Source organism: Acinonyx jubatus, chromosome F2 (assembly GCF_027475565.1).
Source record: "Acinonyx jubatus isolate Ajub_Pintada_27869175 chromosome F2, VMU_Ajub_asm_v1.0, whole genome shotgun sequence".
Classification (NCBI taxonomy): domain Eukaryota; kingdom Metazoa; phylum Chordata; class Mammalia; order Carnivora; family Felidae; genus Acinonyx; species Acinonyx jubatus.
The window spans coordinates 36,197,440-36,334,224 of NC_069394.1; the positions used below are offsets into that span (position 1 = coordinate 36,197,440).

A 136,785-nucleotide genomic window follows, 5' to 3' on the forward strand; every position below is an offset into this window, starting at 1 on the left:
CAAGTTTTAAACCCTCAGTTATGGTCCTTTCTCTTTCTCTCTTACGGTGGTTTTACACGACATCACATGGCTAAGCTAGAGCTATGTTTGTCAGTCTCCTTCCCTCTGTGGTTCCAGCTTCGACTTGGCCAAAGAGAAATTTGTATGAGATCTGGAAGGCAGAAGGGAAATAGTGACCAACATTCTCTGAACACTGCGGTGTTTTAAATGCTAAAAGAGACCGAGCAGAGGTGCCGGAAGACTCCAGCTTGTCCTCGCCCTTCCTGACTCTGTGATCCGCTCATTTTCCTGACCATTAGCTCTGCTGACCAATAGCAACTCACTCCCAGATGCAGGCGACAGCCTCCCCGGTCTTCTCTAGTAGCCTTCTGTGCGTCGTCCTTCCCCCGCTGAAGTGCGTGTCTTCTCAGGTTCCCTGCAAGCTCCAACTTGTCCCTCAGTTGTATAAGGTCTTGCTCATTTAACAAACCCCTTGTTCTGTAGCACATATAGAAATTCTGCTTGATTCTGCTTCCCTCATCGAACTCTGTTACAGTTACTGTGGCTGGTCTCCAGGTCTGGCCTAGGGAACCACCTGGATCGTCACCCTTTTGTGAAGTCCCTCCACGTGGAGCCTGGATGGCTCCCTGGGTCTCTTGAATCACCAGAATTCAGTGGAAATGGCACAGGCCTCCTCTGGCCCTATGACTCAAGGGGACGGTGAGTGCTGCTTGCACACTCATAGGTGCCCCAAATCTTGAGCAAGGAAGTCAAGCTCCCTAGCTGGAGAGGCCATGTGGAAAAGCCCTGAGGCTGAGACCCAGACCCCACTGCCCCTCTGAGCCTGGCCCCCCAGTCACTGTCACCAGAGAAGATGAGAGAGGACGAGGGCAGGGGCATCTTGGACATTCCTGTCTCAGCTGACATCCGACTCTAGAGACAAGTGAGCCCAAGTAAGTCCAGAAGGAAAACTGACCAGCTAAACCCAGGCAATCCACAGAAGCAGGAGGAATAAGCAAATGGTTGTTTTTAAACCCTTTCTCTTGTGACGTAATTACAGGCTTACAGAAAAGATCTAAAAATAGTACCCCCCCAAATCTCCTATCCCTTTCACCCAGATGTTAACATTTCCTCCCACCCCACCACCCGGCCGTTCTCAGTTGTTTGAGAGGAAGTCACAATATCTCTTCACCCCTACACGATTCAGTCGTATCTCCTAAGAACAAGAACACTATCTTCCTTAAACTTAGTATAATTATAATATCAAAAAGTCAACATTTTAATAAATGCCATCATGTGATCTCCACACCTCGTTCACGGTTTGCCAATTGCCCCCCAGGCATCCTTTTTAGCAAAAGAAAATCCTGGTTCGCACACTGCATCCAGTTGTCCTTTCTCTGTGATCTCTTTTAACCTGGACCCATCCTGTTCCTCTCCCTTCTTTGTCTTTCATGACCTTGACACTTGCAAAGAATACTTACTGGCCATTTAGTTTGTAGAATGTCTGTCAATTTGGGTTTATGTGGTGTTTCCTCATGATTACATTCAGGTTATACATTTTTTGGCCGAAATATGATAGAAGGGATCAGGTGATGTTAAACTTGAATGGGGTTATGATGGTGTCTGAAAGTTTTGTCCATATAAAGTTACTATCATTTTCTTTGTAATTAATAAGTATCTCACAGAGTGATATGTTGAGATCATGTGAATATCCTGTTTCTCATGACACTTTGATCCCCTCGCTTTAGTATCCATTGATGATTCAATTGATGAACCATGATGGCTGACTTTTGATTTCATCCTTCCTTCTGCATTTATTAGTATTCTACTGAAAGAGATTTCCTTCTTCCTCATTTATTTATAAAAATCAGTTTAAACTAATTATTTGATTCAATAGGTTATAATCTGTTACTATTATGAATTATTCTGATGCTTAAGTTGTCCTAGATTTGGCCTTTGGGGCTCTTATGATCTTTGATATGTTCCCGTCATTCTTTGGGCACTTTCATACCTTTTTGACACAAGATGTTCCCAGTACATCTTGTACTGCCCCTGCCCCGGCCTTGGAATCAATCATTTTCCTAAGGATCCCTCTTTCCTTTTAGAGGGAAAGTATTTAGAAACCAAAATCGGGGTTCCTGGGATGCCTATTGCTACCAGAGTGTCCTTGCTTTTTGGCTTTCTTACTGGCCAGATCTAGGAAGTATATGTCTGTATACACATGCACACACACACATATACACCCACACTTTATTTTCTATCTCTCCCTTTGTATTAAAAACCATTGGTTCAAACCATAAGTTTATACTGATTTCTCTAATTCCGATCCAACACCACAGAGCTTCACTTTAACTCTCTCCTTCTCCATACTTATGACTTCCTTTTCCAAAAGTGAAAAACCTGGTTCCTATGAACCATGATATATTGTTCTATTTTCTTAATCTTAGGATATACATAAAGTAGTTTCAAAATTGCTAACCCATACCTCTGCAGGAAAAGGAAAAAAAAAAAAAGCAAAGTTCAATGTTTACAGATAATTTTCGTGTCTAGCTTCAGAATAGACGGCTCAAATACTTGGTTCAAACGTTACTCAAGGTAGCTATGGTTGTTGTTTTCACCACTAAGTTTGGGGTGGTTTGTTTTGCAAGGGATTGTAGAATGACTTTGGAAATCAGCATTTATCACAGGTCCAATGTGAAGAAGAAATCAGGCAGAACCTAAGTGACATCAAGCGCTGCGGAAAGACGTTTCATCTGACCCTTGTAGAAATAGGCATTAAATTATTATCTTCGGCACGTCTTGGGTGAGTCTGGGAAGAGAAGTACTGGCCTTGGGCCTAATTATGAATGAGGTGAAATTCGTCTTAGACATCCTGTCTCTCTCCTCTCTCCATCATTCCCATCTGATGGGAGTCTCGCCCTCCGGATACTCACTGCTCTCTGGCTGCCCTGAACATCTTACTGTGGTTTCCCCACTTTGCTTTAGGTCTTCCTTTCAACCCTCCAATTAGTCTTTCTACTCTCAGCTGTGAATGACCTGTGAGCCCCTGAGAGGATAGCTGTCTAGTTAAACACATTCACAAGAGAGAGTGAGAATGTTAGCCAGCTAGTTACTACCCTCTCTTAGGGTACATGTGTGCTGCATTTATTAAACTCAGGCCCTGGGGAAGCATAGAAGGGAGATGTCTTTGGACCAGACCTTTCCTATCCCGACCCCTGACTCCTGCCTACTTAAATCTGTGGACTAGAATTGTCCTGCTGGGCGGAGCTGGAGGAAGGGTACCCAAAGGTACGCCGGCTTGGAATCCATTACAGGTAATTTCCCACTTGAATGGTTTAATGCATAAATAAATACATTGCATTTATATACCTATGTTACTGGACTAGTGGGTTTATAAGCAATTATATTCCGTAGCTCTCGATTCAGTGGAACGTCTTTACCATCTACCACATGAGCAATACATGAAGCAATGTGTTAGCTGGAAGAACTGGTCCATGGAAACTATTAAGACCCCCCCAAGCATCACTGCTGCCACCATCCAGCCACGTCAGCTGGATATGCCATTTCACATATGCCATTTCATAGGGTGGGATAATATTGGTGACCATTCAAATTAAAGAGCTTGAAGAGAACCCCTTCTTGAGCTACTGGCTCGCTCAAGGGCAGAGCATTTCGTATACTGACCCGCACAACGTCCGTCCAGAAGGTGGTAGGGTGGGCTTCGGGAGCAGCTAGAAGGATTGGTCACAGACTATGTAACCGTTTCTCAGAGGTTTCAGAAATTATTTAGGGTGGGACAACCTTTCAATAAGAACAGAGAGTTTCCATTACAATCAAGATGAAGATTCAGAGTCCCTTAAACTGAAATTTTCAAAGAGATACAACATTAGTCTGTACCCCAGGCTGGCAAGGCAGGGCATGATTCCCGGTATAATGCCACGTCGGGTGAGAAATTGTGCCTGCCCATCCGAATCGGTCTCTGCAGCTAATTTCCCAAGGGTCTCAAGGGCAGAGCACGCTAAGTGAGCATATAAATTTGAGGGTTACAGAGAAATTTCCAGGGAGCTACAGTACAAGTTAATAAGCTGAGACTGAATTTGGAGGGATGATTAAAGTACCTTGGCTTGTCCGTCTTCTGTGGCAGAGCCGCTTCACTTGGGGTTCAGGGCTGGGCTTCAGGGCACCCCTGCACTCCCCAAACTTCATGGGGTTTTGTGTAACGTCCTCCTCGTGCATTTTAATGAGGACAGAGGCAGCAGCTTTCCCTGGATTCTCAAGGGGGCCCTTGACCCCTCAAAGGTTAAGAATCTTGATGGAGTTAAGCAATTGTGAGACCGGGTCTCCTGAGACAAGTACTGTAGGCAGCCTCCACCTGAGGGGTGATGCCTTATGGGTGTGTTCAGATTTTTATAGCCCCCTGCCCCCACCCTAAATTGTGACAGGAAGTAGAGCCCCAGGATGGCTCAAACGTGCCATCACTACCTCTGCTTCCCTAGCAGGAGTCCCTTTCCTCCTCAAAAGAGAATATTCAAATACACGGAAAGATTGGCGAAGGAGCTGACTGCTCTATTTTGTTTTTAAGAGGGAATCAGTCCTCCCTGAAGTCGTGTTCGACGTTTGTCACGCTGGGCTGAGGCAGGCTTGGGAAGCAATGCAGTGAGACGTATTGTAGAGAACAGTGAAAAACAAGAGGGTGAATTATGCGGTATTTGTGACTGGATACGCCTGTGATCTCAGTCTTCTCCTCTGCAAAATGGGGACGCTAGTAATGAGTTCTGACTGCATAGAGTTGTTGGTGAGGATTTCATGAGTTTGTGCTCCGTCCAGCCCCAGAACGGTGCTCAACAGGCAGTAGGCAACATAGGTGGCTGTATTGTTGTCTTCACCATCAGTTTGATCGACATAGTCAGATTCATCAGAGTCCGTTGATGGTCAGCACAGACCCAAATTTGGAATCCATTTAGGAGTCAGCAGCTATGTAGAGACGAGTTCATCAGTGAAATAGTAGGTAGGTTCGATTCATTTGATTTCCGGAGGCATTTATGGCGGGGAGTGGATGGGCTTGTTTATCAGGGAAAGCCAGCTTCAGGCCTGGGGCGGTGGGTGCCGCATTTCTGCCTGGCACAGGGCAAAGTTCCAGTTCATGCGATGGAGGAAAAGAGTCTGATCTTAACGACCACCTCCCGAGGGCCATCCATACCGTAAGGACTCTACAGATTTTATCGCACTGATTCTTCACGATAATTCTTTGAGGTCAGCTGGATATGCCATTTCACACATGGGAAAATGGAGCCCCAGGCTGAGTAATTTTCTCAAGCTCGCACAGCTGACTGGCATACACATTGACCGACTCCAAACACTCAGCTTCCTTCTGATTTCACAATTATCAACCAAAATGAGAATCATTTTATGACGCCACCCGATTTTCCTATGTTAGCAATGCAGCTTCTTTCAGGAGACCTGGGGAAGGAAGACGGGATGGGAACCATCGGTTTCTTCGTCACTTCTCAAATTCAGTGTGCTCTCAACTAGCCTCCGTTTCCCACACTCCGTATTCTGTGCGCCCCTCCCCCAATTCTTCCTCTTCTGCAGCCCTTGTCCCACTTAGCGTCATCACTGTCTTGCCCGTCTTCCCAGGCGGGAAACCGGGGGGTCTCCTGGCTCCTTCACCAGCAGCCTCCATTCTCATGCAGTTACCAAGTCCTCACATTTCAGTCCTTAAAAGGCCTCTCCATGCTCACCACCTTTGCCCTAGTTTGGGTCTCATTGTTTTATGGCCTGGATGATCTCAACACTTCCCCAGTGGACTCCCAGCTTTCAGTCTCTCCCACTGTGATCCATCCTTCATGTAGTCTGCAACATTTCTAAAGACAAATTCGGGCTTATCATTCCTTTACACTTGACCTTAGCCAAAAGGCCAAGAAGCGATGTTTATCATTCCTTTTAGTTCCTCCAGTTGCCTATAGGATAAAGTCTGAACGTCTGAACTCCTTATTGTGGCTTACAAGGCCATGGTCTGGAGTTTCCAGGATATTCACCCCAAAATGAGCCACAGATTCCCCCTCCTCTGGGAACTGTTCCCTCTTCCATGCAGAGTTGGGCTGCCAGTCGCCATATTTGCAAAAATGTGACCTTACCTCTTAGCCATAGTAGGTTGGACCAGGGGTAGTCCCATGACTGGAGCCATACCAGTCAGAGTTCTCTCCCCAAGAAATTGGATTTGGAACCACAGAATTACTCTCTCTGTGCCTGAGTCTGTCTCCTGTAAACTCTAGAGCTATGAGCAGGACAGGTGTTCTGTGACGTGAACTGGATTGTGCAGAATGCTTGTCTGGAGAGAGAGAGAAGGAAAGAGATGCACATCTACAGAGAGAAGCAGAGAAAAAGATGGAGAGTGAACACTGCCTGGACTCACCCTGACTTTCTACCTCCAAGTTTTAGTTCTTCCTGGCATCCTGGTGTGCCCCTGCCTTTGGGTCGTGAGAGATTTCCTGTTTCTTTATAGTAAAGTTTTCTCCTTAGCTTAAGCCAGCTTCAGTGGGTATTTACATGCTATTAAAGACCCAGCTAATCTGACCCCGCCTTTCCTCCCCACATCTCCCACCAGCTCTTCCACCTTCCCTCTGTCCTTTCTGTGCTTTCTTCTTTTGCATCAGCCATGAAAGCATTCAATTCCTTACCGTTTGCTCCGCTTTCATTACGCCGCCTTAGGTCATGCTCTTCCTTCTGCTAGGAATCCCCTTCCCTATCTTATTTGGTCTCAGATACTCTTACTTACCCTTTAAGGCTCTGTTCCTATGCTACTCCCCTCATGAAGCTTTGCGTTAGTCCTTCCTGGGGTCTCAAGGCTTTGTTCACACCCTGTTCTGGAGCTTGCCCTCTTGACTTCGTGTTTATATGTCTGCCTCCCCATTAGACTGTAAGCTCCCTGCGGGCAGGATGCAGTCTTCCTCATTTTCTCAATCCTACTGTCTGTAGCTCAACTTGTAGAATTTCTTACATATGTTGGCCAAAGGAGGGTCTGTGGCTCAAAGTTCTTGGCATAGACATGGTACATGGGTGGGGGGGGTAGAGATGCCTTCAGAAGGAGCCCCAAGATGGGACTATTGCAGAAAGGGAAAGATAGGAGCCTCAAGGAATCAAACCTGTACTCCCTCATTCTGGACTTCCCTCAAAGCACCCCATAGGCTCTGGCTTGACCTTGCTTCCTTTCTGGTCAGTAACTTAACATGGCCCCAGAATATTAGGGCCCCATGGCTGACCTTGGGCACCCCAAAACTTGGCAATGAATGAACATTTGACATTGTTGTTTCTGTTTCCTCCTTTCAGATCCTCTCTCAGGCACCTGATAGGCCCACATTTCCTTCTGCCTATCCTTTCCCTTCCTCTTCTCTCCTCTCCCCTCCACTGCTATCTCCCACCTCTACCCCTGGACATGCCACTCTATCAGAATTCTTTTAGGACCCGTATCTTTGACATTTCACTTTATGAACTAATGAGAATTTGTTATTTACTGTGCCAGGCAGTGAGCTACATGCTCCCGGAGAGTTTGAGCCGGAAGGGGGACATTGTGTACCCGGCTCTGGTGTCCGATTCCCTGGGCTTGGATTCTGCTAGGAATAGCATTACTAATGGTTTCTAGGGGGCCCTGGGTGGTTGAGTTGGTTGGGCGTCTGGCTTTGGCTCAGGTTATGATTTTGTGGTCCATGAGTTCGAGCCCCACACCGGGCTCTATGCTGACAGCTCAGAACCTGGAGCGTGCTTGGGATTCCGTGCCTCCCTCTCTATCTGCCCCTCCTCCACTCACGCTGTCTCTATCCCTCTCTCAAAAATAAATAAAAACATTAAAAATTTTTTTAATAAATAAATAAACAGTGGTTTCTACCTCAGGGTACTGTTATAAAATTTAATGCGCGTGAGGCACTCAGAAGAGCACCAAGCATACAGAAAGTGCTCAATAAGTTCTTATTCGTGGGTAAAGATAACATTCCTCCAACTTGAAGACACATGGGCATCCTAAGGAAGCTAAATGATATGGTGACCCTTCAAACCGATATTGTTAAATATCTGTTCAAACTTTATTTAGGCAGTGGTTTGCAACCTTTTGCACACACCAGAATCATCTGGAGGGCTTTAAAGACAGCTGGGCCTCACCCCCAAAGTGTCTGATTCAGTAGGTCTTGTACTGCCTACAGATTTACATTTCTTTTTTATTTTATTTTTAAGTTTCTAGTTATTTTATTGTTGTAAGGACACTTAACATGAGATGAGATCTACCCTCTCAACAAAGTTTTAAGTGTAGAATACAGTATTATTTTAGCATCACAGTATAACGTATTATACATTTTTAAATTTTTTATGTTTATTTATTTATTTTGAGAGAGAGAGCACAAGCAGGGGAGGGGCAGAGATTGAGAGGGAGAGAGAGAATCCCAAGCAGGCTCCACACCAAGAGTCAGATGCTTGACCGACCGACCGAGCCACCCAGACGCCCCATGTTATATCTTAATTACAGGCACAGTGTTGTAGAGCAGATCTCTAGAGCTTATGCATCTTGCATGTGGAGACTTTATGCCCATTGATTTGCAACTCCCCATTTCCCCCTCTTCCCTGCTCCTGGTAAATAACCACAATTCTACTCTCATTCTATGAGTTTGACCATTTCAGATACCTCATATAAGTGGAATGATGCAATATTTGTCTTTCTATGACTATTGACTTCAGTTAGCATAAGGTCCTCAAGGTTCATCCAGGATGAACCTCCTTTTTTTTTTTTTTAAGGCCAGATAATCTCATTGCATGTATAGACCACATATTCTTTATCCATTCATCCATCAGGGGATGGTCATTTTAGGAAATGACCATCAATTTAGCTCATTTCCACATTTCCACACCTTGGCTGTTGTGGATAGTGCTGCCATCAACACTGGAGTCCTAATTAATATCTTTTGAGATCCTGATTTCAATTCTTTTGGACAAATACTAAAAAGTGGGATTGCTGGGTCATAGGGCAGTTCTCTTTTTAATTTTTTGAGGAACCTCCAAACTGTTTTCCAGAGTGGCTGCACCAGTTTGCATTCCCACCACCCGTGTACAAGGGTTCCAGTGTCTTCACGTCTTCGGCCAACACTTGATGCCTTTTATTTTTTTCTAACAGGCGTCTTAACAGGTGTCAGCTCATACTTCATTGTGGGCTTATTTGCCTGCTCCTCATTGTTTAAGAAACTATCATTTCTCCGTTGTATGTTCTTGGCGTTCTTGTTAAAGATTAGTTGACTGTATATGTGTGGATATGTGTGATATATGTGTGATTTCTGGCTTCTCTATTCTGTTCCATTGGTCTATATGTCTGTTTTTATGCCAGTCCGTACTTTTTGGTTACTGTAACATTGTAACATATTTTGAAGTCAGGGAGTGCGATACTTTCAGCTTTGTTCCTTGTGTGTAAGATTGTTTGGGCAATTCTTGGTCTTTTGTGGTTCCATATGAATTTTAGTATTTGTTTATTTTTGTAAAAAATGCCATTGGGATTTTGATAGGGATTGCATTGAATCTGTAGATTGCTTAGGATAGTATGGACGTTTTAACAATATTGTCTTCTAGTCTATGAACAGAGGATGTCTTTCTTGTATCTTCTTTAATGTCTTTCGTCAGTCTTTTATAGTTTTCAAAATAGAAGTCTTTTACCTCCTTTGTTAAGTTTATTCCTAAGTATTTTTTCCTTTTTACTGCTATTATAAATGGAATTATTTTATTAATTTCCTTTTTCAGGTAGTTCATTTTTAGTGTATAGAAATGCAACTGATTTTTGTATCTTGATTTTGTGTCCTGCAGCTTTACTGAATTCATTTATTCTAACGTGTGTGTGTGTGTGTGTGTGTGGTCTTTAGGGTTTTCTATATGTAATATCATGTCATCTGCTAACAGACATTTTCATTTCCTATTTCCTATTTGGATATCTTTTATTTCTTTTTCTTGCCTAATTGCTCTGGCTAAAACTTCTAGTACCATACTGAATAGAAGTAGCAAAGAGCCAGCCTCATTGCTTTGTTTCCTGGTCTTAGAGAAAAAGCTTTCAGTTTTTCACCATTGAGTATGATATTAGCTCTGATGAATACAGATGCAAAAATCCTCAGTAAAATAACAGCAAAGTGAATTTAACAGCACATTAAAAAGATCATGCACCATACTTAAGTTGGATTTATTTCTGGGCTGCGACAATGGTTCAATATATGAAAATCAATTAATATGATACTTCACATTAACGAATGAAGGCTAAAAATCACATCATGATCTCAACAGATGCAGAAACAGTATTTGAATTATGTCCTTTTATGATAAAAACTCCCAAGAAACTGAGCATAGAAGGAAATTGCCTGAAAATAACACAAGTTATATAGGATTTGCATTTGTAACAAGTTACCAGATGATGCTGATTTGCTGGTCTGGGGACTAAACTTTAAGAACCACTTTGTTAGGGCTAAAACTAACAACACAGGTAACAACAGTTGGTGAGGATACGAAAAGAGGAGCCCTCTTACACTGCTGGTGGGAATGCAAACTGGTGTAGCCACTCTGGAAAACAATATGGAGGTTCTTCAAAAAGTTAAAAATAGAACTACCTATGACCTAGCAATTGCACTGCTAGGTATTTATCCAAAGGATACAAAAATACTGATTCAAGGGTCACGTGCACCCGGATGTTTCTAGCAGCACTATCAACAATAGTCAAATTATGGAAAGAGCCCGAATGCCCATCAACTGGTGAATGGATAAAGAAGATGTGGTGTACATGTGCACACACACACACACACACACACACACACTACTCAGCCATCAAAGAGAATGAAATCTTGCCATTTGCAATGATGTGGATGAAACTAGAGTATATTATGCTAAGTGAAATAAGTCATTCAGGGAAACACAAATACCATATGATTTCACTCATATGTAGAATTTAAGAAACAAAACAGACGGACACAGGGGAAGGGGAGGAAAACTAAAATAAGATACAAACAGAGAGGGAGGCAAACCATAAGACTCTTAATTGGAGAGAACAAACTAAACTGCTGGAGGGGAGGTGGGGGGATGGGCTCAATTGGTGACAGGCATTAAGAAGGGAACTTGTGATGAGCGCTGAGTGTTACATGTAAGTGATGAATCACAAAATTCTAGTCCTGAAACCAATACTACATACTATGTTAACTAACTTGAATTTAAATAAAATCGTGGAAGAAGAAGAAAAAAAGAACCACTTATTTACAGCCAGGGTTCACGACCTTGGTTGTACATCAGAAGCACTCAGAGAACTTTTTTTTTTTGTTTGAAGTTTATTTATTTATTTTGAGAGTGAGAGCACAAGCAGGGGCAGGCAGAGAGAGGGGAGATCCCAAGCGGTCTCTGCGCTGACAGCACAGAGCCCAACGTGGGGCTCGAACCCACGAGCTGAGCTGTGAGATCATGACCTGAGCCGAAGGCAGATGCTTAACTGCCTGAGCCACCCAGATGCCTCGAGAACCACTCAGAGGACTTTTAAAAACAACCGACTTCTGAGCTGTATCCTCTGGAAATAAGTGAAGAGCAATCAAGTGAGGCCAAAGGCTATTTCTTTGGAGCTTGCCCTAGCAGGAGAATCAAACATTACCATCCTCTGCATTTGGTAGAGACTCAAAGGCAGGCTGTCTGGGCTCAGACCTAGTTTGCAGCGACACGGTTAAACGCACCAAGAAGGTTCAGATTGTGGGTAAATGCGGGACCCGTTATGGTGCCTCCCTCCGGAAAATTAAATAAGCCAGCATGCCAAGTACACTTGCTCCTTCTGTGGCAAAAGCAAAATGAAAAGACAAGCTGTGGGGATCTGGCATTGTGGTTTCTGCATGAAAACCGTAACAGGTGGTGCGTGGACCTATATCGCCATTTCTGCTGTCACAGTCAGGTCGGCCATCAGAAGACTGAAGGCGTTGAAAGACCAGTAGAAGCTTCACCATTTGAAACATTGCTAGCCTATAATAAACCGGTTAATTTAAATAACAAAATTTAAAAGAGAGAGAGAGAGAGAGAGACTCAAAGTCAGGCAGAAGAGTGGAGAAAAAAAAGAAGGCTTTTAGGTATGCCGTATTCGGGGTTGTTGAAATGGGAAAGCTGGAAGGGGGCTGACCAGAAGTGGGGCTTGCAATGTGATTGGTTAGGGGTCCATATTTGACTTTCCCTGGTTGATTTTCAGTTGGAAGCAGGGGCCAAAATTAGGAAAGCTGGCAGATATTAAGTACTGAGTGTTTGGGGCCAGTTGCTACAAAGGCTGTGTTGGTTTCCTGGGCTGGTTGCTGCAGATAGCGGGTCAGAATTCTATTGTCATATAAAGTCTGGCTGTTGTCCATTTGTATATTCAGTCTCTCAACCTAAACCAGTTGAATCAGAATTGCTGAGAGCAGGCTTAATTAAACACACACACACACACACACACACACACACACACACACTTTTTAAACTCTCCAAATGATTCCCATGAGAGTCAAGGTTAAGAAGCATGATTTCAAGAGAGAGCCTAAGTGCTCTGCAGGGTAGGGGTGGAGAGTGAGGAAGGACGGTGGTATTGCTTTTCCTTTCCTCCCTTCTCCCCAGGAACAAATCCCCTGGGTGAAGTGATTTGTGTGCTAACAACAGGTTAGTGATTGTCTTTGAACCTGGAGGCACTCCAGATGATGGATCGCCACCCCCAGGGCAGGAACTTACTGAAAATAATGACAGCTAACAGTATTTGCCCTTTGTTTTACCATCTCTCATAGATTGGCTTGCACTGAAATTAGAATAAAAATCAAACTCACCGGGACCTACATTGCCCCTGCCAGTTCTCTGGGCCCATCTCCTGCCCCTGTTCCCTCGGTCTCCACACTCCCCCTTTACCACCCCCAGGTCAGCCTGTTCCTGCCACAGGGTGTGGTCCTCTCCATGACCGTTCTCTCCTCTCAGAGAAGCCTCCCCCAAGGCCTCTTGCTGGGGTACTTCTCACCTCTCTCAGTCCCTTTTAGTCCTGTTTCTCTATTTGCTTTGTAGCACTTACCTATCTGAAATTAATCAGAAATTAATCAGTGTGTATGTTTATTGCCTCTCTCTCCCAAAAGATCTCTCCCCTAGGGCAGAGTTCGTGTCTGTCAACAAGACACAGCTGTATTCTTAGTGCTCGAAACATAATAGGTGCTCAGTAAACGTTTGTTGAGTGAATTAAGGGGGCCAGGACTTTGCTGGCCAGCCTTCTGTCGTTTACTAACTCTGTGACTTTGGGCCAATTTTCCCATCTATGAGAGGGAGAAGTGATACCTTCCTAGGCTTTCTTGCAGAGCTGCTGTCCTGGTGCAATCAAATTTCAGTGGATTTAAGCAGAAATGTGCTCTTCAGTGCGGGAGATGCTATCATTACATCTGCGTTTCAAAAGGACCTTCACCCAACATGATGGCTTACGTGTCCGAGAGCAAGTCTGGTGAATGTAGGGATGTTTTGAGAGAATCAGGCACTTCCGGGTCCTCAAATGTTGCCACCCTAATCATCTCTGTGCCCAGAGCCAGTGAATGGGCTACCTTCCAACAGAATCTGTATCACCCGTGACAAGGGTGCTGTAATTTGGGGGGGGGGGGGGGAGTCACTTGGGTGAAATCAGTTGAACCAAGAGTGAGCGTGTGGCAGCCGACTGTGTTCCCCTCTGTCCTGCTGGGAGAACCCGTGGGGGTGCTTAGGTGGGACAGCCTCCAGCTGTCCACCTGTATCTCCCGCATGGCATTCGTGCCGAGACCACACTTGGACGGGGCTGCTCCCAGCCAGTGACTGAGCATGACAGAGATTCTGGAGTTGGGCAGTGCCTGCCCCGTGGGCCATCTTTGCTCGGGAGCTCCTCACTGCCTGGCCAAGACTTTCTCAGAGCTGCACTGCAGTCTGAGGTTATTGTGTCTCGTATCCCTCCCTCTCGCTCTCCTGTCTCAGATGTCAGACCTGCACTGTGGTCTGAAACCTCCCCCTGCTTACTCCTGATTTCTCCCCTTTATCCTTTAGAAGCGGTTCCCGTAACATATTGCTGGTGCATCTGATCCCATTTTGGTGTCTGCTTCTGAGGAGACTCACCCTGACACAGAAGAGTTGGAGACAACCCTTTATTTCTCCCTGTAGCCGTTCCCTCCTGGTTTTGATTTAGGCCCTGTAACAGCTTGCAAGGTATAAAAGTTTAATAAAGGAATCATCGATTACGAACCACCCCCCCCCCACCCCGCCCCGTCTCTTCCTCCTTTAATGGGGTCTGCAGCTTCACTGGTGGGAGTAAATACTACTCTTCCCGTTCAGGGCCGAGGGAGGTGGCCCAAGGGCTGCTGGTAGAGAAGGGTCATGCAAATCACGGAAATGCATGCTTTGGGAAGTCCCCTCTTTTAGAATCCCCGGTGGACATATGCATCATTGCCCTCAAGGCCAGCTCATCCTAGGATGGAAGCAGAACTTGGCAGAGAGGATTGGAAATAAAGGCAAAGTTGCCAAGTAGAACTAATCGATGACAGGGTGCAGGCAGAAGGCTAGGAGGAGGAAGCAGCGGTGCCTGGTGGACATTATCCAGGGACAGTTCCCACTTGTCAACTGAAAGTATTCAGTAAGCACCTAAGTGCAGAAAATACTGCTTGAAGGGGTTGTCCAGAGCAAGTGAGAGAGGGGATCAACAGGACGTTCTGGTAGGGGTCTTGGGGAACTTCTAGCCCAGTGGATTTCAAACAGGTCCCTGGAGTTACCTCTGGGATTTCCTGGCAGGATGAGTGGGGGTCCCTGCGGATATGGGTTCCCTTGCCTTCCCATTCTTCAACCCAAACGGCTCCAACTGCAAAGGTTCTGCCTCTCAAAACCGAGTCTGAAACTGCTAATGTAGTGTCCCCTCAGAAAAATAGACGCCCAGAGAAGTCGTGTGACTGATCCAAGGTCACACAGCAAGCTAACAGCAAAGGTGGATGGGATTACAACCCAGGGCCCTTCACTTTAGTGCTGTTCTCTTTCTGCTTCATAATGCCACCCCCGCAAGGAATCTGTAATTTCTGTGTCAGCTTAGTGGCTATGTCAGCTTGGACATAATCTGTCAAACTTATTCGCCAATACATCGAGCAGATGGTCAGGCTGGGGTTGGGTAGATGTGTCAGTTTGCTGTTTAGAGAAAAAACCCAAAGTGATCTCCCTGCTTTTTCCTTAAGTTGTCACTTAGGCGTATGTTACTTCTCCTGACTCGCAGATACTTCAATCCGTCATCGGACAAACGTTCCACTGCCGAGGCAGCGTCCAGTGGTGGGAACAGCATGGACTCGGGAGCCAGACAGATCTGGGGTGGAGCGCTGACTCCCACACCAGGGCCTTCTCAGATAAGTTCATGTGATCTTTTGGAGCCTCCGTTTCTGCATGTGTGTGATACGGAGAGCCTATGTTACAGGTTGCTTTGAGGATTCGAAATGATAGAAGTGAAGCACCTAGCCAGTGCCCAGCACATCGTAGGTGCTCCCTAATTGGTAGAGTGTAATAGAAGGGTGGGAATGCTTGTCCTTATGGCCCTTAAGGAGGCAGCGTAGAGGGGGACACAATGTATGTGGCGGTGAGGAGACAATGAGCTGCTAAGATGAGGGAGAAACAAGTGTGATCAGTGGTTTAGGGGAGGAGGGACTTGCCTTGAAATTTTAAGGGATGGATGGTGGTTGGGGACGTGGAGGTTACATGAGGAGGGGATAATAACATGAGCAAAGAGGCAGAGGGGGAAGAATCAGAGCCATGGAGTTATGGGGAGCAGACTCTGGTAAATCACCGGAGTGTCGGGAGAAGCCGAAGAAACCCACGTCATTGCTCCAACGGGGAGGAAGATCCTGTGCAGTGTAAGATGGTAAATTCTAGAAACAGTCCATTGTTCTTGATGTGCACTCTGAGATGGTTAAGAGCTGAGGAAGGAGTAAACCCCAGGCTTTCTCATTTTTGTATCTCTGGGCCTTTGCCCCAACCCCTAAGAGGTGAGGAAACCGAGCGCCAAAGGACTCCAGTGACTTCCCCAAAGTCACGCGGCTGGGAGTGGCAGAATTGGACCCGTACCATCTGACTCCCCAGACCCCTCGTTCCTTCCAGTTGCACATTTCTTTGGTTTCTCTGTAGCGTGAAATGCGGGACTGGGCAGATAGATAAGAAATACTTGGGGGAAAAGCAATAAATCTTGACTGCAGCTCAGATGAAGAGCAGATGCTACAACAGTGCTCGTCACCACTAAGTGCGCATTGAACCCCTCCAGGGAGCTTAAAAAAAAAAAAAAAGGAATGTGGAAATCAGGCTCCAATGCACCGCTTGCATCAGTATCTCAGGCAGGGCCTGGGCATCCGTGGGTTTTAAGGCTCCGCAGGTGGTTCTAGCGTACGGCCAGGACTGTGAGTCATCGAGCTGAACTTGTAATACACCTGGGCCAACCTACGTTGGCGTTTCTCAGAAGGGCTCCTGAATGGCGCGCCATCTGTATAATCCACACGCCCTTCCGCAGTCCTCTCACGGGCAGGCCGCGATCTCCCTCCCTCACTCTTCTCCCGCCATATTGCCTCTTGATTTGGTCTTCGTACTCCTGGTGGTGACAAATTAAACCTCCCGGAACAATCAAAGGAGACCTGATTGTGGGTGAGCCATCTGGAGATCCTTTTTGGTTAGCTTGGACTTTGGGGAGGCTGAGGGGAAGAAAGTGGGAAATGACTCATCCTCCAGACGAAACACAAAAATGGTACTTATTCAAGAAGGGTTGTGGTACTTGGGCTGTAACTTTTCCTCCTGTTTCTCAGTGATTCCAGATGGTCTGTTTTCTCTTCTGCACCCCCGTGGCCACGCTCGCTGCCATATGTAGGAGGCCCGGACTCTCTGGGCCACTCCTGTTTCAGTTTACAAAGTGAATCTGGTTTAACAATGCATGTCTGTAAAATGCTTTATGAGGACCCGAGAGAGAATTCGCACGGTGGTTATCTTTTACAGTATTCTCTCTTTTATAGATGGGAACAGTAGAAGGAGTCAGTCCGTCACAAACCTTTATTGAACATTTGTTTCGCCTAAAATGGAGCTAGTGTTACAGTCCTGTCCCGGTCCCCTGCCTGGGTCAGGGTGCTCATCCCACAGCTGCTGTATGCTTGGTGGTTGCAGGTGGCTCTCAGTTGTCACCCTCTCTGGAGTAGCGTCCCTGGCCAACAGGCACCTCCTCACCCAGGAAGGGGCACCCCTCAGGCTGGCCCATCCATGGCTGATGGTCGGGAGTACAAGATGCCAACCCCTTGACCCAAATGGGGTGTGCTTTAAGCCCCTCGCAGTCATGGCTAGCATTGACCTGAGCCATATCCTTGCTTAGCCTTTTTTCCTTCTGGGTCCTTCCTTCCCTTCGGGCACTGCCTCAAAAAAATCACGGACTCTGAGGTCCTTCTTCAAAATACCTTCTAGGAAACTGACCAGAGACAGAAAGTTTGCTAGGTGTCGTGGGAGCTGCAAAGATGTTTACGATAGGATTCTTATTTGTGAGATGCTTCTGGGTCCATTGCAGAGGCAAAGCATTAACACACAAAAAGTTAATGGGGAAAGAAGTAAATAACAAGGAAGACACTTTGGGACAGGTCACAGGCACTACACAATATTTAGATGAGGTGAAGAGGTAGAATGGTTTCAAGGACGGTGGCAGAGACCCATAAGGAGCATCTGAGAGGAGGAAATAGCATGAACGAATTTATAAAGGCAAGAAAAAAACACAGTGCGGGACGCAGAGCTGTGGTGCAGGGTTCTAAACCTTAGGCTGCCTCGGGATTACCTGGAGGGAGTGACAAAACATGGGTCAGCAGCCCCACACGGTTTCTGACTGGTAGGTGTGTGTTTGGGGTGAAATAATTGGCATTTCTCCCAAGCCCCCAGGGGATGCTGCTGCTGGTCCGGGGTCCACACTTTGAGAACCACGGCTGTGGTGGGCTAAGATTTGAGAGACCAGGAATTGTTATTTTCTGGCATTTCTGGCAGGGACCCTCCTGCCACCACTCAGATTTCAGAGGAGACAGGGTAGACACTTAAAGATCACGGCGTCAGATTCTTATCCTCTGATTTTTAAGGAGGCATTCTTAAATCCCAGTAGAGAAGCAATAACCTTAAAAGCCTTGGCTTAAGAGTGCAAGGACCAGGGCTTGAGGGAGAAAAGGGCCCTCGATTTCTAGATTTCCAAAGCTTGGCTCTAAGTAGGAGAAGCTGCAGTTTCCCAGACTGAGATCCTGGGGTTCAGGATAAAACCAAGGTGCGGCAAACAAGGGCCTGTCTCCTGCTTTTGTAAATATTTCTCGGAACACAGCCGTTCCTGTTCATTTACACATTGCAGGGACTGCCGCCCTGCCACAATGGCAGAGCTGAGTAGTTGCCACAGAGAGGGAGTGTTTCACAAAACCAGCATTTCACATCCGGCCCTTAGAAAAAGTATGCCACCCTCTGCTACAAACCATAGAGTCAGGAACACGGCGGGGGGCGCGGCGGGGATTGATGGAGAGCAGTTTCCCCATTTCTGAGAAGGGAGATGGATGTCTTACCGGCTGATGGGAAAGGAGAAAGTCATTAAGTTGACAATGAATTGGTCACTTAGCCCAGAAATAAGGGTACGCACAAAGTTACGTTCAGAAAAATAAACTTGCATTTCTGCACTTCTGAGTCATCTGTGAAACTCCTATCTGCTAGGGGTAACTGAGCAGAGTCAGAATGGGAAGGGTGGAAGGTACACGTGGTCACACTGGGCGGCGGGCCCGGGGTGGGGGGGGTGGGGTGTTTTTACACTTGGGAGGCAGGAAGTGGGTCTGGCCCTGCTGAGCACCGTCCCTATTGCACCGCAGGGTCTCTAACTGTGAGGAGGTGGAGAATCAGGAACAGTAATCATTCCCAAAGTCCTCCGGAGGCCACGCCTCATGCTTATCAAGCTGTCCTCTGACACTTCAGCTCATCTGAACCCCACCGTTCCTCTGGAGGTGTGGCCCTCTCTCCACCTTAGAGACGAGGCGCCTGAAGCCCTGAGAGTCCCAGTGACCTGTCTTGGGGCTCGGTGTGTGGGCTTCTCACCCCTCCTCGGGGCTCCCTCGTCATACTGCCCAAGAAAGGGGGAGGCTGATCACCGCCCCCGCCCCCCCCCCCCCCCGCCCCGAGGATGGCTGAACTGGGTCACAGGAGAGGAGAGAGGAAAGCTGTGGAGGACGGTTCTACATGTAATAAAGGGAATACACTCATTCGCTCACTCACACTTTCATTTTCTAGTTCCAGAGGACATATTCCTCCCCGACTTCTGAGAAGAAATACATTTCGGTTCTCCCTGCCCCTCAAAGCCCTTAAGTCCTTAAAAGCCGTTCTCCAGTCACACTTGTTCAGTAAAGCAGCACAGTGGAAGGAAGGAAAGCAATAAGGCTTTACAGACAGATAACGTTGGATTTCAGGCCCAGTCTTGTCACTTAAGAGCCAGGGGACCTGGGATAAGTCATTTAACCTTTCCGGACCTCAGGTTGCCCTTCTATAAACCGGGGGTCATAAGCTCCGCCTCCAGACGTTCCATGGGTAGCAGGTGTATATGAGGGAGGGTTGTCTGCTGAGGGACCAGGTGCCATCGGCATCTCGCTCCATTGCCCCAGGGAGCCTTGCTGTGCTAACAGGACCGCTGTCTGACGTGGCAATTAACGTGGCTTGATTAAGGCATACGCTTCATCAGAGGGAGGGGCAGCTTGCAGACAACAACGGATAACCGGAGAAGAGGGATCTCGGGGGTCCAGATTCTTCCATCAGCCATAGAAAGGCGTGCCCGGGCCCAGGCACGTTTGGTCTGTGTTCCCATGAAGAGATCCCTCCTTCCACGAGTTTCCCTTCCTGTAGAGTAATCTTAGGAAAGTAGCTTGCTTTTTTTTTTTTTTTTTTTAGGGTTTATTTATTTATTTTGAGAGAGAGTGCAAGTGGGGGAGGGGCAGAGAAAGAAAGAGTCGGAAGCAGGCTCTGCGCTGACAGCTCAGACTGATGCGGGGCTTGAGCCCACAAACCTCGAGATCATGACCTGAGCCAGAGTCGGACGCTTAACCGACTGAGGCACCGAGGCACCCCAGGAAATAGCTTCATCAGTGGGCAATGCCTAGACAGCTTGGACCAGTAGTCTGGGTGCAGGGGGAGAGGGGCAGCGGAGGGGAGGAGGCAGTGCACAGAGAATATGTTTTCCTGGCCTAAGAAGTCACAGTAGGCTCCGGGCTAGCCCTTCCCTATCCTCTGGGCCGGGAGACCCTAGGAAGAGGAAGTGACTCTGTGATTCTGTCACTGCATTAGAACCGCACATGCCCGCATCTTGAACACTTGGGACTGGATCCCAGACCGTCTCCCCAAGGAGGAGCGGAGAGACAGGCTGTCTAATACCAAGTAAAAAGAAGCTCAGGGATGCTGGAAACATTCACAAAGCAGAGTTGGTTCTTAGCAGAACCATGGGTTTCATTTTGGGATGAAATAAACATCTCCCTCCCTGACAAGTGAGTTGAACTAGAAGTGCTTTCTTTCGACTTGTGCGATAGAGTGATGAGTCTGGTGAGATCCGGCGACTACAGGCTGGTTCGCAGAAGGATTTTTATTTGCTTCTCAGTCTTCGTACAAAGCAGAGGGTCTGTGCGGTCGGTGGGCACCGTGACATAGCTCTGACAATTCTCCAGGAGGAGGGAGCACCAGTGGCTGAGTAAGGCCCGGGCCACAGTCTCTGTGCCCAGCACCCACAGTCCTGCGGTGAGTTAAGGTAAACGACCGTATCCACTCTGGAATAAAATAACTAAACAGTGAGATCCAAGCCTTGTTCTGAAAGGAACGATTTATTTAAAAATAAACCTTTGCCTGGGAAGAGAAGCAAAGGCAACCAGCTCACATTCCCAGTGCCGACGTCTCGATAAAAGCCGGTGTCCAAGTGGAGGCTGTGAGGTACGGGATGGGCTGCCCAGGAAGGTGGTGGGTCTCCTCTCCCAGCAGCCATCAGGATAGGGTCAAAGCCTCACCAGCCTGCGATGATTAAGTATGGTTCTGTCTAACAGGCCAATGAACCAAACGCCCGGTCAGTGACCCTGCCTCCCCCCTCCGCCCCCCCGTTTCTGCCATGACAAATTATGCGGCCATTAACATCCTTGTACATCAGCCTTGGGTGTGTTCGCTTCTCTGGGGGTAGATTCCCAGGAGTGGAATTGCTGAGTCGAAACTTCAAGTCTTTCATTGTAATAGATGTTGTCACACAGCTTTCTCAAACGTCCATAACCATTTGCAGCTCCAGCAACAATGCAGGAGACTGCCCGTGGCTCTTCATCACCGCCAACAAACCCGTTCCAGCTGCAGTCGCCGCCCCCCCCCCGCCACCCCATCCGCAGTTCCGCTGCCCGTGGTTTCTGTTACCCGAGATCAACCGCCCTCTGAAGGCAGATGACACTTCTGCTGCTGGAAGGTCAGAAGGTCAGCGGTGGACTAACGCTACGTCACTGCGCGTGTGTCACTCACGCCACTTCGTCTCATCACGCCGGTATTTTATCATCTCCCATCATCACAAGACGGGTGAGTACAGAACAATAAGGCGTTTTGAGAGACCACATTCACATAACTTCTCTGACAGCATATTGTTACCATTGCTCCATTTTATTGTTAGTTAACTGCTGTTTATTGTCGATCTCTTACTGTGCCTAATTTAGAAATCAAGCGGTATCATAGGTATGAGTGTATAGGTAAAAACATGGTGTAGATAGGGTTCGACACTTTACACAGTTTCAGGCATCTGCTGGGGGTCTAAATTTTTTCCAGGCTGCTAGATATAAAGTCAGTTCAATCTGCGGTTTCTCTGGCGAGCGTGTGTATCCTTTTGGAAGTTTGTTGCTTTTGAGATCTGCTCTTTTCTGAGTTGTCCCTTCCCCCCACTTTCCCCCCTTTCTGGGGGCTTATCAGTTAGAAAGTGCAATGTTCTTTGTACATTGTAAATATTTCACAGTGAGGACTTACCTTCTTCAGCTTGAGAAAATTATTTTCTGTTCATTGAAAAAAATTTCTTTCGACTCTGTTTTCTGTGGTCACCTTGGAACTCTCATCGATGAGCCGGAAGTCCAGAGGGCAGGCCGTCAGGAAGAGCGAGGACACGGTGGAACCACGGCACAAGCCGGGCTTCCCCCCCCACCCCCCGCCAGGGACAGAGCGGAACCTCTGCCCTTGGTGGTGCCGTGTGCAGGTTGCCTGTGGTCGAGGGGCCGAACACACACCTGGCCCGGGGGTCAGAGCAGCTGAAGGAGGATGCAGGGGAAGTGGGGAGGTACAGAGCCAGCAGATAATTTGAACTGCAAATTGGTTGCCGATTCACTCCCCACCCCCCCACCCCCCCAAGTCTTGGCTTAAGAATCTCTCTTGTGGTCAAAATGTACAGCAAAGGAAATTCTGGGAAATATGGTTCAGCCTAGCCTGTGGACACATTAGAAGGCCACAACTTCCTTTGAAATCTAATTTAAGGGGCGCCTGGGTGGCTCAGTCGGTTAAGGGTCTGACTTTGGCTCAGGTCATGATCTCATAGGTTGTGGGTTGGAGCCCTGCATCGGGCTCTGTGCTGACAGCTCAGAGGCGGCTTCAGATCCTCTGTCCCCCTCTGTCTGCACCTCCCCCATGTGCTCTCTCTCTCTCTCTCAAAAATAAATAAATGTTAAAAAAAAAAGAAATTTAACACTCATAATCTATTTAACGCTCCTATAACACACACATAGCTATGCACCAACTTCTCTTCTAAACATTTTATGTATATTAACTCATTTCATTTTTAGAATGTCCCTATAGGTAGCTGTTATTAATGACCTGATTTTACAGAGGGCGAAACCGAGAACAGAAAGGTTAAGTAAACTGCCTAACGTCACACAGCTGGTAAACGGCAGAACTGGGCTTTAAACCCAGATAGTCTGACTCCGGGGTCTGTGTGTTCTACCATTCCACTCTGCAAAGATCGTGTTGCCCTCTGGCCAAATGGGTAATTACGAGTGAAACACTGGTGAGGTGTAGAACTTTATGTTGGGAATTGCTTCTTTGGTTGTGTTTTTATTTTGGACTCTCCCAATGGAAGTGCTCTGTCGAATTTTTTTGCGCTGAGGAATCTGTTCCAGTAAATAGAGGGTCAAGATTAAGACAGACTGCTCAGAGAATCTGCATTCTGCTCTCACTTGATTTCTCTGTTTTAGCATCATGAGTGCACGCCCGGCCCTCAGAAGGATGAGGTGGGCTCTCTCTGGAGGAAGTGTGGGTGCTCCCTCCGTGCTCCTCCTGTCTCTCTGTGGGCTCTGGGCTCCTGAGGGCTGAGTCCCAGAGAGTGTGTCTGCAGCCTGCGCCGTATAGACAGGAGCTAAGAAAGTCTGCTTTGCCCCCAGAACCATTCCCCTGGCTCATAGGCGGAAGCCCAGGGTGCCTCCATGTCTTGGAACAGCCTGGGGTCTTTAACAGTGAACATTAGTCCTGTCTCAGCCACCGGGAAGTCACAGAAATGTCAGGCCACCTTCCCTGTCCCTTTAACCTTGGAGTAGTTGGGCCACCAGAAAGGGTGAGGGAAGCAGGCTTATCCCCCAGCACTTGTAACCCTGCTCTCCTGCTCAGAAGCCCCTCGGCCACGTCTTCTGCCAAGGACCTGGGTGAGTAGGGTCACGCAGCCTCCTCAGCTCCTTCCAGGAGCCGGGGCCAGCGTGCACCTGCTCAGGCACACAGCCTTCCCGCCTGCACTTCTGGGTCCTGCCACCTGTGGCTGTGGTGGACAGTGCAAGATTAACAGACACTGATCCCCAAGAGTGAAACCTAGGGTGGATGGAGCCGGGGGGAAATCTGCAACTGCACAGCTGGATCCTTGCCTGCCCCGGGAGCCCCCGGGCACAGGGAGAAGGCCCGCTGAGACATGACCGTGGGTCCCATCTCGAGCATGCATCAGAATTCCCTGGGAGGGTTAGTATACCACACCGCGACCCCAGGGCTTCTGACTCAGTGGGCCTGAGAATACAAGTTCCTGGCTGATGCAACTACCACTGCTGGGAAGGCCCCCCCGCCTTGGAGGGCCACTGCCTTACTGAGCGTCGCCTTCTCCTCCGGGGCACGTCACCATTCCAGTACTGACAAATCATTGCTGTCCACCGGCCAGGGAGCAGCCTGGAGGCTGTCTTTCCTGCCCAGCCCCCTCACTGAGTTGGTCAGCATCAGCAAAACCACCTGGACGCTCGAAGCCAGACAGCCCAGGAGGCCCCGGCCCTCTGGCTGTTGATCCTGACGGTCTACACAAAGTGTTCACTGTGGCGTGAACTTGCTGACAAGCACCACCCTGTGTTTGGGGGATGAACCAAACCTTCATCATGTTAGACCCGTGGATTCCTGGCTCTGAAAGCTGACACAAAAGCTTCCCCTGCGCCCTCAGCCAACCCACCCCTCGGCCATCCTCCCCAGCCAGGCCGGAGGTCTACCAGCTGCCTCCTGTGCCGGAGCTCCCCACACCCCGCACAGTAGAGCCGTGACTAAGTGTGCCCCGCCGCTTTCGCAGCATGATCCTCCTTGGCCCTGAACAGCTTGTGCCCTGACCTAGTATTTAAAGCAGAGACACGTGCACAGACTGGCAGAGGAGAGTGGCTCAGGCCTGCGTCCGGGGACGGCAGCACATCAGAGCATGCGTGGAAGCTCGGAGGCAGCCCCGCTTGACATAAGTCCCCTTCTCAAAGCCTCCATGGAGAAGTAATGAGTTCTCTGTTCCTGGCTTGCAGTCAGGGTCGCGATTTTCCTATTGTTCTCTCCCCTCCCCAGCCTGTCTTCCCATCACCATGAGCTTCAGGTGATGAGTGAGGTATTTGCATATAGGAAGAGCTCCCCGCGACCTCCTTGGTGTTTAAACCCAACCTTCCGGCCCAGGGGTCTTAACCTGAGCATTGAACCCAAGTGTGGATTAAAGGGTGGGTAGGCCATCAGGTGCTGAGGTATCTATCTATAAAGTGCCCCAGACAGCATGAGAATAAATCAGAAAGATGGTACCTTCTAATTAAGGTTTTCACAGGCAATACTTGGCCTAGTGGAAACACTTGAATTGCCCTTGCTGTCAGCCTCAAACAAACAAAGAGAACGTCTCTCACCGGAGGTCTTTCTGTTGAGCATTTTTGCATGGTGCTCAGCCAGCGGGCAGCTGCTCGCTGTTCACAGTCAATAGAATTTTCCATGGGGTTGTACTGACTACCAGAAATTAGTCCTTTATTTAACTAACTTTTAAAGAGGTTCCAGAAGTTCAGAAAACTGCATGGATGTGATAACTTCTAATCTCAAACAAAGAGGAACATGAGTTTTATGAATATAAAGTTTGTTTTTCTCTGCTGCCAGCAATAACTACTCAACAAGTATTTGTTAAAAAATTAATTTGAAAGGGATGCGAAATTATCGCTTGCAACACATCTCAGTCTGACCCCGTGCAAATGCTTGAAAGTGTTGTGTTCACGTATAGTTTTCTGGGTGAGTATTCATAGCTTTTGTTGCATTTTCAAAAGAGCTTTGAACGACCCCAGCAACTGGAACAGAGGAGGACCCACTGGCTAAGAGGAAGCTCCCAACGCCTCACCTCTCTTCCCCACCCCCTTCCCTCTGCCCAACTCTCTTCATTCTTGGCTTTTCCTTGTCATCTGATGTGTGACGAGCCTGAAGCCATGTGTTTCACTAATCACCATCATCCTCTGGATTAAAATAAGCTGGAAGGGTTTTAGGATCCAAGTAAAATAATAAATATAAACAGGCTCTACAAAATTATACAGAAGCGAGGAGTTAAAGAAAAGTTAGGAGTTGACAGTATTGTGAATGTAGTGAATGGCAGATACGCGATCCCTTGACCACTCTGTCCGCAGGCTGTTTACTTACTGTTGTAAGTGCTGAAGTGCGAGGATGATATTAGTTAATGTGTGTTGGTAAATTTCCTATGTCAGTTACTCCCTGTACCAACTCCCCCCTGTTGAGCTAAGTAGCTTTATCCCCACTTTACAGACAGGAAATTTAGGCCTGGAGAGTTTATGTAATGTGTCCAAGTTACACAGAGACAGGTTTGAACTGGAGGCATTCTCACTTTGGTCCCCAACTTTTAACCACTATTGAGCGACTGCTGTCAGCGACGGATGAGAATTGACTTCTGGCATCTTCACAACAAATCTATGAAATGAATAAATACACTGTCATTATGCATATTTTATGAAAGTCACAACCGAGCTGGAGATTGCCAGTGTCTCTTGCCACAAGGCCACAGAACTGGCAAATATGGAGGCTCAGGTTTACGCCAGACAGTCCTACCGTAGGGTTCACACACTTAACCTTCGCACTGAAACGATAGGTTTAAGGACCCGCATTAAGTCAGCCTCCAAACAACCAGGGGAGGGCCATTCATTAAAGGTTACTTCTGTCCTTAGAGGCTTTGGGTGATTTTTTTTTTAAGATTCAAAAACTCATCAGTGGTGAGTAGTTTCACCGGCCTTCTCACACCCTCTGTGACCGCGCATTGGTTGCAACAGACATTCACTGTATACCTTTTGCAGAAAGTACTGGATATGAGGCTGGCGGGGGGGGGTGGGGGGGTGGGGGCTGCAAAGACGAACAGGAGTGGTCCGTGCCCTCTGGGAGCGCCTGTTGAGGCTGGCAGACAGACACATACAGGAAAATACCACAGAAAACAGACTGATGAGATGCCCTGATGACAGAGCGGGGGACATTGTCTGGGGACAGTCCTGTGGCATTTGCTGGCTGTGGGGTTCCCTGGTGGGTCAGGGGTTGGGGGGCAGGTGTGGCCGACATGAGGGTTTTAAGCGGTGCTACAGCCTGGGGAGAGATGCAGGGCTGAGATATTACTCGGCCCGCTAGCTCCTCTGCTGGTTCCAAACTGTAAGAAAGAGGATGAGTTAATCTGTGAATCCAGCCAGCTGGTCACATACCACAGGCAGCTCTTTGCTTTCCCTGCCCATGCGTTCACTGCCCAATGCATGGGCAAATTTCAGAATCTTGGGGATCTGTGTGGTCACACAGGCACAGACCCCTCTCTCAACAGCTCTGGCCCTGTCTTGGGGGCATAGAGCCTTTGGGATTTCCCCCCCCCCTGCCCATTTCCCAACTGATAATCAACTGTAGCTGACGACCCAGCATTACATAAGAGGATTATGAAACTGTAACTGGGGGGTAGGTGATGTGCGTATATAAATAGACACAAACCTCATTATTGTGCTACTTTAAGACTTAGAGACATCTAGTGGCCGAAAATTATATCTGCAGGCCTAGCCTCTGCAAGGGACTTCTAAAAAGTCCTAAGTTGTGAATTTTTTCTACATACCCAAATTGGAAGACCTTGCATTAAACTCCTTTGAAAGAAAAGGAAGGTACAGTATTGTCTTTCATAAAAAGTACTGTACCGCCTTTCATAAAACGTACTGCCTGCTTTAAGCCTGTTCTTCCCAAAGTTTTAAATGTACATGATTGTGTACAGTTTGTGAAAGAGAAAATGAGGATATAATGACTCTAGCATCCTCTAGATACTCACCTGTCACAAAGCTCAACTTCTTTGATGTGATGAGGTTTTGTACCAACGTCCTAATTATTACCAATTAGCCTTCCAGTTGAACGTACATAGCATGAGCAACTATTAAACCAAATATTTAGGAGAATACATCATGAGAAAGCTTCCCCACGATGGAGACTAGAGTTTCTCTGGCTGGAGGGGAAATAACGCTGCAAGGGAAACACTTTAAGGGTGGGCATTGCTGGGTCTCAGAGAGACCACAGACTGAGACCTGGGGAGACACCGTAGAGTGTCAGAGTGAAAGCAGCCATGGGACTTGTGTCATGCTCCCCTGGCTGGCAGAGCACGGAGGAAGTGGCAAGACTAGAGAAAAAGTGGCTGTAACACAGGACCTGACGGATGGGGCTTGGGCAGCCTCCCAGAGTTTCCTACACCCCAGAACAACTCAAAATCAACATAGAAGTATGTGGATAGCATGGAGGTAGGAGGGCTCACCAAAACTCTTGAATTGCTCACTGAGAATAGCGTGGGGCATGGGGTGTCCCGGCAGTTGCCTGTGTGGCCACGTGACATGTCACCCACCAGTGCCTCTGCACCAGGGAAGCTCCCCATTCCTTAGATATGAAACTGGGGGGAGTAGATGGAAGAGCAAGCCCCAAACTGGGTGACCCTAAATTTTGCCACCCCAGTAGAATGGAGATGCAAAATAGAAATTAAACTGAGCTACAGGAAATGATGAAAATATTTTTTTTTAATGTCTGTATTTGTGGACTGAGCTGTATGTTACGTATTGGCTGCATATTTGTAGAACAAAATAGGACTTTTAGATATGACTATAGGATATTTGGAAGAAAACTATTACACACACACACACACACACACACACACACGTCAGGATCCCAGCTGGAAGCAGCACACTCAAATTGAGTAATTTACAAAGTTATGGGTAGAATTCCCAGAAACCAATGGATCATGTGGTACCCTGGGGTTAACCAAAGCAGGAAACTTTACCGCCACACTTGAAGGGAGTAGAGGGGGAGACGTGGAGGGGATGGCTGCATGGACAGGGCATCCAAACAGGAGCTGGCATTAATACAGGGCATTGATACGGGGAAAGAGTTTGGGGCATATACCTTGATCTCACGCTCCCACTCCCTAATCTCTGCCAGTGCACTTCCATCGGAAAACCCAGGTGGAAGCCAAGTGCAAGGAGATCATCAATAGCATCCACGTCGGTCAGCCTCCCCAGGCACAGAGTAGAAAGGAAAAAGGGATAAAGTGGAGTTAGTGGGGCAAATAGGAGATACCCAACATTAATGGCTTTGTTCAAACCTCATCACATAAAATATCTATGTCTCACCCCACCCCGTCCCTCCCCACTTTCTCTCCCTCCCCTCTTCTCTCTCTCTCTCTCTCTGTCATACACACATTTCTAGCCATTCGTTCATTTGTTGCTCATTGTGTTTCAGTGTATAACCAGATTTTTTTTTCTGATTACAAAAGTAATATGTATTCATTTTTAAAAATATGTAAAGGTATAAAGAAGAAAAACTCATCCTAATTGCGCCACACAGAGATGGCCTCTGTTAATGCTTTCATCTAATATCTCTTTATACATCTTTTCTTTTCTTCTTTTTTTTTTGTGGTCACTGGGTTTTTATATTATCTTCTATGTTTTAAAAAAATGTATTGAAAAATTTTTTTAAATTCCAGTATAATTAATGCATAGTGTTGCACTAGGTTCAGGTATTTAATGCAGTGATTAAGCAATTATATGTGTTATTCACTCCTCATCACAATATCTCTATAGGTAAGAGGCTATTTGTTTTATTTCTTTTTTCTTTGTTCATTTGTTTTGTTTCTTAAATTCCACATAAGTGAAATCCTATGGTATTTGTCTTTCTCTGGCTGACTTACTTCACGTAGCATTATAACTCTCTAGATCCATCCATGTCGTTGCAGATGGCAAGATTTCATTATTTTCCATGGCTGGGTATTATTCCATTGCGTGTGTGTATATATACCACATCTTCTTTATCTGTCCATCGATAAATGGACACTTGGGCTGCTTCCGTTATTTGGCTGTTGTAGATCATGTAAACATAAGGATGCATATATCTTTTCAAATTAGTTCTTTTATATTGTTTGGGTAGATACTCAGTAGTGGAATTACTGGATCATATGGTAATTCTATTTTTAACTTTTTAAAAAATATTTATTTTGAGAGAGAGAGACAAAATGTGAGCAGGGGAGGGTAAGAGAGAGACACACACACACAGAATCTGAAGCAGGCTCCAGGCTCTGAGCCATCAGCACAGAGCCTGATGCGGGGCTCGACCTCAAGAACGGTGAGATCATGACCTGAGCTGAAGTCGGACGCTTAACCGACTGAGCCACCCAGGTGCCCCTTGACTTTTAACTTTCTAAGGAACATTTATACTGTCTTCCACAGTGGCTATACCAGTTTGCATTCCCACCAACAGTGCATGAGAGTTCCTTTAGGTCTACATCCTCACCGGCACTTGTTTCTTGTGGTTTTGATTTTAGCCATTCTGACAGCTGTGAGGTGATATCTCATTGTGGTTTCGATTTGTATTTTCCTGACGATGAGTGATGCTGAGCATCTTCTTATGTCCTTTAGACGTCTTTCCTATACATGTCTGTGTAAATAAGAGATGAATCTTACCATGCAGAGATATTTATAGATTATTTTCCCACTCAATAATTTGCATAACTCTTTACATTTCAATACGGATATATGTCATCATTTTATTTATTTATTTATTTTATTTCTTTATATGTCATCATTTTAAATAGGTACATAGTTTTGTATACTATTTATAAATAAACTATAATAAGTTAGCCACTTTTTGGAGGGGCATGGAGGTTGTTTCTAATTTTTTTTGCGATTATAAGCAATGCTGTGATAAACATCCTTGTGTGTTGGGGTCTTTGGGTTGCTTGTGTAGTTATTCCCCCAGGACAGTGGTTCTCCAAGTGTGTTCCATGGAGCCCATGGGAATGCCTGAGGGGCTCCTGCAGGGGTGAGGTAAAGGCCAAGTATCAGGGCTGCAGCCCCTAACCCTGCTTCAGCAGTCACAGGCTTACTTCTCTCTGCTCTTTTTGGTGTGAAGAAAGAGATCCACCACTCAATGCAGATGGAAACCCAGTGCTTTAGGATATAGTCAAAGAAAAAGAAAATTGGTAGGTCAGGGTATGCATGTTAAAGATCTGATACATACTGCCAAATGACTTCTCCCCTAAAAGGGCATCCCAACACGTTCCTACAAAAGCATGTGTGCCTATATTCCCCTACAGCAACACTTCTCAGTTATAAGGCTCTAAAGGCAAAAATATCACTCTTTTAATTCGTATTTCTTTGATTAGTAGCTGTATTAGTTTTCTACTGCTGCTGTAACAAATTACCACTTGTTGGCTTAAAAGAACACAGATTTATTATCTTACACGTCTGGAACTCAGAAATCCAACATGGGTCTCGTCAACATGCTTCAGGGCTGTGTTCCTTTCTGGGAGCTCCGGTAGAGAATCTACTTCCTTGTCTTATCCAGCTTCTAGAAGCCACCTGCATCATTGGCTTGTGGGCCCTTCCTCCATCTTCAAAGCCATCACTTTTGTTGATGGACAATTTATCGTCCTTTCATAAATTATCTCTGTGTCCTTTACTCATTTTGCTGAAACAATATTTGTATTTTTCTATCTGATTGGTAAAATAAATTTTAGAGTATAACCATGTTGCCTATTACATATGTTGCAATTTTTTCCCCCACATTTCTGGGTTTTTTTATTAAAATTTTTAATGCTCGTTTATTTTGCGAGAGAGAGAGAGCGCACGAACATGGGAGGGGCAGAGAAAGAGGGAGAGAGAGAGCATCCCAAGCAGGGCTTGATGCTGGGCTCGAACTCCCAAACCATGAGATCATGACCTGAGCTGAAATCAAGAGTTGAATGCTTAACTCACTGAGCCGTCCAGACGCCCCACCATGTTTCTGGTTTTTAAACTTTCCTTAGGCTGTGTTATTAATTTTCTCAGGCTGCCGTAACGTAAGACCATAGACTGGGTGCCTTAAAAAACAGAAATTTAGGGGCGCCTGGATGGCGCCGTCGGTTAAGCGTCCGACTTCAGCCAGGTCACGATCTCGCGGTCTGTGAGTTCGAGCCCCGCGTTGGGCTCTGGGCTGATGGCTCAGAGCCTGGAGCCTGTTTCCGATTCTGTGTCTCCCTCTCTCTCTGCCCCTCCATCGTTCATGCTCTGTCTCTCTCTGTCCCAAAAATAAATAAATGTTGAAAAAAAAAATCATTAAAAAAACAGAAATTTATTTTCTAAGAGTTTTGGAGGTTAGAAGTCCAAGATCAGGGTGCCAGCACGGTCAGTTTCCCGTGACAGCTTTCTTCCTGGCTTGCAAACAGCCACCTTCTTGCTGTGTCCTCACATGACAGGGAGGAAGCAAGCTCTAATTCTATCATGAGGACTCACCTTCATGACCTCATTCAACCCTGACCACCTCCCCAAAGCCCCATCTCCAGATGCCATCACACTGAGAGTTAGGGCTTCGACATATGACTTTTGTGGGAGTGCAAACATTTGGTCCATAGCAGGAAGATTTTGGACTTTCATGCGGTCAAATCTATCCATCATATGCCTGAGGCTTTTTGGCTTTAGGGGCATGTTTAGCTTAGGAAGGCCTCTCCCACCAGAGATCCATAAACATGTTATATACACTTGCTTCTTAAACTTTTAGAGATTTGCCTTATTTCACATGCAAATTTTGATCATTCTGGAATCTAATTTGGGGTAAGGTCTGACTCTGTTTTTTGCCCACTTAAAGTACTTTGGTTAACATTTTATCCTTTGAATCCAGTTTCAAAATAGTCTCTAAGCACATAAGCCTTTGACCAGAGATTGGAGTTCTGGATTTGCCATTATGCGAAGATTGGCCTGTTGAAATTTGTTTCTCCTCCCCTTTCTGTGCTAGTTGAAGAAAAACTATTTTTTGTCTCTCTGGAAAATCGATTCATTAGGTAAAGGAGCAACAACTAAAGCCAACTTTTTTTTAAGGAAACAATGAGTTTCCTTAATATTTCAAGCTTGAACAGCATTCTGTGTATAGTCATTTACGATCAGCTCATCTGAACGTATACTTACGGCTTTCACATTCCTTTGAATCCTAAAGTTATTTGATCTTCGAAACCCATGGCAAAAACCTATCTGTGGAAGAAACCTATCTAGATATTTGGACTTTAAAACACTTGGACTTCATCTGATAGGGCCACTCAGTGTCCTGCACAAGGCTGGCATGAAATGTCTGTGCCTGGGAGTGAAGGTTTGGGGCAAAGCTTCATACAGCAGAAGAGTGAGTTCTAAATGTTGTAAAACAGACTCAATGATTAATAGCTACACGCAATACTGGTATATCATACATTAATAATTATCGTTATAAAACAGTAACTTTGTAATAATATAACAAGTACAAGTGTGAAATAATCTTAATGATTAAATATTCAACAGGATTAAAAGTTCCATTGAATCCAAAATCTTTCGTATGCCCTACCCTGTGCCTTTGCCCTGGGTTTCGAGGGACTAAAAAGTGTGCATGGCCACAAAACAAATATTTGTGATGAAAGCAGTTTGAGAGACAATACAAATTGGTGACTTAATACGTAAATTTATGTGTTGTGTATATGTTGTGATGCTAACATGATACATTTTAATTAACACTATAAAAGCAATTATTAGTATTTCACGGTCAGACCTTGAAAAGGAGCAGTTTCCGAGCCACAAGTGTGTTGAATTTGGAAGATTGGTTTTTAAATCAGTTGTTCCAAAGTCAGGAATCATGTCACTATAAAAATAAAATTCTAAGTAAAGGTGAGAGCCAGGCTAACTAGAGGCGTTTTTTGTTTGGCTAAAATTATATGTGGTTTCCATGAGAAGGAATTGAAATTGTATACATTTGTTACGAGAAATACTTTCCGGATATGACACTGGCACTTACAAGAGAAAAGCGATACTACTAAATAAGACCTGGTTGATTTATCTAGAATGATAGTTCTTAAGGAAGCTGAACGTTTAGTAAGAAGAACAGGCCTGTTTTGGAAATTTCAGAAAGGTTTGGGGACCTTTTCAAGAAGCTAGAGGTGGATGGTGTGGGCCTGAATGATGTCACATTCGTTCCCCTCCTTGTCTTTAAGACAACATGTTGCCTCACGGTTCAGGCCATATTTATAGTTGTGCTTTGATTGATAAATGGGATGCCAAGAAGCCAGGAGGGCAGTGAGTTAACGACGAAGAGGGCACGGCATTTGTGAGATGACCTTTGGCAGAGAAGACTCCATGAACTGTCCCCAAGGCCACTATGGGGAATCCTGCTGAAGAGGCCTAAACGTCCTCAAATCGCAACAGTGCTCTCTGCTGCCATGTGTCCCTTCCCTAACTGTGAACCTGGCGCCAAAGGTTGCCAGAATTAGGACTGAGACTCTTGCTGCCCTGTGGGAGGGGAGATTTAAATCACTAGGGAGAGAGTTTTGGGGACTGATGATAATTAAGGACGTAAAAACAACAAAGTCAATTATTAATTCAAGAGGAACCCATAAGTCAAGTAGGGAAGGGGATTGCCGTATATGCTGCATGGCTCAGCTGTCAGTAAGACGTTCCCAATCATAAAAGATGAACACTTTTCCTTCTTCTTGCTCCCACTGTTTGGTTCCCAGCAGCAGGTGGGTTGGGGGAGACGTCCATTGTGGCGTTCGCCCCCATTAAGTTTCAGTAGCACCTCACGGAGAGCCTCCCATCAGGTTTCCACTGCACTCCGGTGAGGGGATTCCCAGCGAATCATGCCAGCAGCGCAGTGGTTGGCTTCTCAGCCTTGGCCTGCCAGCCCCGCCTCCAGTAGCCTTGCTCATCTCTAGGGCTTTCTTTATAGTTCTCTTTCTCCTCTAAGATAACCTTATGTTGTGTTAACAGTTCCTATATTATACTTCCTTATATTATATTCTTATATTATGCTTTCCCTCTACAAATGGCAGCATGGTTTCCATCTCCTGGACCTTGATGAATTCAGCATGGAATACTTATCTAACCAAAATTGATGCAATTATTTGGGGAGGAGGGGAAATTGCAAAGTGTGTGTGTGTGTGTGTGTGTGTGTGCGCGCGCGCGCGCACACGCGCGCGCGCGCACGCGCACGCGCATGTGCGAGAGAGAGAGAGAGAGAGAGAGAGAGAGAGAGAGAAACAGAGAAAAGAACTGAACCCTTATCTTCCATAGTAGGAAGTGGATAAATAAGATCTAAAACTGATCAGGAAATGGAGTGAGAGAAATCACTGTTTTTTATGATGATAAGTCTTGTATTGGACTCTTTATGATCGTAGATAACTTTGATAGGAATGAAAACTGATAAAAAGAAAATCACTCGGACTGACACAAATAAAAAGGGAAGGAAGGAAAGGGCGTTATGAAGTTTGTAGAATATCAAAAGACGTGTCATTGGGGTAATTTATTATTGTAGTTAAACTCAGAATATGTGATCAAACTAATTGGCTGGCCGAATTAATTAATACATATATTTTTATTTTTAAGCAATCCCTACACCCAACTTGGGGCCTGAACTCACAAACCTGAGATCAAGAATCGCACGCTCTGACTGCGCCAGCCGGGCTCCCCTGGCCAAACTAATTTAATGTGATGGGAAAACAGGCTCATTTTCTCCTACATTGTTTTTTCCCTGGAAAGAAAAGCATAGAGATTGAGGAAATGCATGCCTCCGGGTACATGGCGCTCCAGGATGGCGTGTAGAAGAGCCCACGGAGGTCTGTCTCTATTATGGGAAGGGGTGGGGACTCCAAATAATTGACTAGGATTATTTTCATCTTCAAAGGAAAACCTTATCTGCTGCCCTCTGAGGCTCTCTCCCCGGCCTCCCTAGGGATCGCCCCTCATAGAGAAACAGCAGCTTAAATGGATTTCCACTGTTAATGAGCGGGCATGCACAGAAACACCTCTTTTCCCCCCCTATTGGCACAAATGCACATGATCATCTGAAATACAGCGTGGTGTTCGTGAATTAGCAAACCACGGAAAGCCGTGAATATTTGTAGTTTAGAGAACAAGTCTGGGTAAGCGAAACAGAAATGCCAGTATCTCCTGGGCCGGGTCGGAAGGCTGGACGGATCTTGCTCAGAATCTTGAATCGGAGCGGAGGGGAGGTCGGCAGGACAGCAGTTGGGTGGCAATTTTGGTGCTACCGACAGAGCCAGATGGTTGCTAGTGTTGAAAGGGAATGTAGTGACTCTCTCAGGAGACTAACGACAAATAAATACAAAATAGGTAATAGATAGCTAGGAAAACGTATGGCGGCCATCGCTCTAACACATTTACGAAAAGGAACGCACGAGTCTAACACTCTTCCTTGTCCCTTGGTTTCCATCTCTCTAACATGGGAATGTAAACACCAGTGTTTCCGTGAGAATTAGGGAAATTTGTGGGCAATAGCACTAGCCCAATGTCTGGTTTGCAGTAGGCATTAAATAACCGGTCGTTACTGGCGTGCCTGGGTGGCTCAGTCCATTGAGCGTGTGACTCTTGGTTTCAGTTCAGGTCATGATCTCACAGTACGTGGGTTCAAGGACTGTGTCAGACTCTGTGCTGGCAGCTCGGAGCCTGTTTGGGATTCTCTCTCTCTCTCTCTCTCTCTGCCCCTCCCCTGCTTGTGTGCACTCTCCCTCTCTCAAAAATAAATAAACATTAAAAAAAAAAAACTGGTCATACTGATACGTTCATTATTTTTAATAATGTTATTACTGTTTTTGTTATTATCATTGATATTTGAAGGCAGAGATGGCACCCTAAAGGTTTTTAGGAGCCAGCCCAGGAAGGTAAATGAGGCAGTTGGGCTTTATGGGGACTGTGGCAAAATGGAGCGTGCACATCCTTCCCAGCAGAGCAGCCCCCAGGCACTTCCAGCAAGTCCCAGTGACAGAAAAATGCCAGACTCCTCCTCCTCCTCCTTCTTATCCTTGCTTCAGGAAAAGCTGGAAATCAAGATTTCCGTGTGAAATCCTCCAATTTTAAATACTGAGGATTAAACCAATCCTGTCTGTGGAGAGGACTGGGCCCACAAGCCTTGCACACAACACCTTAGAGAAATAGGTGTCCCCCAGCTAGGAGATCCGACTCCCTCTTTGGGATCCTCAGGCCGTCAGTGTTCCTTAGGGTTTCCCCCAGTGTCCTCCCTGTCACATCACACACTGCTTCCTCTGGTAAGCTGGCAACCTGGGTTCTGTCAGTGTTCCTGAAGGCTGGAGTGAAGCAAGTTCTTGCCAAGGGTCCTCCCTGGCCCTGTTGGTCCCAGGATCATCCAAGAGACCTTAACTGAAGCCCTTACCTCCCCATTTTGGGCCTTCCCCCCGCCCCCCTCTCCCGGGACCCTCCAAGAGCATGGCTAAGACAGTTATTCACACTAAAGTGTTAACGACTTAACAGCTCCCACCTTTCAATGGGTATCTACATTTTCAAAGAGAACACTCATAAAGGAAATAGAGTTAGTTACTAATACCAGGATGTCAGGGCTCTTGGCACCTTGGCTTTTCAGATCACACCAGGGGGGCAAAATGAAACTCTGTCTTTGGGGGAAGCTAGCCAGGTGCCAGCTTCTTTGGGGGCCTGGTTTAAAAGTCTCCAGGGACCCAGAAGGAGAAGTTGCTTGGGCGTCTTCCCTGCTGTTGAGTAGCCAGTTAACTTTTGTTTAACATCCGTTGTTAAGTCAGGGACAGTTCAGCGTCTGCTAGATATTGGTGAAACAACTCACCGAATCACTGTCAGGTGGTCTGGAATGATCAAGTATTACTTTCGGGTAAAAAAGAATCAGCAAGCCGTTTGCTATAAGCTCGGGTCATTGGTTTTCTCCATTCGGCCAAGGGATTCTTCTCGGGCTTCTAAAAGCAGGCCTTGCAATTCAAGCGTGTGGTCACTAGGTGGTGGAAGTGTGCCATGACCGTGGAGTCTAAGTGGTGTTGGGGGGGGGGGGGGAGCTGAGCTCACCTTCAAACTAGGGAGGGTTCTGCCTGCCTTTCCTTTCAGCCGGTTCCAACCTGGAGTTTGTCAAAAGGTGTTCGCCTTTCTGGCAATTCCTGGCTCTAAAGGTCTACGTTGTAACCCAAAGCGTTGTGGCCGAAGACCGTCACCTTCGGTCCATCCCTGAGAAAGTGAAGAGTTCCTGCCCTTGGAAAAAGTGTCACAACCTCAGGACCCGCCTCAGGACCCGACTCTCCGTGGGCTCTCCACGTCCTTCACTGCTTTGCCTTCTCCTCCAAGTACAAGACGGTCTCATCATTCATGGTAGCTGTGTTCCATAAAGCTGCCGGGAATACAGGACTGTAGCACCTGGGGAGGTTCAAGTGTAGGTCTCTGCCAGCCCCTGGTCATAGCAGTTTCATCAACTGGCCAATAAATAACTTTGTTTTATGTGTTAATTTCTGTTCAGAGGCCCCTTATTTAAGATACTGATTTACATGTGACCTGTTATTTTACACTGATTTATATTACATGTAATATACTGTTAACACTGAACTCAGGGCCAACAGCACTGTAACTCGTGCCTGAACAAAGCTCGTCTAAAACAAGTATTTTCTCCAGAAGGCACATCGCCATCTTTTGTGCTTGGGATCACTAGACAGCCCTTCGGTGCCACCCTTGAGGGCTATTTAAGCAGCACGATCACAAACAAAAAGCACAAAAGGGTGAAAAAAGTGGCACTAAGTAGACTCAGAAAGGACACTTGCGGACGGGATGAGAACAGAAAACAAGAAAGCAAGGATTTGCCTGGTGTGACCTCAGCTGGGAACATGTGCATCAGGGGACTCAAATTTTCTCTTATCTGCACCGTGTTTGGGAATGACCCCAAAGTGTCACACGTATTGATTCTGGGGTCACCAATAGCAGATAGGCAAATCTGCAGATACAGAATTGGTAAATACTAAGGACCAACTGCACAAACGTGCCCAACGCTCAGACGCTGGCCCTAGGCGCTTTTGTCTTTCTTCTCCTGGCCAGAACTCTGACATCAGCAATTTGTATCTCTGGGCAGAGACCTTCAAAACATGCCTCTAAAGCCCTGACCTCTCTCTAGACCAGCAGTTCTCAAAGTAGGATTCCGGGATCCTTGAGGAGGGAGGAGACCCTTCCTTTTTTGCAGCTAAACACCTACATGAATCCGGATTCCCTTCATATACTTGAGCTAAAACAGTTTGTCACAACAATTGAACGTAGAAGCAGATCTGAGAGGCCAGCCGTCTTCTTGTAAGCTGGACACTAAAGAGATTTGCAAAAATATGAAGCAATTGCCATGATTATTCTTTTTCTTTTTTTCTTTTTCTTTTTGGTTAGGTAAATATGGTAATGTTACTTATGCTAAGGTGGCATGGGTTTGTCATTGTTACTTCTAAACAAATAACTAAATATTTTATATGTCCCAGTTCTCACTTCTAATACAATGAACCCTGATAGATAAAACCCACTGGCTCAAAAGTTCTTCAGGCCCTCAATCATTTTTAGGAGCGTGAAAGAATCCTGAGACCGAACGTTTGAGAAACGCTCCTGTGGACTCATAATCCCTTTTTCCATAGTGTTCCCGATATTTCTACGCGGACGTGCCGTCAGCACCTTAACTCAGCTGGACTGAGAGCGTAGTCCTCCGTGCTACTGACCCTGACATCTCAGTTTCCACCGTCCTCATTTTCTCAGCCATCTCGCTCAAAATCCCGGTCTTTTCTACCTTCTCCCCTCCGTGCGTCTCCTACAGCTTTCACTCAGGAATGTCTGCAGAACCCATGTCTTCCTGTCCATCCCCACCAGCAACGGGGTCCTTTACCTACAGGATCAAGTGCAGTCTGTTATATCTGAATCGCGGTGAACCCTTGCAGCAAGGTCCTTGCTATTCCTCTGACCAGACTTCGTTCTTCCCTTGAGGAGAGCATGATGGCAAAGGAGGGTGGCAAGGAGGTGGGGGCGGGCTGCTCGGTTGCACGGGCCAAATAGTTCTGCATCTGTTTCCGTTCCGCGAGGACAGACCTTTGCAGGTGTAGCAGGCAGGGCTCTCTTCCGCCCACAAACTTCACGCAACTACGGGATTCAGCCTCTCCTCTTCCTTCTCCCTGCGATTGGTTCTACCCCTCGGGGCCCGTGCAGTAGCGTGACGTTGGTGGCGAAGGGCAAAGTCTTGTTGGTTTGATGTGTCCGCGGCTGGTCTCTGTTGTGATGTGTGGGGTGGGGATGGGGGGGGTCCCCCCGTCTCCCCCCCCGCGGTCTCTAGTCCCAGCTCTCTGGGTGGCCTTTGCTCCCAGAAAGGCCCCGGCGCTGGCCAAATGCACATGGAGTGCTCCTTCCCTAGAAGTGAGTTCCTGATGATTTTCCTACTAATAATAACAATAGCTCATGTTTCTGGCGCTCTTACTGTGAACTAGTCTCCATCCTGGTTCTATCTCATTTAATCATCACAGGAGATCTAGGAGATAAGTACTCATGTTATCTCCCCGTGACAGACAAGGCTCTGAAAACCTAAGGAATTTACCTAAATTAACAGTGAAGTAGCAGAGCTGAACTTGATGCACAGATCTGTTTGAGTGCAGCGTTCACACTCTTAGCCCCTCGCCGGGAAACGCTTCCTCCTCTGGAAGGCCCTGGCATGTTCTTTGTCTCCACTTTGCTTAGATGATTCTTGTGTCCCCGTGCTGGTCAGGGGTTAAAGTTAAATAGTGTGCGTGCTCTGCTGTACTGCAGCCAACCGTTTATTCCCTCAGGCAGGAGAGAGAGGAACCAGACCCAGGCCTTGCCCTCCAGAAGCTACACGAAGCTACACTGAGCATTTTGCTCTGAAAGCTTCAGGACTGCCAGGGTGGATGCTGTGGGACTACTGAAAACAAAAACTACCACCATTATTGCTGAAGGCCATGAAGTCTATGAGGCCTAGCTAAGAGCCAAGCAGAAGGGTTGTGCAGACTCTGATCTGAGGCCTCTGAGGAGTCCCTGAGCCTTTCCCAGAGAGGCGACCTCAGTCGTCCAAAAGTACAGAGAGGCAGAAATAGATCCTGGAAGAGGGAAAGAGGCAAGAGGGAGGGAAAGGGGGGCAGTGCGGGTCCCAGACAAGATGCCTGACGGTCCCTGTGAAAGGGCTCCGCAGGGCTGCCTCACAAAGCCTCGCTCTGTGCTAAAAATGTCATCCCACTGGGAATCCTGTCTCTCACTGTTTTGTGTCGACTTCACCCGAAGGTCACCTGTTGTCAGAGGGAGCCCAGGTGGAAAGCAAAGTGGGAAGGACTGTGGTAGGCTCATTTCATTCTGGTTTAGCTGGTTTTTCTTTAAGTCAATAAACAGAGCTAGAGTTCCAACTGATCTCCAAATGGCAGCGAAATGTAGCCCGTCATCCCTGGGTGAGAGCCGATTTTAATGTAAACGATATAGTTCCACATCTCCCCAAGAAAATGGTGCTCAAGAGAAGCGAAGGAGGGTGGTCAGGTGTCTGGAAAGGAGCCGGTGGAAGTAGACTTAAGAGACCAGCACCCTGGTGGCCAAGGATAAAGATCCACACCGATCTATGTGGCAGCAGCAGAATCTTGGATGACACACAACAATGAAGAAACAGAGGAAGCTCTCAAATAATTGCAAACACTTGTATCACTTGTGGCTCTTAGGTTGCCAACAACAGAGATAAGCTCTGGATAACTGAAGACAAAAAGAAGTGTCTTGAAAGACTATCAGCAGCCCAGAGAATCACAGGGAAAAGCCCCAGCAGGGACAGGAAGTAGGGCAGCTCCAGAGATCCAGGGACTAAGAACTAATGAGCAACCCTGCCCTTTGGGCTGAACCTGTTTTGCCATTTGGGGCCCTTGTGTCACATAGCTCCAGCTCTAATTTCTACAGGGCAAGATCCTCATTTGCTTCCTTCAGATCACGTGTTCATCTTTGGTTGGGTGTGGGGCCCCTTGAGTGACAGCCCCAACAAGCTTGTGGGCAGCGGGTGGGGGCAACGTCTCGGTGAAGGTTGATGGGAGACACGGAGGCTGTGCAAGAGATGAACACTTGTAGATTTACTCACCTGGGCTTTCCCTGTAGGCTCTCACTGGAGTGAATTTTATAGCAGCACTGGTTGTTACAATTAAGATTGGAAGTATTAGAAATCGAGAAAGCACTGTGAGTAAAAAGAGGTGGGAGGAAATGTCAGGAAAAGCCACCTGAAGGCAGAAGGTATGTGCATGAAGAGGGGGGGAAGTCACTTCTCTTCCTGTTCACCGCTCTTCAGAGTTTCCGTCTATGATTTCGGGAAAATGCCCCAATTAGCTATGCCCAAGGGAAGGCACTGGCGCTAACCATAGATAAAAGATAACTACGGAAGAAATAAATTTCAAAAATTTGCGAAGTCAAACTGAGCTCAGTCTAAGAGCTGGCCTATGTTAGGTGTCTAAAGAAAAAAGAAATTTCTTCAATCATACATAGTCCCTTTATTCTTGTGCATTTAAAAACAACCCCACAACTGCATATGAGAAAATGATGTTGAAGCTTCTAATAAAGAGTTATTTAAAAAAGGTAAGATCCGGGGCGCCTGGGTTCAGTCGGCTAAGGGTCCGACTTCGGCTCAAGTCGTGTTCTCACAGTTCATGAGTTTGAGCCCTGCATCAGGCTCTCTGCTGTCAGCGTAGAGTCTGCTTGGGATCCTCTGTCTCCCTCCCTTTCTGCCCCTCCCCCACGCTCATGCACGCTCTCTCTCAAAAATAAACATAAAAAGAAAAAAAAAAAAGAAACCCACATTTACTATCGCCTTACCCTCTCATCCCGAAATTCCTTAGGGACCTAGCAACAAATATAATGTTCACCGAGTTAAACATTTTCTGTGTAACTGCTTGAACTCATCACTTAAAAAAAGAAACACAAAACCTGGGAAAACAGTACGGAACCTCAAATTCCACATAAGTGTTTAACAGTGTTCTGGTTACCAAAGGAAACTCTTGAAGCTTACCAACTCCTTTTATTATTCTTTCAGCAGTGAAGATAGAATCTGTCTTTAGAAAGTCATGCTTCCATCATGGTAATAAAACACTTTTTAAAAAATTATTTAACATATTCCTCTACTCAGTTGGAAAAATATAACAAAACATGAAGCAGGTTTAGAATTCAGAAAGATCCAGGCTTGTCTTGTGGGTTGTTTTTGGAGAGGAGGAATAGGGTGGGAAATTTTCTGGATTTTGTCCAGGTCAGATCCAGTTCAAACTTCAAAGAGAGAATAATATTATTATTTGAGTTCAGTTTCAATTCAAATTAAAATATCAGTTTCCTACTTTGGGTTTAGTTCAACTCCCTGCTGAGAGCTGAGAATGTCATTTAGCGAAGGAAAAGGTGCCAGAGCAATTATTTTTTAAGTCATTTTGTGACCCCCTACCCCTCTGTAAATTGAGTATAGCCAACAGCTTTCAGATTGGGAAACACTTTGGAAACCCCACAGTCCACAGAGCTCCTAGGGCCCTGGGACACATGTGGCCAGAGAGCCTTTGTGAGTTCATACCCTACTACGATGAGCGGCGGGAGGGACATCAGGGTCTGAGGGGTCCTTGGGTATGGGTGGGCCGTGGGCCAGAAGGCTTAGCAGGTGGGAGGTAGGCTATGGGAAAGCTGACACGCAGCCTAGAGAAGGAAGCCAGAGGTAGGAAATGGACTCAGTCCTACACATGGGAAAGGTCAAGACCTGCGGGAAGATGTCTGCTTTCTCCTCTTCATTCAGTGCTGGAGACCCTGACAAAGAAACTCAGTGTCCAGAGGGAAAACTGAATAATAGGAGAAGGTGATGATACAAGGGAGTGTCACGAAAAGGGCAGTCGTGACAAACACCTGCTCCATTCTCCTCCTTCCTTGTCACATGCTAATCACAACCTTGCTGAGAGGGGGGGTTGGCCTGGCCTGCTGCCCACCTGCCCACCCTCCCCAGTATTTTTGCCATCAAGACCCATAGTCATTCGGTAGAGACGCAGCTCGAATGCTGCTCTAGGTGACCGCCCCAGAAGCCCCTTCTCCACCCCATCTCCGCCTTTAGAAAAGCAACTTCAGAGACTCCCTGGGGAAATCTTTAAGCAAAAACGGGGAAGGGCTTCTCAGTATGGTACTAGATCCCATCCTTACATCCATGCCCTCCCGAGCCTGAGCATTTGCTATCTGTGCCCTGTTAACGATACTTCGAGGGATGAAAAACGAAAACACGGTCGATCAGGCGTCAAGAGGACTAAATGAGATGATGCAAGAAAAGTGCCTTAAGACAAAAATCACGGTAGAAATGCAAGGCTGCATTAAACATTTGGGGCTTGTTGTGGCCTTCCAATAGCCTACGTGCATAAAAGGAAATAATACATATCACATGGTTTGCCTCTTACACTATTCTTGTTTGTAGTTCTAATCACAGTAAGACTGTTACTACTACTCCTAGTAGTATTTGTTAAGTCGGGCACTTTGTGTAGTATTTCATACTTCATCTCAATTAATCCTCCCAGGAACCTCGTGAAGGTTAACAGAGAAGGGACTGAAGAGTTCGATATTTACGTAATAGTCCATTCTTTTACCTGTTGGTTTAAAATGCTTCCTTTATCATAAAGCAACCTGCCAGATACACGGGGCTCTGTTTTTAAGTCTTTATTCTCTCCATTGGCGTGTCCAACTATCTATACCTCGACACCAAAGCCTTTTATTATTGTACTTTTTCCTATTTGATATCATTATACTTTTTTTTTTTTTCAAAACGTCTTAATGTTTTTGAAAAAAAAATGAGATCTCCCCGTACATTCTAATTTTCTTTGGTTTGTGGTCGAGGGAATAAACACACGTGGTAGTTTACAACAAAAGGCACGGGAGGGTAAATAGCGTATGAGTAAGTCTTCCTCCTCCGTATTTTATCATTCGGTTCTCCCTCAAGAGACAACTGATGTTATCAGTTTCTTATCTGCCCTTCTAGAAATAGCCCAGATATATGAACTTTAAGATAAACTTATCAAGTGCTATCAAAAAAATTCAATTAACATTTGATTAGGCCCGGATTGAACGTATAGATTCATTTGAGGGGAAATTGACATCTATGTAGTAACAACTCTTATTCAGCAGCCAGAATGTATTTCTGCTTCTTTTGGTCTTTCTTTACGCCCTTTGATAAACTTTTATAATTTTATTAGTATCTTGCATACATCCGACAATATTTATGCCTAACTAGATTAGTACTTTTGTGTGTGTCTGGCAATCGTGAATGGAATTTTGGGGTGGTGACTTTGCATATTTCTTACTAGTCTAATAATTTCTAAACATTTCTCATTTGATTATCTTGCACTTTTGTATCGAGACAATGAACCTGTTTACAAATAGCGACAGTCAAATCCTTTTCTTCAGTCTTTATGCTACTTTTCTTGTACAGTTTTATTGATTTAAAAAAAATAAATTTTCATGTTATTTATTTTTGAGAGAGAGAGAGAAAAACAGAGTGCAAGCACAGGAGGGGCAGAGAGAGAGGGAGACACAGAACCCGAAACAGGCTCCAGGTTCTGAGCCATTAGCACAGAGCCCGACACAGGGCTCGAACCCACAAACCATGAGATCATGACCTGAGCTGAAGTCGGACGCTTAACGGGCTGAGTCACCGAGGCGTCCCTGGTTTTACTGATTTAGTAAGACTTTTAGTAGGCTCCAGTGAACGGTAGCACAAGTAGAAGATAACACCATCTCTTCTCTGTCTTTGTGGAAATATTACTTCACACCCCACATTTGCTCTGTGTTCCCAGTAGCTGTTTCCAGTTTTTAATAGCAGTAGGTATTTGCTTCAATCAGAAGCTTTTCAACATTTACTGAGATACTCAAATGACTTCCGTCCTTTAATCTCGTAACATACTGAATTATATAATAGAGTTCCTGATGCTGAACCATTTTGCGTCCCTAAATTGAACTTACTTGGTCATAATGCATTATTTAAAAAATATTTAATTTAGAATTTTTGCATCTATGCTCGTAAGTGTGATTCGGACCTTCATTTTGAAGTCCCTTGAATGACAGGCTTCCTCTTAGCTGAGGAAGGCTGAGGACCAATGAAGGTTTGATCAATATTTTTACCACCTTTGAAAATCTTACTGTAACCAGTCCAGCGATGAGACTTTCTCTTCAGTTAATTGTCGGGGTCTCTTCTTTGCCCTCTACTGCTGAACATTTCTGACTCTGTCTTATTCTAGACAGTATTGTTTAATGACTATTGTGGTTGCAAAACCTCTCCTTTTCCCTTTGTGTTAGAAAGGATGCATTCCATATTGACTTGCAAACATTTTAATTGGATAGCAATCTATTTTAGGCAACTATTATTTCTTTCATGCTTTCATGCCACGTGTTTTTGCATAAGCACGGCTTGCCAAGAAGGTGTGTGGAATTATGGGGATAACAACTCTATTGGGAAAGAAGGTGACTCCCAAAGGCTCCTCAATGGGCTGTCACAGGAGTAACATAATATCTGAGTGTGGGCAGGGTGACCATACGTGCCAATTTTTTCAGGACTGTTCACAGTTTTAGGTATTCTGTTCCAGTATCAAACCACGTGTCAGTGGGGCATGTGCCTTGTTTTCCTAAAAATAAGGTCATCATAGGCAAAGGAAAAAGCAGATAAAATGTATCAGGTGTGCCAGAATGCCTAAGATATGTCAAGGAATTAAATCCTCAAAAAATCTTGGTGGAGAACATGTCCACTGGCCATTCCTAAAAATAATCCTCCAGTGGCCACAGCCTCAGAGGCCAACTGTTGTTTTTAAGATGACACTAGGCAAGGTGAAGGAAGCGGCTGATGTTCTGAGAACGTGTCTATCTCCTTGGGTTCCTGACTCCTGGACTTTGGGAATGGGTCTTGATGGCTGTGGCTGACTGCTGGTTGTCCCGCTGTCCCTTCTCCCCTTCTTTCCACAGTGACAGGGATAAACTGAGTACATGGTCACCCAATGACGACATTTTCCTTATGACTAAGTGGTCATGTGACGAAGTTCCTCCCGTGAGCCTGTGCGCAGAAGTCATGTGTGCCATTTCCAGGTCTTTCCCTTAAACAATGAGGTATACACACTCTTTATGGCACATTTTCTACCTTCCCAGAAGTGGCAGATGGAGGTGAAAAAGAAAGACCACAGATCACACAGCGGCCCCTCACCATCCTGTCACGGAGGCGTTAAGTTATACCTGATCAAGGCTTTCTTAACCACAGGGGACAGTCACACTCTGCCAGGTGGAGGCCGGAGGCCATTTTAACTCCCTTCTATGTTTGGGGACATGCCCGCGGTAGGCACCCTGGCGGGGGACAGGCTCCACTTCCTAATAAGGAAGCCCTAAAGGCCTGTTCCTTCCCACGAGAGACCAGAGCTTAGCCCACAGATGTTCCTGCTGGCTCTGAAGGTGGAGATCTGGAAGACCAGGGACAGTCTAATATAGTTAGAGAGATGCAGAATAATTACATAGTAGTTAAACATGTATTAGTTCAAAACACAAAGAACGGCGGAGAAATTAAGTAGTACCGTGTAACAGATAGAATCAGACATAATGAAATAAAGTTAAAGGGAAAAACCTGAATTATAAACACAAGGGAAAATTCTAGTATCAAGCTAACTAGATTATTACAAAACATTTTAAGAATTCCAGCGGGGTTCCTGCTTCTCTGCAAGGCAGATTAAACAACACATTTTTAACTTTAATTATAGCAAGAAAACCTAAGTGTTGGTTAAAGCTTAAAGGGTAGACTCCCTGGATTGGTGTGTTAGTAAAAATCTCCAAGGGGAAATTACACTCAAAAGCGCAAGTTGAAAGATATAAGTAAATAAAATACGTTTACAAATCAGTGAAACAAATTAAAAAATAAATAAATAAACGGTCCTCTTCAACAAATGGTGCTGGAACAGCTGGACATCCACATGTAAAAGAAATGAATTTAGACACAGAGATTACACTCTTCACAAAAATCAACTCAAAATGAATCACCGACAGAGATGTGAAACACAAAAGTACAAAACTCCCAGAAGAGAACATGGGAGAAAACCTATATGAACTTGGGTTTGGTGATGACTTTTTCAGCCCAACACCAAAGGCACATTCTAGAAAGAAATAATCGGCAAGCTGGATTTCACTGGAAGTAACACTTGTGCTCTGTGGAAGACACCGTCGAGAGAACCATCAGATGAGCGACAGAGGGGGAGAAAATACCTGCAAAAGAATGTCTCACAGAGGACTGTGATCCAACGTACACAAAGAGCTCTTGAAACTCAACAATATGAAAACAAACAACTTGACTAAAAAAGTGGGCCAAAGACCATAACAGACACCTCACCGGAGAAAATATGTGGACGACACCTAAGCACATGAAAAGATGCCCCACATCATACGTATCGGGGAAATACATATTAAAACATTGAGAGGACACGACACTCCTACCAGAATGACGGAAGTCCGGCACACCGACCACACCGCAGGGTGGGGGGGAGGGATGTACGGTAACAGGAGCCCTCATTCGTTGCCGCGGGGAATAGAAAATAGTACAAGCCACTTTAGAAGGTGGTTTGACGGTCTCCTACAAAACTGAACATACCCTTATCTTGGGATCCGGCCACCATGTTCCTTGGTATTGACCCAAAGGAGTTGAAAACATATTTCTGCACCGAAACCTGCGCACAATGTTCGCAACCGTTCTATTTGTGGTTGCCAAAACTCGCGGCCAAGGTGTCTGTCAGTGGGTGAATGGAGAAGTAACTGTGGTTCCAGCACATCTGTTGCCACCAGCCACATTGCAAGTGTCCAACGGCCACCCGAGGCAGGTGGCTTCCTATTGGACAGAGCAGATTAGAGCAAGGAGAGGTTGGGGAAGCCTGCACTGACATTGTTGAAATGTCACCTCCTACCCTCACATTGGTATCTCTAGAAGCTCACACGCGGCCCAGGAAGACAGTGTGGCTGTGGGAGGGGGATGGAAGGTAGGCAGGGGGTGAGCGGCGGAGGTGGGGCGCTCAGGGACTTGGCCCTGACCCTGTGCTTTGACCGCTTGCCCCATGTTACCAGGGAGTCTGGCAGGCTGCTTGGGTGTGCCGATTCTCCAGGGCAGGTACAGATGCGCACAGAAACAAGCAAGGGGTCAACCAGAAGCTGTGCTTCTGGGTGGTCCCATCTTAGCCAGGACTGGGGCACTGTGCTGGGCCAGGGCCCATCCGCAGGGTTCCTGTGGGTTTCCTGTGCCTCTAGGTGTTGTCGCATTACCCCCAAACATAAACACCCTCCTGCTATTCTCTCTCCATTCCAAAAAAGTGCCCTTACAGCGTCTCTGCACCCATCAGCCTACAGCATAATTGCCCTATTATAAAGGCGGGCCTTGTTTCGGAACCAGCCTTCAAAGGTCTCCAAGGCTCCCCACCGAGTACTGTGAGCTTCTTCCCCCTTTTTACTGGAGGGGAAGCCGTCCGAGAAGCCAGCGGCTACCTATAAAACTGTGAATCAGGCAGGAAGCCAGTGCCTCGCCCACCCTATTAGCATGACAGTGGTAAACTGGGGAATCCTTCCTTGAAGACAAAGTCACCTGTCACATTCCACCTTGGAGAATGTTTCACCCACTCCCAGCCCATCCTTGGAACCACCTTTCAACCGTAGACCTGAAAGGGACGTATATATATACGGGAGGATGACGAATGAGATCTAACTTTTTTCTTAATGAATCACACTATGGTTATGGCTAACAATTTTTAAATTAGGCTTTAACAAAATCATTTTTGTGTCTTTTCTAGCTGTCCCTTCTGTTGCCTGGTCCTTGTTTGCTCAAATCTCCCTTTTTCAAAATTTCCAGTTTCCATTGGCCAAGGTCTGAGAAGTCAGACAGCTATGTCTTGTAGAAATGTGTACGAACGAAGAGTGAGTAAGTCATGAAGAATGATCGAAGGTCCTCTCAGGATTTACTCAAGTGTTAGGGCTGTTCAACTATTTGAACTGCTCAGAGATTTTTTTTTTTTTTTAATGTGATTTTTTTCTGAAGGTCCGTTTATCTACAGATATTTGACGAGTGCCTTTATTTGCTTGTAAACATTACTTTTCTAGGTTATACCAAGTTTCTCGGTATATCGGAGAAAATTGTTCCAGCTTAGGATTCAAGCTTAGGAAACTTCCGGGAGAACACACAAAGCTGGTATTATTGGCTGTATCAAATGTTCTCATTTTTCACTAACCTCTGGGCACATTTACAAATATTCTTAACGAAAGCATTCATAGCTTATTATCTACCAAAGGAAAAATGGAAACCAAACCTGCTCTCACTCACACCTACCTTTTAAAAATATATTCATACAGTTGCTTACTATGAAAATGGAAAGGAATGATCGCAGCCAGCTGGCAACAGAAGACGTTGCTTTGGAGTCCGGTGTAATGGTTATTTTGATGGGATCAAAGGTCCCTCTGTTTTCTTATCCTTGGGAGCATTTCTCCTTCGTTCCTAACTCTATAAGATCCTGAATTCTGTGAGATCTTGAAACCTACATCTCATTCTCAGTAGAGGGAGGAGTGTCAACGCTCCAAATTCTATCTGCAGACGAGGGTAGAACAAAAAGCTTCCGTGGGAAAGAGATTCCAGGTGCAGAGCTGGTGGCGAGCGGACAGTGGGGCAGGGGCAGAAGGTTTACTAAAGCTTACCTTCATGGAAACTAAAAGTGAAACAGATGATCCCAATACCCCCAAGAAGTGTTGCTGCTACAAACTGGGGTGGAGAAAGGGGTGTGACTTTGTAGGCTTCCCAATCGGGAATCTCACCAATGAACCGTCAAAAGGGGTTGCATCAGAGCGACCCGGGAGGCGGGCTGCTTCTACCGAGGGCAAAGAAGCCTGCACAGGAAAGCCCGCGTTGGCCAAGAGGCCCTTTTAATCATACAGAGCACAAGCGCCTCAGACCTGGGGAAATAGCTGAGAGCTCATAGCAATGTTTACTCAACAGATAAGCCATGCAGAAGCTACACCTCTCCAGGAAGTCTGTGATGGCAGGGGTTAAGCCACAGGTGAGGAAGCAGGTGTAACGAGGTACAGCCCTGCTCCGTTTCTGACTCATCTTCTGACTCTGTTCTTCTGGCTTCACTATGCCTCAGCTTCCCCACCTGTCCAGTGGGAGGAGGACAGGGTGAGATTGTTTGGTGAATCCCTGAGATCTTTGGTGAGATGTTCTTCAAAAGGGCGAGGCAGTATCATTATCCCTTAGCTCTTCGGTATGGGGTTGCTATAAATAGGGTCTGGAAGAGGATGGCAATGTCACATACCTGCTTACAATAATAAATGGGGCATAGAAGGATGCCGAGCAAAGCTTGTCAGAATCCTTTGGTAAGACATGCATTCAAGAGAGCTGAGACTCGGCCTTCCCGAGGACCAAAGAGCCCCCGTGTGTTCACTTTCCGCCAAGATCGTCCTTCCTCCCGGAGCACTGCTTCTCAGTGTGACCTGCTTGGCAGCCGTAGATTAGGCTGTGTTCTGGGTGATCTAAGAGACTGACCCAAAATATAATTTATACTGAAGTGGCACGCGTGTAGGTGTGCACACGTGTGTGTGCGCACGCAGGCGCTTTCTTGCCAACTCAGACTCTGCCTTTGAAAGTACAAGAAGGAAGTGTCAAAACGGATGCCTACAGCCATTAAGTCAGTTCTAAGATGGCGTGTGCCCGCGCGATAATAAAACCTGCTGGTGGCCAGCAGAAGGGTGAGCAAGGTTCCTGAGCCTTTGGCTCTCATAGACTACAGTGGAAGACACCCAGCATGGGGACTATGGCGTATTCTGAAAGGATGGGTCCGGGAATCACACTACCATTGGGAGAGAGCACAGGAGCAAGAAGGTTGCTGGGTGTAGACTTTCCCACCAGCCAGTAAGAGACAGCTAGAGCCTAGTTCAGGGATAAACACCGAAATGTGGGGTGTGACCATTGTCCCTTATCACAGGACACTTTGGTAGCCATATATGGGACTTACTGATGGCATAGCCAACTGCCCAGCTTTGCCCAAGGGCAATGCTAAGGTTTCTAATCCACTTTCATGTGGAAGGCAGAATTAAGGAACAGGAAGACACTTCTTACAAAAAGATGTCATTGTTGGCGGAAGCGTAGGAGACCCAGCGGAACGCGCTCTCCTCCTTCCCCTCTCTCCCCATTGCTCTCCAGCCCCTTCCCTGATTATTCCCGCTGGTCTAGGTGATTGATTTTATTATTTCAGGCACCTGGCACAGAGTAGTTCTTCAGCTTACATTCAGTCAGTGAGTGAAGAAAAGCATCTTCATTTTCAGAAATACCCTGTGGAGCAGCCTGGTAAAGGATGTTGAGGTAAGAGCGGGGCGGGCGAGCAGGAGGAAGGCAGCGGGGAGAGACTGCGGAGCGTTGATCCCTTTCCTTCCTGGCCTTCTTTCATCTGGGCCTCGCTGCACTGCTGTCTCCCTTGCCAAGAGCCTCTGACCCCATGGGAAATGGACATGGGTGCCACCTTAGTAGGGAATTTTTCTGGACTCTGTTGCCCTAGAGGGCACAGGGCTAGATTTCCCAAGTTGTTCCATGTCTCCTGAGAGTAACAGGGGCACCGAGGCTCGTGTCATACAGGAATTAACAGTGCGATGATGTGCAGGATTCCCAAATCCCTGGGGAATCCCAAGTGAACTTTCCAGACAGGGTAGTGAGGCCGTATGGAGAGAGTTAGCGGTTACATCAGTTAAGAATAAGAAAAAGAGGGGCACCTGGATGGCTCAGGTGGTTGAGTGTCCCCGAATCTTGGTTTCAGCTCAGGTCAAGGTCATGATCTCACAGTTATGTGGGTTCCAGACTCCTGTCCCATGTTGGACTCCGCACCGATTGCCTGCTTGGGATTCTCCCTGTCTCTCTGCCCCTCCCCCGCTCTTACTCTGTGTCTCTCTGAAAACAAATAAATAAACTCTAAAAAAAAGAATAAATGGGGCGCCTGGGTGGCTCAATCGGTCAAGCGTCTGACTTCGGCTCAGGTCATGATCTCGTGGTTTGTGAGTTCAAGCCCCATGTCAGGCTCTGTGCTGACAACTCAGTCACAACTCTGTGACTCCCTCTCTCTCTCTCTCTCTCTCTCTCTCTCTCTCTGCCCTTCCCCCACTCATGCTCTGTCTCTCTCTGTCTCTCAAAAAATAAGCGTTAAAAAATTTTTTTTAATTAAAAAAAGAATAAGAAAGAGAAAAGGTTTCGTGCCTTCACTTTCTCCTTCTCTTACACTCTTGCTTTATGTAGATCCAAGTCTCTGATCTATGTCATTTTCTTTCTCTAAAAAACTTCTTTTAACATTTCTTGCAAGGCAGGTCTACTGGCAACAAATTCCTTCCATTTTTGTTTGTCCAGGAAAGCATTTTTCCTTCACTTCTGAGGGATAATTTCACAGGGTACAGAATTATGGGTTTTTTTTCTTTCAACATTTTAAATATTTTACTTTGTTCTCTTCTTTGCATGGTTTCTGAGGAGATGTCAGATATAATTCTTATCTTTTCCCCCTCCGGATTTTTTCAGGATTTTTAAAAATCTTTGATTTTCTCTAGTTGGAAAATGATATGCCAAGGTGTGTGTGTGTGTGTGTGTGTGTGTGTGTGTATATATATATATATATATTTTTATTTATTTTTTTTTTTTTTTGCTATTTATTCTTCTTGGTGTTCTCTGAGCTTTTTGGATCTGTGGTTTGGTGTCTACCATTAAATTTGGGGGAAATTCTCAGTGATTATTGTTTCAAAGATCTCTTCTGTTCCTTCTTCTCTTCTATTTCTGATATTTCCATTATGCATATGTTACATCTTCTGTACTTGTCCCCAGAGTTCTCAGATAGTCTGTTCTGGTTTCTTTCTTTCTTTCTTTCTTTCTTTCTTTCTTTTGTTTCTTTCTCTCTTTCTTTCTCTCTTTCTTTCTCTCTTTCTTTCTTTTCTTTTTTCTTTCTTTCTTTCTTTCCCTTTCTTTCTCTCTTTGTCTCTTTCTCTCTTTCTTTCTCTCTCTCTCTTTCTGTTTCTTTCTTTCTTTCTTCCTTCCTTCCTTCCTTTTCTTCTTTCTTTCTTTCTTTCTTTCTTTCTTTCTCTCTTTCTTTCTTTCTTTCTCTCTCTCTTTCTTTCTTTCTTTCCCAGTCTTTTTTCTGCTTGCCTTTGAGTTTGGAAGGTTTCCATTGAGATGTCCTCAAGCTGAGATAGTCTTTCCTCAGTCATGGCCAATCTACTAATAACTTCATCAGAGACAGTCTTCATTTCTGTCAAGTGTTTTTGTTTTGTTGCCCATTAAAGTGTTTCAGATCTCTAGCACTTAAAAAGACTCTTGTTAGAATTTCTCTCTCTCTCTCTGCTTACATTACCCATCTGTTCTTGCAGTGCCGACTACTTTATCCATTAGAGCCCTCAACATATTAATGATAGTCGTTTTAAATTCCCAGTTCTGATAATTCCAACATCTCTGCCATAACTGAGTCTGGTTCTTATGCCTGATCTTTCTCTTCAAACTGTGTTTTTGTCTTTTACTATGCCTTGTACATTGTTCTTGGTAACCAGACATGATGTTCTGGCTAAAGGAACTGCTATAAATTGGCTTTAGGGATGTGGTGGGTGTATGGGGAGGAGAAGCAGTCTGTAGTCCTGTGATTAGGTCTTGGTCTTTTAGTGAGCCTGTGCCCAGGAACTGTGGACTTCACAGGTGCATCTCAGTGCTCCCCCCACTTTAGGGGGGGCAGGATGGCTGCAGGGGGCTGCAGGTGGGTATTTCTCTTCTCTCAGGTCAGTCAGGGTCTGATAAAGCCCTAGCGAGTGAGGTTCTGGTTAAACAGTTTCTCTTTGAGAACAGTTTGTTAAGAAGAACAGAATGCTCAAGTATTTTTAATGGTTCCTTTTCCTCTTCCCCTGCCAGAGCATGAGGGATTTTTCCTCCAGTTTTTGCTGTGAGAATCCGATAGAGCTCCAAGAAGTAAACTCACAAAAACTCACAAAAGTGTGGGAGTCCCCAGTGACTGGTTCCCCCTGGAGTTTTTAACTCTCGGTGTTGTGCACACTGAGCCTACCGCGATGCCTCAATTGTGGCTCAGGTTTCCCTCCCTTGTCACTGTTCCCCCTGGTTCCACGGAGGTTTCTGCTGCAGGGAATCGTGATTCTCTGTATTCACCTGTCACTCCCTCCAATTTTGGGGGGGAGGGGGCAGCAGCTTGTCCTGTGACCTCACTTCTCTTATGGATCTAAAAAGAGTTGCTAATGTTTCAGTTTGTTCAGCTTTTTCCTTGTTGCTTGGTTGGCGTGGTAGCTTCTCAGCTTCTTACACGCTAGACCAGAAACCGGAAGTTCCGAACATCCAAATGTTTTGCAATGTCAGAAGACACCCAATATGTATTGAGCTTTTGCCCAAAGTCAGATGCTTTACCCGATTCCTTTTCCGTTTACTCCTTTTGACGATCCTATAGGGAAGGCATGGTTCTTCCCATTTTGCAGACGGGAAGCTAAGACTTGGAGGAGGGAGGCGGCTGGCCCAGTGTGCACCATTAAGCACATATTCCTCACCCGCTCTACTTCCCAGGTGCGCCCAGCTGCGTCCTCATGCTGCACATAAAGGAAGGGTCAAGGGCAAAAATGACATGTGCATCAAAACCCATGTTCCATGTTTACAAAACCAGCTAAGGCTATAGTATTTATGGATAAAGGACCCTTTGTGTGATTTTATACTAAAGATACTAGTAGTAATAAAGCCCTCAGGTATCGAGTTTCTAGCATACTACGAGACGTAGACTGGGCATTTAATACCTTCTTCCCGAATAAATGGATGAATGAGTCCTCCATGGCATGTATTATATATCACGAAGGAATTCTATCACGGGGTCTGGCACTGTGCTAAGTGCTTTGCATTCCTGATCTCATGTAATCCTTTCAACAATGTGAGGGAGGTGCAATTATTTTTCCCACTTTTACTGTTGAGGGACCAGAGACTTAGAAAAAGTAAATAACTTGCTCAAGGTCACATAACTAGTAACGGTCAAGGTGGGGCTCGGCCCAGGCCTGCCACGCTGCACAGTTCACGCTCTCGGCCTGGCCCTGCCTGCCTCCTCCTTCCCCACACCTGGCTGGAGTCAGCAGGCCTTGCTGGTGATGCTCCCACTGAGTGCCTCACGTCCACTGCCATGCACAGGCCCTTACCTCCCCTTTATGCCTTCTCTCACCGTGCAAGCTGCCCCCAGACTTCAGTCGGGACCCCACAGAACCTAGCTAGGCTAGGCAGAGGACGAGCCCAAGAGCTGCTGCCCACATGGACTTGGAGTGTGGCCCAGACAAGTGTGGCGATGAAGAGGGGCTTAACGTCCCTGCCCGGGGAGGGACATGATCCCTGCTTCTCCTTCCTAGCCCAGAACGTCGGAAAGACAGAGCACAGGGTGAAAGGGTCAAGCTCCAGAGACCTGAGGTAGTAGTCATCTTGACCATTTGCTGGCTGTGTCCTCCTAGAAAAGACCCCTAATCTCACTAAGACTCCATTTCCTCCTCTGGAGCACAATAATCCCAGTAGGAATAACAATTTCTATCCCATGGGGCTATTGTGCTAACTCAGTGAGGGCAGGCATAGGAAGAAGGTACTTTGTTAACTGTGAAGCACCTGCTGGTGACTCAGTGCCCAGAGCGCGAGGCATGGGCCTTTTCTACTCCACTTTTGCCTGTGAAGGAGAAGGGAGTGCCCCTCATAAATCAAAGATGTCCCAGGAGCTGGTGTTCTGCCTGGGTCTGATTTCTGACCCCGGTGGTTAAAACGGTAGGCAGTTCTATCTCTCTGTCAAAAATAAACCAACATTAAAAACAAATAAAAACAAAAACAAAAACAAAAAACGGTAGGCAGTGAAAGAGTGACACCTTTCTGGGCTCTTCTGGCTGTGGTCACCCCCGCAGAGGAGTGGGGTTTGCAGTCTATGTGAGGTCCCTACGTCTTTAGAGACCTAAGAACATTCAGCCTCTCTTTTCTCCCCCTGGATAATCTTGGACATCTCTCTCTCTCTCTACTTCCTGCACAGGCCTACAAGTTTCCCTCCTCCCTTGGAGGGAAGGCAGTGCCGTGTGGAGGGACGTTGGGTCTTTTTCTCCCTCAGGATCCTAGCAATCATGTCAAAATCCTCTGTTGCGCCTGCTACCCCCTGGGACAGCCGAGGGTCTACTGGGAGCAGCAGTGGGTTAGTAATAATCGGCTAACCCCTTAACCTAAGAGGCACGGAAACACCACACAAACACACGCACGCACGCGCGCGCGTGAGCTAGTCATCTCGTCATCTTCCTGGACCTCACTCTCCACAAACTGTTGCTCAGATAGTATGGGCATCAGGGGCTTCTCGGGGACCACAGCCTTCTGTTCTGAACTGAGCAGTTTAACGTAAAACTTACGGCTCAGGATAGAGATAGTGCTGTGTCCAATACAGAGCTCCTCGTGGCCCTCCCCACAGGGCTTGCTCTTTCGAGAAAGCATGTCCTTATTTCCTCTTGTTAAGAGGTAGGATCGGCCAGCGACATCCCTTGATGTTAAAAAGTAGCTCTCAGGACAAACATTCTATTGGATCCCTGGATAGTAACCCAGCTCTCTAAAATCTTAATCCAAAGACCACTGCCAAATATCCCGACGGTAAGTCAGAATTTATGATCACGTTTATAATAAAATGTGTGTGCGCGTATGTATCTCACTTGTGCAAACCACAGCTACAACAGTTACAGCAGGATTCCTTTTTTTTTTTTTTTTTAAGTTTACTTACTTATTTTGAGAGAGAAAGAGAGAGAGGGAGAGAACGTGAGAGGGGAGGGGCAGAGAGACAGGGAGAGAGAGAAAACCCCAGGCAGGCTCCGTGTTGCCTCCGTGCTCCTACAAACCATGAGATCATGACAGGAGCTGAAATCAAGAGTCAGACACTCAACCAAATGAGCCACCCAGGTGCCCCTCTGGCAAGATTCTTTATTGCCTTCCCCTGTCAGTGTCAGTGACTGAATCTCCTATACCATTTCTGGATAAAACTTGAATAAAACGAAATTGTAGCACCTGTTCAGTATAAGTACTTCTTTATTTCTACTTTTAGGCAATAATAGTTCTCCTATTATGAGGAATTTGAATATGGCAGATTAAACTGTATATTAATACCCAAAGTAAGAGACCCAAATTTATCTTTATCATTTGATCAAAAAGATTTTGCATTCACAGCTGGCAAAACACTACACTAATACCATAAACCCTCAACACAGACATCTGGATATTAATACTTGATTGTGGTGGGAGAGAGAGACTGGCTCAGAAGAGAGGCTTGGGAGAAGAGAGCATCTTACTAACAAATACACTCCTTTGAAATACTCGCTAAGAGTACTAATATTTTTGCAACTTTAAGATTGTTACCTTATTTCAAGATTCATCAACATCACAGAATTTGCATCTAGATGGCCCCTGAGAGATCATCTAAATGGGTCCTAATTTCACAAATGAGCGAATAGGATTGTATCAGCACTAAATTAGAAAAAAATTTCAAGAAGAAAAGGCTTGGGTTTATACTTGCTTTTAATGACACTCTGAGCACTGTTTATTCATACAGCTAAAATTGAGCATCTTCCATGTGTAGACACAGTGCTAGGCATCAAAGATACTAGGAAAAGACGTGATCCCTGCTTTCGAGGAACTGAGATATACTATAAGGTAGGTATTACTATCCCCATTTTACAGATGGGAAAACTGAGGTTCGGAGAGGTTAAGTCCAAATCATATGAATAGTAACAAGAAAGCAGGAATTCAACACATGCCTATCAGATTGCATTCGTTTTTTCTTGCTACATAACAAATGACCACAAACTTAGTGGCTTAGAACAATGCACATTGATTATCTCACAGTTTCTGTAGGTCAGAAATTTGGGCACAGATTTGCTGCCTTTTCTGCTCAGGGTCTTACAAGGCTGATATCAAGATGTCAGTCAGGACTGCAGTCTCTGGTGAGGCCCGGGGTCCTCTTCCAAGCTCCCTGGTTGGCAGAATTCATTGCATTATGGTTGTAGAACTGAGGCCTTCAGTTCCTGGGGCCTTCCCCTGGGGCCTTCGGTTCCTAGGGCCTTCGGTTCCCTGCCTCATCATCCCCTTCACAACATAGCACATTACTTCTTCATGGCCAACGGAGAGATCTACGCTGTTTCAAATCTCTCCTCCAGAAAAGGCCTGGATTTTCTTTTGAGGTGTTCACCTGATTAGGTCAGACCCACTCAGGACAATCTTTCTTTCAATGAACTCCAAGCCAATCTTTTTAAGAAAATGTTTATTTTTTTTTATCATGATAAGTGTACTCTTTAACCTCCATCACCAACTCACCCATGTGGCCACCCACTTCCCCTCTGATAACCATCAGCTTGTTCTCTCTAGTTAAGAGTCTATTCCATGGTTTCTCTCTCTCTCTCTCTCTTTTCTCCTCTTTGCTTGTTTTGTTTCTTAAATTCCACATATGAGTGAAATCATATGGTATTTGTCTTTCTCTGACTTATTTCACTTAGCGTTATACTCTCTGGCTCTACTCGTATTGTTGCAAATGCCAGGATTTCATTCTTTTTTATGACTGAATAATATTCCATTATATATTATATAATATTCCATGATAATTGCATTATATTTATCCATTCATCTATTGATGGATACTTGGGCTGCTTCCATAGTTTGGCTATTGTAAATAATGCTGCTTTAAACACAGGGTTGCATGTGTCCTTTTGAGTTAGTGTTCTATTTTTAGTTTTTTGAGGAACCTCCATGCTGTTTTCCACAGTGGCTGCACCAGTTTGCATTCCCACCAACCTTACAGGAGGGTTCCTTTTTCTCTACATCCTTGCCAACACCTGTTACTTCTTGTGTTGTTGATTTTTTTTTCTTTTTTAAAAAGGTTATTTATGTATTTTGAGAGAGAAAGAGAGAGAGCCCTAGTGGGGGGAGAGGCAGAGAGAGAGAAACCCAAGCAGGCTCCATGCTGTCAGTTCAGAGCCCGACACAGGCTCAGTCTCACAAACCATGAGATCATGACCTGAACGAAACCAAGAGTTGGACACTCAACCACCTGAGCCACCAGGCACCCCTCTTGTGTTGTTTGATTTTAGCCATTCTGACAGGTGTGAGGTGATACCTCACTGTAGTCTTGATTTGCATTTCCCTGATGATGAGTGATATCGAGCATCTTTTCATGGGTCTGTTGACCATCCGTATGTCTCCTTTGGAAGAAGGTCTGTTCCTGTCTTCTGCCCACTTTTAAAATTGGATTATTTGGTTTTTGGGTATTGAGTTGTATCAATTCTTTATACATTTTGTCATTTGCAAATATCTTCTCCCATTTCGTAGGTTGCCTTTTAGTTTTGCTGATTGTTTCTTTCACTGTACAGAAGATTTGTGTTTTGTTGTAGTCTCAATAGTTTATTTTTGCTTCTATTTCCCTTGCCTCAGGAGACATATCTAGAAAAAAGTTTCTATCACCAGTGTCAGAGAAATTACTGCCCGAGTTCTCTTGTAGGATTTTTATGGTTTCAGGGCTCACATTTAGGTCTTTAATCCATTTTGAGTTTCTTTTTGTGTATGGTGAAAGAAAGTGGTCCAGTTTCATTCTTTTGCATGTAGCTGTCCAGTTTTCCCAACACCATTTGTTGAAGAGACTGTCTTTTTCCCATTGGATATTCTTTACTCCTTTGTTGAAGATTAATTGACCATAGGGCTGTGGGTTTACTTCTGAGTTTTCTGTTCTGTTCCACTGATTTATGTGTCTATTTGTATGCCAGTTCCATACTGTTTTGATTACTACAGTTTTGTAACATAACTTGAAGTATGGACTTGTGATATCTCCAGTTTTGTTTTTCTTTTTCAAGATTGCTTTGGCTATTTTGGGGTCTTTTGTGGTTCCGCATACATGTAGGATTGTTTGCTTTAGTTTTGTGAAAAATGTTTTTGGTGTTTTGGTAGCGATTGCTTTAAATGTGTAGATTGCTTTGGGTAGTATTGACATTTTCGCAATATTTGTTCTTCCAACCCATGAGCATGGAGTGTCTTTCCATTTCTTTGAGTTGTCTTGACTTTCTCTCATCAGTGTTTTATATTTTTCAGAGTACAGGTCTTTCACCTCTTTGATCAAGTTTGTTCCTAAATATTTTATTGGTTTTGGTGCCGTTGTAAATGGGATTGTTTTCTTAATTTCACTCTCTGCTCCTTCGTTATTAGCATATAGGAATGCCACAGATTTCTATACACTGATTGTATATCCTGCAACTTAACTGAGTTCATTTGTCAGTGCTAGTAGTTTTTTTGTGAAGTCTTTAGGATTTTCTGTATATAGTATCATGTCATTTGCAACTAGTGAGAGTTTTACTTCTTTCTTACCATTTTGGATGCCTTTTATTTCTTTTTGCTTTCTAATTGCTGTGGCTAGAACTTCCTGTACTATGTTGAATAAAAGTGGTGAGAGTGGACATCCTTGTCTTTTTCCTGAACTTTGGGGAAAAACTCTCAGTTTGTTACCATTGGGTATGAGTATGAAGCCTGTCAGTTTTTCATATCAAGTCTTTCTTATGTTGAGATATGTTCCCTGTAGAGCTACTTCGTGGAGGGTTTTGATCATGAGTGGATGTTGTCCATTGTCAAATGCTTTTTCTATATCTATTGAAATGATCATATGGTGTTTATCCCTTCTGTTATTGATGTGACATATCACATTGATTATTTTGAACCACTGTTGCATCCCAGGAACAAATCCCATTTGATCGTGCTATGTGATTTTTTTTAATGTATTGTTGGATTCAGTTTGCTAATATTTTGTTGAGGATTTTTGCATCCATATTCATGAGAGATATTGGCCTGTAGTTCTCTTTTTTTGTGGTGTCTTAGTCTGGTTTTGGTACCAGGATGATACTGGTGTCATAGAATGAATTTGGAAGTTTTCTTTCCTCTTCTATTCTTTGGAATAGTTTGAAAAGAATATGTATAACTCTTCTTTAAATATTTGTTAGAATTTTCCTGTGAAGCCACCTGGTCCTGGACTTTGGGGGGGGGGGACAGGTGGTGAATGACTGATTCAGTTTCATTGCAACAACTGGTCTGTTCAAATTTTCTGTTTCTTCCTGCTTTGGTTTTGGTAGGTTACATATTTCTAGGAAACTCCAAGCTAATCTTAATTACATCTGTAAAACCCCTTCATCTTTGCTGTGTAACCCTGACCTATTTATTCTAGTAAAACCCCATCATATTCTCAAGTCCTGCCCACATTCATGGGGAGGGCACATATACCAAGGGGCAGGAATCTTGGAAGACCATTTTAGAAATCTGTCTCCTATACAGATGTCAATGCCCACATTCTTTAAACTACTCAATTCCTCGGCCCAAAGTTATGGACATTGGTTCTGGGCCTAGGTAGACACACAAAAAATTATATATGGAAGTGCAATGAAAGACATATGCACAAAATAGGAAGAAAAAAAATGGTCTGCTGTGCATAGGTGAGATTGGTGGGAGAATATTTGAGGGCAGCTTCAAGAAGTGATGTTTCAACTGGATGTTTGGGGAAAAATAACATGCCTTTGCATTTTTGTCTCCACTGCCTAGCAGAATCTTAAGACACACAGTAGACTCTTGCTTGATAAATGTTTATTGATGTGAATGACCATGTAAGTGTCTTCTAGGCAGAGAAAAGGAAAGAACATTCTAGGTAGATAGGATTTCATGTATAGAGGCCCAAAGATTTGAAGCCACATGTTATGTTCAAGATCAGTGAGAAGTATCAGATTATTATTTTTGAAAAAGATACCACCATTCCTTTTTATAATGTTTGCCTATTTATTTTTGAGAAACAGAGACAGAGCATGAGCGGGGGTGGGGCAGAGAGAGAGGGAGACACAGAATCCAAGCAGGCTCCAGGCTCTGAGCTGTCAGCACAGAGGCTTACATGGGGCTTGAACTCATGAGCCAAAGTCAGACACTTAACCTACTGAGCCACCCAGGCGCCCCAAGATCAGATTATTTAAACATGCAAGGCAAGATATGGCAAAAGAAGAGGCAAATGATGTGGCCAGAACATGGAGGGCCTTGAATATTATGCTAAGGAGGCAGGACTTTATTTATAAACAAAGGGGAAGACTGGCGAGTTCTATGAAAGTGAAAAGAATGAGATTTGTGTTTGAGAAAGTTACAGCACACTATGAAGGCTGGTTTGGGGTGAGGGTTAGGATGGATGGGAGGGAAGTTAACCCAAGGCTGTAGGAGTTAGTGTTGGGTTGTCTTGTAGTGCAGGTGAGGGAGAAGGAAGAGCTACACTAAGACATTGGTTGTGGGATGGACAAGAAGAATGGCTTCCAAAGCTGATTGGGAAGCAGAGTTGACAAAACACATGCCTGATGGATTTGAGGAACCAAGGAGTTATGGAGGATAACCTGAGACTGACTCCAACTTAGGATGGGGACAAATGACGGGACCCCCAATTGAGCTTGAAGTCTAAGAGAAAGAATAGGTTTGAGGCAGAAGAGGAAGCGTTGGTGGTGGTGGGAAAAGGATGGCTGTGGATAACAAGCATATTTGGGGACATGTTGAGTTTGTGGTGCCTATCAAATATCCCAACAGAGAAGTTCAAGTAGAGGCAGTTGAATTCTTAGCTCTGGAGCTCAACAGAGCTGGATAAACATTAGGGTCTCCAGCTCCTACGTGAGCCATCAATCCCAACAATGGATAATCACAGAGGGACAGGGCATAGAGTAAGAAAATAGAGAAGCTGAGGAGAAACCCATGAGTCCCCAACTCTGCAATGTCAGGGGCAGAAAACCTGAGCTGAAGTCAAAGACTTGTGAGGCTGTGAGGGGACTGTGGCTCTGGGTATACGTAGTTAGGTCAGAACACAAACAAGAAAGAAAGGAGAGGGCTGCTTCGTTGTCGGAAGAAATTGTGCCCATGAAAATCCTTGTTGGTGTTTCACTGGCTTGAGTTGTAAAAAATTCAGAGAAGGCAAAACCCACCACACCACATGTCATTGAAACAAACACACAACTCCAAGTAAATTAGCTGGTAAAACAGATTGTTGCAGATTTCTTTATTGGGTTAGGAAATGCTTGTTTTCATTGAGGTCTTTTTTTTGAAGAAGAAGAAGAAGAAAAAAGAACTTTGAGTTAAAATATATTATTCTGCTTTGATCTCTGTAATGAAGAGATTTGACGCAAGTATTCATCAGCCCTTAATGAAAATCAGTGGTGTTCCTGTTAACTTTCCATGGTTTGTTTGCTCATAACTTGAAGAACAAAAGAGTATCTTTCATAAGATCATCAAGGGTAAACAGAATTTCACAAGAAGAGAAATCACTGTGGAAAAACAAAATTTTAAAAAGGGACAGATCCATTTCTGTTCAGTTTTACTTTGCTCATGCTCAGTCTCCACCAAGGAACCTGAACAAATATCCCCATTGCTCTGCCCCACCAAAATTTGGATATGCTTCAGACATATCCAAATAAGGACAATATACTTAATTGAAAATATATATAAAGACAAAATCAACCAAGTGGATGTCAATTCATCACCATCTCAGACCTCGTTATCCAGAGCGGGTGCCCAAAGGAGAATGAGTTAGTCAAGGCCCAGCCTTACTGAAATGCAGGGATACAAGTGCCAAAAAGTAAGTTTCTCCCCGCTTTTTCTTCTGCTTTCTGGAGTCTGATATCTTGCTGAGTGGCTGGGCAGGTATTCACATTCTTGGTGACTTGGAGGAGGCAGAAGCTTTGGCAAAACAGCAATAACACACACACACACACACACAAACACACACACACACACACACTCATTTTGGTTCTCTACAAATCCCTGAAACAGACTTGTTTACTTCACTTGGAATGACAAACCTTTAATTAAGTTCTAGAATGAGGCTAAGGATGTTTATGTGAAATTATCCTAGTTCTCTGCTAGTTAGCAAGTAGCTATTGTGCCTGGGCTCACAGGGGATGACAAATTGGTGAGACCCTTGAACAACAGGGCCAATGACATGGTCAAGGGACCCAAGGGGGACCCTATGAAGAAAAGCAGCAGCAGTAGAAGCCCGGGATGGAGATGGGAAACTCCAGCAGCTCCATAGCCCATGTGAACAGAAAGCTGAGGCCATTAGCCCCTGAATCAGAGCAGAGTGGAACCAAAAAAGAAAGCGCATGGAGCTGGAAAGAATAGAAAAAGACAAAGTATTTTCTAAGTGAGAATGGAAAAGCCACATACCCTTCTCCTCTCCTTCCCAGCATGACTGGGGTCTTGCTTCGTTAAGCTCTTTAAGAAGGTGTCCCAATATGGAAATGCTTTCTAGTGTATCCGTTCGTAAGAAAATCTATTTGTCATTCCCACGGAAAATGTATTTGAGTGTCAGCAATAGTGGTTTCTCATGTGGAAGTGACGTAGGTCAGCCTGAGTACTTTTATCTCCTGCTGTGTGGACGTTTGAAGTTAAAGCAGAGGTTAAAACGAGCAACAGAATGAGCACAATCAAACCGGGTCTAAATCCTGGTCCCAACACTTATGGTATGACTTCAGATAGGCGCTTAATATCTCAAACCTCAGTCTTCCCATCTGTACAGTGGGGATAATAATACCCCAGACCCATACATAATCCTGTATCAGCAATTTTGAAACCCAAAGCCGCTGAAAAACAGATTTTTTTAAAAAGCTTGCGGGAAATTCATTTGACGGCAAAACCTGATCTGAATTGATGTGACCTCTTGTATGGTTTTTATTTATCCCGTTGAACGTGATTATCCATACGTTTGCTGGAGAAATGTTAGTTTTTCGATGGATGCTGCCCCAGACCGTACGAGTGAGTGTTACGAAAAATGTGTTATACGCAGACTTGCCTCTCCGAAATCTGAACGGTTCTGAACTCTGAAGCACGCCGGGGATCTGGATGGAATCTGGACGAGAGACTGGAGACCTGTTCCTTTGGGATTTGTCGCAAGTACCGAGGAAGAATCACGTGTGTGAGGTGATTGTTACACTGCCTGGCACTTTGTAAACGTTCGGGAAACCGTGTTCTTTCTGGCTGGCACCGTGCAGTTAAGACCAAGAGCCTAAAGCCAAGAAAAAAGTTCAAGTGCACAACATCCAAGAATGACAAGAATAGGGACTGAAAGAAGGTCTGAAAGTGGAAATACTGCCTCCCAAAGTTGGTGCGGCCTGATGGAAGGCGGCTCAACTTCGGAGCCAGAGAGACCTCAGTCCTGGCTCCAGCCTCCCTAGCGGGGATTGCTGGGTCCCAGTTTCTTCATGTGTAAAATGGGCAAATCATATACAGCTGAAGGTTTTGTCAAGGCGGTAAAGCACTCCACGTGGGGCCTGGCATGTAGAAGATGCTCGACAAATGACAGGCGGACGGACACCTGCACGCCCCACGTAGGCTGAGTGACAAGGAAAACCGAGGTCACTACCAAATACAGTTCTGTCTTGCCCTGAATCGGCCAGGGCTCCCCCGAGGAAAGGTTAAAGCCTTATCCCTCCTGCGAAAGTGAAGCAAAGAGGGCCAGGCAGAAGGGGCTTTCCATCCTTGAAGAGTTCTAAGCCCGCTGTGGAGGGAACTCGGCCTGGGTTCCTTTTTGCCAAGACGAGCTGGTCGCCCAGGGCCGTCTTTGGGGACCTCTGATTTCAACAGGACAGGAATGCACCACATCAGGTTGGGGATTTCAAGGTGATTTGTGGACACACAGGTAGTCAATAAAGCTCATTCACACCCTGAATCCGGGTTTTGGCTGGATTACTAAATCCTGGTTTTGACTCTAAGCCTTATAAAAGGAATAATTTTAAAGTGTACTTGGGAGAAAAGAGGTTTTTTTTTTTTTTTTTCTGTCAAAGTGAATCCTTTCATGAAGGAAACCATCTGCCCAAATTATTACCTTGTCCTCATATGCCCCAGTCAGCATACAAAAAGCAAACAGATACTCGTTATAGCGAGTGGCCTTGAGATTACCCCCAGCCAATGGCTGGTTTTCTATAGTCAGAGACCTTGACCTGCGTAATCACATTTCTTTCAGACCTGAGCCATGGGACTTGAGAAATGTCAGGTGTGAAACACCCTCAGCCTCATGGCTTTCCTCAGCACAATTACCTTCCACTTTCTTGTGCATTTCGGCTGGAGGTGAGGACTTTCCTCTCTCCCACCCAACTATGGACCTCAGGGGCTCAGCTCTTCATTCTAGGTGAGTCACAGCAGCATTGGGAACACACCTTCGCAGAGCCTGTCCCCCCACCCCAGCGTGAAGAGGCTTCCAGAACCATCCAACGAATGGCGCCTCTCCCTGAAGTCACTCCTATCACGTGAGAGCAAGATGGCTCAGCAGGCAGACCGGCAGCATGAAGGCCGGGGCAGCCGCAGAAGGGATGGAAAACGAACACGGGAGAGAGAAACTTTTTAGGGAAGGGGATTTTTTAGAAATAATTTGACGTTCGATTAATTTCTTAAAGCATCAAAGTGTAAAACAAATAGCCATGAGTCCATACTGGTACAAATAAATAACTGAAAAAAAAAATAAATACATGTAGGAGGAAGGACATATCCCCCTTATAAAAAATTCCTTGTAATCTGTAGAAAGAACGAAGAGAATCGAAAATAACTGTTAGAACACCACGGTAATCATTGCTGCAGGCAATCCACTGATGGATGCTAAAATTAGGCAGAAGTCTGAGGAGAAACAGGATAAATGCGTAGTCTCAAAGTAGTTTTCTCATCATATTTATTAAATACAAAAAGAGTCACTTCACAGCTGGGAAATCCAGCAGACACTACCCTATCCAAGTGACCAAGGTTCACATCACCAGTAAGATACATCGACACCCATGTACCCCCTGAAATTTTGCACCGGGAAAAGTTTTCTTGCCAAAAATGCGCAATTTTAACTCAACCACGAGAAAACGTTGAACAACCACCAATTGAGGGACGTTCAACAATACAACGGATCAGTGTTTCAAAACTGCCGAGGTCGTGAGAGACCAGGAAAGACAAGGACCATCATAGATTGGACCCAACTACACCTGGTGACTAAATGCAGCATGGGATTATCTGGATTGGGTAATGGAACGGGAGGGGGACACTTGTGGAAAACTGGAGAAATCTGAACAAAGTCAGTAGTTTAGGTAATAACATTGTGCTTGTTTTAATTTCTGAATTTTGATCATTATACAGTGGTTATTGCTAGATGTTAACATTCAGGGAAGCCTCGGGGGAAGCACATAGGGGAAGGCTGTGTATTATTGTGCAACTTCTAAGTCAAACATTGTGTCAAAATTTTTTTTTTCTTTGAAGCATAAAGTAACAGGACTGTTGTAGGACCTCCTCACGTTGTTGAGTGCTTTGGTATTATATCTTTTTTTTTCTTTTGAAAACGTTTATTTATTTATTTTGAGAGAGGGAGAGGGAGAGAACATGTGAGTGAGTGGGAGCAGGGGAGGGGCAGAGAGAGAGGGAGACAGAGAGAATTCCCAAGCAGGCTCTGCACTGTCAGCACAGAGCCTGACTCGGGGCTCAGTCCTACGACCGTGAGCTCACGACCTGAGCTGAAGTCAAGAGCCAGATGCTTCACAGACTGAGCTGCCCAGGCACCCCCGTTTGATATTATTTCCATTGTGAGTTCCATCTTGGGGATGGAGGAGGAAAGATGAGGCACTAAGCTCATTTCTGGGCTCAAGGCCTGGAAATGCTGCTGTGGGCAAATTGATTTTTCCCCCAGAAAGTCACCAGGCGGTTCTATCCCTTACCCAAGCCCATTTCTTCCTTTCCTGGAGACTCAAAGAACTTAGAAACATCTGCTACTGTATTACCACACCCTCTTCCTGGATGGTTCTCAGGGCTTGGGCTCCTGACCCCCAGGGCATGGCCATACTTTATGGTGTCAGTCAGGCAATCGCACCAGGATAGACCATTCAACCTTAATTCCAGAGACAGCATGCATACTTGGGGGCAGGGTCATTTCCTTGGAGTAATAATAGAACCTGTTTTGCAGGTTGTAAGAATTAGATGAGATAATCTATGGTACAGCACAGATGGGCCTTGAAAGCATTATATTAAGTGAAATGAGCCAGACGCACAAGGATCAGTATTGTGTGATTTCACTTACATGAGGAACCTAAGAGGGGCAAATTCACAGCGGCAGAAAGAATAGTGGTTATCACCAGGGCCTGGGGGAAGGGAGAAATGAAGACTTACTGCTCAGCGGATACAGAGTTTCTCTTGGGATGGTGAAGCTCCAGAGAGGGAGAGCTCTGATGGTTGCACAACATTTCAAATGTATGTACTGCGACTGAATTATACACTGAAAAATGGTGAAAGTGGTAATCTTTATGTTTCACATATCTTACATAATAAGCATTTTTTTTTTTAATTGAAAGAATTAGCTGAGCTGAATGCAAAGCTCCCAGAAAGCCCCGGCCCAGAGTGGGCCCTCAGATACCATTCGTCTTCCTCCTTCACTGAAGTTTTTAAGAGAACTATTACATAGTTGTTCAATGTGATTTGTGACCATGGCAGTCACATACGATTTTTACAACTAACCGCATTCTTCACTCCACCATGGCCTGGTTTTCAAAATTTATTTTTTTACTCTAGGCAACTGAAAGAGGAATTTTTTTTTTAAAATAGTAGGTTCGAAAATCCTGTAAGAACGTTTCCGTTTAGAACAAAAGGTAAAGCTGAAGTGACCACGTGATTCACAGTGCTGCTATGGGGGCACGTGACCACGGCTCTTGGTGCAACTTGACCAATATGTTTGCAGCTACACTGCAATTCTGTTGATGAATTAAGTCATGTTCCTTCCAAGATTTGCCCGATCACTTCTAACCCTCTCCCCCCCTCCACTGCTACTGTCCCTGCCACCACTTGCAACCGAGGACACCTGAGCCCCCCCGGGGAGGTAGTTTCATACCCAGGCTCACAGCCTAGGTTTGGCATTGCTTGTGTGGCCTCTCCAGCTGAACTTGAAAAGCACTCTTGGAGTTAGTGTTTTCGTGACATCTTACGGCCGCTGAGCGTGTGGCCAAACTCCACTAATCCGCTGACACACGGCTGGCATTTCATTGCCCTTATCACTCAGCCCCGTTTTCTGACCAGGCTCCCCGCTGCCTGGTGAGACTTTAATGCTCAGCCTTTTGTTAAATGAGGCTTACATGCAGGGTCCTGGCCTTGGAGGCTGGGGTGAGGCACCGTCTTGCAGAATAGTTCTGTTTTATGGTTTTCTGTGGTGGAAAATTGTATTGTTCCACATTTCAGCTTTGGTTTTGTAATCACTGATTATATAATGAATTCTGATTCCGTGCCTGCAAAATCCGTCTGCACTGTTAAAGACACAGGAGAGAATATAGCTACTTTGGAACACACAGAGATGGAGACTGCGCCTCCCACCCCTCCACCCTCCCTGTTAATCTCATGAAACATCATTCTCACGTTGTACTACAGTTTGGGGGTGGGGGCACAGCATGACACCTCCTTCACTTTTGCACAAAGAGTAGCAGATTCCAGGACGATCTGAAATTTGCCGTTTTGTGAAACATATGTTACCTTTAGTCGGGCTAACTCGATCTGCCGAAGTCATCTCCAAGCACTTGAAAGTCTGTCCTTGACCTCAAGATTAGAGTTGCCAGATAAGATGCCCAGCTCCCAGCTGAATTCCAATCGCAGAAAAACAGTGAATCCCTTTTTAGTGTAAGTATGTCCCAGTTATTGTGTGGCACATACTTATGCTGAAAAATGATTCATTATTTATCTGAAATTCAAATTTAGCGAGGCATCCTCTTATTTTATTTGCTAAATCTGGCAACTCTACTTGAGATCAGACTCTCATCATCGTTCTATCCTCCAGGTCTGTCCTTGTGGGACTCCAGTAATTCGTTCTGCCAAGAAGCCTGAGACAGAATGAGGCAAAGGAAGAATCTTAATCACACTTGGCTTTTTGTTCTTATCTAGCTCCAAGTGTCACGGATCTGCATTAAATTCATAAATAAATGAAAACCGTTCACTTGGACAGCTGAGGTTTGGTTCCTTTTTATCGTGAAACTTTAGCAAGATTGGATTCCACTGAGAAGGATAATGTGAAGAGGAGAGTGATCTAGAGATCAAGAGACATGGTCAGTTACCCCAGGCGAGTGGCCCTGGTGTGGTACTCTCTCTTTAGACTCTGTTTGAAATCTTAAAGCATTAGATTAAATGACCTCTAAGGTCCCTTCCAAGGCCAAAAATGCCATGACTCTAGCTTCAAAAAGTCTGAAACTTCTGAAGTATGTTACTAAAATCACAAGTGTAGACGGAAAAATGTTTAAACATCAGGAATTTTTATTTATGCTGAACATTTTTGTACGTTGCTTACCAAATATCCACCTGGGAAGAGTACAAATCTTGACATCCTCAGAACTCTTGCTATTACATTAAATATTTTGACCCAACTTTTTACTTAGTTAGTATCCAGGTATGAGATTTGCCTGTCAGGATACTCCAATCGAATTTTCCACGTGTCTCACGTCCTTAAATGATTTTGGTAAAACCCAACAAGCTAAATCAAAGCTTTAACATGAACTCAAGTCATTAGGAGTTACTATAAGGAGAGATAAATATGATCTTGGGTAGAAGGAAGACATTTTATGGAAATATTCTTAATATAGGCCCAAAATACATGCTGAGGAAAAAGGCACTTAGGTGAGCATACTATCTGTTCTTTCCAAGCAGACTCAACAAACATTGATTGCTTGGGTCATCCCACACAACCCCTCTGGCTTCCACCCCCGTGTATATGTTTATGGCGTCCAAATCACCATGTCCACATTTCATTTCTCTCCTAAGTTTCAGAATGAAATTTCCAACTCCCTACTAGAAATCTCCACCTAGATGTCTCAGAGGCACCTCAAACTCAGCAAACACAAACCAAAGTTCCTATTATCTTTGCCCCACGACCTGCTCTGTAGGTCTCTTCAAACTTGGTTAATGGTATTGTTATCCACCATCATTATTATTATTAGCACAAGCTAGAAATCTGGTAATTACCTCCACCCTGAGTCAACAGGCTACAGTCTACTCAGTTCTATCTACTACGTGTCTCTGGAATCTATGTCCCCTCTATCCATCCCAAGGCTGTGGTCTAGTTCAAGCCCTCTTGTGTGGACGACCGGAGGTAGTGGTCCTCCGAATCTTTCCCACCCATCTGCACAGAGGCAGAGTGGCAGTTCTCAAGTATGGCTCTAACCATCCTGTCGTAAGATGGCCCCTGATCGTGACAGCTGTTCACTGCCTGGAGAAGACGGTTCAACATGGTAAATGTGGCCTTTTGATTTGTGACCACAGCTGACTGCTCCAACTTCACTTCCCTTCTCAGTACTCTAACACCCATTTGTCATTTCCCTGTACCATTATCTCCTTCTAAGCCTGTACTAATCTCTTTATGCAAATATTCCTCCTTCATCTTCTCCAGCTGGCAAATTCCTACTCATCCTTCGTGACCTTGTTCAAGTGTTACCTTACCTCTGGGCAGGCTTCTCTGCCTAGTCCCCTTCCTCGTTCCACCACATGCCCTGTTAATGACTCCTCTGTGAGAGGCCTCAGCACATTGTTTATACCTTAATTGTACTGCTAACTCTTTGCATTATAATTAGGTGCTTTTCATCTGCTTCCTCTACTCAACTAAGAACCTTTGAAGATGGGGCTGTGATTTATTTGGCTTTGTATCCCTAAAACCTAGCAAAGGGCCTGGTATGAGGCAAGTGCTCCATAAACATTAGTTTGGGGGCAGGGGGATGGATAAATGAAATAAAGAAGTGGCATTTTTACATAGGTATTGTCCTAGGTGATTTATCTTATTTCTTTCTTAGGGCAACTCTATAGAAAAAGATATTACTATCACTTTCATTTTATAGATTAAGAAACCAAGAATTTAAGCAACTTGCCAAATCTACATAGTCAGTAAGTGATACAGCCCACAAATGGCTTTTGTTCCTCTAGATTTCTTCCATTCTCAACTATGTGGGGGTATTAATGGGCAGAGGAGAGGTCAAATGTAAAGAGCCCTTAAAAGGCACTATAAGGAACAGGGAGATTCTACAGATTGGATAATCTGTTTCTGAGTTATTAGAAACTCATTATTAATTAAATATTCTGTAAATATTTAATTCCAGGCTTCCTGGTCTTTATTTTGACTTTTTACATTTTTTATTATGAAATATTTGCTATTACAGAAAAAAAAAGTACATAAAACATGTATGGATTCAGAATAAACATTACATGTGTAACTTCCACCCATGTCAAGAGGTAGAATTGTCAGGGCCTCTTGTCTGTCTTCCTGAGCACTGGAGAAACCATTATCCTGACTTCGTGAGAATTATTTCCTTGCTTTTATTTGTTGCTTTGCTACATAGATAAATATAGGTATAGATAAGGTATAGATAGGGGCACCTGGGTGACTCAGTTGGTTGAACGACCAGTTTGGGCTCAGGTCACAATCTCACAGTTCGTGGGTTTGAGCCGTGCATCAGGCTCTGTGCTGATAGCTCAGAGCCTGGAGCCTGCTTTGGATTCTGTGTCTCCTCCTCTCCCTGCCTTTCTGCCCTTCCTCTGCTTGTGCTATCTCTTTCTCTCTCAAAAATAAATAAATAAACATTAAAAAAAAAGATATAGACATGTAGTATATCTTTCAACAGTTTCCTATTGCTGCTATAACAAATTACCACAGATTTAGTGGCTTAAAATTATCTTAAGAGTTCTAGGAGTCCGAACTCCATGGGTCTGCAGGGCTGTGTTCCTTCTAGAGGCTCTAGGAAAGAATCCGTTATCTGGCCTTTTCCAACTTCTAGAGGTTGCCTGCATTGCTTGACTTGTAGCCCCTTCCTCTACCTTCAAAGACAACAGCATGGCATCTTCTCTCCTTTCTGCCCTCTGCCTCTGTTTTCATCTGTCTATGACTCTGTCTCTCCTACCTTCCTCTTAAAAAGGACCCCTGTGGTTGCATTGGGCTCATTTGGATAATCCAGAATAATCTCCCTATCTCACGATTCTTAGTCACATTTACAAAGTTCCTTTTGCCATGTAAGGCAACATATTTTCAGGTTCCAAGAATTAGGATATGAACATTTTGGGGGGCCATTATTCAGCTTATCACAAACAACCCCTAAATAATTTCCTTTAATTATGTCTGTTTTTTAACTTTATATGTATGGAATCATATGGTATATATTCCTTTGCTCAGTAATCCATTTACATTTAATATAATTATTTAAAGATTAGAATTTAAAACTGCCATCTCATTTATATTTGTCCCATTTATTATGTGTCGTCTTTTCTTTCTTCTTGGATTGGTAAAAATAAACAAAAACTTTGTTTTGTTTTTTTTGTTTGTTTATTTTTACCAATTATTCCATTCTTTTACTTCTACTAGTATGAAAATTATATACTATTTTTTAGCAATTATCCAATAAGTGAATATACATCCTTAACTTAAAGTCTGAAAATAATCAATACTTTTACCTTTCTCCCACATAATTTAAAGGCATTTTTTAACGTTTATTATTTTTGAGAGACAGTGAGAACATAAGTGGGGGAGGGGCAGAGAGAGACGGAGACATAAAATCTGAACCAGGCCCCATGCTCTGAGTTGTCAGCATAGAGCTGACGGTGGGCTCAAACCCATGAACCATGAGATCATGACCTGAACTGAAGTCGGACACTTACCCGATGGAGCTACTCCTAAAGACTGTTAAACATTTTAATTCCATTTGCCCTCCCAGATGTGTTTTTGTTGTCAGATATTTTAATTCTATCTTGTTTTTATTAGAAGTTTTGTCCTTCCAGACATTATTATCATTATTTTATAAAGTTAATGTTTGCTTAGATATATCCATATGTTTATCATTTTCTTTGCTCTTTCCTTCTTTTTTTTCAGGTCTTCCCTGTGAGATCACCTTCATTTTACCTAAAGGAAACGTCTTAAATTAAAATGTGCTGGTGGCAAACTCTCTCAGCTTTTATCTGTCTAAAAATGACTCTATTTTGACCTATTTCTGAGACATTTTGGCTGGGTATAGAATTCTAGGTTGGCAATTATTTACATGCATTGATGGTTTCATTCCACTTGCTTTTGGCTTCCTTTGTTACTTCCTTTGTTACTACTGAGAAATCAGTTATTGTCTAGTTGCCACTACTTTGAAGATAATCTTTTTCTCTGGTTGATTTTAAGATCTTGTCTGTCTTTGGTTTATTAAAGCCTCACGATGAGTCTAGGTGTATATTTCATTTTATTTTTCATGATTCTTATTCTTGCACCTGTGGATTTATATCTTTAATCTGTTCTGAAAAATTCTGAGTAATTATTTCTTTAAACATTATCTTTATCCAAGCCTTTCTATCCTCTGCTTTTAGGGGTCTCATTAAATGAATGCTACATCTTTTCATTCTGTTCTTCATATCTCCTAATCTCTCTTTGTAAATTTGCTTTGTTGTGTCTCTTTACTATATATACTCTTGAATAATTTCTTCTGATCCATATTTTAATTTTTTAATTCTCTCTTCAGTTGTGTCTAAACTGCTTGAGCATATCTGTTGAGGTTTTAACTTTGGTTATTATATTTTTTTACTTTGAGTTCTATTTATTTCTTTTTCAAATCTGCTAAGTCAGTTTATATTGTTTCCTTTTCTGCACATATATTTTCTTTCTTTTTTTTTAATTTAGTGAGTATAGTTGGTTTTATAGATTCTATCTAGTAATTCCAAAATCTGAAGTGATTAGAGGCCTCTTTATTTCCAGTTTTTGTTCTTTATGGCTTGTCCTTGTAGGCTTAGCTACTTTTGACTATATGCTGCTCATTGTCTTTCAAAATTTATTTCAGGGGGATTGTTTGAAGTCCAGGATGACACAAATTTTCTCCAGGGAAAAAAAGAAAACTTTCATTTGCCTTTAAACTAAGTTTACAACTTGAGAGGGTTATATAATTTCTTTTTGTTTTTATTTATTTATTGGTAACCAGAGTGATAAGGACTTGGAAGGAGTAAAATTACTAACTTGCACTTGTTAGAGCATGTTCCCACCATTATCAACTATCCTGTTCTGATCATCATAAAGGCAACTTGTCCTGTGATCTCCTGAGCCTTAGTGGGGGAGTTACATTTACATTTAGCTTCACCCTGCTCCTGAGGGTTTGACCCTTATTAGTGAGGGGAAGGGCAGGCCCTGAGCTTTGATCCTGTCCCCCTTGTCCTGAGAAGCTCTCAAAACCTAAGTTCAAGTTTGCCTAAATTGGCAAATGCCCTTAGTTCAAAAATAGCTTTAGGGTGCCACTTAACTTTCAGAGATCCTTTGATTTTGGATTTGAGTTTCTTATTAACTTGCCAGATCTTTGATGCTTTTAAACATTTTTTAAATTTGTTTTTTTTTTTCCAGTCAGCAGTTTGGGTTGTTTTCTAGTAGGAGGTTGGTTTCATTCCTATCCTGTCTTGTTCCTGCAATGAAAGTCCTTCCCTTATCTTCCTAGGTTTGGTTGAACTGCACGCTTAGAAACTAAAAAACTAACATGACCTGCTCTAAGACAGTTAACATATGGAAAAGCAACCATATGTTTTTTTAAGTCTTTTATACTTCAGGAAAAGAATCACTGCAAGATTCCCTTAAATAGACTGTAAAAATTGAACTACATAAAACTCTTTGGGGACATATTTAAAATTTTCTAAGAAATGTTTTCCCCCCCAAAAATTAAATTTTCACTACTAAATTATTTAAAAATTGCAACATTTTATCCAGAAGTTACTTTTCCAGCAAACAGCCACCCAAGAATCCAAGAGTAAATATAAAATGACTACAAAGTTCAATTTATTCATCAGAAAGTCCTTAAGGCCTCATTCAGTGTTGATTAACTCTTATTTCCTACACAATTCAAAGAAACCTCATTCTCTGGGTTTCTAGCCCATAAACTCTTAGAAGCAATAACTTGAAAGAACACATGCATTTTGAAAGGTGGGCTCTTTATAAAAGCCAGGAATGGCATCTGATGGCTCCATGAGTAGAGAGTAGATAGGACTATAAAATGTGTCCAAAAGGTCAAGAAAAGGAACAATGGAGACATTTAGCCCAACATTCAACAACAGCTCGTGGGAGGCTCATTGAACCTCTTCACAGCGTTGTGAACAAACATCCATGTTCCCGGTGCTGATCCTGCTGATCCTCGTGAATTCGAGCCCTGCATCGGACTCTGTGTTGACAGCTCAGAGCCTGCTTGGGATTCTCTGCCTCCCTCTCTCTCTGCCCCTTCCCACTCATTCTCCCTCTCTTTCAAAAGTAAATAAATAAACATTAAAAAAATAATCAGGGTTCAAAAGGTGCATAAGGAAGGGGAAGTGAAGGGAGTCAAAGGAAAGAAAATTCTCCCAGATGGTCTTGCTTTTGTTTACCTCCCTTTTAGCACAAATAATGCTGCCCTTGCCTCCTGATATTGAAGGCAGGGCTCTCAACTTACACATTGATTTTGGATCCTACTGAGATCCCTGTTTCGGTGGTGTATTAGAATCATTACTTAAAAGGTTTCAGACTTTGCTGATCCCATGAGATGAGAGCCTGAGTTTAGTATCATTTTCATTATTGTATCATTGGTATCATTCTAAGGTCTCAGAAGCTGGAAAACTCAGCTTTTTGCAAGATGCTGGCTACTTCATATCCTTCCAATGTTATTCCCTGTATTTTCCCTGAATATTTATCATACCTTCTTGACTTTTTATGTACTTGATTTATATTTGTGAGTTTTCTTTTTTTATTTCACAAAGGCGGTTAACAACTGAACTGCGGTAGAAAGGACTTGTATTTTGTTTAGAATTGGCCAAAAGTTTCATTTTGCAAGCCAGTTTTGGTCACTTTGATGGAAGACCATGTGTGGTTTTTTTTTTTAAGTTTATTTATTTATTTTGAGAGAGGGGTGTGTGTGTGTGTGTGTGTGTGTGTGTGAGTAGGGAAGGGACAAAGAAAGGAGAGAGAGAATCCCAAGCAGGCTCTGCACTGATGGTGCTTGGGGCTTGATCTCACAAACTGTGAAATCACGACCTGAACCAAAATAAAGAGTCAGCCACTTAACAAACTGAGCCACCCAGGTGCCCCTGGAAAACCATGTTTTTGTTTTTGTTTTGTTTTTAATTTACATTCAAGTCAGCATATAGTACAACAGTGATTTCAGGAGTAGATTCCTTAATGCCCCCTCCCCATTTAGCCCATCCCCCCTCCCACCACCCCTCCAGTAACCCTCTGTTTGTTCTCCATATTTATGAGTCTCTTATGTTTTGTCCCCTCCTTGTTTTTATATTATTTTCATTTCCCTTCCCTTATGTTCATCTGTTTTGTCTCTTAAAGTACTCATATGAGTGAAATCGTATGATATTTGTCTTTCTCTGACTGACTAATTTCGCTTAGCATAATACCTTCCAGTTCTATCCATGTAGTTGCAAATGGCAAGATTTCATTCTTTTTGATTGCCGAGTAATACTCCATTGTATATATATACCACACCTTCTTTCTCCATTCATCCATCGATGGACATTTGGGCTCTTTCTATCCTTTGGCTATTGTTGATAGTGCTGCTATAAACATGGGGATGCATGTGCCCCTTTGAAATAGCACACCTGTGTCCTTTGGATAAATACCTAATAGTGTAACTGCTGGGTCATAGGGTAGTTCTATTTTTAGTTTTTTGAGGAACCTCCATACTGTTTTCCAGAGTGGCTGCACCAGCTTGCATTCCCATGGAAAACCATGTTTTAAAGAACATTGAAACTGCTTCCAGGCCCAAGAGGAAAGAGTTCTAAGATCCATTATCAATGTCTGTCCCAACACAGGACAGAGGCTGAAACATGCCTGTCAAATATTTGTTATCCTTGGCTTAGTTCATCAAATATTCATTGAATGTAAGGTGCAGGTTCTTTCTTTATTTGTTTTCTATTGTCTTTTGTTTTCAATAAAGGAGACATGGTTTCTGACTTTACAAAGCTGTAATAAATGGCAGACACATGAACAAACAATGAAAATACAGTGGGAAATAGCCAATAATGAAACTGTACCAGCGGGGAGAGAGGAAGAAGTGAGATGGGGGCATCAAGGGAGAAGTCTAAAGCAAGGTCAGATGTCAGCAATTTCAGAAGCCTGGATGGTCTCAGTTTTGGTCTGGATGTACCCCTTCTTACCTCAGCCACTTCCAAATGGTAGACCACCAGGATATTGCCAGTTTGTGGGAAGGCTTCCAATAGGCATTCTAACAAGCAGCCCATACAGTCTTCTCTGTGTTGTCCATAGCCTTCCTCTCATTATTACTGAATACTGGCCGAATGTCACAAGGCTATGCCCTGTGAGCATGTGAAGGAGTCAAGGTTGGACTGCACAGAGAGTACCCCAAAGACCTCAAGCTGTTAAAGTACACATGCTAACAATGACAGGTATGGCCCATAACTGAGAACAATTAACTTTATTATTTTTAATTTTTTATTGAAGTATAACTAACACACAGTGATATATTAGTTTCAGGTGTATGACATATTGACTCAACGATTCTGTATATTACTCAGTGCTCAACACAAGAAGGGTAGTCACCATCTGTAACCGTACAATATTATTATAGTATATTGACTATATTCCCGATGCTGTGCTTTTTACCTCCATGATTTGTTTTATAACTGGAAGCTTGTAGCTCTTAATCCCCTTCATCTATTTTGCCCATCCCCCTATCCATCTTCCCTCTGACAACCAGCAGTTTGTTCCCTGTATTTAATTTTTTGTCTGTTCATTTTGTTTTGCTTTTTATTTTTTTTTTATTAAAAAAAAATTTTTTTTAATGTTTATTTATTTTTGAGACAGAGAGACAGAGCATGAACGGGGGAAGGTCAGAGAGAGAGAGGGAGACACAGAATCTGAAACAGGCTCCAGGCTCTGAGCTGTCAGCACAGAGCCCGGCGCGGGGCTTGAACTCACGAACTGCGAGATCATGACCTGAGCCGAAGTCGGATGCTTAACCGACTGAGCCACCCAGGCGCCCCTTGTGTTGCTTTTTAGATTCCATATATAGGTGAAATCATATGGGAGTTGTCTTTCTCTGGCACTTGACATAATACCTTCTAGGTTCATCCATGTTGTCACAAATGGCAGGACCTCATTCCTTTTTATGGCTGAGTAATATTCCATTGTGTGTATATACACATCCACACATACCACATCTTCTTTATTCATTCACAAGAGAATAATTTTTAAAAGACACCTTCTTGGTGAGTAGTTCAGGAAGATCAAAATCCAGGATAATATGAGGTTTATGAGAAATGCCAAACAAAAGGCTTTTTACAAGCCATATTTAGATTAAAACCACCAACGAGATAAGACTATGATCAATTCAGGCACCTGGGTGGCTCAGTTGGTTAAGCGTCCAACTCTTGATTTCAGCTCAGGCCATGATGTCACGGTGGTGAGACTGAGCTATGTGTCAAGCTCTGTGCTGAACCTGGAGTCTGCTTAAGATTCTGTCTCTCCCTCTTCTTCCACCCCTACCCCCTCTTAAGAAAAAACAAACAAACAAACAAACAAACTACGATCACTTCTTGGGAGAGATATGTAACACTAACATATATAAGAACGTAAGAACATTGTATAAGACCATTACAAGAAAAATCATAATTACCGAATAACTTCCCATAATTTTTCACTATGTAAGGTGTTTCTACAAGGTGGTGCATCAGAATGTTTGTTAAAATGTGTATTCCCTGATCCCATCTTAGAGGTACTAAGCCTAAATCTCTGGGAACAGCCTGTGAATATGCATTTCTAATAGACTCTGCTTCCTCCAAGCGATTGTGATTATGCTCTAAAGATTTAAACCACTACTCTTATGGAGAGAACGATAACAGTTATAAGGAAATGACGTCCAAGATAAATGAGGAGATGATAAGAGAGTACCAGCTTCCTCAAATGGGTTTAATTCTGTAAATCTGACGGAATTCATTTAGGATAATAAAATAACTTGCAGATGTGATCATACAAACATCAACATCAATCTTTAAGCCATCCTAGAGAATGGCAGAATCACTAGAAACTTGGAGATAGGCAAATACTGGTTGCCATTAGGCGGCAAAAAGGGGGATTTGAGAAAATATAGAATTGTCAGTTTTATATGGATTCGCAGCAAAACTTTGGAAATAACAGTGTTATTAACAGTGTTTGTAAGCACTTAAAAATGCAGTGTTGATCATTAAGAGTCACCAGGAGTCACTACAAATGAATCTATGTGTGGCCTTTTATTTTTAACTGCATCAATCCCTTGTTGAAAATAGTCAAGTTATAAATTATAAAAAAACTACACATACTAAGCTGGTCTATTTCCTTTTTCTTTTTTCTTTTATTTTTCTTTCTTTCTTCCTTTCTTTCTTTCTTTCTTTCTTTCTTCTTTCTTTCTTTCTGAGTCTGCTAAAACAGTGGAATGATGAAGTCAGTTTATATTGAGTTTTTCCTAGGCATTTGGCAAAGTGTCTCATGATATGCATTGAGCAAGACTGAGAAATCTGAGAAAATGGATAGAATCATTATTATTTTTTGAGAGCCCACTATATGTCAGGAACTGTGCTAAGCATTTTGTGAGTATTAATTCATTTAATACTCAACCCATCCCTATAAAGTTAAAAAAGAAAAAAATTACACATAAGGAAACTAAGCAGAGATTGATCAGGTAATTTTCTCAGGATCATGTAACTAGGGTTTAAGGGGTCTACTCTGAGATCAAAGCTTGGGCACCTAACAATTGCACTATATTTCATAAGGGTGGACATAAAACTGGGTAAAATGCCTGTACAGAAAGAGTTGATCTGTATATTCATGCCAACCTGAGGGAATCACTAATGCCTGCCATGAATCTACAAAATTGTACCAGACTTGCCCAACATTTTTATTAATGACTTGGATAAAGGATGGAAGTTGTGCTTATCAAATTTATAGATGTCAGAAAGCTAGAGAGAAGATAGCTAATGCTGTAAATGAGAGAATCATGATCTAGAATGATCTTGGCAGATGGGAATAACAGGCCAGAGCCAGCAAGAGGAAATTTAACGAGGATCCTGGTAAAATCCTAAATTCTGGCTACAAAAGTAAGTACAATGAGGAACACCCTGCTTAAGGGCATAATACAAAATGTGGAAAGCTAGGAAAATCATTAGATCCATTGATATAGTCAGTCTCCTACAGACTGAGTTCAATGTGATAAATATGCAACAATGGCCAAATGACCTCATGTACTTCTCTCACTGGCTCTCTGACCTCTACCTCTTCAAAGCTGAAACTACCCTATTTCATCTAATCTGAGATGCCATTGATTACAAGATGCACCAGGACTTAGAACCACTGAGAAGTGTGGAGGGAATGCCATCAATAGAACTAGGACACAGTACTTTCAGATCACCTCGCACTTTTATTTTATAATCATTGAAAGAACTTTTTGAACTGTAATAGCTCTTTGAGGCAGATGTAGGGGGGTTGTTGCAGCTCCCGACTTACAGCTGTTAGCTCTTACCCAGGAACAGGCTTTTGGGGTTTTTGTTGTTGTTGTTGTTTGTTTTTTTGTTTTTGTTTTTTTAATTCTCAAGTTCGTTAACGTACAGTGTAGTCTTGGCTTCAGAAGATTTTTAAGGACACCAGAAAGACACCCATGGAGCCAGAGAGGGGGATTCATGGAATTAGAGTCTCACTAACCAGCCTCAACAGAAAGCCCCCTGCAGAAGTGTCAGCAGACTTGATTGGAGGCATAAAGGAAAAGAACCTCCAAGTGAAAGGACTTAGTTCCACCAAGACTCTTAGGATCACTACGAGAAAAATTCCTCATGCTGCAGGGTCTAGGACTTGGGATGATTTCCAGATGAGAATCCACAAGTGACCATGGACTTGGCTATTTCTTCCAAAATTGTTCAGCAGATTACTTCCATCAGTGTAGAGCCAGGAATTCAGGTTGAAGTCACTATTGCTGATGCTGAAATTAGCTTTTTGAATTAGTTGATTATGAGTTACTAAGAAAGAGGCTTAATAGATTTTATCACATCAGTTGTGCCTAGCACAGAAGGAAAATATAAGAGAAATAAATAGGTTAAACTATTCTCCCAAATGTCTCCTTTGGAGTCCGATCTTCTGAAATGCGTTGCACTTCAAAGTTGGGGTATACATGTCTTGTTTTTCCAACCACAATTGTCCTCTGTGCCACCAGGAACATCAGTGAGGCAGCATTTATTTAAACGGTTCCTTCAAGGATTTTCTTCAAGCCAATGGCTCCACCCTCTACCCCCCCCCCCCACTTTAATACAGGTTCTTTATCTTTTTAGAAGGTGTCAGCAGAGGATTTCAGAAAACAACCGGGATTTTATTACTTCCTGAAACGGTCCTTAAATTGTTTGTTGAATGAAAAGTTGATGAGTTGCTGTTGTCCATTTGTGCCATTAGAAATATAAAGCAGGTTGGTACATGTGCAGGCAGCTGGTGCTACATCATGTCTGGTGCAGCAATTATAGAATACCATGGATCAGAAGATGCATCTTAATTTCAGAGATGTTGAATGTGACAAGATGCGTATCTAAGAATCAATAAATTTCGGTAATTATGTTGTACCTGCAGGTTGGACCTCTTCCAAACTTTGGGATCTGTACTGTCCTGTGACAAGGGAAATTCAAAAGACTCTTACATTCATGAATTTAATAGTCACAGTTGTGCCTACTTGGTGCAACTTAATCTAATAACCCATCATTTTGCTAAGAGAAGAAGTTGAATCCTCAGCTTCGAGGCAGGGGCATAAGTCAGTTACCCAGGTGGAGAGTGACTTTGGGTGACAATCAGTAGCCCACCTCAGTGTTCCTTCCCAGTCCTTTGCACCTCATGGAATGGGCAGTAATCATCACACACTCAACGACGATCTTTCTTGAAATGTGTGGTGATGAAGCTGGGGTTTCCAGATAACAGGATGCCTCTCATAAATATTACAGTGAAAAGCAAAAAAATTGAACTCAGGCTGACTTGGGTTCTATTCTGACACTTACTGGATGTATGATCTTGGCTGAGTTCATCTTGCTAAGCTTCAATGTCCCTGTTGGTACAAAACCCCATTGGTATCATCATAATTATCATTATTAAATAAGGTAACATATGTAAAATGCTGAACGTTGTGCCTGGCACATACAGTGAATGAACAATAAGTGGTGTATCAGAATGAATTTCAGATGGATAAAAGATTTAAATGTAAAAAGTGAAATAATAAAAATAGTTGAAGATGATGTGGGAGATGGTTTTTATAATGTCGGAATGGAGAAGGCTTTTCTAAATAGGATATATGTGAAGGAGGAGAAGGAGCAGAAAAAAAGCCCAAAATGAAAAGATGGATACATTTGACCACTCAGAAAAGAAAACTTTCTACATAGAAAAATATACCACAAACAGGGACACCTGGGTGGCTCAGTCGGTTAAGCATCCGGCTTCCGCTCAGGTCACGATCTCGAGGCTGGTGAGTTCAAGCCCTGTGTTGGGCTCTGTGCTGACAGCTTAGAGCCTGGAGCCTGCTTCGGATTCTGTGTCTCCCTCTCTCTCTGCCCCTCCCCCACCCTCTCTCTCAAAAACAAACATTGAAAAAAATTGTTTAAATACCATAAACGAAGGAAAGAGCCAAATGACCAACTGGAAAAAAGTAGTTGTACCATATAGCACAAAGGGTTAATTTCCTTAATATATAAAGATCTTCTAATTAAGTAGAAAAGTCAGAACTACAACAGGCTGTTTGGTTTCTGCACCCTTCCTCTAATAGTGTGTTTTACTCACCTGTCAGAACCTCTGCCCACCACCAAGGACAGGTTCTTCCTCATACTGCTGCTCTTCACCTTGGACTCCCTTTCTTGCCTCCTTCTAGAAATCCCCACTGAATGTAAGCCCACTGAGGAAGGAAAGCCTTGCCCCTCCACTGGCCCCAGGACCTCCCCCTAGCTTCCAGGTTCTGAAGACACTAGATTGGCTCTCCCCAGTGAGGGCTGAGCTCCAATTAGGATAGAGTTTAAACTTTTGTTTTGTTTTGGGGTGCCCGGGGGGGGGGCCTCAGTCGGTTAAGCATTCAACTCTTGGTTTCAGCTCAGGTCACGATCTCTCCGTTCATGAGTTCAATCTCCATATCAGGCTCCATGCTAGCTGTGCAGAGCCTGCTTGGGATTCTTTCTCTCAGCTCCTCCCCCATTCATGCTGTCTGTCTGTCTCTCTGTCTCTCAAAATAAATAAATAAAACTTAAAATGTGTTTTGTTTTGTTTTGATATAGCATTGCGATCATATTCAGGGAGCAATACTCTGGAATATTCTGCATTGATCAACTCACATTCCTTTCTTAGATAAAGGGCAGTGCATTGAAAGCAAGGCAGTCATCTGGGGGTAGGAATGAAAACTATGTCATTCAAGAAGCAGCTGAAGGAACTAAGGATGTTAGGGTTTGGGGGAAGCTGCTTCAAGGAAACACAACTGTCCTTGAGCAGGTGAGAGGCTATCTGTCCTAGGAGGTAGGTTAGGCTTGCCGGGTATAGTAACTAACTGAAGGCAGAACTCAGGGCAAAGGGTAGAAGTCACGGGAGAGGATTCAATAAACTTCAGAACAATTAGAGCTTGCTAAAAATGAAATGAATGCCTTCTAAGGGAATGACCTCTTTGTAGCTAGACATATATAAGCAAATGGTGGATGACAGACTTTTGAGGGAGAAATCCTTTTCAGAGAGACTACCACTGGCCAACCTAATACCTGTCTCTGTCTCTCTCTCATACACACACACACACACACACACACACACATCCTCTGCCTCCCCTTCTGCACTTTATTTTTTCTCCATAGCATATAGCAACACCCAACATCCTATATATTTTACTTTTTTATCTTGCTTACTGTTAATCTTCCTCAGCTAGAATAGAATCTCTTGGAGATGAAGAATTTGGTCCATTCTGTTTGTTGCTATAACCCCGTTATTTGGGACATGCTTGGCACATAGCAGGTGGTCATTGCTGAATGAATGAATGAATGAATGGTCATTGTAGGAGATGCTGCCTGGGGTGAGTAGAGGGTCTGACTATCTCTGGGTGCTTTCTAGCTCTAGAATCTTGAGAGTTTATGTATCCTATGAAGTGTGCCCTGTGGTTCCAGACATTTGGAGCCACCCTTGGCTGGAGAGGCATGTGACTGAGAGGATCATCAAGGCCATGTGTGAAGATTTCTAAATAGGTGCAGAATGTGTGTGGCTAGTGCAGAGCAGGGACAGGTGTGACTGTTGGGTCGGTGGGGGGAAGTCTTCAATGAAGGGAGTGATTTGAGCCATGAGCTACAGAGAGGCAGGCTTAGGTTTTGGATGGCAGCCTCAGCCTTTGAGCAAGTTACTTAATGTCTCCAAGGCTCAATTTCCTCATTTTCAAAAACCTCGTAGGATCGTTGTGAAAACGAAATGTGAGTCACTGGGCCCTAGGCCAATCGCAGAAGTTTGTTGTTCAGAAAGTGCTTGCTTCCCTTATGGTGATTCCTGTTGTGCTATTTAACTTGAGTTTTGATCGGGGGAGACTTTCTAAATAGAGATGTGTAAAAAGGACTTGCAAAGTAGAGGACAGGACCTCTGCCAAGGCTTGCGTGCAGGAAAGCAACAATTATATTGGAGCACCAAGGTCAGAAGCAGTGAGTCTAGACCCAGACTGTCTGGGTTCAGATCCTGGCCCTCACTTGCTAACTGGATGACCTTGGGTAAATTCCTTAACCTCTCTGTGCTTCAAATCCTCATCTGTAAAATGGGGCCAACAACAGTATTACAGGTTGTTGTGAGGATTGAATGAGTTACTGTACGTAAAACTTAGAACAGTGACTCAGAACAGTGACACTGTGAGCACTCTGCATGTGTTTGCTTTAGGATTCTCACGTACCCTGAAGAAAGTCTACCCACATCTGTGTGGTTGAAGGGGATGAGAGAAAACATGGGAAGGCAGGAAGGTAGGGGTACACCAAATATGGGTGTCGTGGGAGTGTGAGCTCTGCCAGAACTCACATGTGTTAAGTCCGGGCCCACATTCACCGCCCAACCTATATTGCCCATCTACTTCCCACAGAAAACATCTCCCAACTGGAGATTGGTGCTTTCCATGTACGTTTCCATGTACTGCATTGTATGATCATGTATGTGTTCATATTCTGCCTCACCAACTCAATTGTGAATTCATTGAGGAAGAAAAGAAAACACCTGTCCTAGGCCTAAATTAATCCAGTCTCTTTTCACTATATTCTGCCATGAGTGTAAGAGGGATATGTGGGTGGATAAGAACAGCCTTGGGATCAGGCAGTCCTGCGTTTGAATCCTAGCTCTCTTACTTCCCGAATATATGACCTGGCCAAATCGGTTCATCTTACTAGATCTGTTTCACTATCTATAAAACAGAGACAGTTTTATCACCTACCTCATCGGGCTGCCATAAAGATCGAGATGATGCACGAAAAGCATTTAGCACAGAGCCTGTGGTCATAGTAAACATTGGGTAAGTGGTAGCTTTGATTATGCTCAAGACAAAAGAGAACATGGCTAAACGTGATCCCATCAGAAGCACAGTCTGTGATTTACAGTGGATTGGAGCAAAGATGGCAAGGTGAGGCCCCCACTGCGACAGTCCAGCATTGAAGTGAATTTTGATCTATTATCTTTGGTCCAGGGCACCCCACCCCCCCAAGGCGGAAGCACCGTTCATTTAACCCCATGAAAATGACTCTCTTGGTTTCAGTAGCAAAATGATAAGTACCTACTATGAACTGTATCAATACCAATTTCCTGGTTGGGATATTGTGCTACAGTAATGCAAGAAGTTGCCTTTGAGGGAAACTGGGGGAAGGCTATATGGGATCTCTATTATTTCTTCTAACTAAATATAAATGTACAACAATCTCAAAAATTATTTAAGAATAAGTACCTAAATTAACTCTTATTTTTCACACCCACTCTTTTGTGGCCTTCTTTCTCTCTAATTCCTTTTCCATAGGTCTTGATTATCCCCATGTCCTGCACACAACAGCACTTAAATTGAATAATATTGAGGTCCCACCAAAAATACAGTGAGAAAAAAAAATAATGGACCATAATTGAGTGTTTGGTACCTGCCAGAATGGTTCAGAATACTTTATATATAATAGCTCGTTTAATCTTTATAATAGCCCTTGAAGTTTTTATAATCCTCATCCTACAAACGAGAAAAATCAGGCTTTGAAAAATTAAGTAACTTGTTCAAGGTCGTGCCTCAGAGCCAAGACTCCAAAGCCTCATTGGCCACTGTGCTTTGCAGATCTCATAAAATCTGAGAGTTCAGTCATTCAAAACAACATTTTAAGATGTATTTTTGATAACCATTGGGGTTTCCTTTATCTGTGCTCAACAGATTCTATAGACTGGCCCCCAGGAATCAAACATTAAGGAATGGCAAACCAAATCTCTCGCCTCTGTCAAGCCTTTGCCCAAATGTCTCCTTGTCCGTGAGACCTTCTGTGACCACCATATTGAATGCCTGCCACCCACCCCCCTGCAACCTCCCCTGCACACACGTACCCCTGCTAGGTGACCACTTGTCCCGGTCTGCCAGGAACTGAAGGGGTTCCTGGGATATGGGGCTTTTCACCTTTAAAGTCAGTACAGTCCATGGAAATCCTGGAGGAGCCGGTCCCCCTACCTTGCTAAGCCTACCTTATCTCCCTGCCCTGCAAGTCAGGCAGACATCTGGGAACAGAACATTCCAAGCAGAGACAATAGCTAGTCCAAGGCCTTGAGGCAAAACATGCTTGGTAAATCAAAGAAAGAGCAAGGAGGTGAATGTGGCTGGAGTGGAGTAAATGGGAGAGGAAATTATGACAGAGAGTGAGGGGAGGAGGCAGATCACGTGGTACCTTATAGTCTCAGTAACGACTTCAGATTCTAATTTGATTGAGAACAGAAGCCATCGGAGCGTTCAAGAAAAGCACTAACATGCTCAGACTTACATTTAAAAAGTATCCCTGGGGCGCCTGGGTGGCACAGTCGGTTAAGCGTCCGACTTCAGCCCGGGTCACGATCTCCCGGTCTGTGAGTTCGAGCCCCACATCGGGCTCTGGGCTGATGGCTCAGGGCCTGGAGCCTGCTTCCGATTCTGTGTCTCCCTCTCTCTCTGCCCCTCCCCCGTTCATGCTCTGTCTCTCTCTGTCTCAAAAATAAATAAACGTTAAAAAAAAATTTAAAAAAAAAGTATCCCTATGTTGATAATAAATTGGGGTGGTGGGAAGGCAGGGGCAGGGTAAGGGCAGAAGCGGGATGAAGAGTTTGGAGGCCATCGCAATCATCCAGGTTGAAAGATGGTGACTTTGGACCAGGAGGATGGCAGTGGATAGAGTGACAAATGGTTAGAATCAGGCTAGCTTCAAAGGCAGAGTTGGATTTGCCGATGGGTTGGATGTGCGCTATAAAAGAAAGAGGGGAGCCGACAGTGATTCTTAGGTGTTTGGCCTGAGCAACTGGTGGAAAGGAGCTGCCATGTGAAGAAGACCAGGGGGAGAGCAGGTTCCAGGGCACAAGTCAAGAGTTCAGTGTGGGAAGTGTAAGTTTGAGTCGCCTAGTAGAACACAAGTGAAATGCCATGTGCCGGTTTTAGATAGGCCAGTCTGGGGCTCCTCAGAGGGGCCAGAGACATAGAATCAGAGCCACCACCGCCTGTGGGCTACATGCGATGTGGCGTCCTGTACGGGATCAAACAGAAACCGAACGTTACTGGAGAAACTGGCGAAACCCTAAGAGTGCAGCAAATAGTGATGTACCGATGTTAGTTTCTTGGTTTTGACACCGTACCGTAATAATATAAAATGTTGACATTAGAAGTAACCCGGGTAAGGGATTTTGGGGGGTTCTCTGTCTTACCTTTGCAACTTTTCTGTAAATACGAAAGTATTCCAAACCAAAGAGTTGGGGGAGGGAGGGGCGGAGGGAGCTAGAGAAAATGGAGGGTGAGCCATGAAAAGGACTAGCAAATACAGACACTTCTCTCAAGACAGTACAGTTTGTCTGTGGATGGTTGTTGGGCTTTGCTGAAATTCTACCACTACCACTTTCAACTTTCAACGGTTTGGCAAAGACTATTTCCCTACTTTTAAAGCAAATACTCCTGGGGCGCTTGGGTGGCTCCGTCAGTTAAGCATCCGACTTCGGCTCAGGTCATAATATTGCGGTTCCTGCATTGGAGCCCCGCGTTGGGCTGTGTGCTGACAGCTTGGAACCTGGAGCCTGCTTCAGATTCTGTGTCTGCTTCTCACTCTCCCCTCCCCCACTCATGCTCTTTCTCTCTCTCTCTCTCTCTCTCTCTCTCAAAAATAAATATTCTAAAAAATTAAAAAGAAAGAAAGCAAATACCCCTATAGAAGGTAATCCATGAATCATTGTTAGTCATTTATACTTTAGTATAAATGAGTTTATCAGATACTTTTCTGAAAGCAAGTAGAGGAAGAAGGCAGGAAGTCGGGGTTGGCTTCCTTCATAATTTAATCTAGGACTAGGCATCTTGAGTGAGGCACTTTATGCATGTTTTGGTTTTGCTTTCATTCATTATATTACCCAAGTATAAATTCATCATTCTTAAGCCTGTTTCTTTTCTTTCTTTTTTTTTTTTTTTTAAATAGTTGCTTACAAAATTAGCAAAATTGGGGGCAGAAACTTATTTCTCCCTTGGTTATGAGTGCTTTTAGGAAGTTACATTTTTACTACTTTGCTTCTGGCGGTAACCCAAGGGTAATTCACTTTAGAAAACCGTATCTGAAGCCCCAGATGGCATTGCCTAGCCAGAGGATGATGGTGGGAATGGCAGTCTCTCTGAAAATTGCATGTTCTTGCCTTATCTCACTGTCACAGATCCTAAAACTTTTTACTTCTCCTGTTATTTCGGCAGAGCGTATGGGGTTCCTGGGAGTAGGAGAAAAACTCATAACAAGGTGAGAAGATCTTATATTTAAAGAAACAATTCTCTGCATCCTTTTTTTCTGAGTCACATACCATATTTGGAACTTTGTCATCCAACATTAATAAATGTCTTGTGAATGAAAGCAGTAAATATATTTTGAACTACCTGTATCTTAAATAAGAAAGTTCATAGTTTCTTAAATAAGAAAGTTCATAGTGCTGCAAACAACAAAACTTTGATTTTTCAAGGATGATGAAATCATACTTAAATAATCTTGTTTTAGTTTATCAAAGCAAAAACTTGAACTTCCAAAGGCAGAGGGAGATATATACTAGCCAGTTAGGAACCATGCACTGTCTACTAAACTTTAAAATACAATTGAGTTTGGTGTGCCTGGGTGACTCAGTCGGTTAAGCATCCAACTCTTGGTTTTGGCTCAAATCATGATCTTGTGGTTTTGTGAGTTCAAGCCCTGCATCTGGCCCTGTGCTGACAGTGCAGAGCCTGCTTGGGATTCTTTCTCTCCCTCTCTCCCTCTGTCCCTCCCCTACTTGTGCTGTTGCTCTCAAAATAAATAAGTAAACTTAAAAAAAAATTTTAATATAAAATATAATTGAGTTCATTATTTCATGTGAACTCATTTCCATAAGATGTGCATTGTTTTTTTTTTTTTAGAAAAAAAAATCCTACTGTAGTATCCTTTTTCAATTTATAATGTTGTAATGGGGCCTTTTTGATCTTTGAACGCCAAAATTCTCCTCAGCTTACGAGGCCTGTCATTGCCTTCAGGGCCAATTTATAGAAAAATGAGAACCTGCCCAAAACCTCATTAAAGAGAAACACAAAACCTTTTATGTTGATTGGATATTCAGCCTAAAATCACAGTGCTTGTGGAACCAAGGATCCTTGTGTCAAGTGTAATTTAAAATGCTGTGTTTTTACCTGGAAAGGAAAGGGGGTCCTTAGCTTGCCTTTACACACTGGTCAGAAGGTTCCTTTGGCTTGGGTGGTTCCTTTGGCTTGGGTGGCTTGGGTGGGTCTGGAAAAATGACACTTAAGCTGAGACGGAGCTTATTTTCATTTTGCACGGGGCTCCGCGAGTTATGTAGCCAGTTCCGCTTGATATAGACTAGCGCTTTGTGGAATATTTGCTCAGGGGATGACAAGAAGGAGCCAGCCGTGCAGATGGATGCGCCAGGCAGAAGGTCCAGCAAGTAGCAAGCCCTTGCAATGGGAAAGAGCTCAGCGTGTGTAAGCTGGGCTGCCAGGGGCATCATCCACCCTGCAGCCCGCTGAAGAGCCCTCCTGGAGTTACACAGTGCACAACCTCCGCATCTGTACATGGTAGCCTTGTGTTTGAGAAACGGAAAACTCAGTGTGGATAGATCACTGTGAGGTGGAGGAGAGGCAGTGTAGACAGACTATTACAAGGGGGAGGAGAGCGGTATAACATGAGATGGAACAGTCAGGCAGGGGCCGGATCACATAGGGCCACATAGACCGTGGTAATGAGCTTGGATTTTATTCTGAGATGAGAAGGAACCCAGGTAAGTTTTAAGCAGATAAATGACATGATCCAATTTACTTCCGAGATGACTCCAGGTTCAGCGTAGACAATTGTTGGAGGGGGTCAAAATAAAAGCAGGGAGACTGGCTAATAGCCCAGGTCAGTGACAGTGTCATGATGGCTTGGACTTTGGTGATAGCAGCACAAAGTTAAGTGTGAGCTGATTCAGTATATATTTTAGAACCAGTAAGGAGCATTTACTGGTAGCATTCATGCCTGGTTTCTGCTGACAGCTACTAACCTTTGTTCTATGTCATAGGAAATCACTAAATTCTCAATCAAGGTCATCCCACGTGTCAAAGTTGACAGAGTCCTGTCTGTTTCACCTGTTACGAGAGTGTGCAGCTGCATCACAGATCCGGGTTTATTCAATCCGGATCATAAAGCTATGGTCTTACATGAAACAAGGGATGCGGGATTTATGAACGTGTTTGGTTTGGGTTATCAAGAGTCTATTTCCTGTCAATAGGAAATGAAATCATAAAAAATAAAACTACCGATAGGACTCAACACGGGAACTGCTGTATCATAATGACCGTGTTCCCATGGTGATCTCACAAGATATGCAAACACCCGGGGCCACTTTACCGTCAGCACACGATTTAGGAGTAACATTGAGTCCGTTGGTAGATGGTAGGCGTCTGCCTGTAGCCTCAGAGGCCTGCCGACAACCAAAAACATTTACCAGGAGCAGGATGCTGGAAGCTGCCATAGTATTCCGCTAACTTGAAAGCCACCCTGATGCGTGATTGTCAAAGATTTAGGAATATAAAAGAAAAGTCAAATTGAGCGCTTTGGAGGTAAGCAACTTTGGTGCTAACTCCACGCTCAACCTCAAGACCCATGGGCAGCCTAGAGGACAAAGTCACGTTGCTGGACCTTGTCCTTGATTCAGGTGTCTGGTGCCTCCAGCAAATCAAGCTGCCCGCGCTTTACAAATCTGTGGAAGGTAGCATCAGCCGTGCCACGGACTTGAACTTGAGTCAGGCCTGCTAGTCTCGAGGCTCCTCTTTCCAGCGGAGCATGGTGGGTGGAGGCGTGCGACAGTGACTTCGCTTTGCTCTGAAGTTGGGACGCAGGCACAGCACACCATAAAGACAACAGGCAACATGACGGTGGAATGTTCGGGAAGAAGAAGAAAGCCTGGAAGCCAACCTGCTGTGTCCCGATTAGACTCCGGGTGGGTCGGCTCAAGCAAACGGGAGGCAGAAAGGACCTCGATCATTTTGGAAATCCGTGCTACCGACGGACAGAGGGCCGTCATCCAGAGGACAATTTTTATAGCCCGGTCCGGTGTCGGGGAGAATGCTGAGCCTTTCTGTGTAGGCATGGTCTTAGAGGAGAGCAACCGTGGCTGACGGGGCACCTTCTAATGAGAAGATTAGAAACAGAACACACAGCTCCTCCTGGCTGTGCCTCCAGCTGTGGAACCCAGGGCACGTCCCTTAAGTCGAATTTCGGTTTTTCTCCTGTGTCACCAAAGATCACTCCTGAGTGTCCATCCTCTGTGTCGCTTGCTGCTGCAGCATTTGATACTGGTACCTGTCCCGAGCCTAAAACTCCTTCCTATCTGGTTCGAATGCAGATTCTGAATCCGTGGGACTGGGGGTGGGGCCCGAGATTCTGTATTTCTACCAAGTTTCCAGGGAAGGCAGGTGCTGGTGGTCCGTGGACCACGCTTGTAGTAGCACGGCCCTCGCCTAGTTCCTGGCCCTTCGAGGCACGTGGTGGCATTTACCTCTCCCCGCCCGTCTCTGCTCCTCCCTCTTGGTGCCTTTGACGTTTTCTTATACCACTTGCACATGGCTCCCCGCACCATGCTTTAGTTAGGGGCTGTCTCCGTGTCTCCCACGAGACTGCGAGCAGTTTGGGGGTAGAAACTACACAGCCTTCCTTTCAATGTCATCCGTGCCCTGCGTTGGACCAGGTACATAAAAAAAGGATCAATCAATGTTTGATGAACTAAGCCTGTAAATTGGAAATCAGAACATCAGTGCTGCCTGCCTCGACGAGTTGTTGTCGTGAGCAAATGCCGTAATTTGGGAGAGAGAGCGTGGAAACGGATCGTACGGTACAAACATAAAGTGTTATTATCAATCAGCTTTCTACTCTGCAGCAGTTCAGACCCCTGTAGCTGAAGCATGTTGGTTGTGGCATTCGCTCGGGCTCTGATGATTATAAAAACTCAGATTCATCTATGATTTCAAAATAAACCACATTCTCTCCAGGCTAACAAGGGTGGCAGTCTCTGCCCATGGTAAGCAAAGTCATTAGAATGATGTAAATGAAAAGGGTGTATCTTTCACCAATCAATCAGCCGACGAATCAGTTAATCGTGAAGCAGGTGCCTCTCCCCAAGTGGCAGCTGGGCTTTCTTATCTGCCTCCCTGAAATGAGCAAGTGATGTCAATCAGCCTTATGCCTGTTTGGAGGTGGGGAGGCTGACGGGGGAAGGCGAGGTCAGGGGGTAGATGTGAGAGCAGTTCAGAACGAGGCTGGAGACCAAGAGGAAAACACCCACGTCTCTCCTTGGGAGGGGCCTGGGCCATGAGGTGGGGGTATTCCAAGTGGCTTTACAGCCACAGGCACCACCCTGCCTGTGCCATTAGCAGAGGTTCCCAGGAGGGTTGGGAGGGCACGTGCCTGAAAACTAGTCACTTGGATGGAATTCCTTCCTGGAAAAAAGTTACACTTGCGAGCTCCTGCTGCGATTCATCTGAAACCCGTTCGGGTATGTTTTCCTTTTGTGTTGCAGATGATGATGGGAGCCAAGAGCTCTCCCAGGCTTGCCCTGCTTTTTGGTAGGGGTGGGTTGGTGGTAGTGATGGCAGGCAGGGTGGTGGCACAAGGGGGCTGGGATGAGAAGGCTCTGTGTAATCCTTAGGTGTCTCTGGGCAAGTGTGGGATTCCAGCCAGTTATTTCTAAGTAGGGATGGGAGGGGAAGAAAGTTAACGTGGAGGCCAAGTTCCTAAAAGCCAGCAACCTGGGGACCTTTAGCAAGGGGTGGCTAGTGTGACAGTTTGATGTAGATCAAGAATGAATGCCTACAAACCAATAAAATAATATTGTAAAAATAATTTCGGCGATAATGAGGTTGAGTTCGTGGCAAAGAAAAATTGTAAGAAACCAAAATACAAAGCAAGCCATGTATTAAGAATGTTCAAAGTAAGTGGACTATGTATGTATGTATCATTCACAGAAGTATTAATTCTGGTTCTACGTGGGTGATTTTAATTTTCATGTTTACTTTTTCTGTATTTTTCCTAACATGTATTATTTTATTCCGTGGGAAAATGTTTTCCTCAGAAAAAAATTTAGGGGCACCTGAGTGACTCAGCTGGTTAAGCATCCAACTCTTCATTTTGGCTCAGGTCATGATCTCACAGTTCATGAGTTCAAGCCCCACCTTGGACTCTCTACACTGACAGCACGAAGACTGCTTGGGATTCTCTCTCTCTCTCTCTCTCTCTCTCTCTCTCTCTCAAAAATAAGTAACTTTAAGAATAATTTGTTTAAGTTTAGAAATAAATGAACAAACCAAAAGATTAATAGTAATTGTGAATTATGGAGTCATGAATAGCTGATATTTCTTAATTTTACTTTTAAAAAACGTTTGCCACTTGCATCCACGTGGATGGAACTGGAGGGTGTTATGCTAAGTGAAATTAGTCAGTGAGAGAAAGACAAATATCATATGACTTCACTCATGTGAGGACTTTAAGAGACACAACAGATGAACATAAGGGAAGGGAGACAAAAATATAAAAACAGGGAGGGGGACAAAACAGAAGAGACTCTTAAGTGTGGAGAACAAACAGAGGGTTACCGGAGGGCTTGTGGGAGGGGGATGGGCTAAATGGGTAAGAGGCACTAAGGAATCGCCTCCTGAAATCATTGTTGCACTATATGCTAACTAACTTGGATGTAAATTTAAAAAAAATAAAATTAAGAAAATAAAATAAAATGTAAAAAAAATTAATTAAGAAAAATTTTAAATGTTTATTTATTTGGGGGGTGGGGGAGGAGCAGAGAGAGAGGGAGAGAGAATTCCAATACTGCATTTGTAATTTAAAATTTTAAGTTTTCTTTAAAAAATTTTTTTTTAATGTTTATTTAGTTTTGAGAGAGAGAGACACAGAGCATGACAGGGGAGGGGCAGAGAGAGAGGGAGACACAGAATCTGAAACAGGCTCCAGACTCTGCGCTGTCAGCACAGAGCCCGATGCAGGGCTTGAACCACGAACTGTGAGATCATGACCTGAGCCGAAGTTGGACGCTTAACCGACTGAGCCACCCAGGCACCCCAGATTTTAAGTTTTCTTAAAATATATAATAGCAGAAGCAAATAAAGAAAAGTCCACATTGCCCAGTTTAAACCTCAAAATGATCCCTGATTCCTTCCCCTTTTACAACCTGCACTTTCCTTATCAGCAAACTGTGTTAACTCTGTTTCCAGAATCTCACCATTTCTCCCCTTCCGCCTCTTGCCCAGCACCTGACTTATACTGTGGTAACCTCCTGATATCTCTGATTCCATTCTCTGCCCTTTACAATCTCTTCTCCACATTGTAGCCAAAGAGAGCTCTTGACCCATAAATAGGGTCATGTCTATCTTCTGCCTAGAACCTTCAATGGCTCCCATTGCCCTTAGAGTAAAATCCAGACTCTTCACCCTGGCTAGAGCCATCTCTCCAACCTCTTCCCCTTGCTCATTTCACTCCAGCCATTGTCTTTCCTCTCTTTCATGCCATTTCTTTCCATTTCCCTCAGAGGTTCCTTCTCGGGAGAAGGAATCCACATCTCCCTAATTCAAATGGGCAGAGCTCTTGAAGTCCTGTGATGCACGGTCTGTTCTTTCCTCCCTAAGTTCAATCCCTCGGAAGCATTTACACTGTTTCAGACACCACTGCTCTGCCATTGCCTCCAGCCATAGAACTCGCCGGAAGGGTCCAACGCCTCATACTCAACATGGCTACCCCCTGCCCTCTACCCTCTTCATTCCTTCCTGCCCAGCCCACCCCCAATTGTCTGACTTTGTTCCTTCTGTGAATGGTCTCACTGGCCTCTCTCAATTTGGCTCCCACTCCTATTGATACTCTCTCTTCCATCTGGGGCTTCCGCTCCTTTACCAGTCAACACCTCACTAGTATTTAAAGTCTCAATTCCTAGACAGTTGTGATTGACCCCCAACTCTTCTCTACCTCCAGTCTCTTAGCTCTGATCCAACCACACCTCAGCACTGTCAGGTTAATTTTCCTAGGACAGCACTACAGTCCTGACAGAGAAGGGAACACCGACTGTTCCCCAAGAACATCACGTCTCCCTGTCCCAATGGTCCAGGCACCGTTCCCATCAACAGGGAATTTTCATAGGCCCCTCCTGGCAGGGTCCATCCACCCACCTTGTCCTTACACCCTTGAGCTCAGCTCCTCTGTCTCCTCATTTGCTCTAATTTTTCTCCTCTTCTCTCTCATTCTGCTGTCTGGAACTCAAAGTTTATTCTTCATCATGCCAAGCCCTTTGACTCACTCGTAACTTATCCCCTTAGGACTACCTTTTGACAATCAAAAGGCCTGAGAAGGTGTTGTGCTAAGTCAAGTTCTTTAGCTAGAGGCAGTTTTTTCTCCTAAAGGGAATTCTGTTGACTGCTTTTAATCTTAGCTGTGTATTTTTTCTTCCCACTACAGGGTGATGAAGGATCAAAGAGGTTCAGACTACAGTGGGTTATCAAGGAGACTCGACCTGGTCCAGGCCTATGTAGGCAGCAGCTTAGGCCTCCAGAGGCTCCCTGAGGACAGTGGGATCCTGAGAGAGGGAAGGCACCAGCTTTTAAGCAGGTGACAAGAAGAAAGTACAGAACTGGAATCCCTTCTAGAGGGAAAGCTGACCCCTGCCTTTAGAGAGAAGCAAGAGAGAGAGAACCACTAGAGAGAAGGCAAGAATGGAAGACCCAGAGGCCAAGAGACACTCTAATCATGCAGAAACCTCCTAGCTAAGAAGGTAAACCCAGCCATTTCTTGGGAAGGTGTTCCTAAATTTGCTTCAGCTGACATAATTGTTGTCTAGTAAATATGCATCCCTCAGTCCTGGGAAGATTTAGAATTAAAGAGAGCTACGGTGAAGGAAATCACACCTCATGGTGTTATATTTTTATAGTAAAGAATCTACCTAGTTGGTATTTTAAATGCCTCTAATGTTTAAGGTTTTAAATACTCATATTTAATAGAAATATTTTAATTTTAGGGGCGCCTGGGATAGACTCGGTGCCTTAAAAAGCAGAAATTTAGGGGCGCCTGGATGGCGCCGTCGGTTAAGCGTCCGACTTCAGCCAGGTCACGATCTCGCGGTCTGTGAGTTTGAGCCCCGCGTTGGGCTCTGGGCTGATGGCTCAGAGCCTGGAGCCTGTTTCCGATTCTGTGTCTCCCTCTCTCTCTGCCCCTCCCCCGTTCATGCTCTATCTCTCTCTGTCCCAAAAAATAAATAAACGTTGAAAAAAAAAATTATAAAAAATTAAAAAAAAAAGAAATATTTTAATTTTAATAAAGTATCTGAAAATTAACTTTGCAATGCTGATTTAAAGTGTATAACTGACTGGGGCACCTGGGTAGCTCAGTAGGTTAAGTGTCCAACTCTTGATTTCAGCTGTGCTTTTCTCTCCCTCTCTGCCCCTCCCCCCACTTGTGTATGCATTCTCTCTCTCTCTCTCTCTCTCTCTCTCTCTCAAAATAAATAAATAGGGACGCCTGGGTGGCTCAGTCGGTTAAGTGTCTGACTTCGGCTCAGGGCATGATCTCACAGTGTGTGAGTTTGAGCCCCGCATCAGGCTTTGTGCTGACAGCTCAGAGCCTGGGGCCTGCTTCGGATTCTGTCTCCCTCTCTCTGCCCCTCCCCCACTTGTACTCGGTCGGTCTTTCTCTCACTCTAAAAAATAAACATTAAAAAAAGTTGAAAATAAAAAAATAAAAATAATAAAGTGTGTAACTAATTATTAAGGCTTTTGATTTTAAGTTAAAAATCTTTTAAAAGTTTATACACTATATTGGAATTTTTAAGAAAACACCATATGTATTTATGAGTTTTATGAGAATGACTTAAGAATTTGCGAGAGTTTGTTAGTCAGAAAATTGATGTGTTTGAAAAACTACTCAAATTATTAAATTAATGAATGCAGTTTAAAACGATTAGCCAAGTGAAGCAGACATCAATTTACTAGATTTATAAATTGAATAATAAAATAGATATATTTAATGTAAAAGCTTCACCACAAATTTTTAATTTGAAGGTAACAAATATTAAAAAACCAAAGTAACTTTTAACATATATATACATTTTTAAATGTTTATTCATTTGTCAGAGACAGAGAGAGACAGAGCATGAGCAGGGGAGGGGCAGAGAGAGAGGCAGACATAGAATCGGAAACAGGCTCCAGTCTCTGAGCTGTCAGCATAGAGCCCAACCAGAAGCTTGAACCCACGATCCATGAGATCATGACATGAGCCAAAGTCGGATGCTTAACCGACTGAGCCACCCAGGCACCCCCAAAGTAACTTCTAAATAATCATTTCAGGGTAAAAAGTCTTACTGCATTTTTAAAATCCTTTCCTTTTCCTTTTTTTTTTTTCATTTAAAAAAAAAGATTTTATTTAAAAATTTTTTTAAATTTATTTTTATTTATTTTTTAATTTACCACCAAGTTAGTTAGCATATAGTACAATGATTTCAGTAGATTCCTTAATGCCCCTTCCCCATTTAGCCCATGCCCCCTCCCACAACCCCTCCAGTAACCCTCTGTTTGTTCTCTATAATTAAGAGTCTGTTATGTTTTGTCCCCCTCCCTGTTTTTATATTATTTTTGCTTCCCTTCCCTTATGTTCATCTGTTTTGTATCTTAAAGTCCTCATATGAATGAAGTCCTATGATATTTGCCTTTCTCTGACTAGTTTCGCTTAGCATAATACCCTCTAGTTCCATCCATGTAGTTGTAAATGGCAAAATTTCATTCTTTTTGATTGCCTGGTAATATTCCATTGTATATATATATACCACACCTTCTTTCTCCATTCACCCATCAATGGACATTTGGGCTCTTTCCATACTTTGGCTATTGTTGATAGTGCTGCTATTAACATTGAGATGCATGTGGCCCTTCAAAACAGCACACCCGTATCCCTTGGATAAACACCTACTAGTGCAACTCCTGGGTCATAGGGTAGTTCTATTTTTAATTTTTTGAGGAAGCTCCATACAGTTTTCCAGAATAGCTGCACCAGCTTGCATTGCCACCAGCAGTGCAAAAGAGATCTTCTGTCTCCGCATCCTCGCCAACATCTGTTGTTGCCTGAGTTGTTAATGTTAGCCATTCTGACAGGTATAAAGTGGTATCTCATTGTGGTTTTGATTTGTATTTCCCTGATGATGAGTGACGTTGAGCATTTTTTCATGTGTCGGTTGGCCATTTGGATGTCTTCTTTGGAGAAGTGTCTATTCATGACTTTTGCCCATTTCTTCACTGGAGTATTTGTTTTTTGGATGTTGAGTTTGATCAGTTCTTTATAGATTGTGGATACTAATCCTTTATCTGATATGTCACTTGCAAATATCTTCTCCCATTCTATCGGTTGCCTTTTAGTTTTGCTGATTGTTTCCTTCGCCGTGCAAAAGCTTTTTATTTTGATGAGGTCCCAGTAGCTTGTTCATTTTTGCTTTTGTTTCCCTTGCCTCTGGAGACGTGCTAAGTAAGAAGTTGCTGTGGCCGAGGTCAAAGAGGTTTTGCCTGTTTTCTCCTCTAGGATTTTGATGGCTTCCTGACATTTAGATCTTTCATCCATTTTGAGTTATTTTTGTGTATGGTGTAAGAAAGCGGTCCATGTTCATTCTTCTGCATGTCGCTGTTCAAGTTTTCCCAGCACCATTTGCTGAAGCGACTGTCTTCATTCCATTGGATATTCTTTCCTGCTTTGTCAAATATTAGTTGGCCATATGCTTGTGGGTCCATTTCTGGGTTCTCTATTCTGTTCCATTGATCTGAGTGTCTGTTCTTGTGCCAGTAGCATACTGTCTTGATGATTACAGCTTTGTAATACAGTTTGAAGTCTGGGATTGTGATGCCTATAGCTTTGGTTTTCTTTTTCAAGACTGCTCTGGCTATTTGGGTCTTTTCTGGTTCCATACAAATTTTAGGATTGTTTGTTCCAGCTCTGTGAAGAATGCTGGTGTTATTTTGGTAGGGATTGCTCCTTTTCCTTTTCTTATGATACCATAGAGAAAGTTCACAAGGAAATTTTCCAACCTATAAAAGTGAACTCTTCTCAACAGCGAATTGCCAAGAAAAGGGCACTTGAGGCCGTGTGGGTAGGCAGCCTGGGTGCATTTAGCAAAAATGACACAACATACATCCTGACTTCTCACCCTCTTGCCAGACTGGTTTCTCGGTTTGCTTGCAGGCCTTCAGCTAAATATCCTTGCATTATCTCAGACTTGCATTTCACAAACTTAGTTCATCCCTTCTTTATCCTCACTTGTCTGCTCTTGGCCTCAGCTGAAGGGCTTCCCTACAGAAATAACGTGTTTATTGCACCTATCAGCCCAGCTCAGCAGGCTGGAAACCCTGTAGTGGTTTCTCACTCTTCCCTCCCCTTCCCCGCTCCTCTAATCCATCATTCTCCATGAGCCTTTCTCTGCAAGGTCCACCTTCCTTCCCGTTTCCTCAGTCACCACTGCAGTCTCTGGCTGTGTCACCTTGCATCAGGATTACTGCCCTGGCCTTCGGTCAGTTTCCCCTGCCGCAATTCATTCTACACCAAGCTGCCAGAAGAGTCATCAAGATTTATTTTCATCTCGAATATTTTATTTGCATGAGCTTGTGCCAGCTTCTCAATATCTGTCAAATAAAACCCAAGTTCTCCTTGACATCTAACGTCTTCAAACAACTAGGGGTACTCCACATCTTGGCATCCTCAGCTTTCATGATTTCTTGATGGAGCCCCTTATTTTTGTCAAGCTAATTTGCTTGTCGTGTTGTCCACACAACACTGTGTCTACATGCACGTCTTTGCATACATAGCTCGTTGCCTCTGAATGGAAGGCTCAGATCCCTCTTGTTTCTGGCCCTGTGAACCTGATTTCTTCCTCTTCCTCCAAATCCTGTTAGCACCCACCCAAATACGATTCATAATCTCCTTGGCATCTGTATACATTTCCATAACTAATTTCCATGTCTCTATATTACCCTCTAAAAATTCTTCAGTTTTGCATTATATCATTTTCTTTTCTTTTTTAAAATTTTTTTAAATGTTTGTTTTGTTTTTGAGAGACAGAGCATGAGCAGGGGAGGGGCAGAGAGAGAAGGAGACACAAAATCCGAAGCAGGCTCCAGGCTCTGAGATGTCAGCGTAGAGTCCGACCCGGAGCTTGAACCATGATCCGTGAGATCATGACCTGAGCCGAAGTCGGACGCTCAACCGATTGAGCCACTTGGGCGCACCTGTATACCAGAGACTTAAAGAGACTATATAAGTTCTTCAGGGAAGGAATTTTACCAGCCTTGTCAACCACAGAGGATGAAATGAGATGGCTTATGTGGAAGTACTTTGTAAACTACCAAGTTTTATCAAACAGTAGTGTTAGAATAGCTGTGGTGTGGCCAAAAAAGCCAAAGATTTGAACTTAGGAGTTTGGCTTGGGAGCGTTGAGTTCACTTATGAGCTCTATCTTTTACCAGTTACGTTGTTTTAAGCAAAATTTAATCTTTCCTGAGTTCCAGTAACCTCACCAGTAAAATAGCCATATGATGCCTTACAGGGTAGAGGTATTTGTGAAAGATCAAATGAGTTGACAGCAATAAAAAACTTTTTGCAAACTTTTTTTTAAATTTTTTTTTCAACTTTTTTTTTTTATTTATTTTTGGGACAGAGAGAGACAGAGCATGAACGGGGGAGGGGCAGAGAGAGAGGGAGACACAGAATCGGAAACAGGCTCCAGGCCCTGAGCCATCAGCCCAGAGCCTGATGCGGGGCTCGAACTCACGGACTGCGAGATCGTGACCTGGCTGAAGTCGGACGCTTAACCGACTGCACCACCCAGGCGCCCCAACTTTTTGTAAACTTTAAAGCACCACATGAATGTATATTTTTCAGGAATGGCGAGATAAGCACTTGACTAACAAATGTTGACATAATGACCAACACATGTTGACATAATGACTCTAAAAGATTGCAAGATGAGAAGCACATACCATTATGGCCTCAGCAGCCACACTTCATAGATGACATATCACAGCAGATTGCAAGTAGCTTTTGTGATTCAAACATAGTAAACACCTCTGACTTACAAAAGAAATGAATAGGACTACAGATAGATGTTAGTGGAAGCAAAAGCATATAAAAACCACATTTCTTTTAGAGTAATTTACTATGATTATTCAATTATGAGGGACTATTTGAAAGGCATGGAACTTGTCCAAAGGCCCTCAAGTTCCGGGCACTATGTGTGAAATGCATTCAGTATTTGCTCACTCAACATTTTTTGGTCTTGGCAAATATTAATTGTATGCCAACTGTATGGCCCTATACTGTTGTAGGCCCTGGAGATATATCAGTGAAGACGGTTCAAGTTCCTGCTCTCAGGGATCTTACCTTCTAATAGTAGAGAGATAAAATGTAAATAAACAAAATAATTATAGATTATAATAAGCGCTCTGAAGAAAGTAATGTTGGGGTGGGGGTGGAGTGCTATGGATGGATGGCACATGGAGAAAAGACATCAGGAAGACAGTGACATTTAAGCTGAGGTTGAAGCATGAAGTAGAGAGTGACAGAAAGAGCCCAGGAAAGAGCAAAGTAGACTGAGGGAAGAGTGGGTACCAAGGCCCTGAGGCAGGAAAGGGCTGGCTCTGTTAAGAGGCCTAGGTGGTTGGAGCCTAGTGATTAAGAAGTCTGGAGCCCAATCACACAAAGCCTGGTGGGTCTTGGTGAGGAGTTTGGATTTTATTCTACGTGCAATGGAGAGCCACTAGAGAAGCTTACATATTATTAAAATTGTGATCATACTATTTTTTTTTAAAATCACAGTCCGTGTTACCATAATATGACACCTTGGGTCATTTCACAAAAGTTAGCATGATTTGGTTCAAAATACAAGTTTAAAAGAACAGGACTAGGTATTTAAAAGTTGGGGCCTCCTCTATAGGGGGGGGTCCACTGGGTAGGGGTGCCATAGATTCCACCTGCTGCTATCCTCACCTGTGTTGTTGTGACATTAAGATTCTTCACATGCTACATGCAAGCTATCTCATCAGTTGTCAAGATAGTAGACAGGCCACCTTCTGGGACCCTTTCAAATAGATTGTTAGGACTATGTAGTCATAAGGATAAAGGAGACTGTTGTTGCACTGATACAGAGTGACCCCTAAAATATGTTAAGAAGGAAAAGCCTTGTATACATTAAGGGTGTGCTATCATTACTTGTGTATACGTAAGGTGTCTGTAGGATGCATAAGAAATCCTACATTTTTTTCCATATAGAGACTTACCTTAAAGAAAATGGGCAATGTTCCAGGATTGGTGAGAAAGAATGTATGTTGTTGGTTAAACCTAAAGTTATTCTCCATGATAACTACGAGGAGATTTAAAATCTAGACCTATGCTGTCCAGTGCAGTAGTCACGGGCCTATTTAATTTTAAATTTAAATTAATTTAAATAAAATCAACTTTCACATTCCGTTCCTTGGTTACACGAGCCACAATTCAAGTGCTCAGTAGCCATTCGCTGCAGGTGACTAATGGCTGTCATTTGGATAGCACGGACATAAAACGTTTTCACATCATGGAAAGTTCTATCAGCCAGACTGCTGTAGAGTTATGCAAAATACCACCAGGGCTATGAACTAGCTCTTAAAACTTAGCTGATCAATCCAAAGAGACTCAGGAGTACAATAATACAAATATATTCCGACACTGGTTTCTCCAAGATGACTCACTAGAACAGCATTTAGAGGTGCAGTCGGAACTCCCAGCATTAGATTTCTAAGGCAGGTTGGTATATAATTTTGTCATTACAAAAAATCAGTCTGCACTAGTATAGCAGACTAGATTAAGTAAGCAGGTTAGATTAAGTAAAACTAACATAGTTGATAACTTACTGAATTCGATATTCTGCACTGATTCAATAAATGAGTCAATAGTGCTAACACGGTAAGGCTGAGTAATGAGATTCAATTATGTTCAACTTCTTTAGTACAATTTGTCAACTTTTATCATTTGTGCTGTCATTATGAACCCAGCTTTTCACAAATTAACACATTTGAACTAACCACCGTTATCATTTTGCTTTTTATACTCAAATTGACAGAATAAAGCCAGTGAGTGGTCCTTTAAATCAGCCTCTGTGTTCTTCTGTGGGGCACCATTGCTTTTTTTAAAGCACAGATATTGCTTTCCACCCCAATAAAATATTCCAAGACTTACCTATATCTTCCCAGACCCAGACACAAATCAGCCATTTTTCTGAGACATATTGTGTTTCCTTCAATTGAAAAATAATATTAGACCCAAAACTGTCGGCATTAGAAGTGTATATCCTCAGGCTCATGTGGGGGAGTAATATTATTCCTTGCCCATTTCACTGAACAGAGCTAGAAAGGACCTATTTTATGATATGTTATTAGTTTATATTAATATTTCCAACTTAGTTCTCACATTCCAATATGCCTATTTCAATTTTTTAAAATCTTCATTCAAATTATATTTCCCTTTTTTACAATTCAATGAACAATTATCACTGTAAATAAAAATGTTGGATTCTTGACAAAGTTAGCATAATCAGTCATTTCTTTTGCCTGATGATAAAAGGATCGAATAGTAATATAAATATTAGCACTAACAGTGAAACTACCACACAACATTCAATTTTTTCTCTGCTTTTCTCTTCGAATGCATCTCACTAATCCAGATCAATCACTATCCAGATCAATTAGTTTGCCACTCAGTGAGAGTTCATTCTGCATGCTCAGATGATACGTAGGAATTTTTGGTTCTGTCCTCGTCTTCACCCACAGACAGGCAGACAACTAACCCTTCTGAGTTCTGGGATAGAGTGGCTTCCAGCTTCTTAAGTTTTCTTCCTGAGGATTTTGCTTTGAAATGCAAATGAGTTTATCAATAGTTAAATGGCAGATAGGCTATTTTCATCTGATCTTTTAAAAATTAGTTTTTGTATGGAAAGGAATGGACAGTGTTCCAAAACTATTAGTGAAAAGGAAATGGTATCACCTGGTAAACCTAAAGTAATTCTAACTGATTAAAAGTAGGCTTGGGGTGGGGCGCCTGGGTGGCTCAGTCTGTTGAGTGTCTGAGTTCGGCTCAGGTCATGATCTCGCGCACGGTTCATGGGTTCGAGCCCTGCATCGGGCTCTGTGCTGAATGCCTGCTCGGAGCCTGGAGCCTACTTCAGATTCTGTGTCTCCTCTCTCTGCCCCTCCTCCACTCATGTTCTATCTCATTCTGCCTCTCAAAAATAAATCAATGTAAATAAAAAAGATAAATAAAAGTAGGCATGGGGTGATTGGGTGGCTCCGTCCGCTGAGCGTCGGACTCTTGATTTCTGCTCAGTTCATGATCCCAGGTTTGTGGGATCAAGCCCTGTGTTGTGCTAAGCACTGAGCATGGATCCTACTTGAGTTTCTTTCTCTCTCTCTCTCTCTCTCTCTCTCTCTCTCCCTCTGGCCCTCTCCCCTACTTGCTCTCTCACTCTCTCTCTAAAATAAAGTTAGATTTTTAAAAAAGGCTTAAAATCCAGACTCTACAACTACAGGTTTCCCAGTCAGAGACACATTGGACAGGTGATTACACTCCTGATTCTTTAACTACAATCATTCAAAGTACACTTGTAAGGACATGAGCAGTTATCCACCATCATTTAGCTCAAGTATATTTTCTTCTAGAAAGGAGTTGTTCATACCTGATTGATATCCTTAAAGAAGCAAAATAAACCAGTGAACCACAGTTATAGGATATGCCTAATAATTAATAATAACCTAATAACCTATATGCCTAATAATTAACAATACAAAACCAGAGTTGGGTTTCTTCATTTAATCTGACAGGTACGTGACTTATGACTCGGGAGAGCTGCCACAGGGCTCTCTATCAGGGCCTACCCCCGAGAAACTGTCACCATCACCAAGTGCATCTCTTGTAGGCCTGGACCTGGGTTTAGCTGTGTCCTCTGGGCTTCACTTTGTTCTTCCCTTGAGCCGTGTGTTGAGTAAATGGGCTTGATAAATGGTGGCTGATATTAAATTAGGGAAACCCAGCCTGATTGCTCCTTTCACCTCTAGCCCCAAGCACCCAAAGTTGAATTCAATGCACCTGCCTGTGTATCCAGAACATCCTATGCTCAGCCTACGACTATATACCATGTATCGTGTTGCATTGTAATTGTTGGCAATCATGTCTGTCACCCCCATTAGACTATCTGCATCTTTCATGTAATACTTGACAATTATAGAGGTCTCCAGAAAGTATACTTGTTCAATTGGAGGTTGCTTTGGTCTCTCATTAGTCACAACAAATAGGCCTCTTAATATTAGACTTAAAAGCCTCATGAACTCTGAGTTGTCTTATATAATGAGATATAAGTTATTCTAGGTATATCCTAGAGAACAGTACCTTGAAGTTATTTATAAATCTCTAAGTTCAAACAGTCAAGTTTTCTAGAGAAACTCACAATCCATTCACTAAGGTTAAAAATATATCCACACACACAGATGAAGTCAATGATATTAAAGTCATCACATACTCTTTAACTCAGAGATTGTCTTGCACATTTCTCTTTCTTTCTTCTTCCTTCCTTCCTTCCCTCCCACCTTTCTTTCTTTCTTTCTTTCTTTCTTTCTTTCTTTCTTTCTTTCTTTCTTTCTTTCTTTCAGTAGACTCCTTGCCCAAAGTAGAGCCCAATGCGGGGTTGAATTCATGACCCCAAGATCAAGACCTGAGCTGAGATTAAGATCTGAGCTGAGGTCAGGAGTCGGACACTGAACCGACTGAGCCACCCAGGAGCCTCTTTTCTTGCCCATTTCTATACCTGCAGTGTTTCAAGGTTCTTAACATATCACTCAGTAAATATATACTGAATGAGTAAAGTTCATATATGTAAATATATATATACCTTTTTAATCACCAATCCAGAGTACTTGTCCTTTAGTCACTGACCAGAGACTTCAGTTTGAAAGTGACTTCAATCTACCTTCTTAAAAAGCCTATTGATATAAGAAATATGTTGCCTCAAGGCTACCTGACCCTCAGTTTCTAGAGATTTGGTAAGCTTTATGTCAAATTTAGCTCTCAACAGAAATAACTTTGCCGGATTGTAATTAGCATTATTAAGAGTTGACAAAAGAAAAACATCCACATGAAAATTGTTCCTGCAGTTTTGTAAAGTCACTAAGACAGTTGCCCAATTTTCTAGAAAGTAAGCTCTGTGAAGGCAGAGACTTTACTGGTTTTAATATGTTATATGCAGTACTTTAAATAACACCTGCTATAGGCCTAAACGAATATTTGGTTTGTAGTGAATGAAGGAATGAATGCATGAATTCTATAATTTGATGGCTTTTATATAAAGAGTTATACAATAAAGCTTTTTTTCAGGTTTGCTACAGTAAAAAAGTTTGTCTTCCTGAATAAACTGGTGTGCTTCTTTTTGTTAGACAGTAAGAATGTGTTTTCTTTGACTTCACTTCCAGGAAGATTAATCCAGAACACTTCCAAGAATATCTTAATTGATCTTCTTTTGTCTCTCCTCTTTCTTTTTTTTTTTTTTACATTTAGTTATTTCTGAGAGAGCACAAGTGGGGAGGGGCAGAGAGAGAGAAGGAGACACAGAATCAAGGCTCCGAGCTGTCAGCACAGAGCCTGACACAGGGCTCGAACCCACAAACCATGAGATCATGACCTGAGCCGAAGTCGGATGCTTAGCCAACTGAACCACCCAGGCGCCCCTGTCTCTCCTCTTTCAAATTTAATGTCTTTACTCCACCACCAGGATTGCCTTCTCATAAACCAGAGGCCGCAAGATTGGATCCTGTGCTCCCTTCTCATGTAAGCCCCCATGTTTTCTTCCTTGTGCTTGCTCCCCTCTCTCACGCTTTCACTTGCCTTTACCCCATCGTGTCTGCCATGTTTCAACCATGGGATTTTGTCAGGGCCTAAACACGTCTGGCTTATTCCACCTCATGACGTTCCTGATGTTATTTCCTCCACCTTATAGTGCCCCTTCCTCTCATTATCCCAAGTGCTGGCCTTCTTCTTTTTTTTCTTAATGTTTTTATTTATTTTTGAGACAGAGAGAGGCAGAGCATGAGCAAGGGAGGGGCAGAGAGAGAGGGAGATACAGAATCCGAAGCAGGCTCCAGGCTCTGAGCTGTCAGCACAGAGCCCGACGCGGGGCTCGAACTCACAGACCATGAGATCATGACCTGAGCCAAAGTCGGACGCTTAACTGACTGAGCCACCCAGGCGGCCCCTGTGCTGGCCTTCTTAAATCCCACTGCCTGTGTTTGAATCAAAGTTGTTCTTTAAGCCTTGATTTCCTCATTGGCAGTATTGCAGCTTCATACCTGATAGGGTTATTGTGAGGGGCATGTAAATGCTCAGTAAATATTAGTGCTTAGTATTAACATAATTTCTTCTATTTTCCTGAAATGTATTTGTCTCATAGTTTATACTTGAACTTATGTAATTAGGCTATTTGGACCTTAGGAACCATTGTCCTAGAATGTAAGCCATTCAAAGTTCTCACATTGACCCTCCCCACTTAATCCACAACCTAGAGAGGCAATTGACTTAACTTAGGATTTTTTGGTTGCTCGTCTAATACTTATCATGGTCTCAATGTAGCCATTGCATTTTTCTGTTCTCTACATTAGTTTAGGACAGTGACCGTTGTATCTTTTGTAAGTCTACGTGTGTCTGTCTCTGTTTAATAGCTATACTTACAGGAGTGCCTGGGTGGCTCAGTCAGTTAAGTATCAGACTCTTGATTTAGGCTCAGGTCACGATCTCTGGGTTGCGAGATCAAGCCCTACAATGAGCCACGCTGTCAGCATGAAGCCTGATGTCCCTCGCTCTCTACTCCTCCCCCACTCGTGATTTCTCTCTCTCTCTCTCTCAAAACAAGTAAACACTTTGAAAAGTTATATTTATAGAAATAGGAGTTGCTCAAAAATGGCAGCCCTATACATTATGTAATTTAGACTTATAAATAATATCTTACTCAGGTCTCATCATAATCCTGCTGGGTAGGTAGTGGCTTTGCTGTTGCAGTACGAAGCCTGTCGTTAGCACTGTAACAAGAACACTGGCCTAACACAGATGGCAATGCCGTTGAAGAGCACTTTGTAAGGAAACCTAAATATTCTGAGGCTTCTCTGCGTTTCTCTACAACAAAGCCATTAATTGTTTTTCTCTCCCAATATTGTTTGTGTTTATGAGCCTGTGTTTATGACCCTTATGATCCTGTTTCGGGATCTCCTTTCTTGGCAGCCATTTCCTCACAACAAATGTCATGTCATGTTACATCATCGGACACACAATGTTAGAGACAATTTCAAAGGCTTTTATAAATCTTTTTCTTTGTTCTTGATGTGAGGAAAATATGTCATGCGTGTGGAAGAAAAGACAAAATCTGAACAGGACCCTGGTCGTAGGAATTCTGACCATGGGCATGACCATTTACAAATTTGAGTAGGTGTTGTGTTCCTCACCAACCGAGCAAACCAAGGAAGCAGATAGCTAATCTTCTTAAACATTCTATACTTGGGTATTGTTATGGACATTATTTAATATTGTTCTATTTCAAGGATCTACAGAAAGTTTCTCTCTTCAGGTGGGAGAGGGCTGCTATATTTCATTATTATTCATCTCAACGAAATCTCACGGTAATACCTAAAGGTCTTATAAGGTCAGTCAACTTTTATTTGTCATACATTACATGAAATACTATAAATTATTCTAGATATATTCTGAATATATCTGGATATGGCTGAAAATCATTTGTAAATCTCTGGTGAAGTTCCAGTGAACAAGTTCTCTGGAGTACTTTACATTTTATTTTATTTTTATAGGTTAATTGAATGATGTTGATGTCATTAGACATTCTCAGGCATCCACAGTGAGATGCTGCACATATAAAGACATTATTCTGCCCCACAGCTTGCAATCTAAAATTAGATATACACAGGCAAGCCAGATAAACATAGCACATTTTTTTAAGACCAAAAAGAAATGATGGGAGAGAAAAAAGAGTAGTGAATCAAAAAGTCGAAGGGAATTGACAAATATTCTGTTTTCTGCCTTTTATTCGTAGCCTTGACTTCCTCTAACAGAAGTGATCGTACCGTGAAAAGTCAGTCATACTGTATAATGTCCTCAGCTTTGGAGGTCCAGAAAGTTCTTTTCCCCAGCAGTCATTGTCCCTGCTTGCTTGACTCTGGATACTCAAAGTCTACTACCTTTAAGCTCAGCCAGTATGTTAGGAAATACTCCCTTCAGTAGCCTATGGCGTTTGAAAGTGGTACAGCAGGCCAAAAGATCTGGAGTTGAACAAGCCCTAGGTGCCCATCCCATGTGGACTTCAGGTTGAGATCTCCCTATTCACCCCTATGTGCTCCGTCCACAAGCCCATCTGGCCTTGTCCCTGAAGTTAGAATATAAAAAAATAGTCACCTCCAGCGTGCCTGGCTTCACGCTCCCTGGTAGGAATTTAGATAAATAGGACATTGGCTGTCTTTTAGACCTTACAACTTATTTTGGAGTTTACCACTATCTGGGGAGATAGCTCATAAATAGACTCTCTTAACATAACAGGGTAAATGTAGTGGCAGAGAGGTGGTCAGGCTAAAGCCCAAAGGAAGGGTACCCAGCCCAATCTCGTGGTCAGGGAAGGGTGCTGAGATGAGGGATAGTCTGAGAGCTGGACAGAACCAGGAGAGTTGTAGCTCAGAAGCCAAGAGAGTAGGTTTCAAAAAGGAGAAGGAGTGAAACAGGGTCAGATCCTACAAATGTCGAGCAAATGGACCTCAAGAGAATCCACTGGATTTGCCAAAGAGAGGAGGGATCGTTGGTAGGGCAGATTGAGTGAGTGTGGACATGGAGGTGAGAGACATATCATAGTTGGTTGACGAATTAAGGAGAAACAAGACGTGGAAATAGGAAGCTTGCCTTCTTAGAGAGAAATATGTCATTAAGGGAAAGTTTGATTAAAAAAATTTTTTATGTTTATTTTTGAGAGAGAGAGAGAGAGAGAGAGAGACGGAGCATGAGTGGTGGAGGGGCAGAGAGAGAGGGAGACCCAGAATGTGAAGCAGGCTCCAGGCTCAGAGCTGTCAGCACAGAGCCTGACGCGGGGGGCTCGAACTCACAGACCACGAGATCATGACCTGAGCCGAAGTTGGATGCTCACCAACTGAGCCACCCAGGTGCCCCTAGTTTGATTTTTTGATCAGAAAGACGGGTTTCTAATCTGAGAGAGAGGAGCTCGTTGGAAATAAAGAGAAATAGGTGATCGGTGGATCAATGGAACAGGTTCTTGGTTCCAATTCCAGATCCCACTCCTGTTTCCTCTTGAAATAGGATCTGACTCCCTCTCTCGATTCTAGTCGTTCCCTCCCCTCAGGGGTGGACTTTGCTTGTAATCTCCCTTGCAAACACTCAACTCTACCTCCCTAAAATAGGACGACATCCACTGGTTGTCAAGAACGACAGTTGCACAGAAGTCCTGATTGACCAGCTTCCTTCCCAAAGTGCTCATTAATCCACAAAGAATTGATACATTTTTCCAGTGATTACAATACTTTTGTCTACCATGTAGGGGATCCATTTCCTGTGTCAAGGTGCCCTGGAGGCTCAACTGTTAATTGGACTTATCAATTAGTAAGTTGCTTATTCAAAATGGCTTTGTAACAGAGAAGTCTTTTGAGAGTTATTTATTTTAAGAGAGAGCGCATGCGAGGAGCAAAGAGGGAGGAGCAGAGTGAAGCGGGGAGAGAGAATCCCAAGCAGGTTCCACGCTATCAGTGCAGAGCCCATGATGGGGCTCACTCTCACAAACCACAAGATCATGACCTGAGCCAAAACCAAGAGTCGGACGCTTACCCACTTAACCAATTTAGCCACTCAAGGGCCCATCTTTTGAGATTTAATCCAGGTTCTAGTGAAACCTGAGAGTGAGCTCTTTCCAATGACTGAAGTACAAACTTCACTCTTGTCAAACTCTTGCTCTCTGAAAAAATTTTCTAGACTCTAAGCAGACCTTTTTTTTCATCCTTGTTATTTACAATCATCTTTTAGTTGAGGTCCACCATGCTGTACCCTCATCTTCCTTTACCAGAAATATATGTAAAAGCCCCCAGATAATCTTAATAATTGTATATGGTTTTGGGTAGTTTTAATTCTTGCTGTAGACCAATTTCCAAGTTTTTGGAGGTGACCTCCCTTCACCCTCCTTTATTGAGTACACCTCTTCTTTTATCCCTGTTTTCTATTATCTGTTTTAATAATTTAATAGAAATATTAAAATGAAGTTATGTTTTCTTTCAAAGCACAATAATGGAATTTCCACTCTCATTAAAAAAAAACAAATTTAGAATCTAATAGAGAATTGTCACAGGCAGACAAAATGCTGGGATTGGATGTTTATTGTACTGATTTTAACACTGATATTTACAATTACTGGAGAGCTCTTCATAAGCTTCTTGAGGACAGAAATTTGTCTTTATCTGTCATGTATCTTCCTTATTTACAGATACAGTACTCTCCACTCAGTAGGCGTTCAATAAATATATTGATGGATTGATTTAACCAGAATTCTAATAGATTGAATGGTAATAGATGTGTCTCCCTAATGCACAATCCAGAGTTTTGCTCTTTTGCCTAATAAGGCACATGAGGCAGCGTGTTTTTCAAAAATATTATCTTCCTACCAAGATAGGGGCAAAATACCACTCATGTGGGATTCTGCTGGTTTAAATTTTAATTGAATGAAAATAAAGCACCCAGTCCACACCTGGCAATGTATCTGGCATGCATTAGAGTTTATTGAATTAAAGAATAAATTGGGCAATCATTTAACTTGAGATTGTTCCCTTAACAGTAAAATAAAATTATTACTACGTGCTCCACCACCCACACAAGATTGCTGTAGGGAACAAATGATAGGATGTTTATGCAAGTGCTTTAAAAACTGTAAAGTACGTTACTACTTTAAACTGGGAATTTGAATGTTGACCTAATGTCATTCCTATAAACTGGTATTTTTTTATGGCCATCAATTTATTAAATTCGGCATTTCTATTAAAGTCCAAAACTAATGTATAAAATTGTTTTAAACATTTGCAATACTGCGTTGAAACTATTCCTAATGTTGCCTGCTTGAGGGTCTGTGCTATGTACGAATGTGAGACTCCTACTTTACGGAAAAACATTAATTTTTCTTGAGTCCTGTATTCTACCCCAAAGAAATTTCAACTAGAAATAGCACGAATCAATGACTCCAACCCAGCAACTCAAGTTAATAGTGATCACGATTCTTTAAAAAGGGAAGCGGACAAAGACACCGAAACAGTTTTCCCAGATTAAAGCCACTTTGACTAACTGCAGCGTCCGGTGGAGACCGAGGTGAGTCCAGGACTCGGAAACCAGGGGACAAGAAGCCCAAAGACCCCTCCCCCCCCCGCCCCCCCCGCCTCTACTGGAAGCACCGCGGGGCGGCGACCGGGATCCAGCGCCAGGACGGTTGGGGGTCCCCGAGCGGGCGGCCAGGACCCGCGGCCAGTTGGGAGTCAGCGAGCGCCTCGGCCGTTGGGGACTCCAGCTCCCAGCAGGCACCGCTTCCGCGGCCGACGCGCGTGGCGGCGCTGCCCGCTGGGACTCGTAGTGCGGTCCGGGTAGGAGAAAGGGGAGCCAGCCCCGGCTCCTTTCACGCACGTTTCAGAAACTGGGTCTGGAAGGGACCACGCCGGCCCACCTGCGCCCGGCGTCCCTCCGCGGCGGGGGCGAGCGGAACAGGGCGGGCCACGGCGGGAAAGGCCCTGACGGCCGTGCACGTGGGGGGTGGTTAGCGCCTAGGAACCCGGAAGCCCCGCGCACCGCCCACCGCCGCAGTGACGGGTTAACGCTTCTCCGGGGTGGAGGTGGGGGCGGGGTGTGTGGAAAGAGAGGCCGTCCCAACCCGACTCCTCTGAGAGCCGCTCGCGAGCCAGCCCTCCCCTCCCCCGCGAACCATACGCAGCACAGGCCCCGCCCCTCGGCCGCGGCGCGTGCGCAGAAGCCCCGCCCCTCCGCCCCAGCCCCACCCCCACACCCGCAGCAGCCGCCGCCGCCACCTCTCCCTTCCTCTCTGCTCTTTCCTCCTCCTGTTTTCTTTTCCCTCCTCCCCCTCGCCTCCTTTTCTCCTCCTCCTCCGGCGCTGACGCTCGCGTAGGGCCCTGGCGTCAGACGCGCGGGGGCGGGGCGAGTGCGGCGGGGGGTATAAGTAGAGGGTGCAGGAGGCGGTGCTTCCCCTTCTCCCCGGCGGTTAGTGCTGAGAGTGCGGAGTGTGTGCTCCGGGCTCGGAACACACATTTATTATTAAAAAAACCCAAAAAAAATCTAAAAAAATCTTTTAAAAAACCCAAAAAAAATTAACAAAAAATCCGCGTCTCCCCCGCCGGAGACTTTTATTTTTTTTTCTTCCTCTTTTATAAAATAACCCGGTGAAGCAGCCGAGACCGACCCGCCCGCCCGCCCGCGGCCCCGCAGCAGCTCCAAGAAGGAACCAAGAGACCGAGGCCTTCCCGCTGCCTGGACCCGACACCGCCACCCTCGCTCCTCAGCCGGCAGCCAGCAGCCAGCGGCAGCCGATCGACCCCGTTCTGCGGCCGTTGAGTAGTTTTCGATTCCGGTTGATTTTTGTCCCTCTGCGCTTGCCCCCGCTCCCCTCCCCCCGGCTCCGGCCCCCGGCCCCAGCACTCGCTCTCCTCCTCTCACGGAAAGGTCGCGGCCTGTGGCCCTGCGGGCAGCCGTGCCGAGATGAACCCCAGCGCCCCCAGCTACCCCATGGCCTCGCTCTACGTGGGGGACCTACACCCCGACGTGACCGAGGCGATGCTCTACGAGAAGTTCAGCCCGGCCGGGCCCATCCTCTCCATCCGGGTCTGCAGGGACATGATCACCCGCCGCTCCTTGGGCTACGCGTATGTGAACTTCCAGCAGCCGGCGGACGGTGAGAGCCGGGCCCGGCGGGCGGGCGGGCGGCCATGAGGCGCAGGCGGCGGCGGGCTGGCTAGGCCGACGGGCCCGGGGGAGGGGGGCGGGAGGGCATGTCAGCCCCCCACGGCCGGCAGGGAGACGCTCGGGCGCCGGGACCCCCGCTCCCGGTGCCCGCGGGGACCCGCGCTGCCGGCAGCCGCACGCCTGGCCACTTCCTCCTTTGCGACCATTTTCTCGGCCTCAGCCGCTCTCAAACTTTAGGGTGATGACGCGCCGGGAGGTTGGGTGAGATTGGGTTCTTCCACCGCGCTCCCGCCAGTAGCTGCGGGATTCTGGGGCGTCGGGAGTCGAGTCCCCTTCTCCGGTAATAGGTGAAGGCGCTCCCACCACCCGGGCTCTTGCCGGCGCCCCAGGACCCGCAGGAAGTGCGATTCGGTGCTCGAAAAATACCACGTGTTGAACCCTGTAACCTCACAGGCCCGAGGCCTGTTTCTGCTACTGGCCCAATCGCCTGGGGGAGCCACAGGGCCTTAGAATAAAGTTAATTTGGTGATGTGGTGGTCCTTGGGTTTCTGAATCCGTTCTTAATCACTTGTCAGTGACCGGTGGCTCTAGAGATGTAAATTACCAGATGAGACACGCGTTTGGGGGTTTCCCCGAGTTCAAGCATTTCTCACTCTAATACGAACAGCAGAATGGTAGAAGCAGAGGTTGCGGAGTATGGCCCTTTTGAAATCAACTGTTTGCTCAAGCAGTGTGGGTCATTTTGAATGTTTTATCCAAATTAGTTTCATAATACTGGTAATTTGTTCAGAATGTTTTTTTCTTCCTGTGCTTTTGAGAGGTTTTCCTTGAAACGTATTCACCAATTTTGGCTGTGAACTGTTTACTTACAAGTGTAGTGTGGACTGGACCATTATACTTAGTAGCATTCAGGTAGTAAAGGTTTGTTTTTTAAAGTGGTCCAGAATATCCGTACATTATGGGAAATTGCACAAAATAACAGATGAGAATAAGATTGAAATTCATGGAGAGAAATGTGGCTAACCTTGTATTTTTATTTTGAAGTTAAACCATTCACAAAAACGGTTTGGCAAACCGATAAGATAATGTGGCGTGGTGATGAGTTACCAGGATTTTCTTTCATATCTGGATGTATGACTTCTAAAAGTTGACTTCTAAAAGTCAGCTTCAGTTGACTTTATGGCCCAATTTGTTTTTTTTTTCCCCAGGCTGCTTGGATACATGTTAAGTAATACAAATTACAGGGAGTTGGCTTTTAAATTTTTATTTTATTCACTCAGAACTGAAGTTACTTAATGATCAGCTGTTTACCAAGTGAAGGTAATAGCGAGATTTGAGGTAGGCATATTATGGAGTGACCCAGAGCCAGAAGTTGTAAAACTGCACTGTAGCTTTCCTGCCCTTTGGCTCTGTAAGCAGGAGCTCCAAATACCCCTCCATAACAATTCTTCCCGACCCTGGACAAGGTTTGCCACTGAATGAAAGATAAAAATTAGGGGAAATAACTTTGGGGCAGGTAATCACAATTTAGAGTCCATAGAGAAAACTTGAACAAACCCTAAAAGACCATAAAATGTAAGTTTTGGAAATGGCTGTTACTTGGTCTCAGTTTAACAATTTTAAAACAAAAAAACCCACTTTTTAGAATTTCTTGTGATTTGAAAAGTTGAACTTCAGGTTACCATGGTTACAGTACACTGCCTGTATTCTCATTCTATTCCATAGACCAGTACCGTAACTGCTCAAAAGAAAATAGCATTTTTTCATCTTCCATTTATTTGGTTTCAGTACAAATTACCGTCTTTCTAGTTATTCCAGTGGTTTTCTCTTTCTTTTCCTATTTACTGCAACACTGATGAACTTGTAGAATAGCTTCCAAAAGTGACCAGTTTCCAATTTAACAGGAAGAGGTGACTCATTCGAAAGACGCTCAAGCAAAGTCAGCTAAAAAACTAGGGGAGCTGAGTAGGTGTGGTCAATTGATAATGAGCTGACAGCTGATTGTCACTATCTTCTAGAAACTGGAGCTTTCATTTATAAAAAGAAGTGGCCGGAAAATTTGTCCTCTCAATAATTTTACAGTTACATTGGCATGGAATTTGTAGAAACTGGTGTTTCAGGACTTCAGATGGACTTATGTTTTTTCTTTTAGGATTAATTTTTTTTTTTACTTAGAATACATTTTTCCATGGAAAGTCTCGATAAATGCTGCGTGGTAGAGGTGGACATAATTCAGTCCTTCAAAGACCCTGAGATCATAGGGTAGATTTTGAAATATTCTAGCACTATCTAGGAAAAATGGATTAAATGATTAATCAGTGACTAAAGAAAGAATTGGTTTTATGTGTCAAAGTGTTAGTGAATTGTGAATATTGTAGACCTGGTATTCGAAAAATTTTGTATTCAGTATAGAGCTAAGTATGCCCAACATCGGATTAGTTTTTGAAAGATGGATTCAAATCTGGATCTGAATGGATGTAGCTTTTTTTTTTTTTTTTAATATGCCAGTAGGAGGTTGGGCCATGATTTCCTGAAATCACACCTACCCCCCATCCAGGAAATTTTTTTTTTTTGATGGACTAATTTTTATATAATATTGGCTGTGGTAAGCAACGAAAAGATTGATTTTGACAATAAGGGAAGGCATTGAAATGCTTGAAAATCTAAAAACTGTTTAGTCTGGATAATTTATAATTGCCTAATATCTTTTATATTGCTTATTAAGTAGATTGTATGCAGAGGTATCGTGGTTTTATATTGAGTAGGAACAAAAAGGTGATTTTAAATTATGGCAGTTAAAAATTGTTTCAGAAATACCTTATTAGTGATAGGTCATCTAGTAACATGGGAGATGGGAAATTTCTGATAATTCTTTTTTTTGCCTTATACAATTTAAATCTAGACCAGTGTGAGGTAAGGTCCAGCCATCTTGAAGTTTAAAGAAGTAGAGGCACTGCCCCCCCCCCCCACAATGATTTATATAATTTTTAGTAGCCTGAAAATGTTTCGAAGCAATATTCACTCTGAACATGTCTTTCCTGCAGCGGAGCGTGCTTTGGACACCATGAATTTTGATGTTATAAAGGGCAAGCCAGTACGCATCATGTGGTCTCAGCGTGATCCATCACTTCGCAAAAGTGGAGTGGGCAACATATTCATTAAAAATTTGGACAAATCCATTGATAATAAAGCACTGTATGATACATTTTCTGCTTTTGGTAACATCCTTTCATGTAAGGTAAGCCAAACTGACAGGTAAACATTTACAGTGTTTTAGCTTCTCGTAGTTTATTCCTTAAAAGAGCAACCATACTACATACGTAACTTTATTTCCCAAATAACCCAGGCTAGGAGGCTGACAAGTTCTCTCTGAACACTGGGGGAAAAAATGCTAAATCAATAGCAAGTAATGAAAAATTGGTATCCGTTTTTCCCTAGGTGGTTTGTGATGAAAATGGTTCCAAAGGTTATGGATTTGTACATTTTGAGACACAGGAAGCAGCTGAAAGAGCTATTGAAAAAATGAATGGGATGCTTCTAAATGATCGCAAAGTGTAAGTATAAATAGTTAATCATATTTCAAATCTGTTTTTAATAGTTCAGTTCATCTTACAAGTTAGTATATTTGTGTTCTTAAAGAGCTAGAGCTGGAGTGAAAGTTAATAAACCACATCTTGGTAGGTTTTGTAATTGTCTTTTCTGATTTGTTGTAACATACAAATAACGGTGAATTAATGTGATTGGTCAGCATTCAAGCCAAAAAGAAAATGAAGATAGGTATACTGAGATAAGAAACTTTTTCAGAATAAGTGCATAGTGAAAAAACTAGGAATCCAAACAGAAACTTAATCATAATTCCTGAGGTGATCATTGACCCATTTTACATTTGAGGAAACTGAGGCTGAAATAATTTGCCTGTGTTAACCTGCTGGTTTGACAGATGAGCTGGGATACAAACCCAGTGGTCTAAATTCAGAGGTTAAGTTGGCTCTTTACTTGGCCTTACTACTACAATTTATTGATGAAGTTTAAAGGTTTGGGTTTTGGGGGGCTTTTTGGTTTGTTTTTTTTAACCTTGTGACCCCCCCCCCCCACCCATCTAAAGATAAAGTGGAATTAAACCAGAAATCTTCATAACTAATCATTCCGGAAAATAAACTTGTTTTTAAAAGTTGCTAACTTTTTATACAATGGCACTGATAAAACCTCTGAGACTATTTTTGCTGCAGGTTAAAATTGCAGATTTTGTGAGCCCAAAGAAATTACATCTTAAATTTTTTATCTTCAACGCCAGTCGATTTTGTTTAATTATCCAGGCAAATTCAACTGTAAGGCCATACTGTAAATGATCTGAGTTCACAATGCTGTGTAAACTGCAGTGGTAGCATGCATATTGGGTCTGGTTGTTCTTAGAACACCTTAAACTGCATCACTCTTAAAATGTGGTCACCTCGTCAAGTGGTATGGTCAGTCTGTACATGAAGGGATCATGCACGTGATGCACATGGTGTTACCTATTTGAATTTTGTGTCCCTGCATGATTAAGGAAAGACTTTGTAAGGTGTAAAGAACCCATATAAGTCTAAGAAACCAGCAGTTGCTCGATATGAACAATTTACAAAGGCTAATTCTTAGAAGTAGTGCATCATTTATTTTTGAAGTAGAACATCTTTAAATGAGAGAAATATTTAGCATCATTAGTATTGGAAGATAAAAATCTTACAGTTTGTCCACATGCTTGGGGGGGTGGGAAGAAGAATGTCCAGCATCGGTGGGGGTCTAGATTCAATAATTTATTGCTCTTTTGAGTGTGAAGTAATCCTTTTGGAAAACCGTTTGTGTATGTAAACTTAAGGTCACTTCTAGGCTTTTTGAACTACTGCGATTGCTGCAAATCTATCCTAAGAAATAACAGTAAGGCTCATTAAGTTCCAGCATTATTTACAAAAGCAGAAAGTTGTGATGTCCGCAGTGGAGTATTATGCTCCTGTTGGGAGTGTTTGTAAACTGATAGCAAGGAGAAGCACAGCCGAATGAGTGGGGTGGGGAAGGTTAAGGAACCAAGTCACAGGTATGTCCATTAAAACAAGGACTTAGGGACTAAGTCAGTCATGATTTGGGTGGTATTAATGGGAGATGGCTTTTTACTTTGGTGTCTATTACAATATTCTTTAAGGACATGCCCTACTTTTAGGGAAAACTAAAATTTTAAAACATTCAGTCGATACTGCTGCAAAGAAAATTTGCGAAGGTGTTAGGTGTTAAGAGTACAAAATTCAGAAGTATAAATTTTCCATTTTAGGAGATTACAAAAAATGCGCAGGGGCCACTTGGAAATAGCATTGACGAAAGGTTTTAGGTCTTTTCCTTGGTGTGGTGCATGTGTTACCCCCCACTCCTTTATATTGTTAGGCATGATCTCTTTAACCCTGGGTTAGCTAGAAGGAAGGGAGAGGAGTGTGTATGAAGAAAAATGCTTCCTTTTTTATTGCAGTTAAGAGGTTTGTTCTTTTATGCTTCCATTTTTTTTCACTTAAGGCACTTCTTGTTTTATCGTGTGCTCTTTATTAGAGATTCTGAAATTATCAGTAACAATTACAAAATCAACCATCAGGCTTAATTAATCTGAACTTAATAAAATAGAACCTAATTTTATAGTCCTTACATATTTTATTAGATTTGTTGGACGATTTAAGTCTCGTAAAGAACGAGAAGCAGAACTCGGAGCTAGGGCAAAAGAGTTCACCAATGTTTACATCAAGAATTTTGGAGAAGATATGGATGATGAGCGCCTTAAGGATCTCTTTGGCAAGTTTGGTAATGTGTCTGAATTAAATTTTTACACTCAAAGTTCTGAGTAATTGCTCAACATTAGTTTTGGCTAATACTTTATACTAAAGTAAATGAAATGAAACTTAATATGGTACTTAAAAATAACTGTCATTATGTGGATCAAACTACTGATAGTCCATTATACTACAAAGTAGTATATATAAATAAAGGTTAATAGTGTTGTTATTAGCACAGTAAGGTGTGACTGCATAATTGGAACAGAGTTTAAAAGGTTATGCTACAGTAAGAAGTTGTGCTGGATTTATGCACGTACAGATCCCATCTCATCAGAGGCATGCACACGACACAGCCAACTTAGGTCAGAATGCAGTCCTTAGTTAGGGGACAGGAAAGCTGGCCAGCTTTAGGGTATTTGGCCAGTCTTAAAAGCCTCGTGTTTGAGCAATTTGAAACCATGACATTCAAAGACAAAGCCAGAGATCCTGATTTTCCCGTGATATCTCCTTGGGATGGCCTTCTGAATCCATGGGATCTTAAACTATTGGTTCCTTGCATTTCAAAATTAACTTCATTAAATTTTAAGTCAGCGAAGTGTAACCAGCCTCACTTTAGATAGTTGTGTGACTGATCAGAGGATGGACTTTAAATTGAATGCTTTTGCAGGTGATTTGCTTTTCCTTATCATTTGTTGAACTTATTAAATAGGTGGCTTTTTTTTTTTGAGCACCTCAAATGATACAGAATTAGGAAATGTAATTTTTTATTGCCGATCTAGCATACCACATTGAACCCACTGCTCCTTTGAGCAAAAAACTTGTCCTTTTGCACAAAGGTAAATTGTGTCTTGCATCCTTAAATTCTCTTTAGTGAATGGTTTTGTATGTTTCATCTGTCTTTTTTAATTAGAAGCTGTTTCTTAAGTTGGATATTATTAACCAGTTATGCCAAATTACTGTGAGGTGACCACCAATACGTAAATTTGTCAAATAATTTTCTTGGCTATTTCTCAAAGCAGAGATTGGAAGTACAGCCTTAGGACCAGAGGTACCTTAAAGGAAACAATCTACCTGTGCCCGTAGCTGTTCCATATTCTCTGTAATCAGATGTGATTTTAAACCTTTTTTTGGCCCCATCTCCCAGGCTGAGATAACACCCACCTCAGTTAAGTGTCTTTCACTTGGGCGGACGGGGGCCATGTGTCATCAAAAATGTGCCACCTTCTCCCAAGTGATTTCTGTCTTTCCAAAGGTTCCTGTATTCCCTCCACTCCCAGTTGAAAGTCAAGTGGGCCAAGGGTTGAGAAAAACCAGTTGTTGGCTTAAAAAAAAAAAAAGCAAATCTGTTTTGAACAAAATAAAGTCTCTCTCATTTACAATTGCCTAAAACATAACCTCCTTAAATGGAAGGAGGAATGAGTGTTTCAGGGAATAGAGTACTTAGCTTCTTAGTACAAATAAAAGGCCTTTGAAGAGACTTTTTTTTTTAATTTTTATTTTTTTCATGGCTTTGTTTTTGTGTGTTGAAATTTGAAATGTATAAATGTGTGAAATACCTTTGAATCATCTAAAAACTTTTTTTAGGACCTGCCTTAAGTGTGAAAGTAATGACTGATGAAAGTGGAAAATCCAAAGGTTTTGGATTTGTAAGCTTCGAAAGGCATGAAGATGCACAGAAAGTAAGACTCAAATATACTAACTAAGGACAGTGTGGGTTTCCCGTATTTTGTAGTAAGAAGGGAGATGACACATTTCCTTGCTCTGCTGAAATTTACATGCGTTCTGGTGGCTATTTTACATGTATTGTTTTCAGTTACTTGTATTTGATTAGTTTTGAGGGTATAAATTGGGAACTGATATTTCCCCAAACAAAACTTAGTTTTTGTGACAGATCCATCTTTAGCTTTCATAACCCTAATATTTCCCGTATTGTTAAACAACTTCTTTCTCCGTTGCAAGTTAGTAATTAAAGTTTTTGTGATTTCTGTAAGGCCGTGGATGAGATGAACGGGAAGGAGCTCAATGGAAAACAAATTTACGTTGGTCGAGCTCAGAAAAAAGTGGAACGGCAGACGGAACTTAAGCGCAAATTTGAACAGATGAAGCAAGATAGGATCACCAGATACCAGGTTCATTTTTAATTGACAAGCAAAATAAGACAGGGATGAGCAAACCTAGTTTACGTTCATGTCAGTTACTGCCAGGTAACTGGAGGGTTTGAGAGGGGGGAAGGGAGAAGATACGTGGGATAAAATACTAGGAAGTGTGCTTCAGTACCACTGTGGTTTTCTTTTTTCTTTTCCTTCAGTTCTCTTTTCTTTTTTTTAGGGTGTTAACCTTTATGTGAAAAATCTTGATGATGGTATTGATGATGAACGTCTCCGGAAAGAGTTTTCTCCTTTTGGTACAATCACTAGTGCAAAGGTAAAGCATAGGGATACTTTTTTACCATTTAGGGAAAAATCCATGCATGTGGATATGTATGTATAAATTTCACATTAATACACCTACTGGAATTTTTGTCTTACTTTGTAAATGAATAGTCAAATAGGGGGTTTTTTTCTTCCAAAAAAAAACAGGCTTTCATTTTTCTGGAAATCAGGTTTCTGTCTCATTGCTTCAAAAATATATTCAAATTTGAAGTAGAGGTAGCCTTGATGGTTTATTTTTTGCAGGTGGTGAGTTCTGAATGCTTCCTGGGGAAGGCTACATTTGTTGACCATAGTTCATGATTGATCCTCCCATAATTAATACATGTAGTTCTATATACTCTGTTCAACTCGTTATTTTCCTGGTTAAAGAAGGCAGTTTAGGGGCACCGGGACCTTTGTGGCTCAGTCGGTTAAGCGCCTGACTCTTGATTTCTGCTCAGGTTGTGATTTCATGGTTCACGGGGTTGAGCCCCTTCACCACGCTCCACACTGACAGCACGGAGCCTACCTAGGACTCTCTCTCCCTTCCTCTGTACACATGCCTTCTCAGTCTCTAAATATCTTTTTAAAAGCAATTTATCAGGAAACTATAATTGTTACAGGGGAAATATGTATTCATTAACACTTCATTCTGGGGAGTCCAGTTTCAAGCCCCCAAGCAGTAAAGATTGATGTACTTGAACTCAGAAATTAAGAATTACAGCAATATGTAATATGTGGTTTTAATCTAAATTCCGGGATTTTAAGAACCTCTGCTCCAGGTGTTTTTTCTCTGTCAGTGATCCAAGAATTCCTCCGTTTGTAAAGTTCTGTGCATCTGTATTTTGGGATATAGGAGTGTCAAAAACTTAGATTGGTTGTCTTTTGATTTAGAGAGAATTTTATGTCAATTTTGTTTTATAGTGCAAATATTCTCTCCAGTCTTTCACTTAGGACTTTGGGTTTTTTGTCATCTTGTTTTCCTTATAGTTTACATTTTATGTTCAGAATCTGGCAATTTGATTTTTCAGTGTGACATGAATTAAGAGTTGTAACTTAACTCTTCTCATTTCTCTCAATGTACCATGTATTGAATAACGCAAGGTCCATTTTTTCATTATTTTAAAATGTTAACCTTAACACACTAAATTCCCATAATTGCATGGGTAGGTTTCAGGATCTTGTTTTAGGTAGAATTGACATGTATTAAAGTATACAACATAATGACGATGTTTGTGTATGTTGTGAAACGGTCATAATAAATCTAGTTAATATTTGTCACTATACATAATTCTTTTTCCTCTCATGATGAGAACTTTTGAGATCTACTCTCAGGAACGTTCAAATGTGTAACATAGAACTATTGACTATAGTCCCCCATGCTGTACATTAATTGCATCCCCCGGACTTATTTTATAGCTGGGAGTTTATACTTTTTAAAACCTCTTCGTTTCATTTCCTCTACCCCCACCTCTCTGCTTCTAGCAACCATGAGCTCAGTTTTTTTGTTTGTTTCTTGGTGTTTTGCCTTTATTCCCCTTACGTGTGAGATCCTTGGACTGTGTTCCTACGCTACCCCATACTGCTCAATGTAGTTGTAGAATGTGTTTATTGCTGGGCTAAGGAGGAGTTCTTTGCGTCTCCTCGTTGCTCCTTTAAATGATCTTTGCAGTGTTTGGAAGCTTTCTTCTAGCCAATATTTATGGCCCTTTTGGTCTTGAATGTGAAATTTTTATTTGAAATTGTGAATTGTGGCTATTTCTAAGATTCAGCTGCTTCTCCACCCACCCAAAGAATAGTAAAGCATGTTGTCCACTTGAATTGCTGAGTCAAATGTTAATGATGCTGGAGTTAAATTTAGCAGGCCCTGAATGTATTACTCAGATATTTAAACCTTAATATTTAAGGTCTAATACTTAATTGACTATCTAAAATCCTACCGCATTTGCTGTCCTACCTCCACCTCTTTATTTCCTGTTTTGTTTGGCTGAGGTGTACCACGTGTGTAGCTTGCCCTGGATATTTAGGTATTAAGGAAACATTGTAGAAAACAAAGCATTAACAGTGTTTACTTGAGTCAGTAGCTGTAATTGACAAGTTAGTAATAATGCTTTTTTCTTAGCGTCCTGTTCTATCCTTGAATTAACTTTTTCTTAAATCTTTTTGTCTTCTAATAGGTCATGATGGAGGGTGGTCGCAGCAAAGGGTTTGGTTTTGTATGTTTCTCCTCCCCAGAAGAAGCCACAAAAGCAGTTACAGAAATGAATGGTAGAATTGTGGCCACCAAGCCATTGTATGTAGCTTTAGCTCAGCGCAAAGAAGAGCGCCAGGCTCACCTCACTAACCAGTATATGCAGAGAATGGCAAGTGTCCGAGCTGTGCCCAATCCTGTAATCAACCCCTACCAGCCAGCACCTCCTTCAGGTTACTTCATGGCAGCTATCCCACAGGTAAGTTTCAGAAGAGAACAAAAACCTAATGCAGGTTTTCATATTTGGTCACGTTTAGTGTCTTTGCCCTAAATAAAGGCATGTGAATTACGATTACGTTTGAAAAAAAATGCTTAAGAGCGTAAGGACTTGCTGACTGTTTATTATAGAGTGTCGAGCTCACTGCGTCACTTGCTCGCTTCTTTACCGGACGCGTGTGTTTGCTTTCTGCAGACTCAGAACCGTGCTGCGTACTACCCTCCTAGCCAGATTGCTCAACTCAGACCAAGTCCTCGCTGGACTGCTCAGGGTGCCAGACCTCATCGTAAGCCTTTTGTTTTTAAGTATGGTTGTGAATTGTTTGGACTAAAAATGGGAGACAAATAAGCTGTTCTGTTTCAATGGTATATTGACTTTTTTTATAATTTAGGGTTATGGGTGTTCATTTTGGGGATCCTAGCGTTTTTTGTTTCTTGTTTTTTAAAGCAAAATCCTAAAATGCCTCCCCCTTCCTGTCTTACGGAGGCAGTAAATTCTGTGCTGATTTGATTTTCCTTTATGACAAGTTTGGGAATGGATCCAACTCTTAATTTCACATTTGGTTAGGCAGTAATTTTAAAAGACCTTGTTCCAATGTGCGAGGATCAGCGTCCTGGCATTTTGAGCCTTGCCCTGTGGACCAGGGCTGCATCGCAGGAGCACTTGGAACCAGGTTTGTGTATCGTGTTCAGGTAGTAATAAGTACTTATTCTTACACGAATGAATTTTTTTATGGACTCATTCTCCGGGCAAGTGGCAGGTGAGAGACTAAGTTTTAAAACATGGTAGCTCTATTTAGTCATTTTTATCCTTTTGTTCAAACCTCAACTCTAAAAAAGCGTGCGTTTTTTAATGCTTTCGGTGAGTTTTTTCCCAGTTAACGTGTGTCTGTATCTTCAAATGCAGCATTCCAAAATATGCCCGGTGCTATCCGCCCAGCCGCTCCTAGACCACCATTTAGTACTATGAGACCAGCTTCTTCACAGGTTCCACGAGTCATGTCCACACAGCGTGTTGGTAAGTCGGAACGCTTCCTGTAAAAATGGATTTCCGCTTTGAAAGCACGGTCAAAGTGCAGACCCGCATGTTCATTTTTTAGCTAACACGTCAACACAGACGATGGGTCCACGTCCTGCAGCTGCTGCCGCTGCAGCCACTCCTGCGGTCCGCACCGTTCCACAGTATAAGTACGCCGCCGGGGTCCGCAATCCGCAGCAGCATCTGAATGCACAGCCGCAAGTTACCATGCAGCAGGTGGGTCTTCGAGTTCTTCCCGAGAGGACGGGCCTTGGTTGCAGTCAAAGAAATACGACAGCTGGATCATGAGAGCTTGAGGTGTCCAGAATGTCTTGTTAATTGGCCGTGTGAAAAAACGTCTTGTTTGCCCTATACTGTGGGAGTTAGACAAGCATTCAGCATCCCTTATCCTGACCCGCTTGTGTGGTTTGAGAGCTTTGTTAGGCATAGTCCTAAGGGAGAAAAGGCGAAATAAAGATTGGTCTGTGAGATTTGGCTCACCCCCTTTTTTCGACCCTGAGACAAAAATTGTCAACTGTCATTGAGTGTAACAGAAACAGAGCTCAAAAGAATATTCCAGGTAGAGAAGGAAGTATCCTGTGTGGTTATAATACTTGGGCTGTATTGCTGATTCACTCAGCCTCTCCTATTCATGTTTAGAATGCAGTCTTCATCATTTTGGGAGTTTCTGGTGATCAGTGTTTTTATGTGCCATCACTTCTGTACTTTAAAGTTCGGAATTTTCCTGTTTTTCTAGCCTGCTGTCCATGTACAAGGTCAGGAGCCTTTGACTGCTTCCATGTTGGCATCTGCCCCTCCTCAAGAGCAAAAGCAAATGTTGGGTAAGTGCCTTTGTCCCACTTAGTCAGTGACAGAAAGACTGGCCAGAAAAGAGGAGGGAGATACTCAGAGCCCTGCTTTGCACCTAAAAATGGCAGTGAAGGTGGTGGGATTGGTTTGACTTGGTGTGTTTACCAAACTTCTTGATAGCTTTCCAGGCTTTTAATTAAGTATTTTGCTTTTGATGAATAGGATAATAGGGTGCTACTTGCCATGGATCCCATGACATTTTGGGAACAGGGAATTTGAACTAAATGGAAAAAAAACTGAGCACACATTTAACAACTTAATTGCCTTGGGGGAGAGCTTGATCTGTTTGATAACAGTATCAAAATGGTGGATTTGGGGTTAGCATTTATTTGCTGTATCCAAAAGTAAGGTTCTTCAACCCAGTTTTAATATTGGCAGATGGCTTTATTCTTCTGATGAAAGGAATTTATGTTTTTGTTCCTAGGTGAGCGGCTCTTTCCTCTAATTCAAGCCATGCACCCTACTCTTGCTGGTAAAATCACTGGCATGTTGTTGGAGATTGATAATTCAGAACTTCTTCATATGCTTGAGTCTCCAGAGTCTCTCCGTTCTAAAGTAATTTAAATTCATCATTTATCTAGCAGCTTCTTATACAGTGTATTCTAGGGCTTTTTATAGAAACTTGAACATTAATAATAAGTGCTTTATACAAGCCACGCATAGTTCTAAGTTTTATTACAAATGTAAATCCTGATAACCACCTGTGGTTCCGTCATCCCCATTTTTACTGTACATGGGGAAACAGTTTGGAAACTCTGCCCTTTGTTCACACAGCTAGTCCATGGCAGAGCTTGGTTTCACATCCAGCATCCATGCTCTCTTGGCTGTGCTGTTTTCTTAGTGAAGAAAGACATGTTTGCCAATGTTTCTCAACTTTGGGGGAGTTTTGGTGAGGAGAGCGTGAGAAGCACAAGAGGGTTCATGATTCCAGGACGGTGGTGGATTGTAACCCCACAGGATACGGATACAGTTGAAATGTGTTCTGGAAAGCAGTTCCTTCCACTTTCCTCTGAGGAAGAGTTTGGTTTGCCTTTGGACATTTACATGTTGTGAATTGGAACTTCTTCCAGTGACTCCTTCACAGAGCCAATTTGTTCTTTAGGTTGATGAAGCTGTAGCCGTACTACAAGCCCACCAAGCGAAAGAGGCTGCCCAGAAAGCAGTTAACAGTGCCACTGGTGTTCCAACTGTTTAAAGTGAGCATTACTCCCTGGGGAGTTTCCTACTGATTTCCTTATCTCTTACCAGTTTGAGTAGGTTTTGAAACGTCGCAAAAATTTGTTTTTACCAGTATTCCAAACCTATTGCTGACTTTTTAAAGAGAAGTAGAAGTAGAAACTAAAGGAGATTTTAGTTTACTTGTTAGCCTGGTATTGACTTGAATTTTTTCAAACACTGTCAGACATTGTGTATTTGAATTACTGATTGAATGGGCTGGGCTTTCTGTGTACTTACTCGCAGAGGACTTTTCATAGCTTACACCTTTTCTTGAGTTGCAGCAAGGACAGTTGCCCCCGGCCTCTACTAGTGCCTTTCTTTACTTTAAGAAACAGGGTGATGTAGCTGTGTAGCCCAGACCGGAGATTGACAGGACGTTTTCCTGTAAAGGACCAGAAAGGAAATATTTTAGGCCTTGTGGGCCGTGTTGTCTGTTGCAGTTACTCTGTTACAGTGTTAATGTGAAAGAGCTCCTAGACCTGATGTAAACAGATAGTTGCAGCTGTGTTCCAATAAGACTTTACAGAAACAGGCTGCACACCGAAGTTGGCCATGGGCTTTCAATTTGCTGTTGACAGGTACCAGTATTGGTTATCTTCTTTTGTTGCTGGTATTTGCCATTAGCATGCTGTGTACTTGAAATTTGCACAGCGCTACATTTGGTACATTTGCATACTGGAATATAATCGCAATAACTAGCAGCTATTATCACTTTATAAGGATTGTTTACTTTTATTTTAGCAACTGGAATCATTAAATACTAGCTTGGCAAGTCTGATGATCATAATTTTTTTTTCCCTGCATTCACAGATTGATCAGGGACCACGAAAAGAAACTTGTGCTTCACCGAAGAAAAATATCTAAACATCGAAAAACTTAAACATTATGGAAAAAAAACATTGCAAAATAGAAAATAAATAAAAAAAGGAAAGGAAACTTTGAACCTTATGTACCGAGCAAATGCCAGGTCTAGCAAACATAATGCTAGTCCTAGATTACTTATTGATTTAAAAACAACAAAAAAAAAAACCACAAAAAAATAGTAAAATATAAAAACAAATTAATGTTTTATAGACCCTGGGAAAAAGAATTTTCAGCAAAGTACAAAAATTTAAAGCATTCCTTTCTTTAATTTTGTAATTCTTTACTGTGGAATAGCTCAGAATGTCACTTCTGTTTTAAATAACAGAATTGATAACTGAGCAAGGAAACGTAATTTGGATTATAAAATTCTTGCTTTAATAAAAATTCCTTAAACAGTGCACAGTGGTGTTCTATTTTATTTCTTTGTAATTGGCTTGCGCAAATAGGTGATAAGCTGGGATTGGCAGAAGAACCTCTTCCGTGAACCTCTTAACCCATGCTGTTAAGTTCAAGGGTATCCTAGTTTTACGAGAAGGAGCCAGAAGAATCTCCCTAATGTGTTTTTACGTTTTCATGTGAATTCTTGAGCCAACGTATGTCTGTCATTAAATGACGAACGTTTTTTGAGATGATGCCAGTTTATGACTAGTAAGGTGTCTAAGCTGGAAAGATAATTGGCTTAAACCCTCATTTATATGGTGTAAAACAGCAACAGCAGTGACAAAGTGAGGGTAACTTTGTTAAGTTGCTGATGGTGACTTCATGCCTTAGACTCTTGTCACCTAAAGTACTTGTGGAAAATCAGTATTTGGGGGTTCTACCTCTGGGGGATGGGTTTAGAAGATGGGGGCCAGGACCCCCGGTCAACCTGCATAAAAAAAAGACCCTGGCAGTTTAAATACACTTTTGAGAATGGTCTAGTTTTAATCTCTGTTCCATTCTCTACACATACTTCTGCCAAAGTTCGCTTTCTAAGTTGCACATCGGACGATCTGAATCTCAACACCAGCTCTTTAGGAGCAAATAAATGAATCCAAATAAAAACCGTGGTTACGACAGTGTCTTTTGCATGATGAAGCTTTGAAGGCTTTTCAGCTCAGCTGCTTTTGAAACGCGATACACACATTAACCCCTGCCTGCTCCCATGGCTTAAATACATACACCCAGTAGGCATTCTCCTTATTCTATTTTGCCTGACCATACACTTACCTCTAAGAGGCTGGATAGTTCATTTAGATTCCGAGTTGCCACGAAAGCTGTTCTCAAAGCTTTAGGAAGAGAGAAATACATACCTTTGTTAAATTTGAATACAGAATGGTCAAGTTTTGAGATTTAAAAGAGCAGACTTTAGAGACACCTTAGAAGTTGTATCTATAAAAATCCCACACTTCCCATTCCAAAATCGAAAGTAGCAGATATTTGCATAGACCGTAGCTTTCTCTGTATATTGCGTAGTTGGAATTTCTTGTGTGATAAGATATCCCCATCTGTTTTTGAAAGGTCTCATGTCCTGACTGGAGACAGAAACCAACAAAAGTGTAGACATTTTTGATCTGCTTGTAGGAATTAGGAAAAAATAATAGTTGATTATTCTGTTAGGTATTTATTTGCAAATATGTACTAACGGTTACTTGTAGCCCAAAAAATCAACTCCTGTGCTTTCAGTCATTTGCCAACATGGCCATGAAAATTCTTTGAGTTATCTGAAACATTCCCAGCTGAGGTTGAATAAGCCTTCTAACTTTTTATCAACTTTCATACCATAGGTCTGCTTTTTGAGGTCTATTTAGTGCCCGGTTACTGACACTTTTGTGCTCATTGGTGATTTTGCTATTTAAATGGCCCCTAAGCATAGTGGTGAGGTGCTGTCTGGTGTCCTTAAGTACAGGAAGGTAGGTAAGCTTTATGAGTTACAGAGCCATTCGTTGTGAGTTCAAGGTTAACTAACTATATAGTGAATGAAGTGTCTTAAAGCAGGAACACATAACAAGGATCTATTGATTGTTGAAAATGCGGCTGGCTTACAGGTGCGTATCTCCCCTAGGAGCACTGATTCAGTATTTGCTAATACACTGTTAGTGACACTTTATAGAACCTCATAACTGCCACAATTAACGAAGGTTAGTTGCATCTGACAAAGGTATAGCTCATAATTGACAATAGTCTATTTTAAAGGACCTACTTTCATGTAGGATTTGAAGTGAAGCAGAAGAAGATGGCTGACTGCTGTATGGCTTTCTAAGACGTGTGGCTGCTGCTTTGGAAATTTTAAGACAAATTGATACGTGACATTTTTCTGTGGATACTTCGATGTACAATTCAGGCTTCTTTGAAAACTTTTTAGCCTGCAATCCTTTCCTTTTCTCCATCTCCCCATGAATTATATGTTTATGATCTAGAATGAGGTAACGAATTGTATGCTAAGACTTGCATGGGTAAATAAGCTAGAGTGATGGATCTTGTTTTTACAGTTCATCATCTGTGATTGTAACTCCTTCCTTCCCACCAAACTGATGGAGCCCAAGGGAGTGACGTGGAGACTACTTTGAAATTTTCTTAGTCTTTTGATATAAAACCATGGTCCCAGATTATTTGTTTGCTGTGAGCCAATGACTTTGAAGAAGACCTGGCTACTTGGGTTTAATGAGTACATTCTCCCTATTGAACAGTTCTCGTCCAACGAGGTGAATCAGAAGTTTGGTTCAAGTTGAAGCAAAACAGGTGGAGCTAGATTAATACCCTGGCCAGTACAATCAAGCCAGAATAGTCGCGGCCCCACTGCTGTTCTAGGAGACCAAAGGGTCACAAGGACATCCTGGAGTTACTTGTTCAGGACAGCCACACCTTTGGACAATGCCAAAGCCATACCGAATTTCTCTTTTCCTAGCCTTCATACAGACTCTTCTGTAAATATAACCTATCTTCAGTTAGACAATCTAATTGGTTAGATTTAAGGGTTCTTAGTTACCATTTTGATAAATTTCCGATGTCGCTGAGTCTTTACATCAGCCTAGTTGCAAGTGTTAAGTATATACATGGCAGAAATAGAGTAGCCCAATTTCACATTTTAGGTGTTAGCTTTTTATCCATCACAATCATGGCAAATTTGTGGGGTGGGGAGATGGTCTTATCCACAAAGGTAGAAAAACACAATTAACTTTGTTACGGGCATTATTCCCAGAAAACTTGAAACAACAGGGTATATTTATTAGCCTAAACTAACATTCTTTCTAGAGACAAAAAGGTCTTTGCATTAGAAAGCCAGATTTTGTATTTTGGGGGACAATCCCACAAATTACGTAATGACTGTTGATAGGTATATATGAGCAGATGGGTTTATGGTTGATAATGGGTTTTTGCTTTTTTTTTTTCGGTGTACCCACCCCCGCCAAGTAAAAAGTAATTGGATAAGTATATAATATAGAATGAGTTGAAGATAAATTGTATGCTAAAACACATGTCCTTTCAATTTTTAAACTTGAGAGTCATATTTTTTAGAAGTAATTAAAGTTGGTGACTTATTTACATTACCAACCGTGTTGCCCTGATAATTCGGTGATGCCATAATTATGCTTGACAATGAAAATGGTGAACTAATACTGAGGAATGGCATTCATGCACTAAGAGGTATAGTAGTGTGATTCTTAAAGGCAGGGGCATGAGAAATCAGAGAATCTTTTTTTTTTTTTTTAACAATGAAAGATGCCTGCCTTTGAATCAGTAATTATAACTGCTAATATTGAACATGTACAGCGTGTTTATCAAGTGAATTCTTTACGCGCACTATCGATTCTTATAACCACCCTGTGGGATTGGTTCAGTAATATATTCCCATCTTACAGTAGAGGAAACTGAAGCTTCAACAAGTTTAATGACTTGCCCAGAAGTACATAGTAAGTGGTGGTGAAGCTGGAATTTGAATCCAGACCCACAGGCTCTGCATAGTTCATGCTGCCTATAAACTACAAAAAAAGTGAAGTTCCAAAAAATCAGGTACTTGGGGTTACTACCTTCAGCCTAGGGGGTGAGAGGTGGGATGACACAGGTCTATCAAAGCACATGCTAAGAAGCCAAAGCATAGAAACTGCTTTTCTCTTGCCATTTTAGGGCAGAAAAAAAAAAAAACCAAAAAAGCAAAACTAAGGAAAGAGTCATTATTTAGAAGAAAAAGGTCTTTACAACAAGGCTGAGCTTAAAATTCTAAATCAGAATATTTTCCTTCTGAGCATCTTGAACTGCCTGGGAATATCAAACATTCCCTTTAGCAACCCTGTGACCGTTTTTCTGAGCTTGTTCATATGTCCATTCTAGGTTCTCTTGGAATTGGTAAATGGATTTAATCAAAACCTTTTAATTATCATGAGTTTTTATAAAACGTGTGAAATTAACCTTCTGACTCCTGTATTGCATTTCTGTGCCAATTAGGAAGGTATCAACATTTTCTCAACAGTTACTAAGAAATGCATTTGATATAATGCCAAGTGCTGCTGCTAAAGAAGAAATTTCCAGCAAATTAGGTATGTTTTAAGTAACACATACCGCTAGTAAGTGGCAAAGCCAAATCTCGAACTCTAGGAGCTGAGTCTGTGCAATTAGCTTTTACTTTAATTTGGCTTTTATTTCTCTTGCTAATCCTATATCCGGAAAAAGTTCAACACATAGGAATTCTGTGTATTTTCCTTATCAATATATTAATAGATAATAACTTTTTAAAGACAGAATTTTTTTCCTCTTGTCATTTAAACTTAGCTTTTGTCTTGTCTCAGGGGTGAGCAAAGTGACATCAGAATCATGGCAATGTTAAGTCATTACTCTTTTCTCTCCCCTTTTAGGACAACTAGACATCCATAACTTAGCAAAAGTGTCTCCGCAGGTTTCCTTAAGGGACACGCAAGCCCACCTGTGCACCCAAAAATAAACAGGTCCTTAGTAAGGGCTACAGATGCAAGCGATTTGGTGAACCTCCTCCATCTTCCACGATGAGGCATAAAAAGCCTGGAGAATGCAAAACTGAGCAGATCCCAACTGACGCAACTCCTGGGAAGTCCAGTCTGCCGGAGGGGAAATGTCAGCATGCCATCTGAACCTGAACGGGACAAAGTTTGGATACAGAGAAGAGGGAGGAACTCACCAGGGCAGCCCCCGCCTCCACGGGCTGACACCGCAAGGGGCTGGGCTTTCAGCAACCTCTACGGCAGAGGAGATGGAAAGTCAAAGTGGTGAGTGAATGCCTGGCTACCTCCGTTGTGCGAGAAAACCCAGTTTCTCTCCCAGCGGCACCCAGATTTCTGAGGAAGGACTTCCACAACTTGGGTGGGTGGCTGGGAGGAAGGAGAAAGGGAAGGAGGCAGATAAGAATATCAAAGGGCATTAACGTTATCTGGTGTTTTGTCAGGACTTCGGCAGGAAGTCTGCCTACCGACCTCTGGGAATACCCTGCTCCCGGGTCCTCCTCCACCCGGCGTGGGCACCTTCAGTGCCCCAAGTACCAAACCCATACCTCCTCCAACTTTGCTGCCGGCTCCTTGTGTGCACTTTCAAGTGCATCCCAAGAGCCAGCTCCAGTGAACACAGAGGGTGCCCGGATAATAGGCCAAGCTCAGAGGGCGAGGGAAAAACCACAAACGTGAGCTAACAGAACCACAATCTGGAAGATGAAAGAAAGGTTGCTAATAGCCAGCCTGTTGAAACGTAAGAACCGAAGAGGAGATGATACTCTAGTTAAGAAAGCACTTGCTACTTCAAATGCGAAAGCAGAAATGCATACCTACAAATTCCATCGAGGGAATATGGTAGCACAAA

General features: G+C 43.4%; 1 protein-coding gene and 2 pseudogenes across 2 annotated transcripts; all 3 read left to right on the top strand.

Annotated features, from left to right (window-relative positions):
* The first annotated feature begins 5,127 nt into the window (after positions 1-5,127).
* On the top strand, positions 5,128-12,021 carry LOC106980023 (60S ribosomal protein L37a-like; annotated as a pseudogene).
* A 9,411-nt stretch (positions 12,022-21,432) lies between these two features.
* On the top strand, positions 21,433-82,952 carry LOC106980024 (40S ribosomal protein S20-like; annotated as a pseudogene).
* Positions 82,953-115,622: 32,670 nt separating this feature from the next.
* PABPC1 (poly(A) binding protein cytoplasmic 1) lies at positions 115,623-131,381 on the top strand. 2 transcript variants are annotated; one of them, XM_027064120.2, is made up of 15 exons: positions 115,623-116,335; positions 119,391-119,584; positions 119,785-119,900; positions 122,024-122,163; positions 123,720-123,814; positions 124,127-124,264; positions 124,464-124,559; positions 126,724-126,996; positions 127,210-127,300; positions 127,921-128,031; positions 128,114-128,268; positions 128,789-128,873; positions 129,326-129,456; positions 130,004-130,097; positions 130,930-131,381. In XM_027064120.2, the coding sequence occupies exons 1-14, from the start codon at positions 116,143-116,145 to the stop codon at positions 130,094-130,096; spliced, it is 1,911 nt and encodes a 636-aa protein (XP_026919921.1). In that variant the 5' UTR covers positions 115,623-116,142; the 3' UTR covers position 130,097; positions 130,930-131,381. The 2 variants fall into 2 exon arrangements, with proteins under 2 accessions (XP_026919921.1, XP_053064080.1); XM_053208105.1 differs by having other exon boundaries at positions 122,024-122,154.
* The last annotated feature ends 5,404 nt before the right edge of the window (positions 131,382-136,785 follow it).

Bases quoted from the DNA above. Each gene is read 5' to 3' on its own strand.
- PABPC1 (XM_027064120.2), top strand. From the start codon at position 116,143: ATGAACCCCAGCGCCCCCAGCTACCCCATGGCCTCGCTCTACGTGGGG. The intron at 119,585-119,784 runs GTAAGCCAAACT...GTTTTTCCCTAG, and splicing joins GTAACATCCTTTCATGTAAG to GTGGTTTGTGATGAAAATGG. The intron at 129,457-130,003 runs GTAATTTAAATT...TTTGTTCTTTAG, and splicing joins CAGAGTCTCTCCGTTCTAAA to GTTGATGAAGCTGTAGCCGT.